This window comes from Procambarus clarkii, chromosome 43 (assembly GCF_040958095.1).
Source record: "Procambarus clarkii isolate CNS0578487 chromosome 43, FALCON_Pclarkii_2.0, whole genome shotgun sequence".
NCBI classification, from domain to species: Eukaryota; Metazoa; Arthropoda; class Malacostraca; order Decapoda; family Cambaridae; genus Procambarus; species Procambarus clarkii.
The window spans coordinates 33280163-33402186 of record NC_091192.1 but is presented as its reverse complement, the minus strand read 5'-3'; the positions used below and the strand labels follow the sequence as shown (position 1 = coordinate 33402186).

General features: G+C 42.3%; 3 protein-coding genes across 11 annotated transcripts; 1 reads left to right on the top strand and 2 right to left on the bottom strand.

Moving 5' to 3' along the window:
• Positions 1–4776: 4776 nt before the first annotated feature.
• On the bottom strand, positions 4777–43147 carry LOC138349936 (ATP-dependent RNA helicase DDX24-like). Its single transcript, XM_069299935.1, is given in 17 exon segments — positions 4777–4876; positions 4878–5015; positions 7708–7973; positions 15652–15674; positions 15677–15742; positions 15745–15811; positions 16882–16944; positions 16946–17011; positions 17334–17413; positions 17416–17433; positions 17468–17474; positions 26641–26821; positions 35512–35702; positions 35958–36491; positions 38345–38776; positions 42147–42359; positions 42980–43147. Coding segments are annotated over 16 exon segments (2430 nt in total). The 5' UTR covers positions 42345–42359; positions 42980–43147.
• A 7504-nt stretch (positions 43148–50651) lies between these two features.
• Positions 50652–69247, top strand: Mrm2 (Mitochondrial rRNA methyltransferase 2). Of its 6 annotated transcripts, none has more exons than XM_069300219.1 (6): positions 50652–50777; positions 54626–54833; positions 61124–61263; positions 61760–61902; positions 68106–68246; positions 69031–69247. In XM_069300219.1, the coding sequence occupies exons 2-6, from the start codon at positions 54658–54660 to the stop codon at positions 69178–69180; spliced, it is 750 nt and encodes a 249-aa protein (XP_069156320.1). In that variant the 5' UTR covers positions 50652–50777; positions 54626–54657; the 3' UTR covers positions 69181–69247. The 6 variants fall into 6 exon arrangements, with proteins under 6 accessions (XP_069156320.1, XP_069156323.1, XP_045594872.1 ...); XM_069300222.1 differs by having other exon boundaries at positions 50664–50789; positions 69015–69247; XM_045738916.2 differs by having other exon boundaries at positions 50668–50789.
• Positions 69248–69903: 656 nt separating this feature from the next.
• On the bottom strand, positions 69904–108231 carry LOC123755941 (uncharacterized). 4 transcript variants are annotated; one of them, XM_045738910.2, is made up of 10 exons: positions 108110–108231; positions 98077–98157; positions 91146–91403; positions 87975–88105; positions 87447–87584; positions 85481–85547; positions 80024–80178; positions 77002–77113; positions 72876–72984; positions 69904–70968 (listed from the first exon to the last, which is right to left on the bottom strand). In XM_045738910.2, exons 2-10 carry the CDS (start codon positions 98129–98131, stop codon positions 70737–70739), a joined length of 1257 nt encoding a protein of 418 aa, XP_045594866.1. In that variant the 5' UTR covers positions 98132–98157; positions 108110–108231; the 3' UTR covers positions 69904–70736. The 4 variants fall into 4 exon arrangements, with proteins under 4 accessions (XP_045594866.1, XP_045594865.1, XP_045594869.1 ...); XM_045738909.2 differs by having other exon boundaries at positions 108052–108168; XM_045738913.2 differs by lacking the exon at positions 91146–91403.
• Positions 108232–122024: the final 13793 nt, after the last annotated feature.

Genomic DNA, 122024 nt, shown 5'->3' with positions numbered 1-122024 from the left:
GGTAAGGAGTTCGTCTGGAAGACCAGACAAACCTTGACGAGAGGTTCTCGTTGGAACTAGAGCTCCAACAAGTCCCAAATCAGGACTGAGAAAATAGACAGCACACCTACCGTAAAGATGCAGACATGACGACTACACACAGAGCCACACAACCCAAGACAACCAGACAGAGATGAAGATAGGAATCCCATCGGAACAGCCCAAACCTCCAAGAGGAGGGACCAACCAACCAACCCTACCGCAATTTGAAAGACAATGACCCAAAAAGCCCAATGGGCTTTTCGGCCCAAAGCCCAATGGGCTTTGCCATTGGGCTCAGCCCAATGGGCTGATCATGGGATCAGGCATCGGCAAACCGAGGGGGGGCCACCCCATCAAGAGGCAAACCGCAAAAGGGCCAACGTGAGACCTGAGAAGCAGCCGTACAAGCCGAGTGAGCAAAATACAGGTAATGGAATATATTCTAGTCAGGATGACCCAGAAACCTCACAACACACCCAGGATGGGGAAAAGGGCCCAAACTCAAAAAGAGGCTGAGCCCAATGGCAAAGCAAAACCAGGTCACACAGGAGGTACAGAAATAAAGCCTCGTGAGCCCTGTAAGGAAATCCGAGAGGAGAGAAGCTTCAAAAGGACACCTCCAGGGGCCCAAAGGCACCTGGAAATTAACACTGGTGGGAACAGCACACAAAACCAACTCTCACAGGGTGGCGGGGGAAAAGGAACCCTTTCCCCAGCTGCAGATGCGAGGAACCACAAAGGATCAAAAAGGGATCTATGAGCCTCACATTGACTTCCCCCAAAGCCCTGGAAACCCCCCCAAAGAGCCCCAGCTGAGCTGTCATCCATGCCCACCGCCCGGGATAGACATATGTAGTCCAAGGGAGAGACCTCGAAGAAGGGACCAGCTGGAAAGAAGACCCAGAAGCCTCTGCAAGCCCAAAAGGCTCAACTGCCTCTGAACCCAAATTGGAAGGGGCAACCCCCAGAGCTGACTAACCTACAACCTGAGATAAACCTTGCCCCAAACTCTGAAGCCTTTAAATGCAATGGGGCCAGAAGCAGGAAAGGGAGAGCAGAGGAAGGGTAAACCATGCCTGAGGGGAGGGAAAAGGTGAAGATGGAGCCAAGGTCGAGGAGACCAACACCCCTAAACCCAGGTCCCAACCACTAAGCAGGAGAGCTCTGAGGCATCCAAATGGGCACTAGACTGCAGAAAGACCAAAGATGAAGAACAGTCACTGCCTGATAAACCCAAGCATCACCAGAAGGGCTAAGAGGGAGAGTAACATGATGGGAACACACCCCACAGAGTCGAAAGTCACATTGATGCAGCATGGCGGAGGCAGGCGGAATGAATGTCACCTTGTGCACAGACAAGAACAACCCTCATCTGTCAAGAAGTGAGGGTGGGAAAGGGAGCACTCGAGGCACCCTAACCCACAAAGAATTACCAGGGCCTAAAGGTTACAGTCCAAACAGAACACTCGGGCACTGGGATGCTACACCAGTACTCTTAAAAGTGCTATGTAAATTAACCAGCCTAGCTAAGGCAGCTGGAAAAACTTACCCCAAGGTAAGGGCCACCACAAGCGAGGAGGACCTCTAAATGAATGTTGCCCAAACACTCCAGGGGAAGATGACCCTGGCAGCGCAAGGGCAGCACTAGGGAGCACACAAAAAAATAAACCCTAAGCACACACAACTCCAAGCACTCTAAACTCCTGGCCATGCAACACAAAGGTGTAAGAACAGCCAATAAAGCAAAATACCAAGAGAAAGTGCACTGGGGTCAGAGTGAGAGAGGGTACCTGACACGCAACTAGACAAGAGGAGAAGTGAGGGTGGAGCAGCTGGCTGACTCCTGGCTGCCTACCTCCCCACTCCCCCCCCCCCATCGAATGAGAGGGGGGGGGGGGGAAGGAAGATGGAGCTAATGAGCTGGCGCTAGTTTCCTGAAATTCAAATCGTTTGTTACATTGTTGGGAAAGTTCTATAGCCTTTTCTTGACGCTGTGGGCTCGTTTAAAGCCAGCAGTGGTTTGTTTTGTTTTGCTGACTTTCTGTGTCCCTTCCTCAGTAGTGGCATACATGAATAACTTTATATAATACCCTGCTCCACTGATCCTCTTGTGATGGGGGGGGGGGGGGCAGATTCTGGCTCTGGTTTCCCGGTAGGCCATAGAACTCTGCGACCTGCTTGATGGGGTTCTGGGAGTTCTTCTACTCCCCAAGCCCGGCCCGAGGCCAGAGGCACTGGATGGGACCTAGTAGTACGACACACTATCAGAGTAGCTTCAGGGTGTCCCCAGAAATAGATGACACTGTAAGCAAGTATCAGGAGGGGCAATTAAAATGCAGATACGACAATACTATCATTGGTAATGTAGCACTCCAAGAGTGCACAAAAATTAATGAACACTGGCATAACTTTTATATTATTATAATTTACTTTATATTAATGTATCATAGAAGTAAATAAGCAAAATATCAAAAAGAAGGCACCAAGCCAGGAAGACTATGTAGCACTGTTTGTGTCACGGTATATTCATAAGGTGCTAAACATCACTCAGGATGCCAATACGAGAACTAAAGGACATAATGCAAACGATATCAAAAATAAAAACTTTGATTGTAATGAAATGCTCCCTATCTGAGTTGCAGCAAGGTAGCTTCCCCTCCCCCTCGGTATACACCACTGACATATATTAAAGTCACTGTGACAACACCCAGCTGCCAGCAAAATCTTCAGCATGCCGAGAACAAGCACCATCTTCGAACAAATCCACAAGGGCCAGGACGAGGATTTGAACATATGTCCGAGAGGATCCCAGACGCACCTTAATCAGGCACGCCAAGACTACGCCTTAATGTGTAGTGTAGTGTAGTGTAAGCACCATCTTCACTTGCCACTCTTCTTGCAGCAAAGAAGTTCACTGGGATCAGAAATTGTTTCAAAACTGCTAATTGCCAACCAACTTTCTGGACAACCTTGCACCACAGTGCACTTTAACCATGGCTAACACACACACCAGGGCAGGTACAGGGAACTACCAAAGTAAAACCAAGAAAATTTTATTTAACACAATGCTTTATTACTTTATCTGCACATATTAGTAGCTTTCCTCAGCTTATTAAAAACAATGCCCAGATGGACCAAGTGAAAATAAAAACAAAGACCACTTACCAGAGAGAAACCGAAGTGCGAAGAGCAGGACACAGGAGCCCTTGTGGGGACACCAGGTTTGAATTTCACACACAAGCACCTTAAGCCCTGATAAAAAGTTATTCATTACCCCATACCACTCTTCATTCATAATGGCATAATCTTTCCTTAATTTTTATCAACTTTGTTCAATTTTCTTCTATTACTCCATATCATTCTTCATTCTCACCTCCTTTCAGTTTTAACTTGCATTAACTTCATACATCATACTTTCCTTACTTAAAACTTTCACTTCATTTCTTTAATTCATTTATTCAACATTCTACACACACACACGAGCCTTTCTTTGTTTTCTATGGCCTGGGCAGGCGCAGGTCGAGTATTGGTCAATTTTATATACAGTGCGAGTGTTTATATTTTTGGGTATTTATTAACCCCTTAACTGTGCGGCCTCCAAATATGACACCCCATCCCCCCAGTGCGCAGGAAATAAAATCTCTGGAAAAATTCTTTTTTGTTTTGAAAGTGTCAAAAACCCTTCCCTGATATCAGCTTAGCTGTACAGTTGTGGTGAACAAAACATATACATACTTATATATAACGTCTGTATATTGTGAATAAAATATAAAACAGGACGGTGGGAGGAGAAAGTGGGCGAGTGAGGCGTTGTTGAGGGAGTGGCAACGAGTGGCTGCCTGGTGTGTGGCGGTCACTCCTCGTTGCTTTTCGACTCTCAATACCAACTTAGTGGTACGTTATGGTGAACAAAACATGCAGATACTTATATATAACGTGTGTGTATAGAGTGTAATAACAGCAAAACTATTTGTTTATTGTTTTATGAACATAATAATTGAATCACTAATATGCGCACCATACTTTTGAGTATAGCAATTATTCACCACTTTTATTATATAAATATATCACAATACACACTACTGAATAATATTACTGCAAAAAAAAAACTAAGAAAAAATTAATCAGAGACATAGAAATAATTAAGTGATAATATCTTTGTCGCAACTCCCACCTGTCAGCGCAGGTGACGCTAACCGGTTCTGACGACCATTCTATCAATGCTCACTTTTTGCCAGACTTCCTCGGTCTATTGCGCCCAAAATATGTCACCTACAATTTTTTTTCCCCCGTGCTCAGGAAACACAAATTAATATTTTTAGAAGACGAAATAATTTTTTAATTTTTTTTCTTGCACACAGGGATGTAAATCTCCTTAGGACCCCTTAGCAGCTTAAGGGTTAAAGGGTTACAGGGCTACTTTTCAGCACAAATATTATGATAGTGTGTGTTAATCACTTTACCCCATTTGGCCTCAAGCTTTTAAATGTGGGTGCCATGTAGCGTATTGATACCCATTATATATAGTCAGTTTATTTGTACATTTCAGTAAACTCGCAACTTTATCATTAAAAACACAAAACCAATACAACAAAAAATTGCGAGGATTCAAATTTGAAATAAAATTCTTGCTGTATATATACAATGCATATTTTTATTTACCTTCAAAATATTTTTCATCACAACACTCTTGTTACAGAAAAAAATTAACAAAAAAAAAAACCTAATCAAATTGAGTAAACTCTGAATAATATTTCACTTACTCAATCGTCTTCTGTACTTTCTTTTAAATACTTTTCCCTTTCTTTTTTGAAGTTTCAATTTTCTCTTTTCAAAGCCTTTAAATTTTTTCTTATTTAATTTCTGTAATTTTAGGCTTAAATTTGACACTCTTCACAAGCTTTAAAAATTCTTTGGATTCTTTCTTCATGACGGACAAAGCTGAATTCAAGTTGCTATTTTCTTCAAGCTTGTCATTGGTCTCAATACTTACTCTATGTGGTACGATAAGAGAACCTGTGTGTGTTGGGTACTTGCCCGAAAAAATCCAATGGAATAAAAAGGCATTGAAAGCATTCTCATTAGTGATTCACGCTTATTTTGAAGATCACGTTTTCTTGAGCAGCTTTCATGCTATTTTCCCGTTCATCATCTTCGTCACAGTCCATCTCTGCAATGGGTACAAGAAAACAATATCTACTAAAGGACTTTAATGTCAATACTGTCAATTTCTTTAAAATGATAAAAAGGAGGAGATTTAGTCAAAATGTAAAAAATAAGTGAAATACAATACAATCAATGCCAAAGTGTGAAAGATTCTATCTTTTAAAGACAGCCTGAGCTGTGGCACTTGTTTCAGCACCATAATTTTTCTTTGTTCTGAGTGGGGCTGAACAAAAATTCAAGAGTAAATCCCCACTGCTGAATAGCAGACAACTACCAGAGTAGATAGTGGTAACCAGTTGGAAAATTACATTGAGACATGATAAGCATGCCTAAACAAACATGAGAAATGTTTACAAAGATAGTACAAGTCCACAGCATATATGGATAAAGCCCTAATAATATCCTAATATGGATATATGCCCTAATAACCATTTCAGTTTAACTGAAGAAATCGGCTTTGTCTTGGACGATACAGAGCCACAATGCCAGTCAGAACGAAATAAGAGTTAGGATGGGACGGGCAGCATTGTTGCAAGCATTGTTTATCTGATGGCAGACTGAGAAAATTTTTGGTAGTTTGCCAGAATGCAACATACTGAACTATGTGTTAGCTTTTGGGTTTTATGATAAGTACTTTACTATCTGCATTCCAAGATGGATTGAATAAAATCCAGTATACTCCCTAGTACCTTAAGTGCTGGCAAGAAAAGTTTGAAAGGGTCCTCCTTAGGTCAATGCAGAATATTGGCTTTCCTAACTCCTATGATCCTATCTAGACGACAATAGTACTTGACCTAGGAAGTGACTAACTGGCATAGCTAAGAATGTGTGTTTTAACATGATAGCGGAGGGTGGAGGCACTTGTAGTGTCATTCCAACCAAACTCCACGATGCTTCTAAGGAACCAAACCAAGCGCCAATACATGGCAGGCATACAGATGACAATCTTTTACCCTCCAAGGAAGATAAAGAAGGTGCTTTCATGGACAGCAACATTACAGTAAGGCAAACAGACTGGAGGCTGTGCACTGCCAAGTTTATCCCCCAAGGAATAAACACAACCCCTCCCAGCCAAGGTCCCACACAGCCTCTATCCCAACACATGCCCAACCTAGGTAGGACAAATTCTCATATTCTGAAAATTTTAAGCATTTTTCTTTTTGAAGACAATGGACAGCCATGAATAGGAGTGTTTTTTATAATAAAAGAACACAAAGTATCATATACAATGAAATTCCAAAGATATTTAATATCACAAGTACAAGATCAAGTAAACAAAAGAATTTAATCATAGTGGACGTAGAGAATTTAACCACAGCAAGCAACCTACAAAGCTCACAGGTTTACTGAAATCCATGGATACACAAAGTGAGATGCTATGAACCACTAAGTGACCGACATGTTCCAGAGACAACTGAACATTACCTCCTTCATTACTTCAGATAGCATAATTCAGAATTCATTTCAAACGAGTACTTATCACCCTCAAATTGCCTTTTAATATCGAGCACATATTAGGGAGTCGAAACCTCCCACTACATATTAAATACCAAGTAGTCAGAGCATTGACAAAATATCTCCAGCAACCAAAATAATTGAGCCACATCTGACCTATTCATGCAACTCAAAACAACCAGGACAATCATAAATAGAAAACATAACGCTAGCTACAAAGAACAGCAATTATCAGCTGATTCATCAACACAACATCCAACATGTTAAGTCAAACTCTCAAAACACTTCTAGTTTCATTATCACCCTCGCATCAACTGGCAATAACATTTACGCCTTGTGAAATCATAAACTTTTATGTCTCCCACATTACCACTCATGCAGTCAACAGGAGAAACCCTTCATGAAACTACATGTACTATAAAGAACAGATAGCTAAAAATGCATTACATCATAAAAAATTAATAAACACATAATAACTGTGGACAAATAATAGTAGTGATTGTAATTGTCACTGAAAAAAGTCAAGGCAATTTGCAACAGCACTCTGGTTTTAATGGATTGGGTTGATTTAATCAATCAACCTGAGGAGTTGCATTCTACAGTATGTGAAAACATGCTTTACGTCTCATGACTCGGTTCATCAAAGGGTATGGCATCACTTGTTTATGAAGCTTTATACTAGAGAGAAGAGTGCACACAGTAATGTGGTGTACAATGTATGTTGAAATTAAGGCCTGGGTCACCAAAAATTAGTTCAACAAGGACAGATAGTCAGCCCAGATTTCTTAAGAAATGCTACTCTTAGATGTTGTAAAAGTTATACAGAAACTCTTAATTGTCTGATGATTGCTGTGGTCCTGACTGAAATAGTCACAAAAAATGCATTTGTGCACTTCAACATACTTTGCACAGGGCTCACATACTATATTCATTTTGTCTGGTTATGTTTGTAACATACTGCACAATGAGTCAAAGAACAGTGCCCTGTACCGGTATATTTAAAACAAATTATCTGTAAACGGTAAAAATAAATAATTATACTCACGATTCGATCAGTAATTCAGCCTCCTCTGCAGCTCTTCTGAACCAGTCCTTCTCAGCATTAGTTTACGAATTGTGTGTTCCATTTTTTCTACCATGCGAGCCAAGTTAATCCTCTTCTTTACCTGGCTCATAACACTTGCATCAATAGGGAATGGAGGCAAATCCGTTGCTCGATTAAGTGTATTACAAAGTTGACGATACTTTTTTATTTCTGCCATCTCAATCAGAAGAATGCTTAGCCCCTCCTGGCAGGCTCGAGCAGTACGACCACTACGATGGATGTATGTCTGCCATATGAAATAAACAATATTTAGTATTGCAGAAAAACAAGTCAAAATAATGTTCATGAAAATTAATAACCCCACACACACATATGGAAAAGAAGAAAAGTAAAATTATGTCATTTTGGGCCATCCCGACCCTCCTAAAAGCACCTAAAAAGTACCTAATTCCATCTTGAGATGATTTTGGGGCTCAGCGTCCCCATGGCCCGGTCCCTTAACTAGACCTCTTTTTTGTTACACACCCCCAGGAAGCAGCCCGTAGGAGCTATCTAACTCCCAGGTACCTATTTACTGCTAGATAACCAGGGGCATCAGGGTGAAAGGAAACTTTGGCCATTTGTTTCGGCCTTCGCCGGGATCGAACTCAGAACCTAAGGACTACGAATCCGAAGCGCTGTCCACTCAGCTGTCAGGCCCCATCAAGTCATGTTAATAATACTTAATACTGTTACAACAATATGAATACAATTTATATTTTTGTCACTTCATAAACATCATAAATATTCTATTCTGAACAGTATTTTAGTTCATAAATAAAAATAAACAGTATCCTGTGAAGTAAAAAAAACAGAGGGATTAAAATTCACAAAATACACTGCATACACACAAATCAAATTCTTAACAGAAAATCCTTAAGAATTTGAGTTAAAGGTCACCTTTGAAAAAAGAAACAGCGTTGGAATATAATGAAACGCCATTTTCTGGTGAGCCCCGGAAGCTCTCTGGAGCTTGTCGGGCTAATGTATGTTATATTAGACCGGGACATTAGCAAAGGAGTTCAGACCTACCTGGGACCAGCGCCAGAACCTGGCCCCTTCAGAGGTTTCAGGGAGCAATGGTCCTGGAAAAACCCCTTGTGGCTGGGGTTTTCCTTATCTGCCATCGACTGGGGATAGGCACCCAGAAAGGTAGGCATAACAAAACAAACCCCACATGGTAAAAAACTAAAACAGAAAACCGAACAGTGGTAGAAACTCCCTACAATCACAAGGAAACAAGCAAACATCACACTTTACTGCCGCTCCAATCGTCCACGCAGCCCTCCCTGCCCCAAGAGGGGGAGGGGAAGCCCTGGACCTCACCACGCCGCCTGCCTAGCATCAGTTCGGAAGCTAAGCTTCAACCAACGCGAAAAACCGCCGACCTGTGGGAGGGAGGGTTGCCAGGGAGCCTCCGGGGCTCACCCAGATAATGGCGTTCATTACATTTAATGCTGGTTTTCTGTGGGGAGCCCCTACCGGCTCCTTGGAGCGTCCGCCTCCCAGTTGACCCGGGAGGCGGCTGCCACAAAACTCCGCAACGTGAAGCCGAGACAACAGGCTGCAACCTGCGACCCAAGGCAACAAGAACCCACAGGAGCAGACACACGTATAAAGAATGGGCAGCCAGGAACCTGGTGCGACCCTCAATTCCTTGCGCCCAAAATGAGCCCTAGACGTCACCAACACAGCAGCGAAAGTTGCAAGCATCCGAACAGCACGGGCTCAAGGATAGACCGCAGGCTGGAAGACTTAAAAACTCTGCGGACGACCTGGGAGACCCGAGCCCTGAAACAGAGAACGAGGGGAACCGGATCCACCCAAAGTGCATCCCCAGACACGGTACGCTGGTAACGGCAAAGAGGCGCAACTGGACAACACAGGACGCACCCCCAGCCGAAACCAATCAAGCATCAATAACCCAAGGACCCCTCTGAAAAGCAGTCGTCTCGACCGTCGCCAGAAGGACTGAGAAAGGCTGCAAATGTACAAACCTACCACCAGTACCAAAGAGCAGAAACCCCTGCACCGGAAGAGCCGGAAGCTCCGCGACCTGACCCGCAGAGGCCCATGCCAACAAAATATGGCCTAATGAAAAACAAGCTTGAACAGAAGGGGCTACCACAAACTGAGAAGAAGATAAGAGGGCACCCTAATCAAGGACCAGGACAGCTCAGGCAACACATGAGCAGGCCGGAGGTAAAACAAAACACGAGAAATCGTACATAACAGGGCAGATGTGACGTCCACCCCGAACACAAGCCGGAGTGGCTCAGCCAGTGTCGCACAAAATGAGGCGACAGTAAGAAATATCATATAACTGTAGGCCTGAAAACCAAGAAAGAACAAGACAACCCGATGCAAAAGAGAAGACAACCTATGAAGAGCAAGAAAAAGGTGCATAGAAACACCAGGAACATCATACTGTCGCCAGAGACGAGGCTCGCAGGTGGGACACCACCACAAAGTCACCTGATCATCATAGAGATGGTGATACCCGCGTCAAAATACCAGACACGAAGAGCCGAGGAGAAGGCCGAACCAGTCACGTACAGGACTGGTCCGACCTGCTGAAAGATGCAGAGCCACGAGAAAACGCCCCGGGTTCAGACACCTATCAAGCAGCGTCTGAAAATAAAGCTGGGCCCGGCCACCAAAGGACCATGAGGACTACTCTCCTTAGGAATGGACTCCAACCGAGCCAGAACCTGAAGCAACAGCTGGACCGGGAGAAGAGGAACAGGTACCCCCACCTCGACCTGTCCCCTACCGAAAGGCATCCACTGTGAACGCCTTGCAGGCGGGTAAGGGCACCACATAGAATGGACGACGCCTAGACCACACCGACACGAAGACATCCATGGCCAGGAGTCCATACGTCTGGCAGAACCAACTAAACGAGTCGGCAACGACTGACCAATTTGTTAACAGAGGAATGAACAGAGACAGGCTGTCCGCCCAGGATGTAGGACACACCCCCGGACATGAACCTCACGGTTAGCCAAACCCCGAGAATCCAGCAAATGAGCCACTCGAAGGGATCAACCCCAAAGGTCAAACACCTAAGAGAAACCCCGTGGTTCCGGCAAAGAACCGCCAGAGAACAGTCCGAATGGAGCTGGATGGTAGAGCACCGAGTGACCTGAACCCTTCGAAGCACAAACCAGACAGCCACGAACTCCCGAAGCACAAACAGACAGCCACGAACTCCCGAACCGTGCTGTGAGCCCAACGGACGGACAGACCCCACCATCCCCGGCTGACCTGGTGAGCACTGGTCACAAAGCCCCAGCCGAGAGATGACCCGTCCGTGAACACATCGAGCAAAGGCTCAGGGAGGTGCCAAGGCACAGAACCCCAAAAAACCCCAAGAGGAAGCTGGTGACACAGCACCAACACAAGATCCCTGGAGGAAACAAAACCCAACGATTGCAAGAGAGGCGGAAGGGAAGTCTCCAAGGGAACCAAACATTCGCCGAAGCCAAACCCGATCCTGCGGGCAGACCAGCATGTCGAAGTTCAGACTCCCGCACAACCGCTCGAGCAACTGCCCGAGCAACCCGGGACCCCCTCATGAACCAGCCGAAGGCGGGACCACAGCCACAGCAACATTTCTGGAGGGAAAAGACAAGGAGCGGCCCAGGAGCCCTAAACAAGACGCAGCCAGGACTCGGGACGGAAACAGATGGAACGGCTTTCCAGATCACCAAGAAACCGAACCCGCGATCTGGAAAGACTCACACCCCTGGCGAGCAGACAAGCGGACCGACTGGGAGCCCACACCAGCCAGTCGTCGAGGTAGGCCAGACATCGAATCCCAAGCACACCCAGAACAGGGCACCAAGATCCAGTAAAAGATGCATAAATACACCAAGTGCCAATTACAAACTAGGAAGGCAACAAAAGCGGCAAGCCTGATGCCCCACCACCAAATGTGCCAGTCCCGGAAAACCTGGAGAGGACCGTGCCAAGAAGTGACGCTGGAGAATCCAGGGCCACCATCCAGGCACCCTGTCCCCAACAGAAGCCGGACAGGAGACAACAGTCCTCCGATGAGGGCATAGAATCCAGGGCGCAGACTAACAAGTCCAGAAGAACCGCAGAATCCGCCAGGCCCGTGTATGCATAGAGCAGACGGGAACCCCAGAAGGATGGGGCGGATCGACCATGTCCAACGCACCCACTAAGATGACATGACGAAGCGCAGGGGAAGAAGCCCACCCCGCCATCCCCGAAACCCCCAAAGGGGAAGAAGCCGTCCGCCGCCACCAGAGGCCGGAAGACAACCAAAAATGCCCACCAAGCGGGACCAAGCGAGAGTCAACAGAGCAAGCTGCCTCCCCCAGCACCCCGTCAACAGCGAAGGGAACAGAGTCCCTTCCGAAAAAAAAAAATATATATATAATACACACACAAGGTGTATTACACACCTTGTTAATTATTTTATTAAATTTATTTAAATTAAATTAAAATTTATTTAATAAATTATATAATTTTATTAAACGAAAAGTTCTAAAGTGTGTTTGTACAAAAATGAAATCTTCAGGGAACCAGACACAATAAGAATTCCAGAGGAATAACATAAAGCACATAGAGGTGTCTAGAGACGAAGAGGAAAAAATGCTCAAGGAGCTAAATAAGAACAAAGCAGTTGGCCCAGATGGAGTTTCACCATGGGTTCTGAGAGAATGTGCACCTGAGCTCAAGCATTCCACTTCAACTGATTTTTCAGGCATCCCTGTGTACAGGAGTTGTAGCTGATGTGTGGAAAAAGGCTAACGTAGTTCCAATCTACAAAAGTGGAAGCAGGGAAGACCCCCTTAATTATAGACCTGTAATCATTGACAAGTGTAATAGTCAAAATATTGGAAAAAATAATTAAAACTAAATGGGTAGAACACCTGGAGGAAAACTATATAATATCAGACAGACAGTATGGTTTTCGATCTGGAAGATCCTGTGTAACGAACGTACTCAGTTTTTATGATCGCGCCACAGAGATTTTACAGGAAAGAGATGGTTGGGTTGACTGCATCTATCTGGACCTAAAAAAGGCTTTCGACAGAGTTCCCCATAAGAGGTTGTTCTGGAAACTGGAACATATTGGAGGAGTGGACAGGTAAGCTACTAACATGGAGTGAAAAATTTCCTAACCGACAGAAAAATGAGGGCCGTAATCAGAGGCAAGGTATCGGATTGGAGGAATGTCACGAGTGGAGTACCACAGAGTTCAGTTCTTGCACCGGTAATTGTTCACTGTCTACATAAACGATCTACCAGTGGGAATACAGAATTACATGAACATGTTTGCTGATGATGCTAAGATAATAGGGAAGATAAGAAACCTAGATCATTGTCATGCCCTTCAAGAAGACCTGGACAAAATAAGTATATGGAACAACACTTGCAAAATGGAATTTAATGTGAATAAATGCCAAGTTATGGAATGTGGAATTGGAGAACATAGACCACCACACAACCTATAAATTATGTGAGAAATCTTTAAAGAATTCTGATCAAAGAAAGGGATCAAGGGGTGGTTCTAGATAGAAAACTGTCACCTGAGGACCACATTAAGAACATTGTGCGAGGAGCCTATGCTACACTTTCTAACCTCAGAATTGCTTTTAAATACATGGATGGAGAAATACTAAAGAAATTGTTTACGACTTTATTAGACCAAAGCTGGAATATGCAACAGTTGTATGGTGCCCATATCTTAAGAAGCCCATCAACAAACTGGAAAAGGTGCAATGACATGCCACTAAGTGGCTCCCAGAACTGAAGGACAAGAGCTACGAGGAGAGGTTAGAGGCATTAAATATGCAAAAAACTAGAAGATAGAAGAAAAAAAGAGGTGATATGATCACTGTGTTTCAAAATAATAACAGGAATCAATAAAATTGATAGAGAAGAATTCCTGAGACACGGGAACTTCAAGAACAAGAGGTCATAGATTAAACTAACGAAACAAAAGCTGCCGGAGAAATATACGAAATTTACTTTTGTAAACAGTGGTAGACGGTTGGAACAAGTTAAGTGAGAGGGTAGTGGAGGCCAAAACCGTCAGTAATTTCAAAGTATTATATGACAAAGAGTGCTGGGGAGACGGGACAACCACGAGCGTAGCTCTCATCCTGTACTACACTTAGGTAATTACACTTAGGTAATTACTTAACTCCAATATCTTCGATCTCACTTCATCTACATTGGTGTATACTATTTTCAGGAACATGTTCCCCTCTCCTTATTCTTCACTACCCCTCTCTCTAGCAATTTTGCTGGTTGCCTTTTTGTACCATTTTACTGGCCTGCCTAACCCCTATCACTTTGTAGAAAAACGAATTGATTTCTTCTTCGTTCTGCTCTCATTTAGACGTTTTGCCTCTACGAGGTTTAGTTTCAGCTTCCCTCTGTCTTCTCTTGAAAGATCTCATCTTAATGACCACACTTTCCCATCCTCAATCACTTTGTAAGTTTTCTAGCATTCCTTAGTACTTCTTCCATCTGTTTGACACCGTTTAGGGTGATCCTCAAAGGTCGATCTACCCTTTTATATACCTGCCTATTCTCCTGTAGTCCGCACACATTCTCTATGGTTGTAAGACCTTCCACGAGGCCAACAATTTTATCTACTACTTTCGCTTCTTCTACAGCTCTCTCTTACCTAGATATTATCTCCTTTTTTTTGCAACCAAAAATTATCAGGGACTTACTCCAATCAAATGTGTTTTTCCACCAACTTCGGGTTAGATGCTAATTCCTTTCTCACTTCCAGCCTAATGTTTGTTTTATCCTGGTTGCTGCAGTCTTTGGCTTCCTTTATTGCTTCTTCAATTTTTTCCTTCCTCCTTGGCCACTTGTGAATAGTTAAGTTGCATATCCTTCCTACACTGTTCTATTTCCTATGTAACTTCCTCCACCTAAAAAATTGGGTTTGCTGGTGGCGGAGCGGACAAAACACTGACGCGTGATCCTGTGGTCTCGGGTTCGATCCCGGGCGCTGGCGAGAAACAATGGGCAGAGTTTCTTTCACCCTGATGTCCCTGTTACCTAGCAGTAAACAGGTACCTGGGAGTTAGTCAGCTGTCACGGGCTGCTTGCTGGGGATGGAGGCTTGGTCGAGGACCGGGCCACAGGGACACTAAGCCCCAAAATCATCTTAAGATAACCTCAAGATATATCTGTGCTGACAAAAGCCTTTCTCCTGTTGAATTTCCTTACCTAACCTATTGTAGTCATTTCTGTTTAAAATTTGCTTTAATTTCTTCCAAAAGCTATTTTTAAGAGTATTTTCCTCTTCATTGCTTTGCAATGTGTTTCCAATTGATTCTTGTCCTTGCACAAGTCTTTCCACTAAATGTAAAATCACTAAATTAATTAAAAAAATAAATTCCCTAAATGTGAATCATGTCCTATGTGGACAGCTTGACATGTCAACAGTATCTATTGTGGGCTAGGCACTGGCTAGGAAGCAATAAAAGAAAATGTCTCTTCAGTGCAAATTTTAACCCAGCTATGCTTATTCATTTTTGAGATCACGCAAAAGCATCCCTCCCCAGCAATGAGTTAAAAACTAACTAATTAACCATTAGGGAATTATGGTACATGGCTCAAATACAAAAGGGGTCCTTGCTTTAACCATTATAAATAAGTATTCAAAGTTTCAAACAAATTCACAAAAAGGTGTTGCAAGGATACCACACAAGAACCAATAAAATAATAATAATAATAATAAAGTGAAAACAATGTATCCCTAACTAGAATACATAACTAAATCTATCTAGAAAGAATAGCACACACATAAAAACCTAAAATTAAAAAATATTCAAACGAAATTACCTCAGCTGTTTCTCTCTGTGCACAAAGGAGGAACGGCATATATGCAAAACCTAAACCTTTCAAATATTCAAACAAATTACCTCAGCCGTCCGTGGCACTTGATATGGATAACATGCATGATGTTTGGTATATCCAGGCCACGTGCAGCAACATCTGTGGCCAATAGCAAGCCTTGTTTGTTACTGAAAACCGCTCTAAACTCTTAAGACGCTGTTTCTGTTGCATTGAAGCATGGAGGGACTGAAAAAATAAAAGGTAATTAATTGCCTCCATATAATTAGTCTACAGAGAAGTTCACAACTATATTTAAAAAATCATGATATATATAATACTCAGCCCATATATATGAAAAGAATAGAAAGTAATGATGTTTCAATCCATCCTGGAACCACATCAGTTGGTTAATGTGATCTATTCTTCGTGTGACTTATACATGAGCATTTACAAGCCTAGGATGGTTAATTATCAAATTTAAACATTTAAAATTTTAATTTTCTTAAGAAGTTACATAGATGTGTGTGTGTTTATGTGGAATGAGATCCAATTTTAGGGGTTCCAGCTGATAATTATTGTACCTGGTGCTATGCATCTCCCAACATTCTAGTGCCTCATAATAAATCTAGAAGTTATCGACTGAGGTGGCTTCCACTACCTCTGCTTTGAGCACATTCAATTAGTTTACCAACCACACTGAATACAAATATTTCCTCAAATCTCTTTGGGCACATGGGTGAGAATGATAAATTTTATGTAGTCATAATTCAGTCATAATTTAGTTATAAGTCTAAATAAAATAAGGGTATGGAAAGTGAGATAGAACAAATCCACAAGGGCCGTGACAAGGATTCGAAACCTGCGTCCGAGAGCATCCCCAGATGCTGCCTTAATCGACTGAGCTACGACATGGTCAAAAGAATTGCAACCAGAAATGCTACTGAACTTACGTGGATCCTGCAGCCTCTCCGAGACACAAACCAGGGTTTTACACAATTCCCCATGCACTCGAGCTATGTCAATAGGCCATTCTACGTCTTCGCCCTTACTTCATTACAGACAGAAATCACAATAGCGTGATGCATCAAATTAACAAATAAAACAAATATGTTCATTTGATGCATCACGCTATTGTGATTTCTGGGTGTAGTGAGATAGAGTTTAGAGGGGGTGAGAGTGACCTATTCCCACAAGTGTAATGTTTTCCTAGGGGGGACTAAGCTAACATCGATACCCTTGCAAATCTTCATTGTCAAACCTTTTACTGTGGTGAAAACAATGTAGCAAGTACATTGTTTAGTACAGAATGAACACACCTGTGGATGACATTGAAGCAGAGTGAAGAGGTTCTGCAGCCTCCGTACACAGTCGATACTGTTTGCAAAACACTAGGGTGCGACCAGGGTAACATTTAAGGAAGTAGTACAAGTAAATGTCTTTCTCCTCCTGCAATATGAAAGGAAACACTTTGTTATGAAAATTAAACAAGCATCTTCAAGCCCTGCTTTAAACTACACGAGTTCTATTTCCAATTTCTCAACACAAGGTCTTTTAGCTGTATTACTTCATTCATTTGGATCATCAGAGCCTTGAACCACAGACCACAACAAGTAAGAAGCTCTACCTACTGAGCCACCAGAATCCACAAACTGTATCATGATGCAGCAATTTACTACTGTACATACAGAATTCATTATTTATATTTGAAACCCTTCTCTTCAAACTATATTTGCAATAACAACAGTCTTTTGCACCTATAGTTAGTTACCTTGCTGCAGTTAATTCTTGCCTCTGTCAGACTCTCAGCTGTTCCAAACTTTCGAGTAACATCAACTACCTTGGATTTGACTTCACTCCAATAATTTTGGCTAGTTGGTCGATTTTCAATTCAGATGTCCATTTTTACTGTCTGAAATAAAAGAAAAAACCAGCGTTGGATGTAATGAAACTCCATTTTCTGGGTGAGACCCGGAGGCTCCCAGGAGCTATCCAGGCTAATATAGATATACTGTATTAGAATTTGATCTGTGTGAATGGGGTTCATAGGCCTACCAGGGATCACGAGCCAGAACCTGGCCACCCCTCAGAGCAACGAGGAGCAATGGCCTATAGAATTGCACATGTGATTTGGAGCATTCTATAACTGTCATCGACTGGGTCAGGCACCCAGAAAGGTAAGCATTCCAAAACCAACCCCTATTCTGGTTGAAACTACAACCAAAAGTCAAACGAGGACAGAACTTCACAAAGAAAAACGAGCAAACAAGCATGACGTCACTACTTTCTGCGCAGCTTCCCCCACCCCGGGAGGGGAAAGGGAGAGCCCCAGACCCATCACGTCGCCTCCCACACCTTCAGTTATTGAGGCTGGATATCAAAACACGCAAAAAAAAAAAACAGCGTTGAATGTAATGAAACGCCATTTTCTGGGTGTGACCCGGAGGTTCCCGGAGCTATACAGGCTGATATGCTAACATCAGACTTTGGCATCAGTCATGTGTATGGAGTTCTGTGGGCTTACCGGGACCACAAGCCAGAACCTGGTCCCCTCAGAGAGGCAAAGGGAGCAATGGCCTATAGAAACCTCCGTGTGGTTGAAGCATTCTATGTCTGCCATCGACCGGGTCGGGCACCCAGAAAGGTAAGCATCCCAAAACAAACCCCTACTCTGGTTAAAATTGCTACCTAAGCCGAATTAGTGGATAGAACTCCCAAAAAGAAATGAGCAAACTAGCATGACGTCACACGTCACCGCGCCGCTGTCTGAGCAGCTCCCCCCTTCCCCAGGAGGGGAAAGGGGAAGCCCCAGAACTTCACACTGGTGATCCACACCCCAGTTCTGAGGCTGGATGTCAAGAAAAGGGAGGGAGGGAGGGGATGCTGGGGAGCCTCTGGGTCACACCCAGAAAATGGCGTTTCATTACATTCAATGCTGGTTTTCTGGGGGGAACCCCGTCGGCTTCCCGGAGCTAACTACCCACAGAGAAATTAGAGGGACTCATCGGGAGACGGTGTCTGCTCGCTCCGCAACTCAAAACCGAGACAACTGGCTGCAATCGCCACCCAAGGCGACACAGGCCTGACTAGGCCCAAGAACGAGTACGAGATAACGAGCAGCCAGGACCCCGTCCAACCGCCAAAATTCCCGCGCCCGAATGTCAAACCAGGTCATGTTGCCAAAGACGGCGGCAAGAGCCGTGAACTTACGAACGTCACGAGCACGGGGATAGACCGCATGCAGGCTAGCGTAAGAATCCTTCGGACGACCTGGGAAATCTGCACCTGCGAACAGGGAAGAAGGAAACCGAAGCAACCCAAAACACATCCACGGAACAGAAGCCGAGGCGCGCAAAAAACGGCGGAGAACCGCCACGGGCCACAAAACACGATGCACCCCCGGCCGAACCAACCATGCATCAAAAACCCAAGGACCCCTCTGGAAAACAGCAGTCTCAATCTCTGCCAGTTAAGAAGGAGACGGCTGCAGACGAACAAACCTACCGCCCCGACCGAACGAGCAGAAAACCAGAACAGGAGTGGCCACCAGAAACCGAGGACAAGAAAGAAGAGAGCACTCTGCCCAAAGACCAGGACAGCACAGGTGGGCATGAGCAGGCCGGAGGTGAAACAACGCACGAGACAGCTTGCGGAAAGGCTTAGAAGTAACATCAACACCGAACGTGAGCGAAAGCAGCTCCGCCAGCGCCGCACGATATGAGGCGACAGTATGCGGCAAAATGACAGCCCCGAACCTCCACAAGAGAGGAACAAGACAACACCAACAAAACACCTAAGAAGGGACAGAAGGAAAAGGAAGGACCGCCAAAAAAAAAAAACCATACGCTGCCAAGAAGAAGCACGCAGGTGGGACACCAGCAACAAAGCCACCTGACCATCAACAGAAGGCGAGACTCGAGGCAGAGCCGAACGAGCCGATTAAGAGGTGGAGCCGTGGGAAGACCCCGGGTGCGACCACTGAGCAGGCAAAGCCGGAAACCCGAGCCGGCAAAGAAGAGATGGAACGTCTGCAGTACCAAAAAACATCCAACGCCAGCGAGCCGCCAGGAGGTTGGAGACTAAGACCCTGACAGACTCCAGAGAAGGGACACTGCGAGACTCCGAAAACGCCAACAGGCCGGGAAAGCCAGGAACCAGAATCGAAACCTGGCAATAGGAGAGCCAAAAGGAACAAACAAAACACAACATGTAGGACAAAAGAAGCTGAGGAACGAAGAAGGTAGGCAGCAAACGGGAACGAAAGGACCGGACCAACACCAAAAGCAGCTGGACATGTTCCAACACGTCATAGGGAGACTGAAGATCCAGAGGGGACATGACCACCACAAGCAAAATCTACAGAGGAAGCGACAGGGTAGAGAAATACAAGCCAAGGAACACATGGGACACACGTAACGGGGAAAACATGTTAAACTGAACGCCCAAATGAGCCTAGAAAAGAGAGAAGAAGCACACCAGAGTCAGAGTAGGAGAAATAGGAATGCATGAGGAAGGGATGTGGCAGAGGCCAACCCCACACCTAGCGTCAAGAGCAGAGAAGAGATCCTAGAAGGCTCAAGAACCTGTACAGAAGTCGAATGACAGGCGAGAGGCAGCACTAAGAGCCAAAGCTCATCCCCAGCAAGCACAACTAGGCGAGGACAACTAGGGGAGTACAGAGAATCCAATGTACATGGAAAAGCTAAGCCTGTTACAGCAAGACCGGCAAGGAATGACGGACCCAGAAAATCATGGGAACAAAGAACCCAAACAAGGAAGGCACCAGAAAGAACCACGGAAGGGCCAAACAAACGCCACAACCATACCCCAACACGTAACCGCAGCATCAAAACCAGAGTAAAACGTCACCACATAACACCCCTGGACACAGGAACATGTACCACATATCAGGCACCTCCACCTTTGTACCTTGGAACATGGTGGAGGTGGGGCCCTGAAACTCAAGCATGGGTAGACATGTATAGGAGAGGGACTGAATGGGCATTGTCAGGCGCCGCCTTATATGGGCCAAGAGGCCTCCTGCAGTCACTTGTGTTCTGACGTTTGAATCGGGAGGTAAGGAACAAGAGCTGCCACTTATGGGCTAATAGCCCTGCTGTAGGCACCCCTGTTTGAATGTTTTGTGTCCTCATGTACGTATGTACTCCCATTCGTACCCCCAAAACGAACCAGTGCCTGGACGAAGAAGACACCAGACCGCATAAACTCGCCTGCAGAACATAGGCACGAAAGGTCATGACAATTTTACTAGGTTGGTACTGCCGGAGGCGGCTAAGGTATCGTGCACCCGCAGCACAGAACACCGGGAGCACCACCTGCGGAAGCAGGCCAAGGCCACTCATGCAGGAGAAGAGGAAGGGAGAGGCGAAGGAGGCGCCCCTCACCCAAAACACAGGGAAAACCGGCGTCCTCCCCATAGCAGCACTCCAGAACACCCACAGGAACAACGGGGAACGGACTGGAGAATGAGAAGAGCGAGAGGCAAAGCACACGAGAGAAAATGGATCAAGAACACCAGTACTTGTGCACACCGCTCGAACCAAAACAAACTCCCACGGCACATGCGCAGGACACGAAAGAAAAGTAGCCCAACAGTTTGTATCCCGAGTGATTCGCTTAAGAGAAGAAACAGCCCAACGCACGGGAACAGAAGCCAAAAAGAAGTAAGCAACGACACACATAGCTGGCTCATTTAATGAAAACAATGAACCGAATTGGAACCCAACCAGTAGCCCAACCAGGCCACAAACAGCCCAACCCGGCATTCCAGACCAGGAGTATGGAAGGAAAACGAGCAGTGCCGAGACACAGCACGGAGAGAAGATACATGAACAAAAGAATAAGACAGGGCCGAAAACCAAGAGGAAACACGGAAGAGGACCAACAAGCCCTAGAAAGGACTGGAGGGAAGCCTCACTGAAAACGACAGACGTTCCAATAATATGGGAAGGAGCAAAAACCATCCCGAACCTTCAAGAACACAGAAGCAAGCACAAATGACAAAGGCATAGAAAGGCCCAGTCGCACCCAAGACCAAAAGTCATGCAGAACCCCAAGAAGAGGGGAACATGATGGAGAAGTCCCGTCCCAAGAAAAAGGGAGTGAATAACGGAGAAGAGCACCCACCGACAGATTGTAACCAATGGGCGTAATTGACATGGAACCGAGCCCGGGGAGGGGCCAATGCCCAACAACTCGTGTGGAGAGTGGGGAAGGAAAAACCCCACTCCGTGCAACCGTAAGCCCCGCCCAGAAGGTAGAAAAAAACCCGGCGGGGTCCAATGGGGCCCGAGGCTCCCCAAGTCAGCCCCTCCCCAGCCTCTGGAACCCACACGGCAGACCCCGGAGCCGAGCCATCCCCCCAGACCCAGCCTCACAAGTAAAAACTGGGGCAGCCGTGACAAGCACAAAGGAAGGGAGCCCACTGGCAGACTCATACAACACGGCTGGAGGAACAGGCTAGAAAGCCCCTGTCGCTACCCCGGGTGGGGAATTCCCCCAAGACCAATCGTGTCTCAAAACCCCAGGATGGAAGCCTCGCCCCGACCCCGAACCCACGGACGGTAAGGACCCAGATGCAGGGAGGAAGGGGAGGGGGGGGGGGGAGGACCCGACAAGAAGACCAACCAAAACGGGGCAGCCCTGGGGCTTACGGGGAGCAAACAACTTAGCACGTTGCCACCAAAACCCAATGTGCAACGCCTGTGCTGCCTGCACCCCAGGACCTGAGCATTTACTATAAAAGGACTTGTGCTCAGGTAATCCCAGGAAGGATACTGCTAACCGGTGCCCATATCTACCAAACACCTTCTAAGACTGAACCTCCAGGACGTGTACACCCACGGAACCTAGCACGGGGAACCACCAGAAGAAGGAGGAGAACTCAGTACAAAAGGGGAAAGAACAAAGGCAGACCCCACCAAGGTGGACAAACAAAAAGAAAAAGAAAACCCGCAAGAGTACAGTGTACCCCGGAGGAACAGAGCCGGCCGCTTTGATTGGTGAAAACAAGCTGCGCAGTACCCTGCGCCCCTACTAGTCCAAACTGCCCCTTACCCTAAGGCAAACAAGGGAGACAGATCCCTATCACACAAAGGGCAGCCGAAAACTAAGCAGTAAACGGCCTAGCAGAAGCAGGATCCAAGAACTTGTGAAGGTAACCCCACGCCCCAAGGGCAGTACTTACAGGGCACCTAGGGAAGGGAACCCTAGGCGCATCAGGCCCGAGTACTGGAGACTCACTCTCGGCTCACGCACCACCTAAAAGACAGACACCACACTCTAGGTACAGTGCTGAAGCAACCACTGGAGCTGGTTGATACCTGGTTGATAGGGTTCTGGGAGTTCTTCTACTCCCGGCCTTTCAAGCCCGGCCCGAGGCCAGGCTTGACTTGTGAGAGTTTGGTCCACTAGGCTGTTGCTTGGAGCGGCCCGCAGGCCCACATACCCACCACAGCCCGGTTGGTCCGGCACTCCTTGGAGGAATAAATCTAGTTTCCTCTTGAAGATCTCCAGGTTGTTCCGGCAATATTTCTTATGCTTGCTGGGAGGACGTTGAACAACCGCAGGACCTCTGATGTTTATACAGTGTTCTCTGATTGTGCCTATGGCACCTCTGCTCTTCACTGGTTCTATTCTACATTTTCTTCCATATCGTTCACTCCAGTACGTTGTTATTTTTCTGTGTAGATTTGGTACTTGGCCCTCCAGTATCTTCCAGGTGTATATTATTTGATATCTCTCTCGTCTTCTTTCTAGTGAGTACATTTGGAGGGCTTTGAGACGATCCCAATAATTTAGGTGCTTTATTGCGTCTATGCGTGCCGTATATGTTCTCTGTATTCCCTCTATTTCAGCAATCTCTCCTGCTCTGAAGGGGGAAGTGAGTACTGAGCAGTACTCAAGACGGGACAACACAAGTGCCTTGAAGAGTACAACCATTGTGATGGGATCCCTGGATTTGAAAGTTCTCGTAATTCATCCTATCATTTTTCTGGCTGTCGCAATATTTGCTTGGTTATGCTCCTTAAACGTTAGGTCGTCAGACATTATTATTCCCAAATCCTTTACATGCTGTTTTCCTACTATGGGTGCATTTGATTGTGTTTTGTACTCTGTATTATGTTTAAGGTCCTCATTTTTACCGTACCTGAGTACCTGGAATTTATCGCTGTTAAACATCATGTTACTTTCTGATGCCCAGTCGAAAACTTTATTAATATCAGTTGACGTTTTTTCAATGTCTTCAGCCGAGGTAATTTTCATACTGATTTTTGTGTCATCTGCAAAGGATGATACGAAGCTGTGACTTGTATTTTTGTCTATATCTGATATGAGAATAAGGAAAAGCAGCGGTGCAAGGACTGTACCCTGAGGTACAGAGCTTTTAACTGCACTTGGACTAGATTTTATATGGTTGACCGTTACTCGCCAAGTCCTGTTTGACAGAAAACTGAGTATCCAGCGTCCTACTTTACCGGTTTACTTTACACTGGAGCTGGAGCACACAACCGGTGCCTTTAGCATCAGCCGAAGAACTGGGGTGTGGATCGCCAGCATGGGGGGGGGGGGACCTGCGCAGACAGCGGCGCAGTGACGTGTGACGTCATGCTAGTTTGCTCGTTTCTTTTTGGGGAGTTCTATCCACTAGTTCGGCGTTAGGTAGCAATTTTAACCAGAATAGGGGTTTGTTTTGGGATGCTTACCTTTCTGGGTGCCCGACCCAGTCGATGGCAGACATAGAATGCTTCCAACCACACGGGGGTTTCTATAGGCCATTGCTCCCCTTGCCTCTCTGAGGGGGGCCAGGTTCTAACTCGTGGTCAGAAAGAGTAGAAAAACCCAGGCGGGGTCCAACGGGGGCCTTGGCCAAGTCAGCCCCTCCCCAGCTGCGGGAACTACCACATCAGAAGCCGAAGCGACCAACACCCCCAAATCCGGGTTTCTATAACCAAAACAAGACAGCCTCGGGGCTTCTGGAGAAGCAATCAACCTAAACATAACGTGCCATGCCTGTGTCGCCTGTACCCAAATAGTCATCAGTGGACTGGGTAAACCAAGTCATGAACAAGCAACAAAACTCGCAGGACTCTGGATTGAAGATGTCACTGACAAAGCACGCAGTGTGACGGAGGCAAAAAACAACGAGTCACCCTGAGACAAGGGGACAGAGCAACCCCTCAAACTCGCACAAAACGAGGGGGGACTCAGGGTCACATCCATCAGACCCACATGCCCCCGTGGGATTCCCAGGGTCCTGAAATAGAACACACGCTCAGGGAAGCCCAAGCAGGGTAGTGCTAACCGGCGCCCAAGTCTACCAACTAACTTTCTAGAAGCTGAACCCCCAGGATGTGTTCATTCACGAGGGCCTAGCAGGCCACCTAGAAACACAGATATATATAACTGAAGTCCTAGACAGGGGGCAACAAACCAAAACGAGTCTGCCCGAAACGCTGCGCGTACTAGTGGCTTTACAAGATTGTAATTACTATGCTATGTATCCTCACAATCCCAATGTACCTTCTTGTATATATATAAATAAATAAATAAATAATAAATAAATGAATAAAAGGCAGAGCCCCTCCCCTCTCCCTCACCAGGCAGGAAAACAAAAACAAAAGAAAAACTCTGTAAGAGGGCAACATACCCAGGCAGAACAGAGCTGGCTGCTATAACAGGTGATAACTCGCTGTGCAGTACCCCGTGTCACTACCAGTGCAAACTACCCCTTACCCTAAAGTAAACAATGGAGGAAGAAACCCTCAAGCACACTCAGGGCAGTCAATTACCGAGCAGCAAATGACCAACAGAGGTTGACCCCAAGGTGACGTGTGGAAGATAACCCCAAGCCCCAAGGAAAGTGCTTACAGGGAACATAGGGAAGGTGATTTTAGGTGCATGCAGCCCGAGTACTTGGGAGAGTACTCCTGATTTACGCACCATCAAAGAAGACTTGCCCCACACCACAAGGCACAGAGCAGATGACAGAAGTCAGGAGCCAGTGCCACAGCGACCAATGCCATTCACATCAGCCGAAGAACTGAAGGTGTGGGTAGCCGGCATGAGGGGTCTGGGGCTCCCCCTTCCCCCTCCCGGGATGGGGGGAGCTGCAGAGACGGCGGCACGGCAAGTGGTGACGTCATGCTTGTTTGTTTTTCTTTGGGAAGTTCTGTCCACTCGTTTGACTTTCAGTAGTAGTTTCAACCAGAAAAGGGGTTTGTTTTGGGATGCTTACCTTTCTGTGTGTCTGACCCGGACAATGGCAGACACAGAATGCTCCAAATCACATGTGCAATTCTATAAGCCATTGCTCCTCGTGCTTCCCTGAGGAGGCCAGGTTCTGGCTCTGGCCAGGTTGCTAGTTCTGGTTCTGACCAGGTACCTGGTAGGCTTATGAACTCCATTCACACTGACTGATGCCAAAGTATATATCCTTATCAGCCTGGATAGCTCCAGGGAGTCAAAGGGGCTCCTCCCAGAAAATATCTGCATAATTTACAATGTATAGTATATCCAGTACTGTTTAGTAGTGTGTATTGAGACAATGTCTGTACTGAGTGGTACACTATATATACAAAGCACAAGGTACATACTACATTTTCTGGTGTATAAGATATATTTAATTTTACATGGTTATTTTGTGAGACTTTTTATTTAGAATATTTCATCATACATTTATTTTAAAGTGATTTTTCAAGTGGTTTTTTATTGTGAAAATATGATTTTTGTGCATGTATACTATATATATAGGGTTAGTTGTGGACTAAAGACATGCAACCTATCTGTCGGCAAATACAGTTCGTATATATATTAAACCCAGGTGACATCACACGTTTCTAGCAAACACAAACATTAATATCAAACCAATTACCCATTAGGCTATTAAGTACCCATTAAATTACTCATTCAGGCCAGGTGACAGCTGAGTGGACAGCGCTCGGGGTTCGTAGTCCTAAGGGTCCAGGTTCGATCCCCGGCAGAAACAAATGGGCAGTTTCTTTCATTTATTGACATAAATTGACATAGATAAAAAGCAATCTACATGCAATGCTAACCTTCCGCTTCATGTTTATCCTCTTGGGAACGGAGTGAACAATCGATAGTGTTGCAGAGAAAACAAAGGTCTGCCGCTTTTCTTTAGCCTCTTTGTTACTATTTATCAATTCCAGGAGTTGTGTTAACTCTTGAAAGTGTCCACGCTCAACCATACGATCCGTTTCATCTATTGCCAGGTAACTGTAAAAATGGGAAGTACAAAAATAAAAATTAAAATGTAGAAGAAGAAACTACATGTTGTCATCATTACCCCATTTCCTAAATTCACGGATGTGAAGAAGCATGTCATCCAGTAAGGATAGAGAAGTACTATAGGGGAAAAAAATAGTCCATAACACATGATAATGTTTCAAGTGATGAGTGGTTTACCTGGTATACTGAATTAAAACCAGTATCGAGTAGTGAAAAAGAATATGAACATAATATTCAATGGTGTTGGGCTCTAGGCAATGACATATGACAAAATTGGCACCATATGGGCAAGAGTGAAAGAAAGGTGTAAGCCACGAATGTGGTACACAGTTGATGACAGGCTTCTAGTACCCCTAATCTTAACACTTTCGCGCTCTGGGCGAGCGAGCGCTGCACTACCCCAGGTGGATTTGGGCTTTCTACGGGAGCGCGCGGTAATTCTGGAAAGTGTATACTCTTTTCAACTTGTCACCTCAATTCTCGTCCTAAGTTTTTCAATTTGGTATCAATGTGTTCACAATAGAATTCTCTACACGACTAACTGCGTATAAACTCCAAAAGCCCGGCTTACCACCCACAGCAAACAGAGAAAGTGAGACCGAGTTACTGGGGAGCGCCCAAGAACAATAAAATGCGTACACTCTTTTCACTTTGGTCACCTTAATTCTCATCCTAGGTCTTTCCTTTTGGTATCAATGTGTTTGCAATAAAATCCCCTACAGGAGTACATGCATATAATATATAAAACTGGGTCACACTCCACCTGCGAACAAGATGAAAGCAGACCATGCGTTATCCGTGATGGACTGCCCATTCACCTACCCGTTACATTCCAATTCCCCCCCATAAATGTTTAACATTTTTTCCGGTTGCTAACATCAATTTTAGTGTTACAGTATTCATTTTGGTATCAAATTGTTCCTAATGGAATGCATTAGATGGATATATGCATATAAGGGCAAATTGAAGAACAATATTTCCAATACAATACGATAAAATATAAACCACAATATAAAATATATAAAAAACAAAAACTTTTTGTATTTACCAATCCAGTGTTTTTGTGGAGCATGACATGGGTTGAACATTAGTTTTATCCACTCCACTTGCAGCAGGAAATCGTTTCCTGAAGGGTCAACCCATGTTTTTTTATAGGTGGAGTGGATAGTGGGCAAGCATTACTGCTTATCAGCCCAGAATTGTTTCTTGTGATAGTATTTGCTGTAGCACGGTGCCGCACACGGTGGTACATCACATGACTTGCACTTATAGCTTCAGTCCCTCCTATTACCAGACAGTTTGCAAACATGACACCTCAGACACTGCTGTATCTTTACTTGGGAATGGGACAAGTTTCTGTTCAGACGTTCTGTATTATCCACAATACCTGCTTGATACCTGCTTGATGGGGTTCTGGGAGTTCTTCTACTCCCCAAGCCCGGCCCGAGGCCAGGCTCAACTTGTGAGAGTTTGGTCCACCAGGCTGTTGCTTGGAGCGGCCCGCAGGCCCACATACCCACCACAGCCCGGTTGGTCTGGCACTCCTTGAAAAAAAACAATCTAGTTTTCTCTTGAAGATGTCCACGGTTGTTCCAACAATATTTCTGATGCTCGCTGGTAGGACGTTGAACAATCACGGACTCTGATGTTTATACAGTATACTCTGATTGTTGCTATGACACCTCTGCTCTTCATTGGTTCTATTTTGCATTTTTCTTCCATATTTCGTTCACTCCAGTACGTTGTTATTTTACTGTGCAGATTTCGGACCTGTCCCTCCAGTATTTTCCACGTGTATATTATTTGGTATCTTTCTCGTCTCCTTTCTAGTGAGTACATTTGAAGAGCTTTAAAACGATCTTAATAATTTAAGTGCTTTATCTCGTCTATGCGTGCCATATACGTTCTCTGTATTACCTCTATTTCACCAATCTCTTGCTCTGTTGGGGGAAGTGAGTACTGAACAGTACTCAAGACGGGACAACTCAAGTGATTTGAAGAATACAACCACTGTGATGGGATCTCTGGACTTGAAGGTTCTCGTAATCCATCCTATCATTTTTCTGGCTGATGCAATACTTGCTTGGTTATGCATCATTATTCCCAAATCCTTGACATGCTGTTTTCCTACTATGGGCAGATTCGATTGTGTTTTGTACCCTGTATTATATTTCAGATCCTCATTTTTGCCGTACCTGAGTACTGTACTTGCAATTGATGACCGTTAAACATCATGTTATTTTCTGCTGCCCAATCGAAAACTTTGTTAACAGTATCGCTCGCTTTGGACACAGATCACATTCACTTTTTCTCTCTTGAGTCCTAGCCGTGGACAGGACTCGCATCCATTCCAAAAATATTTGTATAAAATTCATTTTTTATCCAATCGACCTCGGGATAGTTTCAAAATAAGCGCCTTTAGAGTGCGTATAATTTAATACCAAAATGAAAGATGTAACACGAAACTTGATGTCAGAACACTTGAAAGATTATAAATACGTTTTTGGGTCTAAATTTTAAATTTTAAAATATTTTTTAAAATTCCATTTATTGTGCTATTATTATGGGACTAGTTTTAAAATGCGCGCCTTTATATTGCGAAAAATTTGATACCAAAACAAGCGATGTAACACGAAAATTTATGTTATCAAACTGAACGAGTATACACATTAGGTTGTAGTGTGCAAATTGGTGCTCGTTCATGGGTAACTTTAGGCTTTGCTGCGGGGAGTCTCGCCAGGCTTTTGGACATTATATGCATATACACCTGCAGGAAATTTAATTGCGAACACAATGATACCAAAATGAACAATATAGCACAAGAATTAAGGTGAGAAAACTGAAACTAGTATATACATTTAGGCGTCACTGCACGCTCGCCCACACTATCCGCCCCATGACGTCAAAGTCTGCGGCGATCACGCGCCGCGCGCGATAGTGTTAATGTCTGTTTGTAGTTTTTCAATGTCTTCAGCAGAGGTAATTTTCATGCTGATTTTTGTATCATCTGCAAAGGATGGGTTTTCTGGGAAAATCTGGGCAAATATATTTTTTTTTTCTTACCAGAAGCACCACTAGGCATAATCAGACACTCGTCTTCTGACTCAGACGTTGAAGATACAGCTACAGGTGAAGTGAATAGTGGCCACCTCACACCTGATGGTCCGGGTGTTGCAACATTGGCTCCAGTGGCATTTACATCAGCAGCATGTGGGATGTTATCATTTGCTGAGGACATTTACTAGGCTGAAAGAACAGTAGTGCCGAAATGACTTCTTCATGGAAATGGAGTAATGCGAGTTTCCTTATATCTGTTGTGTAGTATTTATACAACACACAAACATTGTGGATAGCCATTTGAAAAAAATAGAACGTCATTTTCTTCATCCATTTGTAACTTTTTTCATTTGTTTGTGAAATGATAATACTTGACCATTTGGTCAAAGTGATCAACACCTTTCATGTTTGTATTGTAGTCACAGATTGCATTTGGCTTCCTCACAGTGACCTGTTGCACTGAAGATGTTCCATCAGGCGTCCGTACTTGTTTTCTTCGTTCAACTTCTTGTGTATCTGCATTGTGGCAAGTTGTTATGAGTGAAACAACTCGCTTATCTTTCCACAAAATTATAAAAGTATTTTCCTTCCATTGGAATAAAGATTTATCTACTGGCATTTTACCCTTTGCTTGGATCTAAAGGGTTTTAGGTGCACCACATTACATTCTGATAGTACCACAAGTGTATACCCCTTCAAGCAGCAATTCACTCAATCGAACCGAATTATAATAGTTGTCCATATATAAATGGTAACCTCTGTTCTTCAATGGTTCAATCAAGCCCATTACCATTTCTATTGTCATCTTCCCAATTCCTGCATAAATTTCAAAATCAAAGATGTAACCAGTCTTGGATTCAGCTAGCATGTAGTTTTATTCCATATTTATCAGGTATATTGGGATTATAAGACTTGAAAGCTAGACGGCCCCGCCATGCCATTGTGCCTTCATCCAAACTCAAATTTTTCTGAGGAATGTATGTTTTGAATTTCTGTGTGAGATATTGCATGACAGATCGAACTTTGATTAGTCTGTCTGGAGTCTTTAAGTGTCACTGGTTCCCATATCTTGTTTGTGGTGGTCCTAGTACGTACATTGCTTTGGGAAGCATACAAATTAGTCTCATAGGTCGTATATTTCAGCAAGCTTTGAATAAGAAATAATTGAATAAAACCCAAAGGAGTACAAGGTACAGGAACAGTCAAGCCTGGTATTACTGTAAAACTGTCTACAAAGGGTGGAGTATTGTCAGTAGACCAGCCTTCATCAGAACCTGTTGGTGGTGTACGTGTGGTAGACTTGGTACGAGTTCCAGTACCTCGCCGTGCACGTATGGCAGTCTGAACCTCAGAATCGTCACTTCCATCACTATCAAAATCCTCTTCTGCTGTTTACGTTTCAGTGAAATCACTACCTACATCACTATCAGTATCATCAAGACTTTCGTCATCAGATAACTCAGATAAATCATCAAATACAGTCTGGAATGTAGAGGGTGAGAGTCTCACTGTTCTGTACTTTTGCTGTACACTACTTAGCTTCTCTTTCTGACACGTTTCTTTCCTGGAATGGCTCTGTTCTTGATCAATATCCATCATGGAGTAAGTGCAGATTGTATCTAAAGCCGCACTAAGAAATATAGCCACGGAAAATAGCCAAAATGTTCACACGTTTGTGATGCGAGGGGAGGCAGGACCGGTCATGAGCATGGAGCAAAACCAATGGGCCTACAGCGTGGGTCGCGCCACCTAGGTGCCACATGGCCTAGCAAGGAAAAGGGGAAGACGATGGCATGCGGTTTAAAATCAATCCCCCAAAAATCGGATAAAAACCTGATTTTTAGCATATATATTACTTTTTGACGCAATACTGCGTCATTACCGGACATTCGCACTACTAAATTTTTGATGCAATGCTGTGTCATTACCGGACAAAAGTGGTAAAATGGTAGCAGGATTTTTTCATAGATCAAGGTAAACTCCATTACATACACAGAACATTATTATATCCATATTTGCATCATACATGTAAAACTCGGACAATAATTATTTAAATTGCCATACAATAATGCCCACATTCCCCTAGAAACATTTATGACAACCACATTCACCTAGTAAGGTAATAATGAAATGGTAGCAGGATTTTTTTCATGGGTCAAGGTAAACTTCATTATATTCACGGAGCAACCCATCCTCCTAATAGAGAGTTGCATTTTGATGCATACCCTACCTAAAGCCAAAAATCATTGTATTGTACTTGTACTAGAAAATGGTAGCGGCTTGCAAAATATACATACTTTCTCATTTTCTTCTGTTTTGGGTAGATTAGGAGAGGGTCCTTTAGTATGACAGTTTCTTGGCTATGGGAAACCTTAGGAGGACGGGCTGCACAGAAAGCAATTATATCCTTATTTGCATCATACATGTGAAATCCAGACAATAATTGTTAAAATTGTCATATGATGATAACTTCATTACCCCATGAGTCAACATATAAAGATAACCGCTGTCCAACGGTTAATGTTCTTTTAACATGCATGATTAAACAGCCATTTGCATGTCTTTGAATTTGGCTTTCTTCATCAGCTTTATTTAATTCCTTTCTCTGACATCAATGGTTGACAGCCATCACCTTTCAGAGCTATCTTCTCTGGCACTATTCAATGTACAGGCATACCTCAGAATAAGAGTTTAATCCGTTCCTGGAGACGCCTCGCCTTCCGAAAACTCGCATTCCGAAGTTAATTTCCCCATAAGAAATAGAGGGAAATGAATTAATCCGTTCCTGACTACCCCAAAAACCCCACATCAAACTAAATTTTTATACCTAATTTACCTAATTCATCTAAATAAACCTACAAAACTGTGTTCCAGTTATTACTTACCTTGCTGTCGAGTGCTGTAGGCGTATGGAAGATGGTGAGGAGGGGGGAGGAGGAGAGGAGTTACTGTTTGGAAGGGGAGTCCCCTTCCATAATCACATCACATAACCCCATGCCTTGTAACACTATGGATACCACTTCTCTTTCTAAATTTTTCAAACCAGCCCCTGCTTGCCTTAAACTCTTTCTTATCTGCATCACTCGTTGCAGGGGTATTCTTTAGAAGGTCTTCGTGCAACACCCTGGCTTTCTCACAAATAATGGCCTCCGAAACACTATCACCCCTCAACTCCTTGTCGTGTATCCAAATTAATAACAACTTTTCCACTTCTTCAAGTATTTGTGGTCTTTGTGCCGTTAATGTTCTTACTCCTTTTGCCACTTTAGCACCCATAATCTTATTTTTCTTCTTAAACACATATGCACTATATTAGGCCTAGGAAGGTTAAGTTAAATTAGTCTGTCTTTGTAACAAAGAGAAATAACCACACCAGAAATAAATACAGTTTTGATATTCCTAGAGTACGACTTAAACTAGAAATGCTCTACAAATCAAGGGACCCAGAATGTGGAATGACCTTCCCAACCATGTTAAAGACTGTACCTCTCTCAACCAGTTTAAGATAAAAACGAAGCACTACCTAATAAATTTCCTGTAACCTACCTTACCCCTCTATTGTCAACCCATGTCTAAGTATAGTGCATATTGTTGATGTGGCTTTGTTGTACTGCCTACAAAGTTCAACAACACGTGTACCGTTCTCATGCTTCCGAATGATCTCTTGTTTCTCCTCTATTGTCATCCTCACATGAGCTTTCTGGCCTTTATCCTTACCACTGGCTTTCTTGGGACCCATGGTGAGATATATAATAACAAATTGTATAGACAAATCACCAAAAATCCAACAAAACACTGAAAATCCGCGAGAAGAATTGATGTGGGGGTAGTCACTGAGCGCGAGACAATAATAAACTGAGGGGCGGCGGGGCGGAGGGGCGACGAACGCGCTAGGTCGGCTGTACGCGTATCAACAAACTCGCGCCCAAACTCGCCTCCCGAAGTAACCCTCGCCTTCTGAGACAAATTTTTGGAGTAAATACACCTCGCCTTCCGAAAACCTCGCATACAGGGACAATCGCATTCCGAGGTACCACTGTAGTTTTCTGCATGCAGCCCCTTCGGCTCCCTGGAGCTATCGGGCTAATATGCGATACATTAGGCCAGGGCTTTAGTCAATGAGTTCGGCCTACTGGGACCACGAGCCAGAACCTGGCCCCCCTCAGAGAGACATTGGGTGCAATGGTCCTGGAAAATTCCTGTGACTGAGGGTTTTTCCCCCTGCCATCGACCACGGTTAGGCACCCAGAAAGGTAGGCATAACAAAACAGACCCCACTTGGTAAGAAAATTGCAACCGAAAACAGAACAGAGAGGCAGAACGCTCACAATTTTTGAAGGAGTTTATCACCATCTATATGGTGATCAGGTGGCTTTGTTGATGGTGTCCCACCTGAGAGCTTTGTCTCGGCGACAGTATGTTTCCTGGTGTTCTTTTTGCCATTTTCTCTCTCTTCGTAGATTGTCTTCTATTTATGATCAGGTTGTCTTGTCCTTCCTTTCTTGGCTTTTTCAGGACCATCATTTGATGCCAAGTACTGCCGCCTCGTATTGTGTGACACTTACGTTCGGGGTGGATGTCACTTCTGCCCCATTCTATAAGCGTCCTCGTGCTTTGTTTCACCTCCGGCTTGCTCATACGCAGCCTGAGCCGTCCTGGTCCTTGGACAGAGTTCTCTAATTTCTCTTCTCTTAAGTTTGTAGTGGCCCCTTCGGTTCACTGTGGTTTTTCCAAGGCTCTCTTTCTGTTGGCATTGGCTTCTGGGGGTCGGATTAGCGAGTTTCATGCTCTCCTACAGAACAGGGGTTTCTGATCCTTCGGTCCTGGTAGTCGATGTTTATTTGCAGATTTCTTCTTTTCTGGAGAAGAACGAGATAGCTGCCTTCCGGAGGGGTCCTTAGGTCATTAATGCTTGGTTGATCAGGCTGGGGGTACATCATGTGTTGTGTTCGGTTGTGGCTCTTCGCCATTACCTGCGTGCCTTGGCTTCTGTGGCCGGGGATACGCTTTAGGTTGAAATGGTTTCCCTCGTTCCCTGTTCCAGGGCTTGGGTCTCCCAGGTCATCCGCAGGGTTAAGTCTAGCCGGCCTGTGATCTATTCTCGTGTCCATTATGTTCGTAAGTTGCTGCGTTGATTGCTGTCTTCAGCAACATGTCTTGGGCTGATGTTGGGCATGGGGATTTTGGAGATTGAACAGGGTCCTGGCTCGATGTTATTTGGTCAACGTTTCTTGTCCAGCTTGTTCTTGTGTCGCTTTGGGCCACAGGTTGCAGCCAGTTGTCTCGATTTTGAGTCGACTTTGTTTTGGGACGCCTACTTTTTTGAGTGCCAAACCCGGTCAATAGCAGACATAGAATGCTTCCAACCACATAAAAGGTTTCTGTAGGCTGTTGCTCCTTATGCCTCTCTGAGGGGGCAAAGTTCTGGCTCGTGGTTCCCGGTAGGCATAGAACTCCAGTCGAATTGACTGATGCCATAGCCTAATACATACGGTATATATCAGCCCGATAAGCTCCGAGAAGCTGGAGAGGCTCTCCACAGAAAAAATCAGCTTTAGATATGTCTGCTAATTTTAAGTACTTAATGGGAACAGTTTAACCTTAATTCAAACACAGCTTACCGAACATCTGGGACCTGCGTGAGGTGTTTGTTGCCTTGCTCTATCAATTCCCAAAGCCGTCCAGGAGTCCCAATGACAATGTCGGGACCACGGCGAAGCAAACGTTCCTGCTTTTCATGCGACACACCACCCATAATCACAGCTGTTTGAATGTCAGTATGGACCAGTACTGCTGCTAAATGGCTTTTGATCTAAAATGAGATACAATATTATATTTTGATGTGATTCTCAGTGGTACACTTCCAATATTCAAGTATTCAAATATAAGATAGATAATATGTTATGGAACAAGTTATCAAGGAATAATTGCACTGTTGTTACTGTTACTATGATAAATGTCAATTTAGACACCCAACCCCTACATTATTATGATGCACTGTCTGCATATCAATAAAATATAGCTATATAAAAAAGTGTAAACAGAGAACTTTATGCAAATACTATACTTGAATAGCAAGTTCCCGAGTCGGTGTTACAATGAGTGCTCTAAGTGGCTTCTGGGGTTCCTCATTACTTTTGGTAGCCACATTTTCATCAAGAAAGTCAAAATCAACATCATCTATAACTTTTACACATCCGAAACTTGTGTTATCTTCATCTGCCTTTTCAGAAGTCGTATCACTGTGAGCATCACTTTCAAAATCATCGTCACTTTCATTGTCAAAACTTCCCTCTTGAACTTCTTTATTATCTGCATCTAAAATATCATCATCATCATCATCATCATCAATAGATTCTGAACTTGCACTATTCTCTAAGGTAGCAACATCGTGCACTTGAGCACCATGCTCAGACTCAAGATCACTATTTTCCACACCGCTATCCCCAGCCTCGTCATGTAGGCACTCTGCTTCGTGCTTTTTATCCACAAGGATGCCATGTATAATGGGAATTCCAAAAGCGAGAGTTTTCCCACTCCCAGTCTCAGCAGCTCCAATGATATCCATGCGACCTTTGATTGCAGCGGGGAGCACAAGTTTCTGAAAGAACACAAAACTCTGGTCAACTATGTAAACTTTTAATTTTAACTGTACAGTACATATACTATAGTTATTCAATATACACAAAAACATTATAAGAGACTGTAGCAACTACATTATAAATAATGTAGCAGCTACTTAAATATTCCAGGAATTCCAATTACTACAAATGACATCTGCACATATTTTCCAAAGAATTCCACATAATACTACAAATGATATCACACAGTTTCCCATCAGCCAATTAATGAGCAGCCTTCCTCTAAACCAAGTCATGTGGATAGGGATATAAGGCTGTCTAACCCCAGCATCAGGGTAGTCTCAACATAGATGAGCCAGAAGCATCACCACCTCTGATCTAACTCAGCCGACAGCCTCACATCATAGCAGCCAGCAGCATCCCCTTGTACCAGTGTTGATTCCACCAACCATGACCGGTCTCTGCTGCCACCAGTATTCAAGAGCAGCACTTTACAGTTCACCATATTATGACACTGTTGTACCATGCATCAACTACTGTTGTAACCATTTACATCAAATATATATCTAGTTACTGTATTTTGTGTCCATTGTCCATCCTGTCATAATGTTACAAACATTTAAATCATTTATTAGCACATTTCTTATTATGCAAATAGTTAATCATATAACATCATAAAGGTCTTCACTTGATATCACACAATAATTTCAGCAAATGCTATTGACTTGCTTTGGGTTTTAGTTTGGCCAAATTTATCTTTTATAACAGATCAAATCAATGGATGAAAACCAAGGTGTTCAGATACATTGCAAGTAAATATTGTTTCCCAGTCATGTAGCAGTCCCCATGGCATAGTGGTAAGACACTTGCTAGACGCTTCGCGTGCGCTTTAGATTGGGTTCGTATCCTGGCCAGGGAGGATTGACATGGCGCCAATTCTTAACTGTAGCCTCTGTTCACCCAGCAGTGAATGGGTACCTGGTTGTTAAACGATTTGGTGGGTCGTTTTCCGGGGAAAATTAGGATAAAGGACCTGCCTGAAATGCTATGCATGCTAGTGGCTTTACAAGAATATAAGAACTCTTGTATATATAAATAAAAATGAAAAAATGTACAGAAAGCATGTAGTCTTAATGAGAACCCTCTAGGCCAATGACTGACCTTAACCAAGAGGCAACACAACAGATACCTAACTCCCGGGTACCTATGTTTACTACTAGTTGATGAGAGGCATCAAGTGAAAGGAAATGTGCCCAAAAGTTTCATTGAATTGTCAATTGTCAAAGAATTGTCACAACCCCATTGTGACAATTCCATTGGTTCCTTAAGAACCAATAAACATTAAAATGGTATTAATACGCAACGTAGCATGGTATGTCCGTGTGCTTTGGTGGGATTTTCAACTGATGTGAATAGAACTTGGTTGTGGAGTACTAGTGCTTGTGCTCTCGTGTGACTGGTTGCTGGTTTCATGTTATACACATTATGAAAGTTTCTAGGTGTCTACCCTTGTGTCATTCATATGTTAAAAGACCATACAACTAAACAAATGTCACACAGGATCCAAATGAAGTCTTATGTCCTGGATGGAGCAGAACTTGCCTAAGGAAGAAACCAAGTGGTTTAAGCTAAGAAATCCCACCTCAAATTAATAATGAATGCATCACTAATTGCCAGTTGGAGTAGACTGCTTTGTTTACACTAATGTAGTTACTCCAACAACACTTCTTACAAGTGATGTGTTGCTAAAATCACCACATACACATATAAATGATATTCATAGTTCAAGTTGCTAAGCTAATGACACTACAAAAAGTCATTTAGTAAGAAAACTGATTTAATCATGGGAAAATGAACAATAATTATTTATTACCTGAATCTCTGTGGGTTGGCTGAAGCCTAATTCAGCCAGGGCTTGCAACACAGGTGGGGGAACGAAGACTTTCTCCCAGGCAGACACATCCACTTTCTGTATAGTACCTTTTTTTCCCCCATGGAATGTGGCACTGTCATAGCGTGCTTTCTTAGCTGGAGTAGCTTCCAATCCTGTCTTATGCTGCTTTTTTCTTTTATTTTTCTTAACTGCTGAAAGTCCAACCTCCTGGTCTGGAAGGTTCTCAATATTCTCTTCACTTGGAATTTCATTCATACATTCATTTTGGTCAGTTTCTTTATCGCCCAAATCTGAAGCCTTCTTTTTCTTTTTCTTCTTCTTCTTCTTCTTCTTCTTTTCCTTTTTAGTTTGGCTACCCAATTCAGATTCAATATTCAATTCTTTCACTTCTGCCACTTTCTTGTTTTTCTTCTGAAATTAATGTTTTACAATTACTGAAGTGCAGCATCAACAAATAAGCAAACATATACACATATACTGATATATACACATATATATATATATATATATATATATATATATATATATATATATATATATATATATATATATATATATATATATATATATATATATATATATATATATATATATATATATATATATATATATATATATATATATATATATATATATATATATATATATATATATATATATATATATATATATATATATATATATATATATATATATATATATATATATATATATATATATATATATATATATATATATATATATATATATATATATATATATATATATATATATATATATATATATATATATATATATATATATATATATATATATATATATATATATATATATATATATATATATATATATATATATATATATATATATATATATATATATATATATATATATATATATATATAATGTTGTACCTAGTAGCCAGAACGTCGTACTCGGCCTGCTATGCAAGACCCGATTTGCCTAATAAGCCAAGTTTTCCTGAATTAATATATTTTCTCTAATTTTTTTCTTATGAAATGATAAAGCTACCCATTTCATTATGTATGAGGTCAATTTTTTTCTATTGGAGTTAAAATTAACGTAGATATATGACCGAACCTAACCAACCCTACCTAACCTAACCTAACCTATCTTTATAGGTTAGGTTAGGTAGTCGAAAAAGTTAGGTTAGGTAGGTTAGGTAGTCGAAAAACAATTAATTCATGAAAACTTGGCTTATTAGGCAAATCGGGCCGTGCATAGTAGGCTGAGAAGTGCGTTTTGGCTACTAGGTACGACATATATATATTTATTTATATATATATATATATATATATATATATATATATATATATATATATATATATATATATATATATATATATATATATATATATATATATATATATATATATATATATATATATATATATATATATATATACACATATATATACACATATATATATAAAATCACTACTACTATTATCCTGTTTCCCCCATTTTCATAGAGTGAAGAGATATAATTTGGGAAGAAATAGGAAATGAGGAAGGTAAAGACGATTAAGAATACCCAAAACAATATCCCGTCCTTTTGTTATATTTTCTAGATAATATACTGCAGCAACATAACATCAGCACAATTAAATTCAATAAATACATCTGTAGCAACATGCCCCCTTCATACATCAACATGTGAACTGCTTTCCATTAATTGTAATTTATAAAACATCAAACATTCACTCTCTTACCAAATTGAGTCCATTTAGAAATATTTCTTATGAATCTTTCATACACAGTTTACACACATACAATTCCCACTTCCTCACACACTCACTAACCATATCTATCCATCTTCTTTGTATCCTTCCACTTACACCACATTCAAATTCCTTTAAATACTTTCCCTAAACCATTCAAAATGACTGAATCATCTTCACAGATCCACCTAATTCTCTCTGCCACTTTTAATATTTTCTTCATACTGTACACTGCAACCCTGAAGTAACCAATCATATTAAAATAGAACCTTAGTGAACCAAAAGAATATGGTTAGTGGAACAACCTCGGACAGGTTATGTACCAGAGCTTCTTCATACAACAGGTAGCTTGGCATAGGCCTACCTACATATATACAGCATTAATATAAAATACAAAATAGTGCTTTATTATATTTGTACATTTATTACAGGTTAAATAATACAGTGTGTATGTGACACATATGTGATGTAACCATGCTGAAACTGGATGCATCCCAACCATGTGCTTTTCCATCTATGTTCGTGTGGTGTGATGTCAAGGTTATTTTAAAAATTTTCTTTGATTATTTCATTACTTGCAAGTAGAAAATATGTCTACCGGCAGTAGTTGTCAAGCTAGAGCAATTAGGAGCAAGAAAATGTCCACACACATACAAAAAGGTAAATTAAGTTGAGAAACGTGAGCACGGCTGAGGGTGTAGTGTGATGGGAAGAGGTGCTTAGTTTTGGCACTACAGTAGTACAGTTTAAGGTGAATTTATGAGGCATATTTCCCTGGGCCAAATTGTGAACTGCCATTCTGGGCAATTATTATTATTATTATAATACAATGGGGCCTCGACTTACGATACTAATTCGTTCCCAGAGACGGATCGTAAGTCGAAGCGATTTTTCCCATAAGAAATAAAGGGATTTGAATTAATCCGTTCTCCACCCTCAAAAATATTAACATACAAATACATTTTGTACTGAATACAATGCTTTTTCTAACTACAATACAGTACCTAAGTTTATCTTACCTTTATGGAGGGCTCTTGATGACATATGGAAGATGGTGATAAGGGGGGAGGAGAGTTGTTACTGTTTGAAAGGGAAGTCCCCTTCCATTATCACATCAGGCAGTGATGTTTTCTCTGGGGTACTCTCTCTCCTACGTTTTGCCTGAATACCACTAGGACCTGGTTGTGGTTCAGTACTTGTTTGTCTCACTACAAATTTGTCAAGAGACATTTGTTTTTCCCTTCGTTTTAACATTTGTCTGTAATGATGCATCACTTTAGCGCCCATAATGTCCTTTTTCTTAGCCTGTATGGTGGATATCGTTGACTGAGATTTCTTGTACTGCCTAGCCAGTCCAACAACCCGCACACCATCTTCATATTTACGAATGATCTCTTGTTTCTGCTCTATGATCATCCTTACATGGGATCTCATATGTTGAGCCTTACCACTGACTTTCCTGGGACTCATGGCGTGATATATAATAATTACTTTAATGTTCAAAATGCAAAAAAAACACCACAAAAGCGAAATTTCTTATAGGCGCAATCGTCACTAAGCGGGCAGCTGTAGTAAACTGAGGCAGGTCGGCCGCGTGACCGGGAACCACGCGCTCGGTCGACCCGAACGTATACCAACAAATATCGTAAGTCGACGACACCATCGGAGGTCGAGTTGCATTTTTCGATGAAATTTACATCGTAACTTGAAATTATCTTAAGTATGGGCAATCGTAAGTCGAGGTGCCACTGTATATAAATAATATTATTATTGTTAATGAGAAAATCCACAGGAGCCATAATGAGGATTCTAACCTATGCGCTGGGTATTCCCAGTGCATAGGTTTGAATCCTCATCACGGCTAATGTGAATTTTCTCATTGATATATCATGATAATGTGATTTCTCTGTGTAATATTTATAATGCAATATCTGTAAGGTAATATCAAATTACTCACTAGTTTAATAGCTGCCATTAGAACTGAAAACTTGTATCAATCTTGGATCTAAAGAATACAAAATACTACCATAACTTCTTACCTTGACAATTTTTCCATCTTCCCAAACTTCTTTCTTCACTGGTCCCCGCTTGGATAATTTCATAAGTGTACATGATGTAATTTCCTCAAAGCCCGCCAAGCCCTCAAATTCATGTGAAGTTGAAACAGGTGCAGAAAGTAATGATGAATTTCCTGCTGCACCACTTTTCTTTGCTGCCTTACCTCTGTTCTTCCCCATTTTCTAACTGCTGGCCTGTGAAGGAAAATAAAAAGTTATGAAAAAGTTGTATAAACATCAAATAGCAACAGACAAATAAATCCAGGAGTATACCTGGAAGTGGTCTTGAAAGTTCTTCTATTCCCAGAGCCCGACCTGAGGCTCAGGCACTCGGGCTCGAGTGTTTAACCCTAACCTAACCTAACCGACGCTTGGATCGTCGACTTGATTTGTGTCCCAGCTCTTTATTTTCGTCTAATTTCTTTATAAAAATATACTTTTTCAGATTAAAATTATGTTTTTTCGTGTTGTACATTCAGCACCAACATTATAATGAGTAAATAAATCATATTTATTCATTACTAACGTATTGCCAGGAAGCGTTGTGAAGCTTGTGTAGCTTGTGGTAATTAGACGGACCGTACCTAGGTTCCCTTCTAGGGATGGTCAGTAGTTGGCCTAGAAAATGAGGGGAAGGGGCGGGTGGACCTCAATATGCCTACGTACAGACTTTCTGTCCCCGATAACAGTAATTTTAACGAAATCGTTTTAACAATTAGAAATACATTCAAAACGATGCAGAGTTTGAACGAGTACACGCTAATCTCTTTGACAGCTGCAGTTGTATGCGGTCAATAGTGCTGGCGAAGACTAACCTCACCTTCTCTGTGATACCTATTGTTTGAACTGGTTGATTATTATGGATATTAAGAGCGCACTCTGTGAACATTAGTGTTGTTCTTGCACATTAGCGTGTAAGGCCCTCCATCTTCCAGGCAGCCGGAGTCGACCAATGTTTACCTCCAGCACCACATGGCACACACATTCACATCCACTAAAATCCCCAGGACTTAAAAATAATTATAATAACACCAATCACAATACTAATAATATTTTATTTATGGGAAAATTACAGAGGATTTGATAATAGTGATTACATTGTACATTTTTGTTGTTTGTTAGTAAAATACCAATCACGCACAGCGGTTCACTTTTTGATCTAAGCCCCTTTTGTTTTATTATTAACAAACTTAGTTGAGTAATAGGGTAGCAGTACACCCTATAATATCAGGGATTAGAGAGTATAGATCAAGAGCTACCTATAAGTTCATCTAATATCCTCATTTCATCACAGCCACCCTCCTGCGGTCCATAGAATTACCCAAATCGGCCCAAATCGGCCCAAAACTACACAAATCGTCCTAGCATTACGTAAGTAATGAAGAAATATGGTATATTTACTTAATATAATGTTGGTGCTACACGTAGAACATGATCAAACCTATTTTTACTCTGAAATAATCTAATTTCATAAAGAAATGAGACGTAAATATGTGAGAGGTGACGCCATAGGAAGTCGACGGTCCAAGCGACAATTGTGTGGAGCAACTTATCCAAGATATATGGTCACCTGGAGAGTGTTTGCTGCCATATCAGCCTCCTGTACACAGTGATCCAGTCGTCGCATTTCATGGCTCAAATTGTCGCAAATTTAATTGGTGATATTAAGAAGTAGAATGTGTATTTATATAATATCTTTCATAAACAGCCACTAAATCTTTAATATTTATTAAACAAAACGTGTCTGGAAGTTAAATCAACTCCACAGGACAATAAATTTGTTATATAGATACTAGCGTTATTCGTTGGTATGCGTTCGCAATTTAAACTGCTCATGTCCTTTTCGTTCATTCAACACCGAACCCTACACAACCATGCACAACTCAAAGTCCAACAAGTCACACCCCCGGAGTAATGCAATCGGAACCTGACAAGTTGTGTAACCGGAGCCCGCCCAGTTGTGTAACCGAAGCTTGACCAGTTGTGTAACCGGAGCCCGACCAGTTGTGTAACTGCAAGCCTAACATGAACGAACCAAACAAACAACCTCTGGATCACAACCATGCACGAACGGAAGCCCGACCATGCACAACCCAAAACTCAGGTGACACCCCCGGAGCCCGACCAGTTACTTAACCGGAGCCCGACCATTTATTTAACCGGAGCCCGACCAGTTATTAACCGGAGCCCGACCAGTTGTGTAACCTGAGCCCCACTAGTTGTGTAACCGGACCCCGACCAGTTGTGTAACCTTAAGCCTAGCAAGTATACATCTCATCCAACCCCCACAAAGCTAAACAGTCCCAGCTGAACACAACCAAACTCCATTCCTAGCTCGACCAAACGAAAATCTGCTTAGCCCTACCAAAAATCCTCCACTTGCCCTGAACACCAACTATTGACCCATAGCAAACAATTGAACTATATACAAAAGAAAGAAACCCGGATTACTAGCAAACATATAAACAGAGCCTTAGCAAACAAACCTGGAGCACTAGTGCACAAACAACCTCTGGATCACAACCATGCACGGACGGAAGCCCGACCATGCACAACCCATAGCCCAAGGGACACCCCCGGAGCCCGACCAGTTATTTAACCGGAGCCCGACCAGTTATTTAACCGGAGCCCGACCAGTTGTGTAACCGGAGCCCGACCAGTTATTTAACCGGAGCCCGACCAGTTATTAACTGGAGCCCGACCAGTTGTGTAACCTGAGCCCCACCAGTTGTGTAACCGGACCCCGACCAGTTGTGTAACCTTAAGCCTAGCAAGTATACATCTCATCCAACCCCCACCATTAAGCTAAACAGTCCCAGAGCACAACCAAACTCCATTCCTAGCTCGACCAAACAAAAATCTCCTTAGCCTTACATAAAACCCTCCACTTGTCCTAGAAACCAACTATGGAGCCATATCAAACAATTGAACTATATAAAAAAAAGAAACCCGAATTTCTAGCAAACATATAAACAAAGCCCTAGCAAACAAACCTGAAGCACTAGTACACAAACAACCACTGAAGCACAACCATGTACGAACCGGAGCACAACCATGTGCAACCCAAAGCCCAACAAGTCACACCCCTGGAGTTATGTAATCGGAGCCCGACCAGTTGTCTAACCACAAGCCTAGCATGAACGAACCAAACAAACAACCTCTGGATCACAACCATGCACGAACGGAAGCCCGACCATGCCCAAGTGACACCCCCGGAGCCCGACCAGTTATTTAACCGGAGCCCGACCAGTTATTTAACCAGAGCCCGACCAGTTATTTAACCGGAGCCCGACCAGTTATTTAACCGGAGCCCGACCAGTTGTGTAACCGAAGCTTGACCAGTTGTGTAACCAGACCCCGACCAGTTGTGTAACCGTAAGCCTAGCAAGTATACATCTCATCCAACCCCCATAAAGCTAAACAGTCCCAGAGCACAACCAAACTCCATTCCTAGCTCGACCAAACAAAAATCTGCTTAGAGCTACCTAAAACCCTCCACTTGTCCTAGAAACCAACTATGGAGCCATATCAAACAATTGAACTATACACAAAAAAAGAAACCCAAATTTCTAGCAAACAAACATAAAGCCCTTGCAAAGAAACAAAGCCCTAGCAAACAAACCTGGAGCACTAGTATACAAACAACCACTGAGCACAACCATGTACGAACAGGAGCACAACCATGTACGAACTGGAGCACAACCATGCACAACTCAAAGCCCAACAAGTCACACCCCCGGAGTAATGCAATCGGAACCCGACAAGTTGTGAACCCGACATATAAATTTTGACACTAGCTCTCCACATATGTCAGTTGCTTAATTTAGAACCTGTACTTGAGGTCGATCTCGAACCCATTGTTGATGTGACGACTTAGAATTAGAATTATTAATCTTACTTTTTCGGTCATATTTAATAATATATATATATATTATTAAATATAGTGACATATTAATAATATATAGTGACATTTAATAATATATATATATATTATTAAATATAGTGACATATTAATAATATATATATATATATATATATATATATATATATATATATATATATATATATATATATATATATATATATATATATATATATATATATATATATTATTAAATATGACCGAAAAAGTAAGATTAATAATTCTAATTCTAAGTCGTCACATCAACAATGGGTTCGAGATCGACCTCAAGTACAGGTTCTAAATTAAGCAACTGACATATGTGGAGAGCTAGTGTCAAAATTTATATGTCGTCCTGCACACCGCCCCCCATCCAGTGGGCAGCGGTGGGTAGGTTACAGTCACTTAGTTACTACCTACAGTTAGCAAACTGGGGATATTTGGCTAAAATTTCTGGTAGCAGATCATTTTGAATGAAATATTTACACATCGCTGGAACATTGGTTATAGAATTGTCTCTAGTCCTTTCCAGATATTCTAAATTCTAATTAGAATCTAAATTAGAATCTAATTAGAATCTAAATTATTCTAAACCTTTCCAGATATTCTAAAAAAAGCGAGAGTAACGCCTGTCCACAAATGTGGTGACCCCACAGATGTTAACAACTACAGACCTATATCAATCCTGCCAAACTTGTCAAAAATTTTTGAAAAACTTATATACAAGCAGCTTTACTCATATCTAGCCAAACTCAATATACTTAGCCCTTGCCAATATGGCTTCAGACCCAAAAAAAGCACTAACGATGCACTTATTAGTATGCTTAACTCGATTCATACAGCTCTTGATAAAAAGGAGCTCCCTGTTGGGTTATTTGTGGACCTGCGTAAAGCTTTTGATACTGTCAACCACCAAAACCTTCTTCTTAAATTACATCATTATGGAGTCAGAGGACACTCCCTACAATACCTCGAGTCCTACCTTACTGACAGGCTCCAATATGTTTCTGTGAATAATACAATTTCTCCCACCCTACCCATCAACATTGGTGTTCCTCAGGGCAGCATACTTGGCCCTCTCCTCTTTCTCATCTACATTAATGACCTTCCAAATGCCTCCCAACACCTCAAACCAATTCTATTTGCTGACGACACAACCTTCATTTACTCCAGTCCTGACCCTCTTGCTCTAAATGCCACAGTAAATACTGAGCTAAATAAAGTCCATCTTTGGCTAACTGCCAACAAACTCACCCTTAACATTGACAAAACCTTCTATATTCTGTTTGGCAATAAATCCTCTAGTCTTATAAATCTCAAAATAAACAATACCCAAATTTGTAACAAATTAGATGGCAAATTCCTTGGCATTCTCATTGACCACAAGCTGAATTTCCAGGGACACATTCTAAATATATCAAAAAAAGTTTCAAAAACTGTGGGCATTCTTTCTAAGATCAGATATTTTGTACCACGCCCTGCTCTGGTGACTCTCTATTACTCCCTTATCTATCCTTATCTCAACTATGGTATTTGTGCTTGGGGTTCTACTACCCAAAATCACTTACGTCCTCTAATTACCCAACACAAAGCCGCTATTAGAACAATATCCAACTCTGGCCCCAGACATCACTCGGTACCCCTACTCAAATCTCTTAATATGTTAGATATTAAGTCACTGCACATTCTCTCATGTGTATTATACATATATAAAACGCTAAACTATAATGCCAATCCTGATCTTAAAAGCTTCATAGAAGGTTGGAACAGAACCCATGAGCACCACACCAGAAATAAATACAGTTTTGATATTCCTAGAGTACGTCTTAATCAAACTAGAAATGCTCTGCAAATCAAGGGGCCCAGAATGTGAAATGACCTTCCCAACCATGTTAAAGACTGTACCTCTCTCAACCAGTTTAAGATAAAAACTAAACACTACCTAATAAATTCCCTGTAATCTACCTCACTCCTCTATTGTCAACCCATGTCTGTTATTTTCTTTTTTTTTCTTTTTTTTTAATCAACACTGTTTGTCAACCTATTGTATTTGTGCTGCTTTTTCAGTCATGTTCCCCCTTTTTTTTTATCTTTATTTGTATTTGTTCTCAACATCTTTTATTCTTTATGCTCAATTAGTATTAAGTTCTAGATATTAATGTTTTTCTTGCCCGAAACGCATTGCGTAATAGTGGCTTTAGGCATTGTATGTACTAGCTCTATCTATATATCAATCCATTAATGTAACATCACTTGTATGTATATACCTTACCTGAATAAACATCTGAATCTGAATCTAAATCTAAATTCATGTATCTTCTCGCACTCCATCACATAGTGACGGAGGGTGTGCGAATAATTTTGTTGACACAATTTACATTTGGTCAGGTCTACACCAGCAGATAATGAGAATTCCCAGAGATACTTGTAACCAAGTCTAAGCCGAGCGAAGAGACATGGGAGATTTTACATAAGTACAATACATGGTAGTTTAAGTAGCGAACGCATGTCAACGAATACCAAGTATATATAACAAAACTATTGTCCTATGAAGTCGATTTAACTGCCAAACATATATTTTTTAATAAATGTTAAATGCTTTCTGGCTAGTTATGTTAGATTTTATTAAAAATACGTATTCTACTTGTTAACATTATTATTTAAATTTGTGATAATTTGTGCAGAGAAGTGCGACAACTGGATATGCCAACAAACACTTTCCAAACAACGATATATCTTGGATAAGTCGCTCCACAACATTGACGTTTGGACCGTCGACTTCCTTTGATGCCACTTATTTACTTATTTCATAATGAAATTATATTAGTTTGGAGTAAATATATGTTTTCTCATGTTCTGCATTCAGCACCCACATTATAGTGAGTAAATATACCATATTACTTCATTACTTAAATAATACTAAGAGGGTTTGAGTAGCTTTGGGTCTTTAGTGGACAGAATCTCCAATAGATGGGGCGAGAGTCGCCTCATCTCTCTCTCGCCCGGGCGGGAGTCGAAACTTAATTTAAAATTGATATATCTTTGTCCTCCAACATGATATATTTCATTTGGTGCAAGCATAATAATGTTCATATCTGGGTCTTTCTGGAGGCATATAAGATTTTAGGTTTTATTAGCGTATCTTTGTTAATTATACAATATATCGGCAAGTGCGTAGGCGTCTGCACTCCATGCCCGACAAGCTACTGAACGCCACTATAAAAACATATGTATCTTCACTTGAGCTATAAATTTGTCTATTGTAATGTATTTAAAATGAAGCTCATATTTCTATCTTGCTTAAGACATATAAAACATTTGTGTTTATTAACGAATTTACGTGAAATAAACATTGATCTGAGAGAGAGTTGCTCTGTCGTTCAGTCTGTATGGGGTCGAAGCTCCGTAATTTTTAAAATACATGAATCTTCATTAGAACTTTAAATATGTGTATGGTAAGGTGTTTAAAGTGAAGCTTATATCTCTGCCTTTCTTGAGACATATAAAACATATATGTTTATTAACGAATTCACGTGAAATAAACATTGTTCTGAGAGAGAGTTGCTCCGTCGATCGATCTGTCCGGAGTCGGAGCTCGGCTATTATAAAAGTACACGTATCTTCGCTTTAAATTTAAATATGCTCATGTTAAGGTATTTAGAACGAAGCTTATATATCTGTCTTTCTTGTGACATATAAAACTCTTACGTTTATTAAGGAATCTGCGTGAAATAGGCATGGTTCTGAGATGAATGCTGCGGTTTTCGAGCTCGACGAGCGATGAAAACTGCCACTTTTATACAACTACAAATATCTTCGGTTTTACTTAAAATATTTGTCTGGTAGAGGTTTTACATATAGATCGCGTTTCTGTCTTTCTTCTGACTAATAAATAATTTTGGTTTAATGAGTTATCAAGATGTTTTCAACAATATTCTTTCAGCGTTCGTCTTTTCCAACACGGGCGACCCTTTTGAAAACGCGATACTTGGGCTAACCCATCCTATACTTGTGTCTGTTTCCATTATGGTTCGGAACAATTATAAGGATACAAGACACTCTGTACATTGACAACTCTTCTCTTCCCTTCCCTTCTCTGATAAGAATTCGCTTTGTTAACAAACAGTAATACAAACAGTGCGTTAAGCACTGTTAATCCTTGAACTAAATGTTTAACACTTCTCTCACCCTGTCCATGGAGGACAGAAGAAAATGTATATATGCTGGTTAGCATTGTAAATGTGTGGCCACGTCTGTGGTAGAAAATAATAATAAAAAAATGGAAGCGCTAATTATAAAAGAATACATACATAGCATATTAGCAATCTTGTAAAGCCACTATCAAATTACAATTAAACTTAAAATTTATGAGTAAACTTTTATTATGACACTGAGGTAGATTCTTACATAAATACTAAATCTGCTGTAATTAGAGAATTATATGATCAAGTGCCATGTATTTATTCAGACGAGAACAGCAGCAAGCACAAACCAGCGCATGTATGAACGGAAGGGTATGAATGTATAAAATTATCAGTGAACGAAGTTGTTATCAGAAACTGCAGTCGACGACTTGACCAGTCCCCGTAAAATTTGCATTCATAAGAACAATCATGATATAAGATGATGGCAGTGATTACAACGGGGAAGTTATATCGCTTATGCACATATTTTGAGGTAGCACACGATACAGTCCGAGAGGGAAACACCGGGTATGAAATTAGGTACTTTTTGATGTTACGTTTGAATAATGGGTAGGTTGAACGGTAAAGGGCGTGCTGTAAATGAACAAATTCACAAGGGCCGTGTATCGAGGTGCTGTAGCTGCCCCTGTACCCTCTACATAAACAAACACGGCACACAAACTGCTAGAAAGATTCTAAATCAACAATAACAACAAGGTTTGTTCTCGTATTTAGTAGTTTGGTGTTGGACTTAAGACCTCTTAACCTCTGTATGGAGGTTATTAAGACCTATCAACCTTGAGAGGTTCTTAAGGCCTATCAACCTCGGGAGGGTTATTAAGGCCTACAAACCTCGGTGGGTTATTAAGGCCTATCAACCTCGGGAGGGTTATTAAGATTCATCAGTCTCGAGGGTTATTAAGTCTTATCGACTTCTGAAGTGCTATTAAGGCCTATCGACTTCTTGGGGGTTATTAAGGTCACCACAATAGCTTGCTGACCAATCCACAAGTGTACTTTACTCCTGAACATAATCCAGGACTAAAATAATGGCTAGATTCTACAAATTGGAGAAAATTGGTTTCCCATTGTTGGAGAAATAAAGCGTATTAAGATTATTAAGGTCCCACTAGACCAACTACTGATCTTATCCTGGATGCAATCCACAACAGCACACACACCAGTTGCATAACTCCTGAGTAACTATTTACTGCAAGATGAATAAATGCATCAGGTGAATGGACAACATGAATTATTATAATCTTTGACTATGAAGTCTTAAAAAGTATTATTGAATATGAACTCAGATGAATTTGAACAGTTTTTTTAAACTGAACAGAACAGAACAATTTGAACAATTTCTGCCCGAAACGCTTTGTGTAATAGTGGCTTTAGGCATTGTATGTACTAGCTCTATCTATAAATCCATCAACTTTTGTATCTTACCTTGTATGTATGTACCTTACCTGAATAAAAATTTACTTTATTTAAATTTATTTTAGTGGAAGAGTCTAAACAATAACTAGCAGAATCACATGTATTTGGTAAGTAACAAAATCAGTTGACTGGTGAAGGTACTATCATGCAAGAGGAGCCACACATCTATGGATCATCCAATAAAATCAGCAGACTTCTAGATGTTACTACTGCTCGGCTTAGACTCGGTTACCTGGTTGATACCTGGTTGATGGGGTTCTGGGAGTTCTTCTACTCCCCAAGCCCGGCCCGGGGCCAGACTTGACTTGTGAGAGTTTGATCCACCAGGCTGTTGCTTGGAGCAGCCCGCAGGCCCACATACCCAACACAGCCCAGCTGGTCCGGCACTCCTTGAAGGAAATAATCTAGTTTCCTCTTGAAGATGTCCACGGTTGTTCCTGTAATATTTCTGATGCTCGCTGGTAGGACGTTGAACAACCATGGACCTCTGATGTTCATACAGTGTTCTCTGATTGTGCCCATGGCACCTGTGCTCTCACTGGTTCTCTTCTGCATTTTCTTCCATGTCGTTCACTCCAGTACGTTGTTATTTTACTGTGCAAATTTGGGACCTGTCCCTCCAGTATTTTCCATGTGTATATTATTTGGTATCTCTCTCATCTCCTTTCTAGTGAGTACATTTGGAGAGCTTTGAGACGATCCCAATAATTTAGGTGCTTAATCTCGTTTATGTGTGCCGTATATGTTCTCTGTATTCCCTCAATTTCAGCAATCTCTCCTGCTCTGAAGGGGGAAGTGAGTACTGAGCAGTACTCAAGACTGGACAACACAAGTGATTTGAAGAGTACAACCAATTTGATGGGATCTCTGGACTTGAAGGTTCTTGTAATCCTATCATTTTTCTGGCTGACGCAATACTTGCTTGGTTATGCTCCCTAAACGTTAAGTCGTCGGACATCATTATTCCCAAATCCTTGACATGCTGTTTTCCTACTATGGGCAGATTCGATTGTGTTTTGTACCCTGTATTATGTTTAAGATCCTCATTTTTGCCGTATCTGAGTACCTGGAATTTATCACCGTTAAACATCATGTTATTTTCTGCTGCCCAATCAAAAACTTTGTTAATATCTGTTTGTAGTTTATCAATGTCTTCAGCAGAGGTAATTTTCATGCTGATTTTTGTATCATCTGTAAAGGATGACACGAAGCTGTGACTTGTGTTTTTGTCTATACAGTATCTGATATGAGAATAAGGAACAGCAGTGGTGCAAGGACTGTACCTTGAGGTACAGAGCTTTTAACTGCGCTCGGACTCGATTTTACTTGATTGACTGTTACTCTTTGTGTTCTGTTCGACAGGAAATTGAGTATCCAGCGTCCTACTTTACCAGTTATACCCATTGACCTCATTTTGTGTGCAATCACTCCATGGTCACATTTGTCGAGTGCCTGTGCAAAATCTGTGTATACGACATCCGCGTTATGTTTTTCCTCTAATGCCTCAGTGATTTTGTCATAGTGGTCAAGTAGCTGTGAGAGGCATGATCTTCCTGCTCTAAATCCATGTTGGCCTGGATTGTGGAGGTCATTGGTTTCTATGAATCTAGTGACCTGACTCCTGATCACTCTTTCAAATACTTTTATTATGTGGGATGTTAGTGCAACTGGTCTATAATTCTTTGCCAATGCTTTGCTACCACCCTTGTGTAGAGGGGCAATGTCTGCTGCTTTAAGCGCATCTGGTATCTCCCCTGTGTCCAAGCTCTTCCTCCACACTATACTGAGTGCCTGTGCTACTGGCACTTTGCATTTCTTTATAAATATTGAATTCCATGAGTCTGGACCTGGGGCCGAGTGCATGGGCATATTGTCAATTTCTCTTTCAAAATCTGCCACGCTCGTGTTGATATCAGTTATATTTACAGGTGCTTGAGTATCATTCATAAAGAAACAAGTATTTACAAGTATCGGTTGTAAGCATCGGTTACAAATATCTCTGGGAATTCTCATTATCTGCCGATGTAGACCTGACCAAATGTAAACTGTGTCAACAAAATTATTTGCACACCCTCCGTCACTCTGTGATGGAGTGCGAAAAGATACGTGAATTTAGAGACAATTCTATAACCAATGTTCCAGCGATGTGTAAATATTTCATTCAAAATGATCTGCTACCAGAAATTTTAGCCAAATATCCCCAGTTTGCAAACTGTAGGTAGTAATTAAGTGATTGTAACCTATTCACCGCTGCCCACTGGATGGGGGGCGGTATGCAGGACAAACATATAAATTGTGACACTAGCTCTCCACATATGTCAGTTGCTTAATTTAGAAATTGTACTTATGGTCGATCTCGAACCCATTGTTGATGTGACGACTTATATTGAATTTTGTAACTAGCTCATCAAGATTATAACTTGCTTAGCTAAATGAATTGTGGGGTTCAGTCCCTGAGCCCATTATGTGCCTCTGTAACCCTTTCCACTACCGCCCACAAGATGGGTATGGGGTGCATAATAAATTAACTAAACTAAACTGGTGAAGGTTGTCTCGGCTCGAGTATGACTTTGCTACAAGTAACTCTGGCAGTTCAGCTTGTAAGGGTTTTCCATGACAGTTTCCATGAGTCGTTTTCCATGACAGCGGGTGACCGTGGAGCGGGAGCTTGTAGACGATATGTCAGACATGGTTGGGGCTTTGAAACTGAAGCTTTCCACGGCCGCGGAGCATTCTGGGATTTTTTCTCAAGATGGCAGACGATCACTGGGGCCCCCAGGCATCCATTTCGTACCCGCATCACTGCGTACCAGTTTTGAATGGAACGTGAAAAATAAAAATACCTGGAGGAGCGTTGCGCGCCCCCCATCGACGGCCTGCAGGTGCGTTGCGCAGTTCAGTGGTTAAAAATGTAATAGAATTTTTTTTTTCTTTTTCAGGCAACAAAAACATTGAGCAAATTCCATCTAACATGAAGATGAGATCGAGGTGTTGGAGTATTTGGCAGACACTACAGTTCTGCACATCATCTGTGACCAATAAGGTTATTCCAAAGAATTTAAAGGGGCGAAGCAAAAGCTCACAAGATTGGTTAACCAGACAGCTGAATGATCCATATGTGAAGCTTGCAAAACATAATCAGTTTCGGTTAGTGTTAAAATTAACTGTTGGTTTATTTAAAATTAGAGTATGACTATAGGATCCATCTCAAACTTATATGGTAACATGTCTACTTTGGTCAACTTTATACTAGTGCAGCCAGGATTAATGACCTGCCCAAAATGTTATGCTGCTAGTGGCTTTACAAGAATGTAAGAACTCTTGTATATTTAGATAAATAACAAGAAATAAATACTACATGTGTTATATATTGCCACTTGCTGCCTGAATGTTTTTGTAATAGCATTGAGAGTTTTATAATTATTAGACAAAGTTTATTACAGGCTACTCATTGGAAATAGGCTAATAATAATTCCTGTTGTGAGGACACGAAACATGTACTGTACTTAGGCTTATTGAGGTCCCACTAGGTCAACTAAGACCTTCTTGTGGATGCAACAGTTCAGTCTCAACAGTTTCTTAACTCTCGTATACCTAATTTTACTATTAGGTAAACAGAGGCCTCAGGTGAAAGGAAATATGCCCAAATGTTTATGTCCAGCCCAGGGATTAAGCCTGTTGTCCCCTTGAGTTAAGAATATAGTCCAATGATTCACTGACAGTTGCACAACAAGTGGGAGCTGCAGTAAAATAAGGCTAACCAAACCCTACCAATAATCGAGCAAACTTTTGAGTTTAAGGAAAAGAAGGGAGTGATTCAACTCTATAAATCTCTGGTGCTCCCCCAACTTGGATTATTGTATCCAAAGATGAAAAACTCATCTTCAGAAAGACATAGCTGCTTTGGAAAAAGTTCAACACTGGGGAACAAAAGTCATTCCAGAACTAAGTCGACTCTCAACCTATGAACGGTGGACGGCCTTAGAGTTAACATGGAGCAACAGTTTTAAACTCAACAAGCCACACTAGGACAGAAAACAGGAGATTCTTTTTCACCCATAGGGTTATAAGCCCATGGAACTTCTTACCCATCAAAACTGTAAATGCCTAATGCTGTATGTATTGCTGAATTTTAAACTCCAGGTTGAAAAAATTATCAGGACATATGGGGGAAGACCTATGATAAGCATCTAGCTTCCTGTCATCGCCAAGACCACTAGAGTGTTAGTGGTTCTCAGATAAATTCAGGTGACATATGCTGTACTGTACTGCATATATATACAGTGGCACCTCGACTTACAATTGCCCCTACTTACAATAATTTTGAGTTACGATGTAAATTTCATCAAAAAATGCGACTCGACATCCTATGGTGTCGTCGACTTCTGATATTTGTTGGTACATTTTCGGGTCGACCGAGCGCATGGTTCCAGGTCACGCGGTCCGACCTGCCTCAGTTTACTACAGCTGCCCGTTTAGTGACGATCGCGCCTATAAGAAATTCCGCGTTTGTGGTGATTTTTTGCATTTTGAACATTAAAGTAATTATTATATATCACGCCATGAGTCCTAGGAAAGTCAGTGGTAAGGCTCAACATATGAAAACCCATGTAAGGATGACCATAGAGCAGAAACAAGAGTACAGAATGTCTCTTCCTCAATAAGGAAGAAAATGTGTGCAGCATGGGAAGAATTGCAAACTTTTGCAGAAACGAATCACCCAAATCAAGATGCAGTAGGCCGTTGCCTTAACCTATTCAATGACACTGTGATGCATCATTACAGACAAATGTTAAAACGAAGGGAAAAACAAATGTCTCTTGACAAATTTGTAGTGAGACAAACAAGCACTGAACCACAACCAGGTCCTAGTGGTATTCAGGCAAAACGTAGGAGAGTACCCCAGAGAAAACATCACTGCCTGATCTGATAATGGAAGGGAACTCCCCTTCCAAACAGTAACAACTCTCCTCCTCCCAACTCATCACCATCTTCCGTACGCCATCAAGAGCCCTCCATGAAGGTAAGATCAACTTACCGAATCACCCAAATCAAGATGCAGTAGGCCGTTGCCTTAACCTATTCAATGACACTGTGATGCATCATTACAGACAAGTGTGTACAATACAGGCAGAGTGAACATTAAGCATAATTTCTTTTTAGTATGACTGGCATGTGTTTACCATTCATGAAAATTTAAAGATACTGAAGAGTGTAATATTTTTAATCTTTCCCAATGGTGTGCTACTGATGCTTAATGAGTCAAACCATTCACAGATATCTAACCTAAAGTTGGAGATTCACTTCTCTGTGGAGAGCCCTTCCAGCTCCCTGGAGCTATACTGGGTCGATACGTATGTATTAGACCGTGGCATCAGTCAATTCAATTGGAGTTCTAGCCTACAGGGGACCATGAACCAGACCCTGGCTCCCCTCAGAGAGGCACGAGGAGCAATGGCGTATAGAAACCCCATGTGATTTGGAAGCATTCTATGTCTGCCATTTACCGGGTTAGGCACCCAGAAAGGTAGGCCTCCTGAAATGGTTAAAATTGCTACTGAAAGCCAAACTATCAAGCAGAACTCCACAATCTGACAACAAGCAAACAAGCATGACGTCACAACAACTGCCGCGCCGCTGTCTGCGCAGCTCCCCCTTCCCCAGGAGGGGAAAAGGAGAGCCCCAGACCCTCATGCCGGCCATCCGACCTCAGTTCTGAGGGTGATGTGTTACATGGCGGTTGTTCGATTCTGGCTCACTTTGTTTGCTCACTCCTGATCCCACGATTTGTGGGTGTTTCAGGTCATTTCCTATGGCCTGCAGTGGCGTTGGGTGGCTCCTCTTCCTTTAGGGGGTTCGGGAATTGCAGGGCAGGCCTCTTCTCCTGCGCTGTCAGGTCATCATGGAGTGAGTACGCTTGGGCGTGGTCGAAATGACCCTATCCCTCAGGTGGGTTTCCCGCCTGTTTCCAGTCCCAAAACGTGACTGTGCGGATCTGAGGTTCATTCTGGACTTGTCTCATTTGATCCCCTGGGTCTTTTGCCCCTCCTTTCGGATGACCACTTTGTCCCAGGTCCGGCTTATTTTAGAGCTGGATGCTTGGATCGTGTCTTTGGATCTCCGGGATACGTTTGGCACGTCACAATTCATCCAGGATTCAGGGACTGGCTTGGTTTTGTCATACGGTGGCAAGCTTACCGCTTTCGTTGCCTTCTTTTCGGCTTGAATCTGGCGCCTCGCATTTTCACAAACCTTACTCGGGTCGTGGTGACTCGCTTGTGTCTGCTAGGGGTTCGTATTCTGGCCTACCTCGACAACTGGCTGGCGTGGGCTCCCAGCCAGTCTGTGTGTCTGCTCACCAGAGATTTGGTTCTTTTCCAGCTTGCCGGGTTTGGGTTCTTGATGAACTGGAGGAAGTCCCATCTGGTTCCCTCCCAGGTTCGGACTTGGCTGGGTCTTGTGTAGGATTCTTGGACTGCTTCCTTGTATCTCTCTCGGCGTCATTGCTACGGCTGCGGTCCCGCCTTTGGCTGTTTCTGGGGGTTTCTGGGTCACTCGTCGGTTGCTCGAGCAGCTGTGTGGGAGTCTGAACTACTGGTTTACCTGCCAGATCGGGTCTGGCTTCAGTGAGTGGCAGTTTTGGTTCCTTCAGGGAAAGAACCCTTTCGCTGCTCTTGCGATTGTTGGGTTCGGCTTCTGGGACCATGCGTCGGCTGCTGCATCGCCAGCTTGGGTTTTTTCGAGGTTCAGTGCCGTGGTGCCTACCCGAGCCCTCACTCAATGTGTACACAGATGCGTCGTTTCTTGGGTGGGGTTTTACCTGCTTGATACCTGCTTGATGGGGTTCTGGGAGTTATTCTACTCCCCAAGCCCGGCCCAATGTCAGGCTTGACTTTTGTGACCAGTGCTCACCAAGCTGCCCAGGGGCAGTGGGGTCCATCCTTCTGTCAGGCTCACTGCACAGTGCAGGAGTTCGCAGCAGTGTGGCTGTCGCTTTGGAGGGTTTGTGTAGCTCCTGGATCGACAATCCGGCTTCATTCGGACTGCGCCCCGGTTATTTATTGCCTAAACTGAGGGGGCTTGATTCGGTCCTTGGCTCTTTGTGGCTAGTCGCTTCGGGTTACTTGTCTGCTGAGTTCTCGGGAGTTTGCCTCTCCTGGTGGTTCACATTCAGAGGGTTGTCCAACGTCCTGGCGGATGGCCTGTCCCGGTTCATTCCCCTTTCCACGAAATGGACGGTTGATGCCGGCTTGTTCAGTTGGCTCTACCAGATCTACAGGCGCTCGGAACTGGACCTCTTTGCATCAGCCTGGTCGAGGCATCTCCTGGTATATGTGATGACCTTCCCTGACTAAGAGGCCTTTGGGGTCGATGCCTTTCGGCAAAACTGGTTGAGGGGGGTTACCTGTACTTCTTCCCGCTGGTTCAGCTGTTGCTTCAGGTTCTGGCTCAGCCCTTTGGTGGCTGGCCCATCCTTGGTTTCTAGCGCTGCTTGCTCGGTGTCCAAACCCAGAGAATTTTCTGTGGCTCCGCCTCTTTCAGCAGATCGGTCCAGTCTGGTAGGTAGTAGTCTCCTGGCAGTCCTTTTGTAATTTTTTGTCTCTTCGTATGTTGTCTTCGGTTTCAGATTGAGTTGTTTTGTTTTTCTCTCTTGATTGTTTCAGAACAGTCATCTTATGCCGAATACTGTCGCTTTGTATAATGCGGCACTGGTGGGAGCCACTCCTGCTTGCATTCGAGGTGGATGTTACTTCCTCTCAGTTTTGTAAGCTGTCTCGTGCGTTGTGTCACATCCGGCCTGCTCGTGTGCTGCCTGAGCTGTCCTGGTCGTTTGGTAGGGTGCTCCCTTTTCTCTCATCTCCTCAGTTTGTAGTGGCCCCTTCAGTTCGGGATTGTTTTGATAAGGAATCTTTTCTTGTTAGCATTGGCCTGTGCGGGGTCGGGGAGCTTCATGCTCTCCTCCGGTGCAGGGGTTTCTGCTCTTTTGGTCCTGGTGGTTTGTTCATTTGCAGTCGTCTCCTTTTCTGGCAAAGAATAAGACTGCTGCTTTCTGGAGGGGTCCTTGGGTTGTTGATGCTTGGTTGGTTTGGCCAGGGCCGCATCATATTTTGTGTCCGGTTGTGACTTTTTGCCGTTACTTGCACGCCACGGCCTCCATGGCTGGGGACGTCCTTTGGGTTGACCTGGTTTCCCTTCTTCCTTGTTCTAGGGCGCGGGTCTCCCAGGTTGTCCTCAGGATTATTCGGTCCAGCCAGCCTGCAGTCTATCCCCGTGCCCACGACATTCTTAAGTTCGAGGCTTTGGCTGCTGTTTTTGGTAATATGTCCTGGGCTGACATTCGGGCACAGGGCTTTTGGAGGTCGAACAGGGTCTTGGTCGCACGATACCTTGTTCATGTTCCTGACCCTTTTTGGGCGTGTGTAGCCTTTTTATCTTTGGTTAGGTAGCTCTAAGGAGCCGAAGGGGCTCTCTACTGAAAACCAGCATTGAATGTAATGAAACACCATTTTCTGGGTGCGACCGGAGGCTCCCTGGCATCCTTCCCTCCCTCCCTCCAGTCGGCATTTTTGATATTCAACTGGGGTTGGCTAGCCAGTGCAGGAGGTCTGGGACCCCCCTTCCCCCTCCCGGGGCAGGGGGAATTGCTCAGATAGCAATGCGGCGGCAGTGGTGACGTCTTGCTTGTTTGCCTATTTTCGATTGGGGAGTTCTGTTTGCTAGTTCGGCTTTCGGTTTGCAATTTTTAACCAGCTGTAGTTTGTTTTGGAATTTCTACCTTTCAGGGTGCCTAACCTGGTAGATGGCAGACATAGACTGCTTCCAATTACATGAGGAGTGTCTATGGACCATTGCTCCTCGTGCCTCATCTGAGGGGCCAGAACCTGGCCCCCTATGCTGGTCCCTGGTAGGCCTAGAACTTCATTGATTGGCTGTTGCTACGGTCTAATACATGTACATCAGTTCGGTATTGCTTCAGGGAGCTTCCAGGTCTCACCCAGAAAATGGCATTTCATTATACATGTATTCAATGTTTTTTTTATAATTCTCATTGTTGGGTACAAGAAGTTTGTAGTTAAATTTATCAAGGTCCTCTAGGCCAGCTGTTCCTGGATGCAACCCATAGCAATTGCCTAACTCCTAGGTACCTATGTACTGCTAGGTGAGCAGACACATCAGATGAAAGGAAAGATGACCGACTGTTTGTCCTACCTGAGGATTAAACATAGTTCCCTCAGTTGTGAGTTAAGTACGTAGACCACTGTGCTACATGATCCACTATATCACCTGGTCTGTGATAATGACTTTTAAGTCATGTGAATGGTTTTTGACACAAAATACATTGTTTCAACTCTTGCACTTTACATTCATGTTGGAATAATAATGGACCTATTATTCTGTATTGTATGTCGCCGATTGTTCTTCACCTATTTTTGCAGGGCTCGTAGTGCTTTCAAGTTGTTAGAGATTACCGAAAAACACAAGATCATAAAGCCTGGACAGGTGGTGCTAGAATGTGGTGCTGCTCCTGGTGCCTGGACTCAGGTAGCTGTCACTGGAACAAATAGTCTACCTCAAGGTTGAGTATTTCGAAACGTGCTATTGGTGGCTCCATTTCGTACTTACCTCAATATGTTTAGGGGTCGAGCATTAACTGCTGAGCCCCTGAGTCCCAGCTGTTGATTGTTTAATGCAGTGACTCCCTATCCTCCTGTTTCTTGTCATTTCTAAATTTGGAGCAATGTATTAAATTAGATTATAATATTCTTCCCTCTAGTACATTCCATTTGCTCACTACAGCACTCATATTCTTAATAAACTTTTCAAGAATGTATATGTTTAAAAATGTCTGGGCATTCCAAAGTATGAAGTGTTATTTTAGTCATGAAAATGTTTTCCAGACCACAAAATACCCATTAATAAAAATTTTATTGGAAATAAAAATGGCAATGAAATTTAGCATCCATCTCCCTCCATTAGTGTCTTCATGGATGGCTCAAAGTCTTTGTTCAAGATATTGCATTATATTGTATAGAAATTGTTTCCATGGTGATGATAGCATTTATGTTCTTCAGATAAAAATAAGCCTCAAGGAATGGTGGTTGCTGTTGATATTTTAGCCATTTACCCACTGCCTGGGGCAACGCTACTCGGCGGGAAGGACTTCACACAAAAGGAAACACACCAGGAAATACTAAATATACTACAGGGAAGGAAAGTAAGAAATAATGTGTTGCTCTTTATTCATTATACAGCATGTATTTATTTGTACATTCTAACACATATTTAATCTGTATGGGAATTTAAGTTTTGAGCAGATATTAATATAAATTTAACAATCATTTACACTCATTTGAAGGTAGGTGGTTTAGGGTTCTAGGATATGTCTTTTATCTTTTAATACTGTGTGTGTTTTACCTAAGTGTAGTTACAGGATGAGAGCTACGCTCGTAGTGTCCCGTCTTCCCAGCACTCTTTGTCATATAACACTTTGAAACTACTGACAGTCTTGGCCTCCACCACCTTCTCACCTAACTTATTTGCTCTACTGTACTATTTTGCTCCCAGGTAAGTATTTACTGCTAGGTGAACAGGGGGCATCAGGGTGAAAGAAACTCTGCCCATATGTTTCTGTCTCTGCTGGGAATTGAACCTGGGTCATTAGGACTACGACTCCATAGCGCTGTCCACTCAGCCACGAGGCCTCCTAATTAATTAAATGAGTGTAATTATCTTAGTATAGTTACAGGATGAGAGCTACACTTGTGGTGTCCCATCTTCCGAGCATTCTTTGTCATATAATGTGTTACAGCTACTATGGGCCAGTAACCGGGTTCTTGCTGTTATAACCTATTCTTCTATATCCAATCCCAAGTCGGTAGTAAGCTTTCAAGAACGGGAAGTGGAAAGTAGTAGTATAAAGAATAAAAGGGGTGATAATCAATACACAATTACCTTCACCAATATAGTAACACCTTCACTATTATATATATTATATTAAACTATTACAGTACTATACGTATGTACAAAGTGTCTCTTTTACGCAGGACACAAATACGTTGGCAGTGTTCATCAATCCCAGTGAATCCACTTGCAGGTACCCGTTGTCCACTTCTAATAGCAAACACCGGCGAGTTCACCTTCAACATGGGCCAGTCCATACCCACCGTATCTTCACGATGTAACAATACCCCACCTCCACTCTCCAGATACACACTGACAGAGGGTTTCAGCCACATGCTGACAGGGGTCTCAAACAATCACCTACAGTGGTAGCTAACTCCCTGGCAGAAGTCTAGCAGCTTGCTGGCAGCACTTGACAACAGACGCACCGCTGTCATAGCGTAACTCTTACAGGCCAATCCCGGATATGTCGGACCATGCAACACTGCGTACATCAGCAGCTAACACACTGCTCTAATCCGACGGCGGCCACTTAGTCGTCTTCACAAGACCAAGCCAAGAGTTTGTGGACTGCCCAAGGTGAACTGCCCTCCTTAGCTCAATCGCCTCCATATGTCACCTCTGTGGACACAAAAACTTCATTAGCCAGATGGACAGTACACTGGGTAACCGTGTACTGGCCGCCACCAGTACACTGGTGGCGGCCGCCTCACACACACCTCGCCGCCGGTAAGTCCGTCTTTTACGTGTCTTTGGTTAGGTAGCTCCAGGGAGCTGGAGGGGCTTCCTATGGAAAACCAATGTTGAAAACATTAGTTTTCTGGAAAACCAGAAAACCCAGAGGCTCCCTGACACCAACCCTCCCCTCTGGTCGGCGGTTTTGATTTTTGATGCTCGGCCTCCAAACTGAGGTGTGAGTAGCTGGCACGGGGTGGGGGGGTGTCCAGGGCTCCCCCCTTCCCTGGGAGGGGAGGGCTGTGCGGACAAGTGGCGTAGATGCGGTGTATGACAATTGCTTGTTTGCCTGTTTCTTTAAGTTTTGGGGAGTTCTGCCTCTCAGTTTGGTCTTCGGTTGCAATTTCTTGCCAAATGGGGTCTGTTTTGTTATGCCTATCTTTCTAGATGCCTAAACCCAGTAGATGGCAGACATGGAATGCTCCCAAACACATGGAGGTTTCCATAGACCATTGCTCCCTTTGCCTCTCTGAGGGGGTCAGGTTCTGGCTCGTGGACTCCAGTAGGCTGAACTCCACTGACTGATGCCCCAGACTAATATAGCATATATCAGTCCGATAGCTCCAGGGAGCCTCCGAGGCTCACCCAGAAAATGGCGTTTCGTTACATTCAATGCTGATTTTTTCAGTAAATATTAATATAACATTATTTTCAACACCCTTACTCATTATTTTCATAAGTTTCCATGCTCGTTTATGCAATACTGTAACCCATTACAGTATCATTATTTTCACGAGCTTCCATTATATTGGCCATAACTTGGTTAACCCTTAACATGCTCGGGGTTTAATATCCTGTCATCCCCACAGGCGCATGTCATTTTGAAAAAAAAAAAAATTATTTTTTCTTCCTAACCTGTTAATTTGTGTTCACTGATCACGGGAAAAATAATAAAAAAATCGTAAGTGGCATATATTGCCCGCTATAGGGCGGGGAAGTCTGGCAAATTATAGGTGCTGACTCAGCGTGCGTCCCAGGCGGTCTGTTGCTCGCAAGCTGTCAGGCCGGAGTTGCCACAAAGAGATAATTACCAAATTATTTCAATGTCTCTGATTGATTTTTCATTCTTTTTTTTGCTGTAATATTATTCAATAGTGTGTAGTTTGATATACTTATATAATAAAATGAGTGAATCATTGCTGTACTCAAAAATATGGTGTGCATATTGTTGATTCAGTTATGTTCATCAATCAGTGAACAAATACTTTGTTGGTTATTACATTATAAGCACAGGTTATATATAAGTATCTGCATGTTTTGTTCACTATAACAAACCACTAAGTAGCTATTATGAGTCAAAAAGTAACGAGGAGTGACCGCCGTTTACCAGCCAGCCACTCCCGCCCTCCCTCCAGTCATCTGACTCACCCACATTCTCCTCCCACAATAATGTTTTTGCTATAATTCACTATATATAGACGTTATATATAAGTATCTACATGTTTTGTTCCCTATAACTGTACATCTAAACTTGTATGGTGAGTAAAGGCGCAAAGATGTAACTAAAAGATGTAATAAACTGGTATGGTGCCCAAAGACCATCGTGGTAACCAGTAAACAACACCGTCGTCTGCACGGTGGCATCGTGCAGACGACACCACCGCCCTCACCAAAATGGCCGCTCCAAACCTTCTCTTGCTGTTTATACCCTCTATACACACGTTATATATAAGTATCTACATTTGTGTTCACCATAGCGAACCACTAAGCTGGTATGCTGAGTGCAGTCAATAAAAGGTGGCCACACACAGTCAAAAGACATCGCCACCACCCTCCCTCCCACAGCATTACTCCTCCCTCCATGGCGCACAGTGCTAAATATCACCACAATCCTGCTATTATCAGAACCCTGGTCAGTTTTATCACAGTCAGGGGTCTTTTGTAATAATATCATCGCTACATAATAGCATGAACAAGTATAATTTGGCATTTTTAGGCAATGCTGTGGTCACAATCTGAACAGCAGTGCTGTTAGCTCATGCTGCGTGCGTCAGGCTTGGTTGCTCACTCAATACTGAGGCCAATAACACCCGGGAGTTTGGCCCACGATTTTTAAAAAAAATGGCATCTGTTTACAAGAGCCCTGATGAAGGTGTGGTGAACCACGTGTATCCGCGGGCTGTTTAAATCTTGCGTAGTACTCCAACACATCATATGACGTGATGCGCAGTTGACTGGAACAACGTCTAGCACGTCATATGACGTGATGCGCACTTTAAGGGTTAAGTGTATTTATCTCGCCTCTATATATTTTCATGTATGACCTCATTTACTATTACACAACCCATTCTCCTGTTTATATAGTTCTTTTTATAACTGTGGACCATCGTACATACATAGTACAGTATGTATATACGTAACGGACAGTTAGATACTGTAGTAGAATTTGGTACTATTCACTTTGTAGAGTCTGGAAAAAATAAAGCAAAAAACCCAAACTTAAATATTTCTAGGAGTAAGTATTAAGCCTAGGAAGGCTTAGGGTAGGGTTAAGTTTTTGCAACATCAATACAAAAATCTTTCCAGAGTGTCCAAATTTAATAGTACCGATTTATACTTTCTAATTGTCTTTTTCATCAATATGTGTATGATGGTCCTCAGCATTACAATAAGTACTACCTAAACAGGAGGATGGGCTGTATTATAAGATAATTGTGATGATATATCATTGGCATACCTCCATTTCATTTCACACAATTCACAGTTCTTATCATTTGTTCTCACACAAGTATTGCTTGCTTTTTAAGGAAGAAGCAGTGCTTAACCACTGCACAGAGCACCTGGTTTCAGCAAAAATTTCATAGTGCTAAAAAATGTTTCCAAACTCAACCATTTTCATTTCAAAATACAGTGGAACCTCGAATAACGACATTAATCCGTTCCGGCGCCGTGATCGTCATGTGAAACGGACGTCATACAATACGAATGTCCCCATTGACAATACAGTACTGTAATGGAAATTAAATTAATCCATTCTACCACCGAAAAACATCAATATGATATTCGATGTTTTAAATAATGGAGCAGCTTACCTTAAATGCACTGAACAAACCTTTATGACATTTGTCTTTCTTCAAATTTGTCCAATATTTTTTGTTCATTTGTCTTATAGCATAAGGTTCATTCGGTGTTCAGCAGGTAGGCTGCTCCATGTTCCTTAAATAAAATAAAAACAAAAAAAAACAGTTGAAACAATTTAAAAAATGGACAAATGCCATAAAGGTTCGTTCAGTGTTTGTCGGGTAGGCTGCTCCATTATGACAATCTATCTTTGTTTCAAATGTGTTCCATTTGTTTTGTATTTTTCATTTACGTCTCAGTAATAGAGCAGCCTACCCAACAAACACTGAATGAACCTTTATGGCATTTGTCCGTTTTTCAAATTGTTTCAACTGTTTTTTTTATTTTTCATTTTTTTTATTTAAGAAACTTGGAGCAGCCTACCTGCTGAATACCGAACAAACCTTTTTGCCATTTGTTGTATTTCAAATATTTTCATTTCTTTCTTTCTACAAAAAGGTCAATGCTTTGCAACATCTCAATGGTCACCCCTTTATATCCCAGCATCATTAGCATCGTTAAACAAAAAAAACATAATTTATTTGCATCGTCGGAGGCATCCGAAAATGTGCTAGAAGCAGCACGACCCCACCATGTGGTGTTGTCGTTATTCAAAGGAGCGGTCACCATACGAGACGAATTGTCGGCGATTTGGGCGATCGTTACCCAAACTGCTCGCCATTTGAGGCGATCGTCACTCAAGGTTCTACTATACAAAGAGTGATGAAAATGTTTAAAAACATTAAAATATACCCTAATTAAAAGAAAATAGCACAACGTTCAGAGCTCCTCAAGACGCTGTGCGCAGTGCGGTGATTAATTAAAGCCTTTCCATAACATGAGAGAGTTTAGCAACTCTACAAGATACATCGGCTCCATCCATGTTCAGCTTACTAAAAGATTTATCAGGCAGGCAGAATAATCTAACTTTTAGTATATTAAATTTGAGAAACAAAATGTATTAACTAGGTGTGGAGAGTTTGTTTGAAAGAATTAGTGTACAGTACTTTATTTAACTTTACTTCTTGGCACAAGGGCTTCTTAAACAATTTTATTATTGTATTGAGAGGTAATTTAAAATTCAGCTCAAAAAACTCTCAGGATCAATGGAAGAACTTTCAACAGCCACTGGCTTCCTGTCCCCATCATGACCAATGGAGATGGATGCCCCTCAGGTAAATTCAGGTAAAATATTTTTTTATGACTGGACGAGGTCACATCCACCTTCTCTGAGAAAACACGAGTTACTAGGGGTATAAGTTAGACAGAAGAACATTTGTGAATATTTTTGGTAAATCCGTAGGTGGATTAGGGAATCGGTACGGCTTCAGCTGTGATTTATTAATTGAATTCCTGTTGTTGGGAATAGTAAACCTGTACTTAGGCTCACTGAGGTCTCCATAGGCCAACCACTGACTGGCCTTCTCCAGGATGAAACCCACAACAGTTGTTTAACTCTTGGGTACCTATTTACTGCTTGGTGAACAGTGCCATCAGGTAAAAGGAAACATGCCATGCTAACCATTTCTATCTTGTCTGGGAAATAAACCCGAGTCTTTTGGTTTTGACCTGAGGACTTTGAGCACTTTTTCCAAGAAATTAATTTATGTTATTTAATAAATATTGAATTGTAGATGTCTTCAGAGATAAATATCTTTGAGACAAGTAAACAAAAACTGCATAAACATCATTAAAGTTACTGTTCATGCGTATATGTTGCAGATTGATGTAGTGCTTTCCGACATGGCTCCAAATGCTTCAGGCATCAAGGAACTCGACCATGAGAACATCATCACACTTGCATATTCTGCTTTAACATTTGCCATTCAACATTCTGCATTAGATGCCACTTTTCTCTGCAAGGTTAGTACAGTGCAATCCTTATTACTTACATAGAATATAGAACATTAAACCACAAGGGCTTGTGTTAAGAGTAAATTTGAGGGTGAATATTATATTGATATAAAGATTTGAAGTTATGGCTTACTTCAGGGTTCACATTTGTATGAACATTGTATGAACAAGCACATTGAAACCACAAGAACATGATGCATCTTATGAGAAAATATTGAGGTCCTGTAATGGGACTGAACCTGCATTTCTGGATTTCCCAGGCACTACTGACAGGGGAGTCCAGTCAGTGGTGACACAATTAGCTAAAAGAATCATAATCAGATTCCATCATATGGTTTCAATATTTTCTGATTGATACATCATGTTCTTGTGATTTCATTATATATTAACAGGGAAAAGAGATGAGAAGCATCACTACTGACACCGGAGTGTGAGCGGGTATCACTGATGGAGGCGAGAGATGGGGAACATCACTATTGACACCTGAGTGTGTGTCATTGACTGGAAAGGGAAATTGGGGAAACATCGTTACCAACACATGAGTGTTGGCGGGTGTCTAGTAAAACTTGGAGTGTAGTACCAGATGGTAACTTCTAAATGCCAAGTAATTTTGTTAGTACTTCTGGTCAAGATGCTTTTAGTTGATTGTTGTTCATTCAGTAGTGCTTATGCCTGTGTATCCAGTGATAAAGGTTCAGTCTCATCGTATGGCCTCAATATTTTCTCAGAAACCAAGCATTTTTAAGACTAATTTTCTTCTGTATATTGTGCATTTAGTTATCTTTTTCTACAGATATGGGAAGGCCATAGGGACGGCAAACTTGTGAGTGACATGGAAAAGTTCTACCGAACAGTTAAAGTCGTTAAACCACCATCCAGTAGAAGTGAATCTTCAGAAAAATTTTTGCTTGGTAAAATGTTCTGTGGCTTAGGTACTAAGTAAACATTTAAACACTTTTTTATTGTACTATTTATATTGTATTATATAATAAATACTGTAACTATCAAAATAGGTTTGTGCAATTTTCTAAAGCCTCTCATTTGTAAGAATGCAATTTTTGTGAGTACCACTCTTATATTTAACCTCAAAACATAAAATACTGAAGAAACTGGAAATTGCTTAGAACACGTGTTCCCAGTTGTCATGAACAGGAATCCTTTACATAGGCTTATCAGTATTCCCTTAGGTTTACTGACCTTTCCCAGGATACAACCCACAACAGTTACAGTTACCTAACTCTCAGGTACACTATTTTACTGCCAGGTGGACAAAGGCATCAGGTGAAAATGAAACAAACCCAACTGTGTTTGTCCTGCCCAGGGGCTGAACATGGTCCCTCAAGTGTGGACCAAGAATGTAGACCAATGTGCTACAGGACTTGTGTAGCATGCTATATATACACTATATAAAATGTGTACACTTGACTATTGTACTTGGAGTGGTTTCTGCAAGTTTTTCTCTTCCCCATGACAGGATTTACATAAATCAGGAAGCTTAAAAGGACCATAATGGCATTATATGCACCCTGCTGATACAGTCTCTCCTACTGATGTTTCATTCACTCTATACTAAGGTATAATCCATTAGTTACGTTATGTAGAAAAGTATAAAATTAACTGCAGAAAGCAAGAGTCAGTACGTATAGGTAAAATAAAAATTTTCAGGGTCGTTAATATTTGTATAGTTATCACACATTGATGTTACACATTTGTAATTTTGTTTTTACAGTAATAACATTTTAAAAATATTATTAAGAATAGATTATTTTCTTTGTGTTCATAGATAAGTAAAAAATGAGGGAAATAATATGAGTACACGTGGGAAAAGTTTATGCCGTATGTATATACTGCAGATATGTATATTATGTCGTATCAGATAGTCAGATTTGTGTAAAATGCTGAATTTTGTTGAAACATATTTTTTCTTTTAAGATTTTAACTTGAGATGATAGATATGTTTAACGAGATGTAGCCAGACCATTAGGGTCAAAACAACTGGAACCACTTGGGTATGAAATCCAGCTGGTATTATGGAAACAGAGAGGTAGGTATGTTCAATGCTTGCTTGTGCCTACCTATTAGTGTCTATGGGGGAAGCGAGGGCTAGTTCTTCATGCCCTGCCTACTAGCCTTGTTGTACCGGTTGCATTACAGTTTTGATTGTCATGGTTGTCCAGCTTTATAAACTACACAGTCTTTGGGGGGCAAGATTTAGTGTGGCCAGATTACCAATCAAACAAGGATTTCTATAAAGAATTCATGGGATGCTGACTGGCCAATCAGATAAGTGACTACACAGTGTGTTTGAAGTGTTTGACCAGGTAAACACACGAAGAACTATACAATGATTGGGGTGATGAATGACTGGCCAGTCAAGGGGTTGTACACTTGGAATAGCATGTAGCTTACTGGTGAGAAAATTTGTGTCAAGAGCCTCATAGAATGTCAGGTCATGTGGTATTTTAAAGGGCCACACTGGGTTAGCCAGCCAAAATGTTATTACTGTGCTTGCTTGGGGTGTTCACCTACCAGCACACACAAGGGACTTTTCTTGATGAAACAGCTATTGTCAGACATGTAGTGGTAGTACTCGTAGGATAGGGAGCTGCAGTGACCCATAGGTGGCACCCTGGGGGCCTGCACGTAGTTGTAGCACACGCCATCATTGGCAGGTAAAGTGACGTTGAGGAGATCATAGCTGATTTTTCTATTGGTGCACCTCTCCTCATGTCTGTGGCAAGAAAAGGTATCAGTTGTTTCACATGGCAGTTTTTTTTAAACCAAGACTAGGGTTCGTAAGGGTTGTCAAATGACGTACCTAGTGAAACTGCAAACAAGAGCTGTTATCCTACCTCAACTCATCTGAAGCCTGCTCCTAGAGAGACTCATTTATTTTATGAGAACATACTTTGAAACTATCACATACCGAACTATCATGTAAGGAACCTGGTGAAATTGCAAGCAAGAGCTGTAATCCTACCTCAGCTCAATGGAAACCTACTCCTAGAGACCCATTTATTTCATGAGCCTATTATAAGCTCCAGGGGCATGTCGGTGGAATTATCTGTCGATGATTTCAAGGAACAACATCCCAGTAACCCAGTCTTTGACCAGACTGGTTGGTGTTCTGGTCAACCAGGCTGCTATGCGGCTGCTCGCAGCCTAACGTATGAGTCAGGGCCAGGTTGATCAGGTATCCTTTGAAGGTGTTTGTCACGTTCTCTCTTGAACATTGCGAGAGTTCGACCAGTTATGCTGGGTGAGAGGTCGGCCAGTAGGGGGAGAGTATTGAAAAGTCTTTGGCCTTTGAGGCTGATCAAGTTCTCTCTCAGCAGCCTATTGCTCCTCTGCTTTTCAATGGGGCTCTTTTGCACATCCTGCCATACCTTCTGGTCTCATGTGATGTTATTTCTATATGCAGATTTGGGACCAGTTTTCTCAGTATTTTCCAAGTGTAAATTACTATGTATCTCTCTTCCCTGCATTCTAGGAAATACAGATTTAACATTTTTATGGGACCCCAATAATTTAGTTGGTTTACTGAGTGGATTCTAAAAGTAAAAGATTTTTGCATGCTTCCAGGTTAGCAATTTCTCCAGGTTTGAATGTGCTGTTAATGTGCAACAAGATTCCATTCTAGAGAGCACCAGTGTCTTAAAAAGTACCATGATTGGTGTGGCACCTCTTGCTTGAAAAGGTCTTGTTTCAATGGCTGTTTCTTGTTTTTTGGATGTCTACATCTGACTTGGAGCTCAGGACACGACAGGCAGTGAGCTGCGTTCCCTCCTCCTCCCAAATGAAGTGACGCTAGTATCGTGAGAATTTGGTTGTTTGTTTACATAGTTTACATATTTTACATAGTTTACATATTTGCCATGCTTATATAACATCAGATGGAATGATTCTTCAAAAGACATGTATGTTATTTTGTTTTAAAAAGTGTTGAAAGTTGTCAGAATTTCATTGTGATTATTTTTGTTTTCACTGCTGCTCACACGATGGGTATGGGGTGCATAAGTGATCTAAAATATATAACAAATAAAAATAATAAAACTAACCTGTTTTTCCTATCTCCACTGTGTGGAGAAAATAGGAAATCATTGTAATGAAACAATGATAAAAGTCCTTAAAAGACAATCAATGATTCATCTATCTTCCACATTAGGCAACATCACATAGAATCAGTGCCATCGCACCCTAGCAAAACATCCACAGCAGCTACATATCACTTTGTATAACTAGATGTAGACTACTTTTGTGATTTGTTGTCTAAAAATATGCAGTAATTGGTCAGTCCGTCTTAATGGGGTATGGTCAAATTTTACACAAGATTTGACAAAGCATGTTTCCTGTTGGTTAAAACTTAATCATGACTAAAGAAAATTCTGCATATATACACTGAGAAGCTGAATACACCTATGCTTCTGTATTACATCACTCTCCTATCATCACATTTACTTCAATGCACTTTCCTAACTTCTCAACGATCATCAATGTGATATATTGACCCTGTCTCTCAATGCCTCTCCCCTAACAATTTTATTCTTTATCTACTCTCCTACATCACAAATGCATCTCATATTGTCCATTTCTATCTCTGAGACTCCTAGTCTTAAATGCTCATGCCATAAGTCTTACCTGACAGCCCAATAAGGAGAGCCCACAGGCATGGGAGATCCATCAACCCAGGTCCACCCTAAGGTGTCGTTGATGTAGCGTCCACCTATCCAGAAGTCTGCAGTCACCTCTGTTGAAATTCATTTATAAAAGACATTGCAAGAGGAAATGAAGATGAGGAAAGATGTTGTAATTCTGGGATGCAAAATAAAAATTTTTCTCAAGAATGCACTTGGAAGGAAGCTGTCTACTCTAAGTTCATGGAGGATAAACTATCCGTAAATTACCTAGATAAACTGCCAGCAGAGACTATTTGTTAAACTTTACCTCTAAACACAAATACCAAGCTAAAAATAAGGAGAGGTCAGGTGAGCAAGATAGTAGAAGAGCACAGCAAACCAGAACTAATTCTATGCATGTCCACCGACAGGAAGGCATGAAACCAAAGAGACAGGGTTCACAATACGCCTGTATTGAGCAGAATGCAAACCAATCTCTCGGCCCTCTTAAGGATAATGTCTAAGAGTTTAAAATATCTCTACACTAATGTCAGAATCCTAGTAAATAAATTTGACACACTGTGTATATATACTGAGGTTGAGAACGTCAACCTCAGTATATATAGTAAAGTTCAGTAAAACTAAGGTACTGTATAAGAAAAGGTAATAGAATGGGGAATGCTATCTTCCATAGTATTACCTACCATTCAGAAAGAACAACAATGAAAGCAAGAGGCATAGTGCTATATATAAAAGAGGATTTAACTGTAACCAACACCGAGGAATTATACAACATAGGATGTTTGCAAATGGCTCAGTATCTGTATAGTTAAATATAATTCCTCAAAATGGCAGCAAACTGATGGAGTATATATTACAGAGCAGACATAGCAACAACAGAGGAAGTTTCAGACTTGCAAGATGTGGTAAAGGCAGCAGCTGACCCACAAACTCTTATAATGGGATTCTAAGCGCAAAACAATAGACTAGGTGAATCTAACATCACAAACAACAGAAGAGGGCATACTTGATAAAATCTTGGTAGGGGAGAAGTTTGATTACAACTGAACAAATCCACAATGGCCGTGACGAGGATTCGAACCTGCGTCCGAAAGCATCCCAGACGCTGCCTTAATCGACTGAGCTACGACATGATCAAAAAGAGTTGAAACCGAAGTTCTATTGAACTTACTGGATCCTGCAACCTCTCCGAGGCACAAACCAGGGTTTTACACAACTCCCCCCATGCACTCGAGCTATGTCAATAGGCCGTTCTCCCTCTTCGCCCTTACTTCATTACACACAGAATCACAATTGCATGATGCATCAAATGCATCACGTAATTGTGATTTCTGTGTGTAATAAAGTTTGATTACATGTGACCACTATATCCTGAGATGGAATACAATTCTAGAAACCTTTATCCAGGAAGTGACCTTTTTTCACTACTTTTGAGAAAACTTAGAAAATGAGTGGAACTGCAAAATATCTCCTGGATAGGGGTAAGAGAAGATCAAGACATTGCAGCAGTGTGGGATAATTTCACTAAGATATAACTGAGCCTTGTACAAAATTACATTCCATGAAGGAAAGGGTTGCAGAAGAGAACCAGATGGCTGATCTGGTAGGGAAATAAATACGGAAAAAGACTCACTTTCACTTCAAGACAATCTAAATAGAGTTTTGAAATGGTCAAAAGATTTGCAGATGCAGTTTAATCCTGACAAATGTAAGGTTTTGATGATTATCATTACCTAGCCAGATCCCTAGCGACAGGGATCTGGGAGTTATGATTGGTAAGAATTTAAAACCAAAAAATCAATGCATAAATGTAATAAGGCAAATAGGACACTGGGATTTATTAATTGAAGCATTAGTAATGAGACACCTGATGTTCTTCAGCTCTATCTTGCTCTGGTTAGGCCCCATTTAGATTATGCCGTTCATACGGCATAATATGTTGGTCGTTGGGCGTCGGCTCCTCCCCGGGCGTGGTTCCTTGTCCCTTGAGTCCGTTGGTTCCGTCCTGTTGGTGGGTGCTCTTCTCTGTTCTTCCCCCCTTTTTCTTGGGACGGGACTTCTCTGAGATGTTCCCCTTTTCTTGGGGTACTGCATGACTTTTGGTCTCGGGTGCAACTGTGCCTTTGTGCCATCGTGACTTTGCATGCTTCTGTGTGTTCTTGAATGTTCGGGAAAATTTTTCGCTACTTCCCGTATTATTGGATCGTCTGTCGTCTTTCGGTGTAGCTTCCCTCCGGTCCTTTTTTAGGGCTTGTTGGTCCTCTTCCGTGCTTATTCAGGGTTTTCGGTCCTATCTCGTTCTATTGTTAATGTTTCTTCTCTCAGTGCTCTGTCTCGGTACTGCTTGTTTTCTTTGCATGCTCCTAGTTGGGATGCCTGATTGGGTTCGTTGTCTGCATTGACTAAGCTGGCTATGTATGTTGTTGCTTACTACTTTTTTGGCAACTGTTCCCATGAGCTGGGCTGTTTCTTCTCCTGAGAGCATCACTCAGGTCACAGTCTGTTTAGCTACTTTTCTTGTAAGGTAGTCCTTGTTGGCGCTTTCCTGCCGCGCAGGTTGTGCGGTTCGGACACAGTGTCCTGCGCATGCGCCGTGGGCGTTTTTGGTTATGGGTGATGTGCACCAGTGCTGGTGTTTTGCGTCCTTTTCTCTCGGGTGCTTCACCTCTCATTCTTCTCCGTTCTCCAATCCGTGCCTCGTGGCTACTGGGGTGTTCTGGATTGCGGCTATGGGGTAGACGCCGGGGTTTTCCATGTGTTATGGGTACAGGGCACCTCTTTCACCTCTACGCTGCTCAGCAATATGTCCAGGGTTGATGTGCGGGCACAGGGATTTTGGTGGTCGAACAAGGTCCTGGCTGCTTGTTATCTCGTAATCGTTCCGGGGCCTACTTGGGCCTGTGTTGCTTTGGATCGGATATTGCAGCCAGTTGTCTCGACTTTGAGTTGAGGAGTGTACGATGACCGCCTCCCGGGTAAGTCCCTCTACTTTCCTCTGTGGGTAGTTATCTCCGGGGAGCCGACGGGGCTCCCCCCAGAAAACCAGCGTTGAATGTAATGAAACACCATTTTGTGGGTGAGACCCAGAGGCTCCCCGGCATCCCTCCCTCCCTTCGGTCGGTGTTTTTTTCACATGTTTTGACATCCAGTCTCAGAACTGGGGTGTGGATAGCCAGCGTGGGGGGTCTGGGGCTCCCCTTTCCCCCTCCCTGGGAGGGAGAGTCGCGCAGACAGCGGCGCGACGACGTGTGACGTTATACTAGTTTGCTCGTTTCTGTTTGGGGAGTTCTATCCACTATTTTGGCTTTTGGTAGCAATTTTAACCAGAATAGGGGTTTGTTTCAGGATGCTTACTTTTCTGGGTGCCTGACCTGGTCGATGGCAGACATAGAATGCTTCCAACCACACGGGGTTTCTATAGGCCATTGCTCCCCTTGCCTCTCTGAGGGGGCCAGGTTCTGGCTCGTGGTCCCTGGTAGGCCCATAGAACTCCATACACATGACTGATGCCAAAGTCTGACATTAGCATATCAGCCTTCGGGTCTCACCCAGAAAATGTCGTTTCATTACATTCAACACTGTTTTTTTTTTTTTTAAAGTTCAGTCTACAGCTCAATTTAGCTAGACAAAACTTAAAAATAATTATCTAACTCTTCTGTCTTGATCTGATAGTTATTTATAATGAAACTTTAAACTGTTACTGGAAAATATTCAGGGTAATTAAACCCAATTTATTATTCCAGTGTAACAGATAGGAATATTTAATAGATAGTGACATATCAAACAGCTCCATATCAATTTTTGTTATACAAATTTTAATTTTGGAATTATGCTGTTTTTCTGAATAGTGTAATCTATCATAATAAAACTGTACATTTATGGATATATATACTGTATATTTACTCAGTCTAGTGTGAAATGTGCATTTGCTCAAGCCAGCTTCAACTGTGCACTTGCAAAGTCAAGCTTAATTTGTGTGCTTGCATGGTTCACTTTGAACTGTGTGAACTATTCAAAACAAAACTTTCATGTAATGACTTTTGATGACATAGATAATGCTTGTTGATGTCATGATAGGTGATACCATTACTGTTAACAGTACCCACAAGAGAAACAAGGCTACTGACGGTGAGTGGTGAAGTGCTGCAGTAGAGTAGCGAACATGTTAAACTCCTTGGTGATGGTGAACAGGTCTCCCCCTATAGTCTGGCAGAAGGTCCGGGCCTCCATCCAACTCATCTGAGGAAAGAATGCCAACCATAGTAAAGCTAGTTCTATCTCACTCTTATATCTCTCATGATACGGTAGTCCTTGAAAATTGTATTCAATCACGAAAGCACTCAGAATATTTTTGTTTTCTCTCCTATGTGTGGATACTTATGAAGATATGTATGGGTGTGTAACTACACCTAAGTGTAGTTACTGGATGAGAGGTAGGCTTGGGGTGTCCCGTCTTCCCAGTACAGCACACTTTGTTGTATAAAGCTTTGAAACTACCGGCAGTTTTGGCCTCCACCACCCTGTCACTTTGCTTGTTCTAACCGTCTACCACTCTATTTGCAAGTGTATGTATACTCACCTATTTGTGCTTGCGGGGGTTGAGCTCTGGCTCTTTGGTCCCGCCTCTCAACCGTCAATCAACAGGTGTACAGATTCCTGAGCCTATTGGGCTCTATCATATCTACGCTTGAAACTGTGTATGGAGTCAGCCTCCACCACATCACCTAATGCATTCCATTTGTCAACCACTCTGACACTAAAAAAATTCTTTCTAATATCCCTGTGGCTCATTTGGGCACTCAATTTCCACCTGTGTCCCCTTGTGCGTGTTCCCCTTGTGTTAAATAGCCTGTCTTTATCTACCCTGTCAATTCCTCTGAGAATCATGTACGTGGTGATTATGTCCCCCCCAGCTTTTGTGTCTTCCAGCGACGTGATGTTTAATTCCCGTAGTCTCTCCTCGTAGCTCATACCTCTCAGCTCGGGTACTAGTCTGGTGCCAAACCTTTGAACTTTTTCCAGTTTAGTCTTATGCTTGACTAGATATGGACTCCATGCTGGGGCTGCATACTCCAGGATTGGTCTGACATAGGTGATATACAAAGTTCTGAATGATTCCTTACACAAGTTTCTAAATGCCGTTCTTATATTGGCCAACCTGGTATATGCTGCTGATGTTATCCTCTTGATATGGGCTTCAGGGGACAGGTCTGGCGTGATATCAGCCCCCAAGTTTTTCTCTCTCTCTCTCTGACTCTTGAAGAATTTCATCTCCCAAATGATACCTTGTAACTGGCCTCTTGATCCCTACACCTATCTTTTTTTTTTTTTTTTTTTTTTTTTTTTTTTTTTTTTTAGATATATACAAGAGTTGTTACATTCTTGTACAGCCACTAGTACGCGTAGCGTTTCGGGCAAGTCCTTAATCCTATCATTATCTATCATAGACAATCCTATCTTCATTACATTACATTTGCTTGGGTTAAACTCTAACAACCATTTGTTCGACCATTCCTTCAGTTTGTCTAGGTCTTCTTGAAGCCTCAAGCAGGCCTCCTCTGTCTTAATCCTTCTCATAATTTTGGCATCGTCAGCAAACATTAAGAGGAATGAGTATACCCTCTGGGAGATCATTTGCATATATCAGAAACAGGATAGGACCACTTACAGAGCCCTGTGGAACTCCACTGGTGACTTCACACCAATCTGAGGTCTCACCCCTCACTGTAATTCTCTGCTTCCTGTTGATCCACTGGAGCACTTTACCAGTTACTCCTGCCTGTCTCTCCAGCTTATGTACCAGCCTTTTATGGGGGACTGTGTCAAAGGCTTTCCGACAGTCCAAAAAAATGCAGTCCGCCCATCCTTCTCTTTCTTGCTTAATCTTTGTCACCTGGTCGTAGAATTCTATTAAGCCAGTAAGGCAAGATTTACCCTCCCTGAACCCATGTTGGCAATTTGTCACAAAGTCCCCTCTCTCCAGATGTGTTACTAGATTTTTTCTCACGATCTTCTCCATCACCTAGCATGGTATACAAGTTAAGGACACTGGCCTGTAGTTCAGTGCCTCTTGTCTGTCACCCATTTTGTATATTGCGACCACATTAGCCGTCTTCCATATTACTGGTAGGTCTCCTGTAACCTACTATATACTATGGAGAGTGGCAAGCAGAGTGCCTCTGCACACTTTCAATACCCATGGTGAGCTCTCATCTGGAACAACAGCCTTTCTCACATCCAGATCCAACAGGTGTCTCTTGACCTCATCTCTCGTAATTTTGTACCTTTCCAAGGCCGCCTGGTTTACTGCTCCCTCTCCTAGCACAGTGACCTCACCTTGTTCCATTGTGAAGATCTTCTGGAACCTCTTGTTGAGTTCTTCACACTCTTTGTCATTCTCTGTATACCTGTCCTCGCCTGTTCTAAGTTTCATTACCTGTTCTTTCACTGTTGTTTTCCTCCTGACCCAATGTCTTTGTGTGTGTGTGTGTGTGTTTTGTGTGTGTGTAATTACCTAAGTGTAGTTACAGGATGAGAGCTACACTTGTGGTGTCCCGTCTTCCCAGCACTCTTTGTCATATAACGCTTTGAAACTACTGACGGTCTTGGCTTACATCACCTTCTCACCTAACTTGTTCCAATCACTGTTTGCGAAAGTGAATTTTCTTATATTTCTTCGGCATCTGTGTTTAGTTAGTTTAAATCTATGACCTCTGGTTTTTGAAGTTCCAGGTCTCAGGAAATCTACCCTATCAATTTTATCAATTCTTGTTACTATTTTGTACATAGTGATCATATCACCTCTTTTTCGTCTGTCTTCTGTTTTGGCATATTTAAGGCCTCTAACCTCTCCTTGTAGCTCTTGCCTTTCAGTTCTGGGAGCCACTTAGTAGCATGTCTTTGCACCTTTTCCAGTTTGTTGATGTGCTTCTTAAGATATGGGCACCACACAACCGCTGCATATTCTTGGTTTCGCCTTTTCGTAATGTGTGTGTGTGTGTTTGTTTTAATAATATGAACACAGAAAATAAGTAAACATGAGTTGAGAAAAGTTTGAATATGATGAGTTGAGTTGTAAAGTGTTTTCATTCATAAACAATATGGCTACTAAGTTTTGACGTAGCTGAAAGGTAATATGGACACACTTACATTACCAATGAAGAAGATGGAGAGGCAGTGTTCCCCGACCTTTGTGTATAGCATTGGACAGTCTGGATGGTGAATGGTACTATTGAGCTTCAGCAAGAATTGCTCAGACCAGTTCTCATTCCTCACGTGGATAGATGGCTGTATCGTAGTTGGCTCTGCAACATAAACTTACCTATAAACCCCTACACTGCTCCAAGTGCCATATCCAATTTTTCCCCTTTAATTTGTTAGCTATTTTTAAGCATGGTAACCTCAATGTACAGTACTTTCAAATAGCTGCACCATTTAACAATAATAATAATAATAATAATAATAATAATAATATTAATAAAAGAACAGTTGAGAATAAATAGGCAAGAAAAGTACTTAAAGCCACTAATATGCAGAGTGTTTTGTGCATAACACAGAAATAATTAGAATAATATACAAGCTTAATGGCATAATAAAACTAAATGACATAAGATAGCGGTTTTGAATTGTTGAAATGTAGGAATTGATTAAAAAAAAGTTTTGCGTGATGTAGTTGTAAACCGCAATTTCTGGGGGAAAAATCATAGCTTCCTGTACCTATATGCTGAGATGGTTACCATCTACTGGGTCACATTAGCCATAGAGTTCTACAGGCCTATCGGACTGGAGCAAATGCAGATGTACCTAATGTAGTAATAAAAAAAAAATGGAGCCATAATCTGGTCCCTCACAGAGGTGTAGGTAGGGAGCGGTGACATTTATTTCCATCAACTCACCGGGAAAGGCAACCAGAAAGTCAGCGGGTCAGAACAAACTACTGCTGGATTCAAGAGAGACTGAAGTCTCAAAACCAGCAAAAATAACTGCTCTAACTATGCAAACAAATGATCGAATTCTCTTGGAACTAGTGTGAGCTCATCCTCCCCACCTCCAGCACTATTTTTTTGGGCAGGGGGGGCAAGGTAACCCACTGCTGGCCTGCATCCCCAAGCTCGGTTCTAGTGCTGATGAAGCAGTTACCAGGGCGCTTCCCTCCTGTGCTGGTTTGTGTGTCCTGTTCATTCAGGGTGCACCTCCTCTTCCTACCCCCATCGCACGTGGTTCGCCCTTCTTTGATCCTTCTCCCACCCTGCTTCCAACCTGAAGTGTCAGTGTTTTGGGGTTGTGGCAGGGTTTATTATCTTATGAAGTGGCTCGGTCAGCTCTGGGGGTTGCCCCTTCTGAATTGGGCATGGAGGCAGTTGGGCCGGCAGGTCCCGGACTGCAGGTCTCAGGGTCTTCTTTTCAGTCAACTCCATATTCCTTTGAAGCTTCTTCCTTTGACTCCACTCTTCTATCCTGAACAGTGGGCACAGATGCTGGCATTGCCCTGGATCCCTCAACTTCAGCTTCCAGGGCATGAGGGAAATCAGATATGGGCCCCTGGATCCCGTTCAACTCTATATGGGTCTTCATTTTCCATGAGAAGGGTCTTCTTTTGCAGGGGGAAGTTGTTTCCCTATTCCCCCTCCCTGTATGAATATAATTTTGGGTGCAGTTTTCCCCAGGGTTCATTTCCACATGCCTATGGGATCCTCCTTTCCAAATGTTTCCTACCTCTTGGGTCCATCCTGTAGCAGCTCGTGAGGCACTGTTTATGTACTTCCTTCAAAACCTGGATTACATCTCGTTGGTGGACCCTGCCCCTTTTGAGCTTGGGTCGTCTTCTCCTTACAAAATGTGTTACAACATTCTGGAGTCTTCCTAGCTGGCAGGCAGTCCCTTATTCTTGCTTGATGCAGCTCTTGTCAGACATGCATACTTGAGTGGTGTGAGATGTCGACCATGCTACAGGTATAGCATAGTCTTTTGAGCCTCAATGGCTGCCTCTTTGCTCCCAATCTTTCTTGAGACGTAGGTCTCGTGCAACTCCATGCCCAGGTTATTTTTGGCGGCACTTGTGTAGGATGACCTTCATGCCTCTTCACATTTGGGTTCCATTGTTCATATCCTGGCTCTCCTAGAAATACGTTCTGGCTCCAGGAGGACATTTAGATTCTTGGCAGGAAAAAAGGGGGGCCACCTGCGAAGGTCTTGGCGTGTGCTGTGGCGGCATTGGCTGCCCTTACCAAGCTGAATGTTCCAATGCTTTGGAATGTGGTGGATGTCTTTCAGCTGGACAAGTCATGGTGGGGCCCAATACACACGTTTTACTTGATACATTTCATTGTGATAAACAGTGCACCTGCTAGTTCCAGTTTGCACTGTTGTACTTTCTTCAAATTCATCCAAGAGTTCTCGTCCCTTTTAATTAAGGGATCTATTTGATAACTCAAGATTCAGTTCAGCATTGCCTTTATTTACTGCAACCTTAACAAGGCTGTCAACTTTATCATGTTCCTACAGGCCAATGTGAGAAGTAATTCACAACTTTTTATTTTTACCCCCATTGTTAAGTATGCTTATATATGCATATCTGGCTTCTGAAACTAGCACGTTATTGTTTGATTGCAAACTATTTATTGCTAGTAGTGAGGAAAGTGAGTCAGAGATAATTAAGCTGTCTATTTCAGTGTTGTCAATAATTTCGAGTGCTACCAGTATTGCTACCAACTCAACTTGCATTGTGGATGCCCAGTTACTCTTATATCCCTTTGAAATGTGCTGCCATCAGGTTGATGAGCAATAACAGCACTTCCTGCCCTTCCTGTAGCTGTATTGAGTGATCCATCAGTGTATATGGTCTGTGCAATGTTGTTTTTAGTTTGTATATTGTAAATGTGTTCTATGGTAATTAATTTGGCAGCAAGCTGAGCATGAGGGTTGTTTGTGATTAGTTTCTTGGTGGGGTATGCAGGGGTCAGGATGTCAAAAGGTACTATCTGCCAGGGTGGAAGGAAGTGCTATACTCTGAGATACATAATATCAGATATTATGTACCTTGCCCTGCCCTATTGACACTATTACTCTCTCATCTATCCTTATCTCAACTATGGTATTTGTGCTTGGGGTTCTACTACCCAAAATCATTTACATCCTCTAATTACTCAACACAAAGCTGCTATTAGGACAATATCTAACTCTGGCCCCAGACACCACTCGGTACCCTTATTCAAATCTCTGAATATGTTAGATATTAAGTCACTGCACATCCTTTACATATATTTACTGCACATTCTTTATATATATAAAATGCTGAACTGTAATGTCAATCCTGACCTTAAAAGCTCCTAGAAGGTTGTAACAGATCCCATGAGCACCACACCAGAAACAAATACCTATTTGATATTCCAAGAGTATGATTTAATCAAACTAGAAATGCTTTACAAATCAAGGGACCCAGAATGTGGAATGACCTTCCCAATTATGTTAAAGACTGTACCTCTCCCAACCAGTTTAAGATAAAAACTAAGTACTACCTAATTAACTCCATGTAACCTACCTCACCCCCAAAATGTCAACCCATGTCTACTACTTTAAACAATGCTGTTTGTTTACCAAATTGTATTTTTGTTTTTGTTTTTCTGCCATGTTCCCCCCCCCCTTTTTCTCATATTTTTTCTTATTTTTCTTATTTTTTCTCAACACAATTTATACTTTAATCTCAATTAGTATTAAATTTCAGTCTTAGTGTTTTTCCTGCCCGAAACGCTTTGCGTAATAGTGGCTTTAGGCATTGTATGTACTAGCTCTATCTATAAATCCATCAACTTTTTGTATCTTACCTTGTATGTATGTACTTTACCTGAATAAATATTTGTATTTGTATACAATAATCTATTAAGCACTACTCTCTCAAAGGTTTTGTACAAGCAACTGGTCAGTGAGATGGGACTAAAAGCATCAGGTTGGTTAGGTTTTGGTACAGGTACCGTGAGACTGCTGGTCCATGATACTAGCAGCTGCCCAGTGACATAAGTTGCGTTAAACAATTCTAATAATGGATTCGGGGTACAAGATGTAGTAGTCTGAGAATATCATAGGTAATACCGTCCTCACCAGGAGCAGTGCTACTGCCCCCTGGAGAGGGTTGCATCCAATTCATAATCTGTATATGGAATATCACAGTCATCATGTTGCTTGCTCAACATGAAATTAATGAGAGCATTTCTGTCTGTGGACTTCGCCTGCAATTTCTCCCTAGTGCTAGCTGGTAACATTCCAAAGCTGGAGATCTGAGCCCATTTTGTAATTAACTGATTGGCTTTCTGTAGCTGGTTTTGGTGTGAAACTTGTTTATTATTTTTACCAATAATTTTGTTTATGCCTTTCCAGGCTTTGCCCAGGGGAGTATGCAGGTTAAGTCCACTAACAAAACCCTCCCATTCATTTTGTCTCAGTTCAGTCATTCTCTCCCTCGCCGCTGCAAGCGCGGCCTGAAACAGTTTTAACATTTGAGGAGTTATAAGGCTCTTATATGCTTTACCAGTTTGTCTAACAATTGATTTAAGTTCTTTCAATTTAGCATCTTCATAGTACTGGTTGTCTGACCTGCTTGCCTGTACGTCTTTTTGTTTGGTGTGACTCACTATTTTTGATGGCCTCATAGGTTTTATTCACGAGGTCATCATAAAATTGTTGTACATTCTCAGGCTCATAATCGTTATACCAATGTTCAGTGCTATCTATAAAGATTTTTTCTTGCTCTTTCCTTACTGTTAGCCTGCGTCTACTCAGTATACTGCCAGGTAAGTCAACATTAGCCACGTGTATGTTAGCTGTTATGGCTAAATTAACGGTTAGATATTAAGTCATCCATAATATCAGTCTCATGAGTTTAACCTCTGGAAGGTTATTAAGGCCTATTAACCTCTGGAGGGGTATTAAGACCTATCAACCTCTGGAGGATTATTAAGTTCTTTCAACCGCTGGAGTGGTATTAAGGCCTTTCAACCTCTGAAGGATTATTAAGGCCTATTAACCTCTGGAGGAGTATTAAGGCCTATCAATCTCTGGAGGGTTATTAAGGCCTATCAATCTCTTGAGGATTATTAAAGCATATCAACCTATGCCCAACCACTTGGGCTGGACGGTAGAGTGACGTCTCGCTTTCTGCAGGTTGGCGTTCAATCTCCGATCATCCAAGTGGTTGGGCACCATTCCTTTTCCCCAACCTATCCCAAATCCTTATCCTGACTCCTTCTAAGTGCTATATAGTCTTAATGGGTTGGCACTTTTCCCTGGTAATTCCCTCCTATCAACCTCTGGAAGATTATTAAGATCTATCAACATCTGGAGGGTTATTAAGACCGTCATAAGAGCTTGTTGACTAACTAGAAAGTATATTTCAGCCCTGAACATAATACAGAACTGAAATATGCTCTCAGTGTATATTCACTGAAAAGCAGGTTACAACTCTGGGCTCACTATCCCTTGCTGGTGGATTAGGTAAGGGAGGGTTAGGGTGACCCACATATAGGAGCAAGGGTTGGGGGGGAGTGACCCCACCTGTGGGAGCAGGGTTAGGGGGTGACCTACCTGTGGGAGCAGGGTTAAGGGGTGACCTACCTGTGGGAGCAGGGGGGGTGGGCATCTGGATGGCGTTCAGGGACTGAATCTTGCCATCCTTCAGCATCTGTGGGGCGAGCGACAAGCATCAATCATTGGTGCTAAACTGGTCAGTGGTGCATTAACCTCGATTGTTTGTATCCAAACAAGCACACAATATGTGGAAGTCATTATGATGTTCTTGGAATAAACGTTCACTTGTTCCCTGAACAAATATTGATTAGGAAACAGTGTGGTTGATATGGAACAAATTGCCGGGGTAACGTAATATACATTGGATTGCTGTTTTTTTCAGACTTGCGTTAGACAGACAGTATATGGATTAGTTTGTGGGGTTTTAAATAAGAGCTGTCTCGTATAGGCCAGTAGGTCTTCTGCAGCTATCGTATTGTTTTTTTTTAAGTATAATTTATAAGCAAAATTATTATTTCTGGAGGGAGCCCATTGTGGCTCCCGGAAGCTATCTTCCTGAGATTGTGCTACACTGAAAGATCACATTAGCCGCGGCTAGTTCTGTTGACCTACTGGGCCAACAGAACTAGCGGCGATATGCACCAGTTTCGTGCCGAATATCTACCATATACGACACGGGACTGCCGTATTTGGGACTGTCAGGGGGAACTGCACCTCTAAGACCTATTAGAGGTGCCAGGGACTGCACGGGACTGCACTTCTGCACACACAAGTGCAGAGAACAGGTGACAATTCGTCACCTCACCAGACGAAGCCTTCAGAAAGTCAAGTCAGCTTTACAGCAACCTGTCCTCAGGCCAGGCTCGTTAAAGTGGCGGCTGCCTTGCAGTCCCAGATGCATTTATCAATTTTAATGTGCTGTGTTTTAAATAAGTTTGTTCTCAAATATAAATTAATATTATGTATTAAAGTTCAATGTATAGTTAGGAGTCGTTTAGGTTTTGTTGGTGATTATTTGTAAGTGAAATACATGGATGAAGTATTTGTTAAGTTGTGATTTGAACAGAGGTCGTCAGGGAAGCACTGTTCGATAAATGTTCAAACGTTATCAGTTGTGAGTTGCGTGTAAACCTTTTTCACTCATAAACATGGGATTTGGCTGCTGGATTAATGAGTATCTGGCCTTTGTTGATGAGGATGGGCTACTATGCGGAAAACTGGAGGGTTCACAGAAAACAAAGTTTAAAAAAAAAACAAATGAGTCACATGGAACAAGGGATTCGTTGAAATGAGCTCCAAACTCGTTAGTACCAATTACCACCACCAGGCAGTCCAGCCCGGCTCCCAGCTGCATGGCTCCCCACATCAGGGGCTAGATTCAGGAAGTAGTTACGCAAACACTTACGAATCTGTACAGCTTTCCTCAATCTTTGGCGGCTTTGTTTACAATTATTAAACAATTAATGAGCTCCGAAGCACCAGGAGGCTGCTTATAACAATAACAACAGTTGACTGGGAAGTTTTCATGCTTCTAAACTGTTTAATAAATGTAACCAAATTCGTCAAATATTGAGGAAAGATGTACAGGTTCGTAAGTACTTGCGTAACTGCTTCGTGAATCTGGCCCCAGTTCTGTATCTGATGTTGATGTCACAGCAGCAACTTGTAGTGCTTCCAGTCACGCCAGCTGGTGGGCGAGCCCCGAAGGTTGAGGTTAAGTGCCGGCCTTCCTTGGACTTAATTGCTTGTCCTGAGGAGGCCATTTGCTTTACTGTAATGTCTCCAATTTTAATGTTGCTTCACATGTATGTTTTAATTCCTGCTTGTTGTGTGGGGGTTGGCTGTTTGTGCGTTTTAGGCTTTATGTACTCAGTTTTTTTCCGTGTGCCCACTAATGCTACTCTTGCACAGCCAGAGACGAGAGTCGACGCTACCCCTCACAGTGAGGGGTCGTACCTGGTAGATACGAGGGTCGAGGGTACCCCTCACAGGAGGGGGGGAGTGGTACCTGACAGATGAGGGTCAACGGTACCCTCACAGGAAAGGGTCGTACCTGACAGAGACGAGGGTCGACGGTACCCTCACAGGGCGGGTCAGTGAGGGTACAGTAGGTGCTGATGGTGACACAGTCTGAGCGGCCGCTTCTGGTACACTTGGCGTGGTTCCTCTCGCAGTCACTGTTCCTCCATACCTGTCAGACATTAATATATATATAACTTAAGTGGATCTCTCTCTCTCTCTCTCTCTCTCTCTCTCTCTCTCTCTCTCTCTCTCTCTCTCTCTCTCTCTCTCTCTCTCTCTCTCTCTCTCTCCTCTCTCTCTCTCTCTCTCTCTCTCTCTCTCTCTCTCTCTCTCTCTCTCTCTCTCTCTCTCTCTCTCTCTCTCCTCTCTCTCTCTCTCTCTCTCTCTCTCTCTCTCTCTCTCTCTCTCTCTCTCTCTCTCTCTCTCTCTCTCTCTCTCTCTCTCTCTCTCTCTCTCTCTCTCAAGCCAAGCAGGACAGAACTAAGGCTCCCTAACTCAAGCAGGACAGAACTAAGGCTCCCTAACCCAAGCAGGATAGAACAGAGAAGGAAAGTCTTACCGCACAGAGGGAGCTCTCTTCATCAGTGCTGTCGCCACAGTCGTTGTCACCATCACAAATGTACCGGATCCGGGTACATCTGTCACTCGTTCCACAGTGGATTTGGTCAATCTCAGGGCACGTGGATTTGGCTGGGAGAGACACCAGGACTTGTAGACTGATTAGTGTGATGGTGTGTGGGTGGTGTGGTAGTGTGGGTGGTGTGGGGGTGTGGTGGTGTGGGGGGTGTGGTGGTGTGGGGGGTGTGGTGGTGTAGGGGTGTGGTGGTGTAGGGGTGTGGTGGTGTAGGGGTGTGGTGGTGTAGGGGTGTGGTGGTGTAGGGGTGTGGTGGTGTAGGGGTGTGGTGGTGTAGGGGTGTGGTGGTGTAGGGGTGTGGTGGTGTAGGGGTATGGTGGTGTAGGGGTATGGTGGTGTGTGGTGGTGTAGGGGTGTGTGGAGGGTGAAGTCGTAGTGTGTGCTAGTGCGTGTGGGGGTGTGTGGAGAGTGGAGTGGTGGGTATGGTGGTGGTAGTGTAGGTTCAGTGTAGCCCTAAATGGATTCATCTCTTCTCACGAGGCAATTCATTATACATTAATACACGCCACGCTCTTAATAATTAAACAACATAATGTCGTAGTTTACATGAATTTCTCTGAATTCACCACGACTTACAAATAAACCACTGAAATATGTAATTTATAAACCCGTTTCGTTTCTATGTATACCTTCCAGATGTTTAATACACCCAGGAGGGGTGATAGACTCGGGATACCATAACATCTGTAGATTTATTGACACATTAAACAAACTTAGGTGTCCCTGTAAGGTGGCATTGAGATGTGGCTCTGAGAGGTGACCCCTTAGGGATAGTCCTGAGAAGTGTCCCCGAGATATAATACCCTCTTGAGAGATGACCCTTAGGGTCGGCCCCGATAAATTGCCCTGGGAAGAAGCCCCGAAAGTTGTAATGCATTACAATGATTGATAACCACTCTTCAGGAATTTGTGAATCTGTGTCAATCCCAACTAGTCCGGCAAACATCACCAACAGCTATGCAGATGACATCCTTGTACATACTAAAACCCACCACGAAATGCAATCTTAAATTGAATACATACAGCCTGTGAGAGCCTTGGTTTTGTGATCAACGCTGCTAAAACTAAGTTTAACAGACAATTGATAATCACAAAAGTGGACCACGGAAACTTAAGATAGACAACATACCAATAGACTATGTCTCTTCTTTTAAATACCTTGGTGTGTCTGTCCCTTGTACCTCAACTGCAGTCAATAAGTTACATCAACAATGTAGAGACAGACTCAAGGCTATCAGAACGGAGTAGGGTACAGCCCTAAGTACGGTGTTAATATTAGAATAGCAAAAATGATGTACTTAGCATATATGTCACTGATAAACTATCATGCACCTGCATTAGTTCTGCAAAATGTCAAATGTATTGATAGACTGGAAAAAATGCAAAATGAAGCACTCAGAATTATATTTGGCTGTCCTATTACTACCAAAGTTCTCAACATGCGGAAAGAATTATATATACTTAGCATCCAAGATAGAATATTTGAAATCAATCTTATGATGGGACTGAAGCTTCTGCGTGATAACAAAAGCAACATTGTGTCAGTTGAACTGTTAGAACACATACGTAAAGGAACCAGCGAACCAGCGATAAATGGATTCAAAGAACAACCACTCATATTAAAATGATGGGACTGCACGATGAATATACAGATGAAAGAGTATAGCACTTCCTTCCACCCTGGCAGATAGTACCTTTTGACATCCTGACCCCTGCATACCCCACCAAGAAACTAATCACAAACAGCCCTCATGCTCAGCTTGCTGTTAAATTAAGCACCATAGAACACATTTACAATATACAAACTAAAAACAACATCGCACAGACCATATACACTGACGGACGGATCACTCAATACAGCTAAAGGGAGGGCAGGAAGTGCTGTTATTGCTCATCAGCCCGATGGCAGCACAATTCAAAGGAATATAAGAATTAGTAACTGGGGATCCACAATGCAAGCCGAGTTGGTAGCACTCGAAATTATTGACAACATTGAAGTAGACAGCTTAATTATTTCCAACTCCCTTTCCTCACTACTAGCAATGAATAGTTTACAATCAAGTATTAACGTGCTTGTCTTGGAAGCTAGACGTAGATATATAAGAATACTTAGCAAGAGGGTAAATATAAAAATGTTGTGGATTCCTTCTCACATTGGCCTGCAAGAACATGATAAAGTTGACGCCCTTGCTAAGGTTGCAGTAAATAAAGACAGTATTGAACGGAATCTTGAGTTATCAAATAGGTCCCTTAAAAGTGTCATTAGACGAGAACTCCTGGATGAATTTGAAGAAAGTAGAACAGTGCAAACTGGAACAAACAGGTCCATTGTTTATCACAATGAAATGTGTGAAGTAAAACATGTGTATGGGGCAAGTAACAAAGTCAGCAGACTAACAGACGTTGTCACAGCTCGTATAAGACTTGGCTATAAGTATCTCTGGCAGTTCGGCTTGTATAGGGATCTAGATGAAGTAAAGTGTAAAGTGTGTGGACAAAGACAGAGACACACACTCGAACACTATATCTTGGATAGTAGTAAAATTGAGCCATTTAGAGATAAATCTAAATTCACGTTGTATGATATGGCAAACTACCTAATTACTAAGGATAAAATACCTGAAATCCTTGCACTGTATCGATATTTCGCTTCCAGTAGATAAACGACATATGAGATTAAGAAACAAGTAGTGTATTGTGAAGACTAATAATAAACAGAAGCTCCCCTATGACTATAATATCTCCATTGCTCAAACAATTGTGTATTAGCGATAAGACCTACCATTAATGTATAATGACTTACTGTAAATATATAGTTCTTGAAATAGAACATTCTCTGTAACTAGCTGACATTGTAATTATAATGTGTGAAGGATAGATGAAATTGTTTATGTAATAATCTCAGTTGAGGTCCGATAAAAACCTTTTGTGCCCTCTGTAATCGTTTTTTGCGCTACCGCTCACAGGATGAGTATGAGGTGCACAATAAACTAGCCACCCCCGGCGGCAACAATAACAAATCATTACAATGATGAATCTAGTGTGATAATGAATAACGCGATGAAGGTAAACCAGGCATTACTGAATGTCGTTAACCTGGAGGAATAGACACTGAAAGTCCCTCTGATTGAGGCGTCGTGGAGTTCGCAGTATTAGACGTTGTCGTGGGAGATAGAAATATGAGTGTAGCTGCGATAGGCGTGGTCTCAGTGGTCACAGTTGCCACGGGTGTCACTGGAGTGATCGAAGTGGCCGGAAGAGTCGTGGATTCGTTACTGGCGGCGGTGGTGGTGTTGTGGTGGACCACTTCAGTTGTGTTCCCTCCGGTTGGAGCCGTCGTCGGTGTCGCAGACACTGGTGAGGAAAGTGATATCGATGGATTTCATGAAAAGGATTGTCTTTGGTTTGCTCCTACAGACGTCTTCCCCGAAGGCAAGAGCCATTATAATTAACCCCGGAATTAAATAAGCCTCACTGGTCTAGGCCACTCTGCCTAAGGGACTGAAATAGAGGAACATCAACTGATTCTCAGTAAGTTCAGCAACAGCTAAGCATTATAGATCAGAATCAGTAACTTTTCAGCAATGTCTTCGTGTTTAACACACACACAACTCAATTCATAATTATTGTCCCTTTTGACTTAAACTTAACCCTCAGAACTGGGGAGCGTTATGGATTCTTTGAAGAAAAATTTGAGAAGGTTTGGTATGCAGTGAATGACTAATGAATTTCACTAATTGTAAAATTTGCTGACTTTCTTCGCCTTAAAGTCTCACCTGCCGAAGGTCCCCACGTCCGCCATGGTCCCCGTAGCCACGAAGCTTGTCAGCAGTACTAATGTTGCACACAATGAACTTATGGCGTTAACGAAATCAGCTTATCATGAAAACCATATTCCAGAACATAGTCCTTTTCAAAAGTTTATTTATCCTTTTTTTTAACGATCGATAAGCTAAAAGTTCGATTTTGAGATATCTGGTAATATAATCTTGGTCTTGTCAGCTTGTAGGTTGTGTGCTTAGTAAGATGAACTTATCTAGCTGTGCTTGCCTGTTTAGGTGCGGTGTTCCAGGCCGGGACTGCTTACTGAACAGTGGGCTGTTGTTGTTGTTTCAGATTTAGCTACTCAGGACGAAGTGTCCATATAGCACGGGCTATGGTGAGCCCGTAAGAACAGTGGGCCTCACATTGTGAGTATATAGGACCCGGAAGGTTCCTTTGTCCCCAAATTCCGGCACGTGACACGAACTCTGACCAATTTGACATTTGTCACTGACGTTTTTCTGCCAACGTGTGCTTCTGGTTTTAGGTTTTGGATTGTTTACTACAAGTCTTTATCCTTTTATGATATTGATGTACCAAAATCTAAGTTTGTAGTGCTTTACCTGTCTCCTCACTCGTATACCTAACCTCATAACGTTGCGTCTGGCTCGGTTAAAGTCTAGTAGCCATTTTTCAGACCACTTCTTAATTGTGTAAAGATTCCTGTTTAGGATATCACAGTCCACCTTTTCTGATTCTTCTGTTTGTTTGGCATTAACGGCAAACATAGATATGAGGGAGCCTGTTTTCCCTCGACATATATTAGAAATTAGCCGAGCCTTGTGGCACTATACACGTAACGTCTCTCTCTCTCTCAACTCTGATATCTCTTTTCTTACTGTGACACTTTGATTCCTTCCTGAGAGGTACTCTCTCTCTCACATACATGAACACTCTTCCAGATCCACCAGCCTACTTCTCGTGCTTGAGTATGAGTCTCTCCTGTGAGACAGTATCGAATGCTTCTTGGCGGGGAGCAGACAGCCTGCCATTCCCCTCTCATCCTTGTTGGATTTCTGTCATCTGATTGATTAACGAAGATTAAGCCACCCAAAAGGTAGCACGGGCATGAATAGCCCGTAAGTGGTGGCCCTTTTGAGCCATTACCAGTGTCAATAGATGATACTGGAGATCTGTGGAGGTGCGACTGCACCCTGCATGACGGGAGATGTCTCCCTTGTTCTGTCATCTAGTTGCAAATCTCTTATAAGATTGCGAAGCGGGATTATCTTTCCCTAAATCCGTACTGGCGTTTTAAAAACAAATTCTAGTAGTTCTGAGTGTTGCTGCGAACCTGCTTATGTGACTCTAGCACATATAAACGTTAGCAATATTCTAAAACCAAGATACGAGATAAAGCAAATATAATATGTTCGATCTAGAAGCACTTACATAAACACAGGCATTATCTTTCAACAATATCTTGCACAAGTAAGTCCTCAAGTGGATTATACCGTGCAACTTTGGTCACAAGGTTATGCAATGTTTCCAAATTGTCTCGAGAATATTCAACGCGGGAAAATCCCGGTAATCCCAAGTGTTGAGTAAGTCACAGTAACAGGGCTCAAACATATGTACCTACCCCCCATATAGTGAACTGACATTTCGGTCTGTCCTGGACCATATCAAGTCCTGACTCACGTTAGGTCCTGGACCATATCAAGTCCTGACCCACGTTAGGTCCTGGACCATATCAAGTCCTGACCCACGTTAGGTCCTGGACCATATCAAGTCCTGACTCACGTTAGGTCCTGGACCATATCAAGTCCTGACCCACGTTAGGTCCTGGACCATATCAAGTCCTGACCCACGTTAGGTCCTGGACCATATCAAGTCCTGACCCACGTTAGGTCCTGGACCATATCAAGTCCTGACCCACGTTAGGTCCTGGACCATATCAAGTCCTGACTCACGTTAGGTCCTGGACCATATCAAGTCCTGACCCACGTTAGGTCCTGGACCATATCAAGTCCTGACTCACGTTAGGTCCTGGACCATATCAAGTCCTGACCCACGTTAGGTCCTGGACCATATCAAGTCCTGACCCACGTTAGGTCCTGGACCATATCAAGTCCTGACCCACGTTAGGTCCTGGACCATATCAAGTCCTGACCCACGTTAGGTCCTGGACCATATCAAGTCCTGACCCACGTTAGGTCCTGGACCATATCAAGTCCTGACTCACGTTAGGTCCTGGACCATATCAAGTCCTGACCCACGTTAGGTCCTGGACCATATCAAGTCCTGACCCACGTTAGGTCCTGGACCATATCAAGTCCTGACCCACGTTAGGTCCTGGACATCGAGCCATGCTAGGAGTCCAGGACGGACCGAAGTGTCGTCACATATTTCATATATGTGGCTTAGTACATATGTTTTAGCCCCGTTAAGGTGACTTGCTCTACACTTAGTCCTTAGTATTGGGAGGCTGTCTTACGGAGCCAGACGTGGAGAACTAACTTACATTCTCTTGTAAGACAGAGGGGAAGGAAGCACAGGACCCAAGTCTGGATGAAAGGTATTTACATGAGAGATGTAAACGAGGTCTTGAGTCAGTTTAAAACAGGAATTCGTACAATTGGTTAGAAATGTTAAAAAGAGATAAGGAAAGCAAAAAGAAACTATGAAATTCGCATAGCAGAGCAAGCAAAGACAAATCCTAAAGGGTTTTTCCAGTTATATCGGACAAAGACTAGGGAAAGGATAGGTCCATTAAAAACTGAGACAGGTCAAATAACAGATAGTGATGAAGAGATGAGTAGTATTTTTAATAAATATTTTATATCTGTATTTACTAAAGAGGAACTTAACAATATGCCTTCAGCCGAACAAGTCTATGTGGGTGGGGACGAGGACAGGTTGACGAGTTTAACAGTTACCAGGGAGGATGTTCTTAAACAAATAGTAAAACTCAAACCAAACAAATCCCCAGGGCCGGATGAAGTGTTTGCCAGGGTGCTTAAAGAATGCAAAGAGGAGCTTTGTGACCCACTGTCAACCATATTTAATAAATCAATAGAGTCAGGCAGAGTGCCAGAGTTTTGGAAAGTTGCTAATGTGATACCAGTTTTTAAGAAAGGAGATAGATCACTTGCGTCTAACTATCGGCCAATTAGCCTAACGTCTATTGTGAGAAAGTTACTCGAATCGATAATTGCAAATAATATTCGTCTTCACCTTGGAAAACATAAATTAATAATTGAGTCGCAACATGGTTTTATAAATGGCCGTTCAAGTTTACCAAATTCGTTATCTTTTTATTCTAGCATAGTTGAGGCAGTTGATAGTGGTAAGGATTGTGATGTTGTGTACCTTGACTTTAGCAAAGCTTTTGATACAGTGCCACATGAAAGACTGATTAAAAAGATAGAGGCTCATGGTATTGGGGGTGCTATATTAAGTTGGATTAGGACATGGCTATACCAAAGGAAACAGAGAGTTAGTATAAATGGAGTCAAGTCAGAGTGGGAAAATGTTGTAAGTGGAGTGCCTCAAGGCTCTGTCCTGGGACCTCTGTTGTTTATAATATATATAAATGATCTAGATTCAGGTTTGAGTAGCAACATTTGCAAATTTGCCGATGATACAAAAATCGGTAGGGAAATTAACACGGAAGAAGACTCGCTATCACTTTAAGTTGATCTAAATAGGGTTTTGAAATGGTCAAAGGATTGGCAGATGCAGTTTAATGCTGATAAATATAAAGTTCTGAGGTTAGGTAATGATGATAGAGTTACAAGATACGAGCTAGATGGTGTTGAGATTGCGAAGTCGGATTACGAAAGGGATCTGGGAGTTATGATTAGTAAGAATTTAAAACAAAAGGATCAATGCATAAATGTTCGTAATAAGGCAAATCGGACACTTGGATTTATTAATCGCAGCGTTAGTAACAAGACACCTGGTGTGGTTCTCAAGCTATATCTTGCTCTGGTTAGGCCCCATTTAGATTATGCAGTTCAGTTTTGGTCGCCATATTATAGAATGGATATAAATTCACTTGAACGTGTCCAGCGTAGGATGACTAAGTTAATTCCCCAAATTAGAAATCTTTCATATGAAGAAAGATTAACAAAGCTTAAGTTGCATTCACTGGAAAGGCGAAGAGTTAGGGGTGACATCATAGAGGTTTACAAGTGGGTGAATGGACATAACAAAGGGGATATTAATAGGGTATTAAAAGTATCAACACAAGACAGAATACGAAACAATGGGTATAAATTGGATAAGTTTAGATTTAGGAAAGACTTGGGTAAATACTGGTTCAGTAACAGGGTTGTTGATTAGTGGAACCAATTACCGCGTAACGTGCTGGAGGTGGGGTCCCTCGATTGTTTCAAGCGCGGGTTGGACAAGTATATGAGTGGGATTGGGTGGTTATAGATAGGAGCTGCCTCGTATGGGCCAATAGGAGCTGCCTCGTATGGGACAATAGGAGCTGCCTCGTATGGACCAATAGGAGCTTCCTCGTATGGGACAATAGGCCTTCTGCAGTTGCCTTTGTTCTTATGTACTTATGTTCATTAATAAGGACGCTACGTGAGTGTAGGAATCATTAATAAGGACGCTACGTGAGTGTAGGGGTCATTAATAAGGACGCTACGTGAGTGTAGGGGTCATTAATAAGGACGCTACGTGAGTGTAGGGGACATTAATAAGGACGCTACGTGAGTGTAGGGATCATTAATAAGGACGCTACGTGAGTGTAGGGGTCATTAATAAGCACGCTACGTGAGTGTTGGGATCATTAATAAGGACGCTACGTGAGTGTTGGGATCATTAATAAGGACGCTACGTGAGTGTAGGGGTCATTAATAAGGACGCTACGTGAGTGTTGGGATCATTAATAAGGACGCTACGTGAGTATAGGGATCATTAATAAGGACGCTACGTGAACAAAATGGGTAATGACCGGAGAGAGTTCGGGAACCGCTGCTTTAAAGAGCCGCAGATTCAAGGCAAATGGAGGTACCTTCGACAAGCAGCCGGCTTACTGTCCTCGTCGAGGCCACTAGTGTTAGTGGCTCTCACGTAAACTCAGATGTAACAATAGGCGATGCACGCTATCAGAAACCGGTTTGTATACACCCATTTTACACTCACCCATTTTATATATAGCCCCCCTTTTGTTTTTAATCGCATTTGTCCACATCCGCCAGAATACTTCCTCTCCCAGTAGTCACTTTTTGGTCAACGTGCTTTTTAAATAGAACACTTGTGTAAATATCGCTATTGTGTAAAAGCCGTGATATATAACGTAATCTTCAAAGCCTTTTTAAATATAGCTGTGTACAAAACCCTTCCGTCTAAATCCCCTTTTTGCGTGCTAAGCTTTTGTGGACCACTTAACCGAAGTTTAATAACATGTCTCTTAGGCACCGGACGTTCTACTATGTAAATTAGCTGGTAAATCAAGTTCCCTTTCCACAGCTATGTTGTCCATAGTGACCAAACTCGCTTGCGGGAGAGACAGCAATGTATTAACGCAAGATTATTACATTAATAAGTTCAGTTACAAAGGTCGCAGTGTAACATTACGCGGCGTCCGCAGTAAAAGGTAATAAGAAAATATACCCAATAGCGATACATACAAGAGATGCATTAATTCTTTATATATTGTAATATTGCTTGATGGGATCATACATGTATAGATTAAATACTTACAGAAGTACTAAAGTGATTCGGTAGAGGGAAAAGTACTCGATTGATTCACCACCGGGAAGAGTACTCACCAACGGGAGGAGTACTCACCAACAGTACACAAGTAACTCACCACCGGGAGGAGTACTCACCAACAGTACACAAGTGACTCACCAACGGGAGGAGTACTCACCAACAGTACACAAGTGACTCACCAACAGTACACAAGTGACTCACCAATGGGAGGAGTACTCACCAACAGTACACAAGTGACTCACCAACGGGAAGAGTACTCACCAACAGTACACAAGTGACTCACCAACGGGAGGAGTACTCACCAACAGTACACAAGTGACTCACCAACAGTACACAAGTGACTCACCAACGGGAGGAGTACTCACCAACAGTACACAAGTGACTCACCACCGGGAAGAGTACTCACCAACAGTACATAAGTGACTCACCAACGGGAGGAGTACTCACCAACAGTACACAAGTGACTCACCAACGGGAAGAGTACTCACCAACAGTACACAAGTGACTCACCAACGGGAGGAGTACTCACCAGCACACACCAGGCCCATCAGCAGCACAACCGTCCTTATCACAGTAGCAGTCATGGTGAGGATCAGGTCCCTTGGTCACCCTGTAATGGTCTCATGGTGAGTACAGTGACATGACACATACTACACACTGTCTACAGTGACACAATATATATATATATATATATATATATATATATATATATATATATATATATATATATATATATATATATATATATATATGTGTCGTACCTAGTAGCCAGAACGCACTTCTCAGCCTACTATGCAAGGCCCGATTTGCCTAATGAAACAGTATGATCCAGCAGTGCTGGATCATACTGTTTCATTATTATTATATTTTTGTATATATTCAAAAGAAACCTTTATATTAGTGAAACGACGTGAGGGGTTAGCTGGCTGTATTTGGGTCGTTTATCAAGTGCAAATTGTCGGACTAGTTATCCAGTGACTGGGTGCACTGACGCCCACAGTGTACCTCCAGTGATACACACACACACACACACACACACACACACACACACACACACACACACACACACACACACACACACACACACACACACACACACACACACACACACACACACACACACACGTGGATCTCGATCTGGGTACTGAAAGAGTGTGCAGAGGCACTTTGCTTGCCACTCTCCATAGTGTATAGTAGGTCACTGAAGACGGGAGACCTACCAGAAATATGGAAGACGGCGAATGTGGTCCCAATACACAAAAAGGGCGACAGGCAAGAGGCACTGAACTACAGGCCAGTGTCCATAACTTGTATACCATGCAAGGTGATGGAGAAGATCGTGAGAAAAAACCTGGTAACACATCTGGAGAGAAGGGACTTCGTGACAAATCGCCAACATGGATTCAGGGAGGGTAAATCTTGCCTTACAGGCTTGATAGAATTCTACGATCAGGTGACACAGATTAAGCAAGAAAGAGAGGGCTGGGCGGACTGCATTTTCTTGGATTGTCGGAAAGCCTTTCACACAGTACCGCATAAGAGGCTGGTACATAAGCTGGAGAGACAGGCAGGTGTAGCTGGTAAGGTGCTCCAGTGGATAAGGGAGTATCTAAGCAATAGGAAGCAGAGAGTTACGGTGAGGGGTGAGACCTCCGATTGGCGTGAAGTCACCAGTGGAGTCCCACAGGGCTCTGTACTCGGTCCTATCATGTTTCTGATATATGTAAATGATCTCCCGGAGGGTATAGATTCATTTCTCTCAATGTTTGCGGACGATGCCAAAATTATGAGAAGGATTAAGACAGAAGAGGACTGTTTGAGGCTTCAAGAAGACCTAGACAAACTGCAGGAATGGTCGAACAAGTGGTTGTTAGAGTTTAACCCAACCAAATGTAATATAATGAAGATAGGTGCAGGGAGCAGGAGTCCAAATACAAGGTATTATCTGGGAGAGGAAATTCTTTAGGAGTCAGAGAAAGAAAAAGACTTGGGAGTTGATATCACGCCAGACCTGTCTCCTGCAGCACATATCAAGAGGATAACATCAGCGGCATATGCTAGGCTGGCCAATATACGAACGGCATTCAGAAATTTGTGTAAAGAATCATTCAGAACTTTGTATACCACATATGTCAGGCCAATCCTGGAGTATGCAGCCCCAGCATGGAGTCCATATCTAGTCAAGGATAAGACTAAACTGGAAAAGGTTCAAAGATTTGCCACCAGACTAGTACCCGAGCTGAGAGGTATGAGCTACGAGGAGAGACTACGGGAATTAAACCTCACTTCGCTGGAAGACAGAAGAGTTAGGGGGACACGATCACCACATTCAAGATTCTCAAGGGAATTGATCGGGTAGATAAAGACAGGCTATTTAACACAAGGGGCACACGCACAAGGGGACACAGGTGGAAACTGAGCGCCCAAATGAGCCACAGAGATATTAGAAAGAACTTTTTTAGTGTCAGAGTGGTTGACAAATGAAATGCATTAGGAAGTGATGTGGTGGAGGCTGACTCCATACACAGTTTCAAGTGTAGATATGATAGAGCCCATTAGGCTCAGGAATCTGTACACCTGTTGATTGACGGTTGAGAGGCGGGACCAAAGAGCCAGAGCTCAACCCCCGCAAGCACAACTAGGTGAGTACACACACACACACGGCTGGGAGTCACCAGTGGAGTCCTACAGGGATCAGTCCTTGGACCTATACTGTTTCTGATATATGTAAATGATCTCCCAGAAGGAATTGACTCGTTCCTCTCGATATTTGCTGATGATGCAAAAATTATGAGGAGGATCAGGACAGAGGAGGATAGTATGAGGCTACAAGATGACCTAGACAAACTGAAGGAATGGTCCGACAAATGGCTACTAATATTCAACCCAAGTAAATGTAAGGTAACGAAACTAGGAGGCCAGTCACTGGATACCGAATGGGAGATGACGTCCTTCACGAAACGGGCAGAGAAAAGGATCTAGGAATTAATATCACGCCAAACCTGTCTCCCGAAGTCCACATCAAAAGAATAACATCAGCGGCCTATGCGAGGCTGGCTAACATCAGAACTGCTTTCAGAAACCTGCGTAAGGAATCCTTCAGAACCTTGTACACCACATACGTAAGGCCAATCCTGGAGTATGCAGCCCCAGCATGGAGCCCGTATCTAGTCAAGCACAAGACGAAGCTGGAAAAAGTTCAGAGGTATGCCACTAGGTTAGTCCCAGAACTAAGAGGCATGAGTTATGAGGACAGACTACGTGAACTGCACCTCACGTCGCTGGAAGACAAGAGCTAAGGGAGACATGATCACCACATAAAATTCTCAGGGGAATTGACAGAGTAGAAAAGGATGGATTATTTAACACGGGTGGTACACGCACAAGGGGACACAGGTGGAAGCTGACTACCCAAATGAGCCACAGAGACATTTGAAAGAACTTTTTCAGTGTCAGAGTAGTTAGTAAATGGAATGCACTAGGAAGTGATGTGGTGGAGGCTGACTCCATACACAGTTTCAAATGTAGATATGATAGAGCCCAATAGGCTCAGGAACCTGTACACCAGTTGATTGACGGTGAGAGGCGGGACCAAAGAGCCAAAGCTCAACCCCCGCAAGCACAACTAGGTGAACACACACACACACACACACACACACACACACACACACACACACACACACACACACACACACACACACACACACACACACACACACACACACACACACACACACACACACACACACACACATACGCCCCTTAAGGGTGATGTTTAATGGAGTGAAGTATATGACAGAAGTGCTTTGGAATGCCAGAAAATTGCAATGTGACGAGGATGGCAAACTTTGGTCAATAAGACAAGATCTCTTAAAGGAGGACAGAGAAAAGCTGAAAATGAACCTCATTGAAGCGAAACGTCTAAATGGGGATAGAAATGAAGAAGAAAGGAATTCTTTTTTCTACAAAGTGTCAGGGACTGGAAAGTTTGTGAAATGGTACATAAAGACAGAGCAACAAAATCATTAAAGGAAGGGGGTGTAAAGAACAAAGGGAAAGGGAACATATTCATGAAAGTAGTATATACCAACATAGATGGCTTGAGATAAAAATATTGGAGTTGAAGGATATAATCAAGCTCAAAGTCCCAGATATTGTTGCATTAACAGACACGAAACTTGAAGAAAATATTTTAAATGAAGTCATATTCCTAAGGGGCTACTCAGTTTGGAGACGTCACAGGAAAACTAGGCAGGGAGGAGGAGGAGTGGCTGTGCTGGTGAAAGAACACCCGAAGGTAAGAGAGTTTGAAAACCCTCGAGATATTGACATAACGGCATTGCAGGTCTGGAATTAAGATGATAAGCTGATAATTTTAAATGTCTACAGCCCCACCAGCAAGCAACACATGGACAAAGGAAGAACTGGATAACAATCGAGAGGGGTCTCATAATGGTCATGAGAGAGATTATGGTAAGAGCTGACAAAGATAAATCCCGATTGTTGGTACTGGAGGACCTCAACTTTAAGGCAATAGACTGGGAGGCCTACGAGGCAAGAACACAGGACATTTGGACATGCAGATTTGTAAACCTCATCTTGGAGACATTTATGTATCAACACATCAAGCAGGCCACAAGAACCAGGGAAGGGGATGTTCCGTCAGTACTGGATCTAGTATTCACCAGGAAAGAAGAAGAGGTATTTGACATCCAGTACCTTCCTCCCTTGGGAAAGAGTGATCACGTCCTCTTGGACATTAAATACGCTATGCGATATAATCTAGTAGAGAATGGGGGACAGTGAAACAGTTGTTAAACTTGATTTCAAGAGAGGACGCTATGGGGGAACTTAGATTTTTTTTTCATGGGTATAATGGGACAGACTTGTTGCTAGGCAAGGAAGTAAATGAGAAGTAAGCCACATTTTGCAAAATATACGTTGAAGGCACACAAACATTCATACCAAAACAGAGATGCAGACCTAGGAAACAGGATTGGTTCAACAGAAATTGCGAGAGGGCCAGAGATCAAAAGACACAGGCATGGAATCATTATAGGAAGAGGCCAAACCTCCAAACATACCAGCGATACAAAGATGCGAGAAACAACTATATGGCAGTAAGGAGAGAGGCAGAGAGGAACTTTGAGAACGGTATAGCAGACAAAGGTAAATCAGATCCAGGCCTTTTCTATAAATTCATTAAAAGCAAGCTGCAGGTAAAGGATAATATTCAGAGGTTGAAAATTGGGGACAGATACACGGAAAATGAAAATGAAATGTGTGAAACATTAAACGAAAAGTTCCAAAGTGCGTTTGTACAAAATGAGATCTTCAGGGAACCAGACACAATAAGAATTCCAGAGAACAACATAGAGCACATAGAGGTGTCTAGAGATGAAGTGAAACAAATGCTCAAGGAGCTAAGTAAGAACAAAGCAGTTGGCCCAGATGTAGTTTCACCATGGGTTCTGAGAGAATGTGCAGTTGAGCTCAGCATACCACTACGGCTGATTTTTCAGACATCCCTGTGTACAGGAGTTGTAGCAGATGTGTGGAAACAGGCTAACATAGTTCCAATCTACAAAAGTTGCATCAGGGAAGACCCCCCTCAATTATAGACCTGTATCATTGACAAGTGTAATAGTCAAAATATTGGAAAAAATAGTAAAAACTAAATGGGTAGAACAACTGGAGAGAAATAATATAATATCAGACAGACAATACGGTTTTCGATCTGGAAGATCCTGTGTACCGAATTTACTCAGTTTCTATGATCGAGCCACAGAGATATTACAGGAAAGAGATGGTTGGGTTGACTGCATCTATCTGGATCTAAAAAAGACTGTCGACAGAGTTCCACATAAGAGGTTGTTCTGGAAACTGGCAAATATTGGAGGGGTGACAGGTAAGCTTCTAACATGGATGAAAAATTTCCTGAATTGAGGGCAGTAATCAGAGGCAATGTATCAGACTGGAGGAATGTCACAAGTGGAGTACCACAGGGTTCAGTTCTTGCACCAGTGATGTTCATTGTCTACATAAATGATCTACCAGTTGGTATACAGAATTATATGAACATGTTTGGTGATGATGCTAAGATAATAGGAAGGATAAGAAACTTAGATGATTGTCATGCCCTTCAAGATGACCTGGACAAAATAAGTATATGGAGCACCACTTGGCAAATGGATTTTAATGTGAATAAATGCCATGTTATGGAATGTGGAATAGGAGAACATAGACCCCACACAACATATATATTATGTGAGAATTCTGATAAAGAAAGAGATCTAGGAAGAATTTAAAGAATTCTGATAAAGAAAGAGATCTAGGGGTGGTTCTAGATAGAAAACTATCACCTGAGGACCACATAAAGAATATTGTGCGAGGAGCCTATGCCACGCTTTCTAACTTCAGAATTGCTTTTAAATACATGGATGGCGAAATACTAAAGAAATTGTTCACGACTTTTGCTAGGCCAAAGCTAGAATATGCAGCGGTTGTGTGGTGCCCATATCTTAAGAAGCACATCAACAAACTGGAAAAGGTGCAAAGACATGCTACTAAGTGGCTCCCAGAACTGAAGGGCAAGAGCTACGAGGAGAGGTTAGAGGCATTAAATATGCCAAAACTAGAAGACAGAAGAAAAAGAGGTGATATGATCACTACATACAAAATAGTAACAGGAATTGATAAAATCGACAGAGAAGATTTCCTGAGACCTGGAACTTTAAGAACAAGAGGTCATAGATATAAACTAGCTAAACACAGATGCCGAAGAAATATAAGAAAATTCACTTTCGCAAACAGAGTGGTAGACGGTTGGAACAAGTTGGGTGAGAAGGTGGTGGAGGCCAAGACCATCAGTAGTTTCAAAGAGTTATATGACAAAGAGTGCTGGGAAGACGGGACACCACGAGCGTAGCTCTCATCCTGTAACTACACTTAGGTAATTACACACACACACACACACACACACACACACACACACACACACACACACACACACACACACACACACATCATGGAGCCCCCACCTGAGGAAACACATATGGGAATTGGAAAATTCAGAAGTTTGCAATGAGGCTCGTCCCAGAGTTACGAGGGATTGGTTATGAAGAGCGTCTGAAAGAACTGAACCTGACGACACTAGAAAAAAGAAGGGAAAGGGGGGATATGATAGGAACATATACTTAGGGGGGATCGACAGAGTAGAAATAGACGAAATGTTCACTAACAGAACGACGGGACATGGGTCGAAGCGGGAAACTCGGATGAGTCACAGAGATGTTAGGAAGTTTTCTTTTAGCGTGAGAAAAGTGGGAAAATAGAATGCACTTAAGGAGCAGGTTGTGGAAACAAACTCTATTCATAATTTTATAACTAGATATGATAAGGAAATAGGATATGAGTCATTGTTATAAACAACCGATGTTTATAACTATAGGCGGAATCCATGAGTCAATGCTCGATCCTGCAGGCACAAATAGGTGAGCACCTACACACACACACACATAAATCACAGAGAGATCGATTGGTAATCTAGGAATCCCCAGGATTCTCACCTAGTACATGGCGGGGAGGTAACGTTAGGAGCAAAAGTAGCGGCAGTTATAGAGAGGAACTTCCTAACACAACATGTGAAGAAAAACACGGGAAAGAGAAGAGAATACACCGAGCCTATTAAACCTGATGTTCACTGAGAACATGGAAGACATAGCGATAGTGGAACAACTAGGAGCCAGTGATCACTGTGTCCTAGTCTTTGACTATATGACTGATACTTATAGCCGTGCCCACGGGGGCAAGAGGTCTGGGAAAGGAGACTAGACTATAGGAAAGGGGATTACAAGAGGATAAGAGAATATTTGGGAGATGTACACTGGGAGGAAGAACTTAGAGGAAAAGCAATACAAGATATGATGGATCAAGTCAAATGAAGGTTCAAGGAGGCTGAAGACAGTCTCATGCCAACAGTAAAGGGAAAAAGTAGGAGGGAATATTATATATGACACTGTCTAATTAATAGACAATATGTAATAGACTAATTTATATAATTATAATTTGTATTTAATAACTAATTAATAGTTGATTTAATAGACACTGTCTATTAAATCTATCCCCCATGGTTTAATAGACAGTGTCAGGAAGCAGAACTGAGAAGCAAGTGGGAGTGGAGGAAGTGCAGAGGGCAAAGAAAGAACAGAGGAAGACAGGAATAGATGAAACAGAGACAGGAACGAATATATAATATAAAGAGAGTATTGGAAAGAAATTACGTGAACGATATTTGCCTTCAAAACAAACAAGCAACCTAAATTGCCACATAGTCATATAAGAAGGAAAATGACCGTGAACGACCACGTGACAAGAATACGGACAACGGAAGGGGGAATGTACAGAAACCAATAAGGAAATCTGTGAACACTGTGTAAATATATATATATATATATATATATATATATATATATATATATATATATATATATATATATATATATATATATATATATATATATATATATATATATATATATATATATATATATATATATATATATATATATATTTTTTTTTCTACCACAGACGTGGCCACACATTTACAATGCTAACCAGCATATATACATTTTCTTCTGTCCTCCATAGAAAGAGTTAGAGATCTGCTAAACATGTAGTTCAGTGTTTTATTGAACAATCAACCAGGGAAAGTGATTGTAGTGCTTATAAAATGCTAATCTAACTTACATACATAAATACGCGATTTACGTCTGCCCTACTTTAACAGTGTTCGATGTGTCTTCTTTACATGTCATTAATGTGCGTTTACAAAGGTGAAATGCAATTCTGACCAGCTTCCACATAGAGGTGACAGGAGAGGAGGTAATCAAACACTTAACAACACTGGATGAAACTAAAGCAGTTTAACCAGACAATGTATCATCCTGGATACTAAAAGAGGCAGCGCAGACCCTCAGCGTGCCTCTGGCAAGGATCTATAAAGAGTCACAAAGGGAGAGTTGCCCAGTTGCTGGAAGAAGGCAAATTTGGTACCAATTTTCAAGAAAGGAGATTGGGAAGAGGCACTTAACTATACACAAGTATCACTGACAAGCATTTCCTGTAAAATTCTTGAAAGAATAATCAGGTTAATAATCACTTGAGAGAATTAGATATGTAAATAAGCGTCAACATGAGTAACAGTAAGGGGCGAGAAGTCGGACTGGTGAACAGTATCGAGTAGAGTACCTCAAGGATAGCTGGGACCAATTATATTTGTAATATATGTAAATGACGTGTCTATAGGAGTTGAGTCCTATATATCGATGTTTGTGGTTGATACGAAATTAATGAGACGAGTTGTGACAGATGAGGATTGTAGGATCCTCCAAGAGAACTTGAAGAAGCTGCACAGATGGTCAGGGAAATGGCTACTGGAGTTCAGCACGAGCAAGTGTAAAGTTATGGAAATGGGATTTGATGATAGGAGACCAAAGGAACAGTACACAATGAAGGTGAACTGCCTACCTGTGACGATTCGAGAAAGAGACCTGGGGGTGGACGTAACACCTAATCTAACTCCTGAGGCACATATAAATAGGATAACGACAGCAGTGTACTCTCCACTAGCAAAAGTTAGAACATTATTTAGAAACCTAAGTGAGGAGGCTTTTAGGGCGCTTTACACTGCCTACGTGAGACCAGTCTTAGAGTATGCCGCCCCATCATGGAGTCCCCATCTGAAGAAACACATAAGGAAACTGGAGAAGGTTCAGAAGTTTGCGACAAGACTCGTCCCAGAGTTACGAGGGATGGGATATGAAGAGCGCCTGGCGGAACTGAACCTGACGATGCTAGAAAAGAGAGAGAGAGAGAGAGGGAAGACATGCTAAAGACGTACAAAATACGAAGGGAAATTGACAGATTGGAAATAGATGAAAAGTTCACACTGAATATCAGTAGAACAAGGGGGTATGGGTAGAAGCAGGAAACTCAAATTAGTCAAATTCGACTAATTAGTCAAATTAGTCTAATGCATTCCATCTGTTAACTGATATTGAAAAAAATATTTCAAATATCTGTGTGTTCCCTTATTTGTGTGCCACCCATGGTACACAATACACACGTGTACCCGCCTGTGCACGTGTGTGTGTGCATGCGCGCGTGTGTATGTGCATGTGCGTGTGTATGTGTAAGAGAGAGAGAAGGGTGGGTAGGAGGGAGAGGGAAAGGGAAGGAGGAGGGGAAAGGCTAACAAATGAGGGGATGTGGGGGGCATGTTGAGGGAAAGGGGGGGAGACTGGGAGAGACGAGGGGAGGGGGAAACAGAAGAGAGGGGAGAGACAGAGAGAGACCCCGGGCCCAGCCGGGTATCCCACCTACTATAAAACAAAACCAACAGCTTCCTGTATACTGAATTGTGTATGCCTCAGTTATTCAGAATAATCTCCTTTGAAAATGCTGAAATGTGTGGACTGGTCGATGTATGGAAGAGTGGACTTGCCTGTGTGTATGATGTGTGGTGGAGACAGGCACAGGCGGGGGTGTATTGGGTACTGTACCGCGTCTCTGGGGGGAGGCGTCCCTGCGTCCGTCGCCTGCTGCCGTCCAAGTCTCGTGTGTACGCTGCCTTCCGCCTCACTGCCTTATATAGGCTGGCCATCCACGCCCCCTTAGAGGACGGGCACTTGCATCCGTGTTCATTGGGTCTTCGTTCCTCGGAAGCAACGCCCACTTTTCAGAGTACGACAGCTCTCAGCCGGGCAGCCCGTCCATCCTAAGGTTTAACAACGTCGTACTAAAGTGTCCTTACAGTACGTTACCAGAGAACACAAAACAGAAAACGGGACGGTATGTCAATTTCGCGAGCCGCTACCATTTTCTAGCACGGAAATATTTGGCTTTAGATAAAGTATACGTCAAAATGCGACGTTCTATTAGGAGGACGGGTCGCATTTATACGCATACTTTACCTAAGGCCAAAAACTATCGTACTAGAAAATGACAGCGGCTCGCAAAATTGACATACTATCCCGTTTTCTGTTTTGGGTCCTCTGGTAGGTTAGGATAAAGGCACTTTAGAACGAGAGTTTCTTGACGCTGGGAACGCCCGCGAGAACGGGCCTCGCAAGCTACAGCTCTCAGAGATAAGTTCTCTGCATTATATGGATTACACGGCATTATGTCACTGGTATTTCAGAGGCCATTGTGGCGTAGTGGTAGCACATTGGCCACGCACCTCGTAAACGATTTCGTCCGGGTTCTAGTCCAGTAAGGGGAAGGAGTGACTTGCACCAATTTCAGAGGTACCGACCTGCTGTCCAGATGGGTGGAGTTCGAGGCTCCGATTATCCGGGTGTGTGTAAATCAGGAAGAAATTAACACGTGGTGAACAATGTGAGTGTCAGACCACGAAGGAAGGATTAAAACAGGGATTTCCTTAAGTACTTTCGTATTTAATAATACATCTTCAGAAGGTGGATTTACAGATTGATTGATTGATGAAGATTAAGCCACCCAAAAGGGGGCACGGGCATGAATAGCCCGTAAGTGGTGGCCCATTTGAGCCATTACCAGTATCAATAGATGATACTGGAGATCTGTGGAGGTGCGACTAACCCTGCGTGACGGGAGATGTCTCCCCGAGGATTTACAATTCAGTAGGTTGAATATATAGGCAGGAAAGAGGTGACGTGAGGTGAGGTACAATGTCTTTAATCTTTATTATCTTTTTAATCTTAATACAATATCTTTAATGAGATAAGGGGATACTAATAAGGTATTAGTGACAAAAATGTGTATCAATGCTCCTGTTCATATCGCTCTTTAACTGATCAATCAAAAATTCATCTAAATTATACAAAACACAATTTATAATTGTAGTTTGTATAATATAGATCTATTTTACAACAGGGGATCTCCTGTTGGCTGTCCCTAATCCGCCTTGGCCACCCGCCTGAACCATCGGGGCCTACATATTGGTGTTACCCTGCACCTTGCCGCCCCTATCTCCACCGAACACCGGTGTATCTGCGGCTGTGTCGACAGACCAATATACGGCAGCCATGGTCTCATCTGTCGTAAGTCACCGGGAAAGATTGCCAGACATGAAGCAGTCAGTGACATCATCAAGAGAAATTTGGCTACAGCTGGGTGTCCAGCAGAAAGGGAACCTCAGTTGTGCAGACCTGACAACAGTCGCAAACGTCCAGATGGAGCCACCCTGCAGTCATGGAGGGAAGACGCAATTCAGTTTTCAACTTCATCTCCCGTTTATGCTTCTCAGACATTTAAACAACCAAGAATTATATTCACTTGTTTCCACAAATTTAGAGGAATATACTTTAAACCTGAGAAAACTTGGAATCATAAGATGAACGTTACAAGTCTGCAGAAATTCAAATTCCAGGTTTATCTTTTTATTCGCGAAATCCAATTTTTTAAATCTCCTGTATAGTGTCACTACCGGTCTTCCGTATCGTTTTAATGAAATATTTATGATCGATGACCCTTTGGGAATCTTAAAATCAAAATGAATAGGAAAACTACTGACATAACAAACATCTTGCTAAAACTCTTCTTTACTTTTAAATAAAATTCATGACGTTTCGAATACTTCTGGTATTCATCATCATCATACGACTATTACGGTAGTAAGGGATATTAAATACAACAAATTATCCTTTTACGGCACCAATAGTTTTTCTGTAAGAAGTCGATTGAGGAAACTTCTGCAGCATTGCTATGCTCAATTAGACTTTAGATGATTTATGTTTGTGAATACAAATACCATAGGCTCCTATTTTAAATGTAAAGATAGTGCCTACCCCCATGTGCTCTAGTATCGCGTATAACATATATATATATATATATATATATATATATATATATATATATATATATATATATATATATATATATATATATATATATATATATATATATATATATATATATATATATATATATATATATATATATATATATGCCCCAGGCACCAAGTGTCTCTGAGGCAATGGGGACAAAATTGTAGTGGTGCTCAAGGTCTCTGTATTTACGTGACTTGGCCGCTTTCCGGTGATTGGCAGCTCCTCCTGCTTGTGTAGCACTGAAGTCAACATAGGTATTGGCTAAAGTTGAAACGCAAGTGTAGTCCCACAACAACTGTCTACCATTCTTCCAGGGGTTCACCGTGATTCCGTCTGGGCGACCGACAGGCTCATCAGAGTTGCGGGACATTAGGTAACGGGGCTCTCTCTCTGCTGGACAACCGGCTGTGGTAAGGCTTCTCTTAATAATGTCATTGACCTCGCCGTGTCTTGCATGCCATCCTCCTGTCCTTTGGCAGAGAAGGCCATGCCGTCCGTACCTGTCGGCCTCTGCCTCGCCGCAAATATACCTGTATTCGGTGTGGATTGGGGCAGCGAGGCGGAGAGCCACGGCAATTCGGAGGGCCTGCGGTGTGAGACGGGTGCCGGTTGCTGACATTGGGGTTGCTAATAGGAAATCACCTGCATGGGGAGCTGCTACAGCTCTAAGTCGGGCAGTGTCATGTGGTGTTGTCGCAGCTTCTAGCAAAGTCACAGCTTCTTGGTCGGCAATGGGGCGATCCCAGCTGGATTGCTTATGAGCTTCAGAAGGCGGTGGTTGGGGTGCTGGTCCTGCGAGAGAGACCCATTTGGTTGTGCAGTCTGTGAAGCTGGGATCATGCACCCCTGCCTGTTGAACTAGGTGCTCAGGTAGGATTTCCTTCACCAAGTTGTCAGACCCCACTGAAGAGGACAGGAACGCTGGTACAGCAATTTGTGTTGCTGTGCGCACGCCAAGGCCCCCGAGTCTGACAGGAAGGGAGGCCTGTTTCCACTGTAAGTCGCTGAGGGAAAGATTGAGGGTTTTTTCTAGTGTTGATTTCAGCAAGCTGTCGTACTCTTCTAATTTAATATTGTTGAAAGATGGCGAACATCTTAGAAAGTAGGTCAGCCTGGGGAGGGACAAGCATCTGGTGATGAGGTAAAGTGCATCATGAGCATCGATGTCTTCAATCCTCTCGTTCATCCTCTTCAGGTCAGTGATCTTCTTACCAAGGACCCCGTCGATGGCATTCCCTCCAAGAGGAGCACCTAGGAGTGTGCTGTCCTCAGGGTTTGTTGTATGAATGTCAGGCAAAACAACCTTTATTTGCTCTATTATGTGCTGGTTGGTGGAGGTTATTTCGCACTTGGAAGGGTTCAGGGTGAGGCCTAGGCTTGCTCCTTGCTCCTGGATTATTCTTATGTCGTCCAAGAGTGAGGCTGGGGAGCCGGCTAGAGTACCATCGTCCAAAAACCAAATGTTGAGCTCACTGGGCAGGTTATCGGTGACTTCCTTGATAACTAGACAGAACAGAAAAGGAGCAAGGGGGTCACCTTGTTGGACACCTTGTTGTGATTCAATTTCATGTTCCCCAAAAAGCAGAGTTAGATTCTTGCTGTAGCATGAGTTTACAAACGGGTAGAGGGAAGGAAAAAGGCGATGAACTGCAGTAAGTACTGCATCCCTTCTAACCAGATTGAAAGCATTTTTGAAGTCCAGCTTTATCAGGGCTTTTTCATTCGTAATGTTGGTCATGTAGGCTCTAGCTGCATGAGCCGCTGCCTCACACCCTTGGGGAATGCCAAACCCAAGCTGTTTTGGCTTCAGCATGTCGGCTGCTGCCTGACTAACTGCTCTAGCAGCAGCCTTAGCGACGAGACGCCGGAGTGAATTGCCCACAGCTATCGGTCTGATTCCTCCATATATATATATATATATATATATATATATATATATATATATATATATATATATATATATATATATATATATATATATATATATATATATATATATATATATATGCAACAATGATCACAAAAACACTGATCCAAGTATGCAGAATAACCACATATGAAAAATAGAAAATGCTTAACGCGTTTTCGGCTAATTCGCCTTCATCAGAAAAGGAGCTTCATATTAAAAGGAGCTGCCTTGTATGGGCCAATAGGCCTTCTGCAGTTACCTTCTTTCTTATAATTCCTTTCCTCCACTTATTTTTGGTGGTCAGGTGATCTGCCCAGGCGGATATAAAGGTCTGATCAGCAAACTTATCTTCATTCTACTTTGCTCTGATGAAGGCGAATTAGCCGAAAACGCGTTAAGCATTTTCTATTTTTCATATGTGGTTATTCTGCATATATATATATATATATATTTTTTTAATAGGTGTGAGGGTACCACCTCTGGTGCCAATGTGGGGACCCATAGCCTCGGAGAAGAAAATATATATATATATATATATATATATATATATATATATATATATATATATATATATATATATATATATATATTTTATTAAATATGACCGAAAAAGTAAGATTAATAATTCTAACACGAATTTTCTCAATCTTTCGTACATTATGCTTCACTGTTGGAGGTAAATCAAAAATCACTTCTCCAAAATTCATTTTTATTTCTAGACTAGAAATAAAAATGAATTTTGGAGAAGTGATTTTTGATTTACCTCCAACAGTGAAGCATAATGTACGAAAGATTGAGAAAATTCGTGTTAGAATTATTAATCTTACTTTTTCGGTCATATTTAATAAAATATGTCTACAGGAAAGACTGCTACCAAAATATACTAATATATATATATATATATATATATATATATATATATATATATATATATATATATATATATATATATATATATATATATATATATATATATATATATAACCTAGAAGGGGGACCACCAATTAATTGTTCCAACAGTAATGGTAATGCTGGATACATCGGAAGTTCCGTTCGAAACTATAATATTAGGATATTGGAGCACGAGGGAAGTATCATGTAGGATTGGATTACCATTATCCAAACTAGCATTCTCGGAGATTAGAAAACATTGTAATGAGTTGAATTATTCTCTGCTGGAATCCGATTTTATAATTTTATAATGACACTTGCATGAATGGCCAGTCGGATTTGAGAATAATTGAATCCTTATATATATCAGAGAGCTGCGGTCTCTGCTAAATAATAACGTTTCAGCTTTTCAATTGAACACTGCATAATTCACAGTTGGTCTTGTGTTTTGAGTCAAAGTTCATGTTGAATATTCACAATCAATTAGTATGTCACATATGCACTTATTCATAAGCAAGATATTGACTATAAGCAAGTGCGAGAACGGGTTGCATGTTTGCGTCTATATATTATTTACTTTAGTCTCCTTTGAATTGTGCCGGTGTTACTCATTTAAAATGTTGATATTTTGTATCGCCGTATTTGTTTAAACAAGGCATATAATACAGTTTATGGCATTTAGTTTTGTGTAATATTTATGTTTCTTACAAGGTTTCAGCTAATAATCAATAATTGTTTTTATTTTAGTGATGTTTTATATAAATGTTTTGTAAGTGTGTAGTTATTATTATAATTTTTTAATTAGCTTTGTGTCTTCAATCTATAATTATCACGTTCTATTGTGTTTTATCACTGCACGTAAGTATTGAAATATGTCTTGCTTTGTAACTAGTGTTGCATTATATCTCTTTTATCTAGTATGAGTTCCTTGTTTGCTGCTTATCTAATGTAATTTTATGTATTCTTTTAGTTAGTTTAGTTAATTTATTATGCACCCCATACCCATCTTGTGGGCGGTAGTGGAAAGGGTTACAGAGGCACATAATGGGCTCAGGGACTGAACCCCACAATTCATTTAGCTAAGCAAGTCACAATCTTGATGAGCTAGTTACAAAATTTAGTATAAGTCATCACATCATAAATGGGTTCGAGATCGACTCAAGTACAGTTTCTAAGTTAAGCAACTGACATATGTGGAGAGCAGAGATGATGATGAATACGAGAAGTATTCGAAACGTCATGAATTTCACTTAAAAGGAAAGAAGTTTTTTAACTAGATGTTTGTTATGTTAATAGTTTTCCTATTCATTCTGAAGCCAGAACGCACTTCTCGGCCTACTTTGCAAGGCCCGATTTACCAAGTAGGCCGAGTGATTATCTTTATTTTCAAAATGTTTTTCTAATTGGTTTATTTGAAATATTATTATATAATATTAAGAACATAAATTATTGAATTGTGTTAGTTTAGGTTAGGTTAAGTAAGGTTAGGTTAGGTTCAGTCATATATCTACGTTAATTTTAACTCAAATTAAAAAAAACTTAACTCATACGTAATGAAATGGATAGCTTTGTCATTTCATAAGAAAATAAATTGAAAAATATATAAATTCAGGAAAACTTGGCTTCCTAGGCAAATCGGGCCTTGCATAGTAGGCCGAGTACTGCATTCTGGCTACTAGGTACGAGATATATATATATATATATATATATATATATATATATATATATATATATATATATATATATATATATATATATATATATAATATATACACATCAATAATCTTTTGTGTCAGAAGTGATTCAACAAGAGGCTCACAAGTCACTATACAAGGCACTTTACATCTATAGTGAGTCACACAGTTACTAGTCTTGCTGCACACCCACCCAACTGGGCGGCAGCTTTACAGTCATGTGCAGGCATTACCTACAGTAAGCAAATTTTGGATACTTTGCTAAGATTTCGGGCAGCACATCATTATGAATGAAGTACTTACACATTTCTTGGACACTATTGATGATTGGACACTCTAAATTCAGCGATTTTTTGCATTCCATTATATAATAACGCAAAGTATGCGAATAGTTCTGCTGACAGAGTTTACATTTAGTCAAATCTACATCAGCAGATGTTACAAACTCCCAGAGGTACTTGTAGCCGAGCCTAAGCCTAGCAGTGGTAACATCTACAAGTCTGCTAACATTATTGGATGACCCATAGACGTGCGGTACTTCTTGCATAATAGAATGATGATAGATGGAGGAACTGGTGTGAATTTCACTTTGCCTCAAGTTTCCGAAATTTAGTTGATGTTCCTGGGATATTGCTGCCCTCAGGTTGCTCAAAGGCAGTCCAAGTTGGTAATCAATTCCCTCTTAACGAGCAAAAGTCTTGGTCAACTCATCAGTTCTATCATGCATTCGGAGACCAATATGGGAAGGAATCCACAGGAGACAGGCTCTGACTCCATCATTGATTATTTCATTATATCTGTGTCTAGCTTCAGAGACAAGCACGTCACAGTTATGCCTTGGGGAGCTGAGGGCTGTCAAGGATGACAAGGAGTCACTTACAATTAGCGTGTCAACTTTGGATTCATATACGCGCTCGAGTGAAAGGATTATGGGAAACAATTCTGTTTGAAGAGTGGAGGCCCAGTTACTTAGACGCGCTCCACACTCATGGGAGAAGGAACCATCTCTCCCTGTCACAACAACTGCACTTCCAGCTGCACCATGGGACTGATGCAAGGATCCATCAGTGTAAATAATCTGGGAAAGGCAGCGCTCTCTGACTAAAGCATCAATTTGGCTTAAGGCATTGTACTTTGCTTCTTGTCGAAGCAAGGCTTGTTCTTTAATCAGTTTCTTGGGTGGGAAAGGGGGACAGTAGTTTGGAAAGGAGTGATCTCCCATGGGGCAGGAAAGTGTTGTTGTTGTCTCTCTTGGTAGGGGTGATGAAAGTTATACATACTGAGCACATTGGCAGTTTCGGTAATCCATTTGGAGGGATGCTGACCTTCAAGGAAGAAGGCTTGGAGGGCTTCAGTGCAGGGGTTAGGGTGGGTTAGCCTAAGCATCTTGAGACCAATTAAAGCATTAATTTCAGTGATACCATTACTTACACATGAAATATTCAGTTCCTTCCGCAAGTTTAGTAATTTAGTTGTACGGGGGCATCCGAGGATAATCCTCATGGCTTCGTTTTGCATCTTTTCCAGCCCTCCAAGCATTCTCCCAGGCACTAGAGCAAGCATGGGTGCAGCATAATCAATCAGAGACCTAATATATGAGAGATACATCATTTTGACAATTCTCACATTTGCACCATAGCTTGGATGGTAGTCTGCCACAGCCTTGAGAGCACGGAGCCTCTCTCTACATTGGCGACCCAGTCTGGCTACAACATTGCGGTACAGTGGAACTTCAAAACCAAGGTATTTGTATCTGGTTACATAGTCGAGCAGAGAGCCATCATGCAACTGCATTTTGCGAACGGCCTCACGCCGTCTGGGTGGGCGTCGGTTCAGGATCTTTGTTTTCTCTACTGAGATGACCAATGTTTTCTCTACTGAGATGACCAAGCCTAGTTCCTGACATGTGTGCAATAGAGTTCAGAACATTTTGGGTGTTGGTATACCCATTGGTGTGGGTCATCATATCATCCGCATAGCTAATGATGTGTTCGCTGGGTCTCCTAGTTACTGAGATTAGAAGTGCATTGATTAACACATTGAACAGAGTAGGACTGAGGACACCTCCCTGTGGAGTGTCAAGTCCAAAATCTCTCGTTACATGCCTATGCCCTTGGAACAGTACAGAGGACTTCCTGTTGGATAGATAGCCTCTTATCCACCGTAGCAGCCATCCTCCAACATACATTTTAGCAAGTTCGCTCAGAATGACGTGTGGGTTAGCAATGTCAAAGGCTGACTTAAGATCTAGGAAAGCGGTATATGACCTATCAGTATGCAGGGTGAGGAATGTGGTAATACAGTGATGTACACTCTTTCCATGCGTAAAGCCATATATCTGGGGAGACAACATGTTACTAATTCTGTAAAGGAGACGGTTGAGAACCATCCTCTCAAGACACTTACAGAGATAACTAGTGAGGGAGATTGGGCGAAAAGCACTCGGCTGGTTTGGTTTAGGAATGGGAATAATAAGACTGTTGGTCTATGACTTTGGAAGCTCCCCGGTTACATAGCTCATATTATACAATTCAAGCAAGGGATTCCCTGGAACTAGCAGAGGCATACTGCGTATGCTTCTGCTAGTTCCAGCAGAATCTAGTTCCAGAAGCAGAACGGGAACTAGCAGCAGAACTGCTAGTTCCAGCTAGTTCTGCGGTGTCTCGTTGACAAGGAGACATAGATCAAGAATACCTCCGTAGATATGCGTCGGTTCAAGGTCACCCACAATCTGTGCATCATCGTGACTACCTAATAGTGACAACAGTTGGTTGCCGTTACGATTACTGAACTGTGAACTACCAATATTGCTACGCCTAGCGTTATAATCACCTATAATGATGCTAGGTTCAGTCTGAATACAGATAGGAAGATCAGCATAATTAAACTTATCACTAGGAGCATACAGGTTAAAGATATTGAGGGCAGAGTTCCCCACGTAGATCCTCACACCATGATACTGAAGCCCTTCGGTTGATTTGGCTGGGAGTGGCTGGTGAGGAAGGGACTTCTTAACATACAAAATACAAGAGTGACTGGATTTAAAGTTATAGACAGCAAAGGAGGGTAATTTAGGGGGTGGAGACCTGGTGGGAACTCTGCACTCTTGAAGGAAGACATCAATGGGCTGGGTCGTCACTTTCCGATCAGGAAGGAAGTCTTTTCCTGAGTGATGCTATGTTCCAACTGAGGATACGAAGCACAGTTGTATTGGGGGACAAACTAACCCCCAATACCACATGTGAAAAATAGAGAATGCTTAACGCGTTTTCAGCTAATTCGCCTTCATCAGAGCAAAGTAGAATGTTTGTCATTCTACTTTGTCTACTCTGCTCTGATGAAGGCGAATTAGCCGAAAACGCGTTAAGCATTCTCTATTTTTCACATGTGGTTTTTCTGCGTACTTGGATCAGTGTTTTTGTGATCATTGTTGAGATTGTTGTATATATATATATATATATATATATATATATATATATATATATATATATATATATATATATATATATATATATATCCCTGAAAACTCACACCCCAGAAGTGATTCGAACCCATACTGCCAGAAGCAATGCAACTGATGTCCAGGATCCCTTAACCACTCGACTATATTCGACTATATTACAATTTCATTATGGCCAGACGCTAAGAGATAGGTTTCGTTGACGCTTGCAAACATTATCAAAGACGGAGTTCGAAGGTTTACAAGTTCGTGTGCTGCAGGATATATAACCGGAGATGTGATCAAGGTGAAGCACCTCATTTACGGGCCAATACTTGCAGCTTACCAATTTCTTATGTTACCATGATGACTGGGGCAGCATATTGTCTATTTCCTCTTGGTCTCCAAAATGACACAGTGTAAATTGTTGTTAGCTGGCTGTTGATAGATTTTTTTTGAGATATATACAAGAGTTGTTACATTCTTGTACAGCCACTAGTACGCGTAGCGTTTCGGGCAGGTCCCTGGAATACGATCCCCGCCGCGAAGAATCCTTGTTACAACCAAGTACACATTTTACTGTTGAGTTAAACAGAGGCTACAGTTAAGGATTTGCGCCCAGGAAATCCTCCCCGGCCAGGATACGAACCCATGACAAAGCGCTCGTGGAACGCCAGGCGAGTGTCTTACCACTACACCACGGAGACTGGTGAATGGATAGATTAGGTCTTCATGTATTAAGACCTCGCCAATATCCGGTCTTCTATGGTCCCTGTATTTATCGATTATTTTGAAGTTGTTTGTCAGGATATCTCTTGTGATCTGGCTATGTGTAGAGGCTATATATTCCTTGATAGTACCTTGCTGCTTGTGTATTGTTAGGCGTCTTGAAAGGGATGGTGCAGTCTTGTCTATATATTTAATTCCTTGGGGGCTGAAAGTCCCCAAGTGGACATGTGAAGGCATAGACAACATTCGTCTCTTTCAAGGTGTTGTTTGGTTTCAGGAGAGTTTTTTCATGAGCAAGTTGGCGGTCGTCTTGCTCTTATAGTATATTATTAGTTCAGTCTTCTGCTTGGTGTCAGCAAGGGTCACCAATAATAATGATTATCAGGACCATCTCTTCCGTTTTTAGAGGCGTGGAAATGTTCCTGTCGAATATTTTAATAATGGGGACCGATAATATATGTTGTGTGTTTCGTCTGAGGCTGCTTGACGGCTCACCTTCCTTTTAATGCTCTCTTACGTATATACGTTATTGTCCATTAAAGATCAGTACCCGCCTTACTCTCCCGAGTTTCTGCTTCCAACTGGAGCTGTGTGAGGGCGCGGTTGACATAGGCATTGACAACACTCCGCTTGTACCTATCAGGGCCGCTCACTCTTAGCATTAAGTCACATTCCAATGTTAGACTGAGCTCGAGTCTCTAGGCTCCGGGGGTTGTAGTGGAAATCAATATGTCAAATTATACATGTGTTAAACACCTGTCATTTTAACATTATCTTAAGTTTGAAGCGGCAGGTTTGTCAAGTGTCAGTAAAGAGAAGTGAGGGAGCCGTGAGAGAACACACCCTCCTCGCTCATGCCACACACTACAGTCCAGTTAGTCCGCCTGATTCCCTAGTGTTATATAGAGTTAATACTCCCACTTGTAGCCTGAGGTATATGGTAGTCGGAGATGGTGAAGCTGATTGTGAACTATAGGGGTGGTTCGCGCGATAGCCGGTCGGCCGGACCCTGATAGAGGCCGGACCCGACCAGCCAGCCAGCGCTATCCGGTCCTCAGTCCCCCAGCGAAATATAACATAAATCTGTTCAACTCACGGAGTCCAGAAATCTCTGAATTCCGGAAGATTTACTTTGAATGCTTAGAAATTTCAGCGGACATGAACATTTATTTAAAAGAGCAATGTAAAATTTTATTGAGCGTGAGGGATGGATAAGGTGGATGAGGGATGTATGAGGTGGATGAGGGATGGATGAGGAGTGTGAATGAGTGTGAGGGATGGAGGAAGAAGCGATTAAATGAGAGACAGTCCCTCTGATACTGACAGGACGATGACGTTACTCTGTCCACCAGTACAGAAAGAGTCCGCCCTCCCAGTACACCCGTCCGATGATACTGGGGGTACGGTGTCACCGTGATACTGGTGACACAGTGTCCGTGTGTACCATTCACAGACGCTCCTCCGAACCCATTCGAAAAAAAACTGTAGGGACACTTGAGCAAAATGGGACCCATCGCCGTTTTCTCTAACTGACACATTTTTGGGGAATAAAAAGTCGTAATTTCAAACTCGAAATATATGCAAGGAGCCAGAATTCCGCTCAAAAATAACGAACGCTAAAGGATCAGATTTCCAATATTTTGAAAACTGTAGGATGGTGCCTGGTACTCACCTAGTTGTACTCACCTACAAGTTGTACTCACCGCTTGCGGGGGGTTGAGCTTTGGCTCTTTGGTCCCGCCTCTCAACTGTCAATTGATGTACAGGTTCCTGAGCCTATTAGGCTTTATCATACCTACATTTGAAACTGTGTATGGAGTCAGCCTCCACCATATCACTGCCTAATGTATTCCACCTGTTAACTACTCTGACACGGAAAAAGTTCTTTCTGACGTTCCTGTGGCTCATTTGGGTACTCAGTTTCCACCTGTGCCCCCTTGTTCGAGTCCCCCGGTGTTAAACAGTTTATCCTTATCTAACCTGTCAATTCCTCTTAGAATTTTGCAAGGCAGTCATCATGTCTTCCCGAGCTCTCCTTTCTTCCAGCGAAGTTAGGTGCATTTCACGCAGCCTGTCCTCGTAACTCATGCCTCTTAGTTCTGGGACTAGCCTAGTGGCATACCTCTGAACTGGGGCCACAGACTCCAGGATTGGTCTTACATACTTGGTATTCAAAGTTCTGAATAATTCCTTACACAGGTTCCTGAAGGCAGTTCTGATGTTAGCCAGCCTCGCATACGCCGTCGATGTCATTGTTTTGATGTGGGCTTCAGGAGACAGGTTTGGATATCAACTCCTAGATCTTTCTATCTGTCTGTTGTGTTGCAGATGTCACTTACAGTGCGGGGAATTCCTGCAACTTTCAAGAAGCTGCTGCATTTTTTTCTTCAATGCAGTTGATGTACGGACACAACCGTCCAATTTTGTACTTTTGAACAATTAGTCACTACTAAAAGTACTATGATTTTTGGGTACCTCCAGGGTGTGGACACCCCAGAATGGAGACCCCCAGGGTGTGGACACCCCAGGATGGAGACCCCCAGGGTGTGGAAACCCCAGGATGGAGACCCCCAGGGTGTGGAAACCCCAGGATGGAGACCCCCAGGGTGTGGAAACCCCAGGATGAGGACCCCCAGGGTGTGGACACCCCAGGATGAGGACCCCCCAGGATGTGGACACCCCAGGATGAGGACCCCCAGGGTGTAGACACCCCAGGATGAGGACCCCCAGGGTGTGGACACCCCAGGATGGAGACCCCCAGGGTGTGGAAACCCCAGGATGGAGACCCCCAGGGTGTGGAAACCCCAGGATGAGGACCCCCAGGGTGTGGACACCCCAGGATGAGGACCCCCCAGGATGTGGACACCCCAGGATGAGGACCCCCAGGGTGTAGACACCCCAGGATGAGGACCCCCAGGGTGTGGACACCCCAGGATGGAGACCCCC

Coding starts and splice junctions, on each gene's coding strand:
- Mrm2 (XM_045738916.2), top strand. Junction 61,264..61,759: donor AACAAATAGTCTACCTCAAG/GTTGAGTATTTC, acceptor TATGTTCTTCAG/ATAAAAATAAGCCTCAAGGA. Junction 68,247..69,030: donor ATGCCACTTTTCTCTGCAAG/GTTAGTACAGTG, acceptor CTTTTTCTACAG/ATATGGGAAGGCCATAGGGA.
- LOC123755941 (XM_045738910.2), bottom strand. CDS start 98,131: ATGACTGCTACTGTGATAAGGACGGTTGTGCTGCTGATGGGCCTGGTG. Junction 91,404..98,076: donor GATGGGCCTGGTGTGTGCTG/GTGAGTACTCCT, acceptor TTTCCTCACCAG/TGTCTGCGACACCGACGACG. Junction 77,114..80,023: donor CCATCTTCTTCATTGGTAAT/GTAAGTGTGTCC, acceptor TTCTTTCCTCAG/ATGAGTTGGATGGAGGCCCG.